The 144,179-nt window shown below is 37.9% G+C and overlaps 1 protein-coding gene across 3 annotated transcripts; it reads right to left on the reverse strand.

The window, feature by feature from the left end:
* Positions 1 to 26,513: 26,513 nt before the first annotated feature.
* Positions 26,514 to 92,680, reverse strand: NEK7 (NIMA related kinase 7). Of its 3 annotated transcripts, none has more exons than XM_034437448.2 (10): positions 92,580 to 92,680; positions 86,805 to 86,890; positions 81,037 to 81,177; positions 67,033 to 67,095; positions 64,479 to 64,589; positions 51,575 to 51,683; positions 49,057 to 49,164; positions 44,711 to 44,805; positions 40,116 to 40,229; positions 26,514 to 30,972 (listed from the first exon to the last, which is right to left on the reverse strand). In XM_034437448.2, the coding sequence occupies exons 2-10, from the start codon at positions 86,859 to 86,861 to the stop codon at positions 30,862 to 30,864; spliced, it is 909 nt and encodes a 302-aa protein (XP_034293339.1). In that variant the 5' UTR covers positions 86,862 to 86,890; positions 92,580 to 92,680; the 3' UTR covers positions 26,514 to 30,861. The 3 variants fall into 3 exon arrangements, with proteins under 3 accessions (XP_034293339.1, XP_034293340.1, XP_087746174.1); XM_034437449.3 differs by lacking the exon at positions 92,580 to 92,680 and adding an exon at positions 92,223 to 92,360; XM_087890048.1 differs by lacking the exon at positions 26,514 to 30,972 and adding an exon at positions 36,792 to 37,386 and having other exon boundaries at positions 92,580 to 92,662.
* Positions 92,681 to 144,179: the final 51,499 nt, after the last annotated feature.

The following is a 144,179-nucleotide window of genomic DNA, read 5'->3' on the forward strand; positions in this document are numbered from 1 at the left end:
GCAGTGCTCCAATATTTGAGGGACTGCCACAAAGAAGAGGGGGCTATTTTCCAACGCACTTGAAGGCAGCACAAGAAGCAATGGATGGAAACTAATCAAGGAGAGAAGAAGCGAGAACTGAGGAGAAATTTTCTGATAATTGTTGGAATAATTAATCAGTGAAACAATTTGCCTCCAGAAGTTGTGGGTGGAAGTCAGTGGACGTTTATAGAGATTGGACAATCTTTGTCAGAAATGGTAAGGTTTTCTGCTTGAGAAGGGGATTGGACTAGAAGACCTCCAAGATCCCTTCCAACTCTATTATTCTGTTACCAAAATAAGAAGGCATGACCAGGAAGTGTCAAAACCAGAAGACTTCCAAAAGAAGAAGATTAAAATTTCCAATTGTTCATCCTATATGCCTTAGCCTGACGTTAGAAAAGCCCAAAGCCTACCCTCTCAGGAGTCTGCCAAGGAAGAAACTGCATCAAGGTAACAAGGTTGTGGATGAAAAAAGCAAGACTTGGCAAGACTGGTACATAAGAAACACATTGCTTTTAGGTTCCACTTTATTTGCACTTTTGCCTTTTTTACATCCAAAAGATAGATGCTACATTCTGATCACAGTTAGAGCTTTCAATCACAGCTCCTATATGGGCCTTCTGAGGGAATAACAATCACCTCTCAAGAGCTCTGTAACATTCAGGCTTGCTTTTTGAGAATCTTCTTAACACTACTCAGTTGTGTAACAAATGCCATATTCCTTTTAGCAATAGGGTAAAGCTCAATAGAAGCCAGGACAAAGTGAACGGAGAAAGTGATGGTCTATGGCCGTGATGGTGAACCTATGGCACGCATGCCACAGGTGGCACATGTAGCCATAGCAGTGGACATGCCAGCTCAGCTCCGATGTGCATGTGTGCACCGGCCAGCTGATTTTCAGGCCTTCTGGGCCCACCAGAAGTAGGGAAACAGGCTGTTTCCTGCCTCCGGAGGGCCTGAGGGGGTGGGGAAGGCCTGTTTTTCTTTCTCACCTGGCTCCAGATCCTCTCTGTGCATCTGGGGAGGGCGAAAACAGCCTTCCCCACCGCCTTGGAGGATCTCCAGAAGCCTGAAATGGCCCATTTCCCAACTCACGGTTGGACAGGAAGTAGCATTTTTTGCTGTCCCCAGCCTCCAGAGCCTCACCCTCCACCCACAGGGAGGGTGCATAGAATTATGGGTGTTGGCACACACGCATCGAACCTCCCTCACCCCTTCACCCTTCTGGCACACGATGGCAAAAAGGTTAACCATCACTGCTCTATGGCAATCCCTGCAGCCTAGAACAGCTGATTGGGGGTATTCCGGGAGGCTGATCCACCCGCCAATCAGCTGCTCATGCTGAATCAGGCTGCAATAATGTGCTGAAACTGACCTGGCTGTTCACTATTTGCTGCAAGGACTGTCAGAGTTTGCAGTAGCAAGCAAAACATAAGCAGAGGACAGGAGTTTCAGTTTCAGTTTTAGTTTCAGAGATCAGTACAGCATGCAGCTTTAGAACAATTGACCTAAGCCACGCCCAGGCTCCTTGCTGCCTCCTTCCTTGTTGCTCACACAGCAAATACTGTTTCAGTTTCCAAACAGCCCTCAACTCTTTCACACACTGACAGGATGCTAGCCAGATTAATACCGATGGATTCTGGTAGGCAGAGGCAGAATTTTTTTTTCTTATTTTCCTCCCCCAAAACTAAGGTTATTGGTTATACTCCAGAGCTTATACGCCGGAGTGTCTTATAGTCCGAAAAATACAGTATATGCTGATCCATTAAGCAGTGTTCCTGTAAAATTTCAATAGTAATTTCCCTTTTCCTATAGTTTTTTCCAGTTAATCACTACAGAAGTGGTGCCAAACTTGTGGCCCATGGGCCAGATGCATCATGTTTTGGCCACGCCTATCCCCAGTTTAGCAAAGGGGGGAAAAGTTGTGATACATTACATGACAACAACGTGACACCACGAGTTTGACACCCCTGCAGTACAGCAACAATCCCAAATTTACAAGGCCTTAGAATATGAGGCAAGCATCTTCTGAAACTTACCAACCCTAACCATTTTCTCCCAGTCTCTAACTTTTCATTTTCTCTACCTTTCTAGAAGAGACAACGGTTACAGCAAAAGCTGCTGGGATATAAAGACCAAGGTTTCAGACTCATTACATATCAAATGATTAACAGAAACCACAAGTTTTGTGATCCCTGCCACATTGCCACTGGTTAGATTTGCAGGTCATTTTCAGTTCACTGTAATCCAACCTTCTTTGTTGTCACCAATTGTGTATTGCAAATGACTTTGGGAGCTTGTTACTACTGGCTGAATAGCTATAAAAAGTGAGATGAGACATGATGAGTGGTCAGTCTCTCCAAATTAAAAAAAAGAAAGAAACAAAGCATTGGGGAAATGTATTGAAAGATGTGTTCCAAATACAATGTGAAAGTTTAAGGGCAGGGGGGAGCTGGAATGTTTGCAATTGAAAGCAAAACACCCAGTAGCCAATGCTTTGTCTTGGGGAGAGGTTGTAAGAATCCTTGTGTGAATGTTTTGTCACCTAATTCTGCGGCATGTAACCCTGCCTTTCACCTGCACATGGTTCACCCAAGGTTAGCACTTCTCAGGTGTCAGATATGAAATAATCAGTTCGCCAACTCTCGCAGGAATAAAATAAAACTAGAGGCCTAAGAATTGAAAGCCCTTGATATGGAACCTGGAGAACTGAATTTTTTACAAGTAATTGACATCTCACATTTGGATACTCAATCTTGAATGGAACATTTTATCTTAAAATTTAAGGAGCTTCAGATCCATTGTCCTTTCTTTTAGAGTTTGGCACTCATCAAACATGAAAAGTTGTTAACTGTCCGTGTCAACTATTAATATGCTTATATTTTATATCACACATCGATGATGTACTAATACTGTTAAGTGCCTGTTATCAAGTACTAAATACTGTTGTGATGATAATTCAGTAATGGATTTGCATTTTATGCCAACTAACTGAATGTTTAATAATTGGCAAGTAATATTCAATATTTGTGTTTAATATTTATCATTGTCTACAACAAATATTATGTCAGGTCAGATAGAAGCATCACATATATGGAAGTTCTAGAGAATGGTCAGTGCTAGACTGACACCGAACAAGTAACAAATAATTCTGTGGCTTCTTAACAAGCAGAATTTTTATCATGTTACTACATTCACCATTTTAAGTTTTTGCACCAGCCACCCAGAGTCACCTTGTAGGGGAGATGGGTGGCATTAAACAAACAAACAAACAAACAAATACACACATACATTTGTTATACGGCAGTGATGGTGACATTTTTGAACTCGGCATGTCAACAATTCAGAAAATGCCTAATTTGACTCTCCTGGTATACCATACACACACCCCTGAACAAATGAGAAACAATTCTCTATCCCGCCCCCCGCCCCCCAAAATCTGGGCCATCCTGAACACAGCACTGGCAGTAGCACTGGAACTGGGTCTGAGGTAGAGGCCCAGACTTTGACGTCAGCTCTAGCAGTGCCCTTGCCACTCAAAAAGGCCACCTTGCACCATTCCCCAAGGCCCATAAGCCTTGGGGAATAGCAATAGCAATAGCACTTAGACTTATATACTGCTTTACAGTGCTTTACAGTCCTCTCTAAGTGATTTACAGAGTCAGTATATTGCCCCCAACAAGCTGGGTCCTCATTTTATCCACCTCGGAAAGATGGAAGGCTGAGTCAACCTTGAGTCTGGTGAGATTTGAACTGCTGAACTGCAGCTGGCAGTCAGCTGAAGTAGCCTGCAGTACTGCACTCTAACCAATGCGTCACCATGACTCATGGTGAAATGGTGCAATTGGCCTGCATTTCTCATTCTGCTGCACACCACTTACCCTCAGACAGCATCATATTTTGATGGGACCCTGTGATCTACCTGAGGCTGCTCCAGGCTGCAGGAGGCCTTTTTTCCTGAAACAGCTTCGGAGAATGCTCTTGTACATCCTCTGCAGCTCCAAAAACCATGTGAAGGCATACCTCATTCTTGCATAATTTTTGGAGGCTGCTCAAGAGCACAAGGTCCAGAGGCAGTACAAGAGTACACCCCATTTTCATGCAGCCTCCAACAATCACATGAGAATGGGGCATGCTTCTGAGAAGTGTTGGTGTTGGTGAATGCTAGCATGTTATTCAAAATCTTGTGGCATGTCTCCTTTAACACACATGTCACAAGGAATACTCAGAGCCTAACAGATCATGAATATTTCTAAGGTAAGGCGTTAACAAATATTCCAAAATTCGAAATGATGTAACTATTTCAGACCTGCACTACAACTAATAAATATACAACCCATGTCTCTTCATGTACAGCCATCTTTATTGTTTCAAAAAGGTTTCCAATGCTAGACAATAACATTGGGTAAATTACTTTGTGTTGATGGCTCAGCGCAATGTTCTAAAACCAGCATCAGCACTAAACATTTTAGTAAACCAGGTTCCTTTGAAGAGCAAACCCTGAATCATGCTTGTGAAAGCAAATGGCCACCAAGGTAATTCAATGCATAGCTGACTGCAAAACCACTTTAATAGTTGCGTAATAAATCACCATAGCCCACCGAGACTCAAGAACTAATGGTAAATATTTCCAGCTCTGTCATTTATGAGGGTTTCTTTCTCCATTTATATGTTTTGGTTTAGAATAGTGTTTCTCAGTGTGCTATTCCCACTCATGCACGCATGACAGGTATAAGTAGTCTTTATTAAAGCTTCCAAGCCTGAATTGGTATTCCCCAGCAATTCTCTGTGCCAGCACCAGTTCAACCCCAATGAGTTCCATAGGCTACTCAAATGAAGCCAACACAAGTTCCTCAAGGCAAAGGCAAGACCAGCCCACTAGGCAAAAGCAAATTCCCAATGGCAAAGCAAAGCTGAAGAGACACAATCCGAAGTTCAAGGCAAGAACACACAGCAAGGAAATGAACATGTTGTTCCTAACATCGTCTCCATCTGCTGTGCTAAATAGCCAGATTCTGGTGCAGCCCATCAAGAGGGGCGAGGCTGCCTCCTGATGAGTAATCAGGCTGACCTTAGCTGCTCCTGCCTTTTCTCTGCCCTACCTGTTCTTGAATCAGGGGCAGAAGGCAGTTCCTCTTCCTCATCGCTGAGCACCTCCAGCTGCATGCTTTCCTCACCTAACGCTTCAGGGCTGTCCTGCTGCAGCTGTGTTTCACCCGAAATCATTCTCAGATGGCTGCTTGGAGCCATTGGCCAACTTCCCTCCTGACATGCCTGGAACTAGTTCATCCTCCTCCAAGCTGACACATCTGGAGAGGAATCTGGAGAAGCATCTGCATCTTGAAGCTTTGGCACCTTGAAGTTTTATGAACTTCAACTCCCAAATTCCCTAGCCAGCATGCAGGGAGAAGAGGTGTTCTGGAAGGTGAAATCCACATATCTTTAAACTACAAGTTTGAGAAACTGATTTTAGAGACTGAGGTTTTTGCAAACTATTCATTTAAAGCAGATACTGGGGACACTTTACAGTGTGACTAAGAGCACACTGATGAGGAAAAGCAAAACAAGAAGGGTTGTAGTTAGGGGTGGGTTTAAAAACCTGTCGCTACCGGTTCGGTCATGGGCGTGCGCGCTTGCATGCGCGTGCAACACTTCTGTACATGTGCAGAAGCATCCGGGCGAGTGGGCAGAGCCTCCCGCTGCCACCACTACCAGTTCACCCAATCCAGGGCGAACCGGTAGCAACCCACCACTGGTTGTAGTGCCTTGTTGTTAAAGATAACTTTAAGACAACTTGTTATCTTGAGGTTATAGAGGCAATATCCAGCTTTAACCTATGCAGGGAGAAGTGATAGAACAAAAGAAAGCAGAGAAAGAAAGGAGAAAAACACCATCATTATATCCTTTCCATAAAGTATTCTCCAGATCCATTTCCAACTGCTACAGCAGCTCTTAAGGGATATTATCATCAGCTAGAGCAGGCAAGGAAATAGGATCAGTACCTTTCCTTCATCATTTTGCAAAAATAATTCCTACACATCACACAACACTTAACAAATTGTCCTATTTTTGTGAGATCTCTGTTTTTAAGGCCAATTGGAGGACGAACAATATAAGGGCTTGAAACCTAACTCAAAACTTTCTTCCAATTGTGGCAAGGGTAACAAGAAATAAGCTAAATATCTTGCAAGAATTTAATCCCATTTTCTGAATAGCCATGAGGAAAGTTGGTTAAAACCTGATATATTGGTAGTCAATCATAATTTTTTTTGTTTCCCCTCCCCCCCATAATAAAAGTTTTTATTATGTTAATGTTTTAACAGGCTTTTGTTGTTATCATTTTGGTAATTTATGTATTTGTGTGTGTGTGTGTGCGTGTGTGTGCGTGTGTGTGTGTATTCTCTAAGCCACCCAGAGTCATATATGTGAGATGGGTGACTATATAAATTGAGTAAATAAATGAGATTCCAACATCCCTTCAATAATTTAGAGGCACCAACTTTCTTTTTTCAATATTTTCTCGGTTTTTTGTTTTCTCTAGGTTTCGGCTTATATATCTGTTAGAAACAAAACATATGGGTGACACACGCACGTACTCACACACACACACAGAGCTCCTTTGTGGGAAACAAAGATCAAGGGTGATTATGCAGAAAAACATGTCCTTTTGTTTATTTACCATAGCATTTAAAAAGACATTCTAAATATGGTTCAGTTTCTGTAGACTTATTTTTATCAAGCCGTCAACGGGCTTCTGGGGTCATAATTATGCACTGCTCTGGGTGATAAAAAAAGAAAGTTGATTTTTAGAGGTGAACATCACATGTTTGTTTGCCATCAGTGTGGTCAGGATTTACAGATTTCTCTCAATGCATTTTCTCTTCCCTTCCCTTTCCTGGGATTTTAATTATCCAGCTTGGAATTAACTCATTCAGTCCCTGTTACAAAGAGAAGGTGCATCGCCTATCAAACTCGCTCCCTGTTCCTTACTGAGACCAGGCTGGGTGCTCTGCTGAGTAGATTCTGTGTCAAGAAATCAGCAGCTGCTCATATATCACATTAGTCATTAGTGGAAGATCATTCTGGACCTTTGCCCACAGCACCTTGCTGTGGCAGGAAAAGGGCTATAAAACCCTAGGCCCTGTCAGCTGTTGTCATCTAGGTGAGAATTTATCTGGTCTTGGGGTGCCCTCTGACTGGATTATTATGAATAATGAATGAAGTTCTATGCCACGTTGAAGCATTAATAAGACTGGGAGAAATTCTACACGGGGAGGAAATAGCACCTGGGCTGGTCAAGTCGGAGGCAGTGGCAATGTTTCCCAGGATTCCAATTTAGGGAAGAAAGGGAGTTCCTCTTTATCATAAAATTTGGTGGTATTAGAGTTCTTTGGCTTTGTTGATCGGTAGTGACTATCAAATCATTTATATTGCATGGCTTTCATTTTGTAAACAGAAATTCTAGTTCACTCTGTTAGTTTAGAGACATTACTGTAGTTCATAATTTCCTGTCCAAGGAGTCATCCACTCACAAAAGCAAGGAGTATTTTTGTTAATGAAATGTGCCACCTGAACCTCCATCAAGGCATAGAACACAAAAAGGTGTCCCAAGAAGTTGAACATGAGGGCAGCAAAGTGAGGATTCTTGCGAAGTTACCTCTTTATTACTCCTGCAAATGCAAATGGTTGCTAAATGAGGCAGTTGCTAAATGAGGACCACTTGCAGTTTACCGTTAGAAAGCAATAAGTTAGAGAACTGGACCACTGCCTCATCTAGTTCAGTATCACATCTTCTACACTGTTTGACAGCAAATCTCTATGTTTTTAGACAGAAGTTTCTCTAACAGGATTAACACACACTAAATACCTTAAATACCTTATAGTACAGACTAAATATATAAATACATACTATTTACCTTATAATAAATATATATTAAATAAATAAATATGCATACACACTAAATACCTTACAGTGGCTAAGACGTTGAGCTTGTCGATCAAGAGGTCGGCAGTTCAGCGGTTTGAATCCCTACTGCTGCGTAACGGGGTGAGCTCCCGTTACTTGTCCTACCTTCTGCCAACCTAGCAATTTGAAAGCACGTAAGAAATGCAAGTAGAAAAATAGGGACCACCTTTGGCGGGAAGGTAACAGCGTTCTGTGTGCCTCTGGCATTTAGTCATGCCGGCCACATGACCACGGAGATGTCTTCAGACAGCGCTGGCTCTTCGGCTTTGAAATGGAGATGAGCACCGTCCCCTAGAGTCAGGAATGACTAGCACATATGTGTGAGGGGAACCTTTACCTTTACCTTAAATACCTTAAAATGCATACACCCTGCGTCAACTCAGTCTCAGTAACCCAATTTCAACATTGGTACTCCAGGAGAAACATGGAATGGGAAACCTGTTTTGCTTTTAAATTATTACCACTTACAGGTAGTCCTCTACTTACAACAGTTCAGGCTGTACTTCCTGAGAATGCTCAGGAAGATAAATCTATTTCAGCATCTACTTCTGTCCTACTATTGACAGCACCATTGAGAGTGTCCTGACATACAGCATTCTTGCATGGTATGGGAGCAGCTCTGTAGCGGACAAAAAAGCTCTACAGAGAACCATTAAAACTGCCCAGAATATCATCAGACTCCAGCTACCTGGAGCAACATCTTCGAATCTCGCTGTTTGAGGAAGTTGCATAACATTCTCAGAGACTCTTCCCATCCTGCTTACAATCTTTTTGGACTGTTGCCTTCTGGCAGAAGATACAGAACAATTAAAACTCGGACCACATGTTTTCTGAATAGTTTTTATCCCAGAGCTATAATTGCACTCAACAATGAACTAAAGGGCCACCATCAGTGAGCTGTTGGACAGTATTACTTGGTCTGTTGTGTGGATGTTTGGGTGGTTTAGGGGTGGGGAATTGTGGTGGGTGGGAGTGTGTTTGGGGATTATTATGTATGTTGGACCTGGTCTTTGGGTGTTAAGTGAATTTCATTGTATCGGTATACTGTGTATACACGTACAATGACAATAAAGTTATTTATTTATTTATTTAGTGACCAACCAAAGTTACAACGGCAGTGAAAATATTGACTGATGACCAATTTTCACAACTGCAACCTTTGCGGCATCCCTATGGTCATGTGACAAAAATTCAGATGTTTGGCAACTGGTTTGTATTTATGAACTTTGCTGTGTCTCAGGATCATGTGATCACCTTTTGCAATCCTCTGACAAGCAAAGTCAATGGAGAAGCCAATTTCACTTAACAACCGGGATACTAATTTTACAACTGCAGTGGTTCACTTAACAACTGTGGCTTAAAAGGTTGTAAACTGGGGCAAAATTCACTTAACAGATGTTTCACTTAGCAACATAAATTTTGGGGTCAATTGTGGTCCTAAGTCGAGAACTACCTGTATTATATATGTTTTCCAAGAGTAACATGCAGCAGATAAACAGCTCCTCTCTCGTTTTTTCTTTTCATAATCTTCACAATAATCCTGTCCTGAACAAAAATGTCATCCATGAATATTGGTGAATTGAGATTTGAAGCCAGGTCTCCTTGGTTTTGCTTACTCTATAGTCTACAGATAAGCAACTGCTGCCTTCCAGACATTTTTACATTACAGTTCAATCAGCTTAAATACGAGTTAGTATTTCAAGCATTCCTATTTCAACCATAGCATAAGACAACCTGTTTTAATTGGTTACATTCTTAATATCCATTTTGGGATATATATATATATAATATATATAATATATAATATATATATATAAAATTGGAAGTGTCTTGGCGACGTTTCGACGAAGTCTCATTCGTCATCTTCAGGCTGGTGTTCTCGGCTTCGTGCTTCCAGGAGCAATGTGAGATCGCAGCTGTCTCTTCCTTTTAACTACTAGTGGGGGTGTGAGCTGATTGGGTGGGAACTTGGCTGTGTTCTGATTGGGTGGAGGTGTGTTCTGATTGGTTAGGGGCTTGGCTGTGCTCTGATTGGATGGGGGGTTGGTTGTGCTCTGATTGGCTGGGGGTGTGTTCTGTTTGGGTGGGGGCTTGGTTGTGCTCAGCTTAGTCTGAGTTGCAGGGGGATTTGAGCTGGTGAGCTGCGTTGTTGTTGTTTGGCTTCGTGTTTGTGGCCGTGCGAGCTCTTCATGGTGGGTGTCAGTCTGCTTCATGTATGGATTGGAGGGGTTTAAAGTGGCTAATGATGCAGCTGCGGTCTGGCTTCTGGTCCTTGGTCGTGGCTCATTATCAGTGTGGGTTTGAGTCAACTCAGATAATATATATATATGTATATATATGCATAACACTTCTTACCCAGTGGGGCAAAAAATGTTTTCTGTGCAGAAACAATGGCGAACATCAGATCTCATGAGCAAAGGTAAGCAGCCCATCATCTGTGAGTCACATATATCCAACCAACCAAGTTTGGTGGCAGTAAGGATGTCTACAGATAAAATTTGACACCAAAATAGCTATTTGTCATGGCGTAATCATTGCCCTCTTTTTGGTAAATTAAGCCGAAAATGGATAAATCACCCCAAATCTCAACATAGAAAAAAGAGATGAACATTTCATCCTCCCTACCATTTCCACACCTCACAAGGCTAAATCAGAAGCCATTAAAATGAAGTGTCCTCTTCCATGAGGGAAAAGTATGTTCTCTCTTCCCTCAGGTCCAGCTGCCTAAGGAGGATGAATAAGAATCCTAATGAAAGTGATTCATTTTTCTTTCATTACTGTTCAAATCCAACATTCCTCAGAATTTAGAATCATTAACAACCTTAAAGCTTCTTTAATATTTGGATTTATGACTTCTAAGAAGGGGAGAAATGAGTATTTTACATGTTTTAATTCACAGGTCTTTTTTAGACAACCCAATCCCCTCCCTCCCCCCCCCCAAATGGATTTATTTCCAGCTACTTTCCTTGAGGGACCTTTGAAATGCTATATTGCTACTTTTCATGTTTTTTATTTGCCCTTTGGAACAATAAAAGCTCAAAGGTTCATAAATATGCATTCTGTAAATGTATTATGCTGACAAAGTGTTGCTCAGATAGCTGTTCTCGCCTTCAGGGAATGAATAAGTTTACAGCATGCTTAAACAACAGAGGAAAGGAGGAAAGGGGAATGGGAAGAGAGCTGCGTCAGCGCAGGGATAGAAAAATGGAACAAAAAGACATCTAGGATGCTCATAGAAGAACCTGAAATAAAGTAGGAACGATGATGTCAAGGTGCAATAATGAGAAAAGGGAGCAAAAAGCATTAACTACTAATGGGTCGGGTGCTGTCATCGTTATTTTTTACTTTACTATCAATTATTATTCTCCAAAAAAAGCCCTGCATAACTTAACATAAAAACTCCAATTTTTATTCAGCAAGCTTCCAAGGGAACTCTCATTCTCTCAGTTCAGATCAGCCTTTATTAGCACCAATCCCCTATGAACCCAAATATAGTTTGCTGCTCTTTTTTTTTTAATGATTCGTCCCTCAGGAATTTGATTGACTGATTATCAATATAGGAGACATTTGAATGGATGAGAAGAAAATATTTTCTCCCCACCCACCCCCTTCTCCCATCATTTTATATTCACTCTTAAAAGATCTCCACCGAGAAAATATAGAGCAAAGCCTTCAATGTTCCTTGGTAGTAAATGTCTGAATAATAGAACACTTCAATTGCCTAATTGCAAAAGAGTATTAAATATATCAACACACTCAAATTCATTGCAATCGGATGATTTGGTTAAGTTATGCCATGGACTGAATGCTGCTTCCATTTTAACCAGAGCTTGTTGAAGCAGAGAATAAACATTACTAATGATAGCATTATTGTGGGGAACTATGAGGACCAGCTATGCTGTTGTTGTCTATCTTTTATATTAAAATAAGGCAATTAAATTGGTTGAGAAAAGAAAAGAGAAGAGAATACGTATCTATTATTTGTACTTCTTCGTGATTGATACTTTTTGATCTGCTGTCCCCTAATTATTTATATATTTATTACTTATTTTTATTTTTACGTTAGCCTTTTATAAAGCTAAATCCTGGCTATGTTCCTGAGCCTGTGCATTGAATGCACCAAGGGCCCCATTTTCTAGCCATTTTGCTAATAGATCAAATATCTTGCTCTTGTGTATCTTGAATTGGATGCTTTAATGTTTTCTACTGGTTCTATTGTTTTTTTATTGTTTTAAAATATTTTTAATTTCTAAGTGTAATACGTGTTCTGAATTGTAAGCTGCCCAGAGTCATTTACTGAGATGGGCAGCTATAGAAATTGAATGAATGAATGAATGAATGAATGCTTTTTTAAAACTTTCTTACAAATCTTCAGTTTTGTTATTTGCATTCCTACTGAATTGAACAAACATTTGGCATATCATTACAGCACTACAATACCAGTGGCAAAATCATGTAACTTACAACATCTGATAGAATTCCAGAGTAGAGGGAAAAGAAGAAAAGTTGCCCCCCAAAAGTTGCTCATCAGAAAAAAAAAAAAGAAAGTGAATGTATCTTTGCTAGTGTGTCACTCAAAAAGATGCAAGTTTTCAAAGTCCTTCATCCCCCTCAAGTTCTGCAAGTTGCATGTGTCAAAGAACAATGTGCTTGGGGCAAACCCCAATCAGACCACACATATGGAAACATTAGCCAGTCTTCCTCCTACTCACTCCCCAGAGCTTTATTTTACCTTAAAAGGAAATGCTGGGACATCCCCTACTCCCAATAAGATTAGAAGAATAGAAGAGTAGAAACAACTATTAAATAAAAATCAAACCACAGGCAGCAATAGTGGGTTGCAAATCCCATTGCTACCGATTCTCGCGTGGGTGCATGGGTGCTCGCACACAGGTGTGATGCTTCTGTGCATGTGCAGAAACATCCAAGCGGGTGGGCGGAACCTCCCACAGCCGCCGCTACTGGTTTGCCCAATCCAGGGTGAACCGGTAGCAACCCGCCACTGATGGGCAGTTTATTTAAGGCACACAGAAAAGACATGACTAGGACTGAGTCTTGCCTTTGTGCAGTTGATGTAAGATTGGAATATCTGGCATAAACCGGTGTAACAACTGCCAGAGAAAAACCTCTGATGGCTCCCTGCAACACTACTATTCCTTTTCCTTCTTACTGGAAAATAAGATGAAGAAGCCCTCTTTGGGCTGCACAAGCTCAGACTATGAGGGTTTTTCCACATATGTACAGAGGAAAAGGAGAAAAACGCTATCCTAAGCTTTCACATGACATTATATTACTATACGATTTATGGGAACAAACAAAAGGAGTATGGTCCACCCACTGCTTTACTTCCTCAATCCCTCTTTGCAAAGTTTGCTTTGGGTAATGTTCTTTTTTGTCCATTTCCCCCCTCCTCCCCCCCCCAAAAATAAATCTGACAGTGGAAAAGAGGTTAGCATTGAGATCTTGGTCCACATGGAAATCACCCTTTCCCCCATCGAAGCCATTGTTAGCTTCAACAGGAAAGAACTGCCAATAGGTGTAGTTAAGATTGTAAAATTCTGGCAATGTTGCTTCCAATGGAAGAATTAAGTATATCATCATCACCACCACCATCATCATCATTATCCTCATCAATATAATAGAAAGAGGTCCAGAACATTGCCATGCAGAAGCAGATGGAGGTAACATATACACAAATATCTATGATCTCTCTTCTGCCAATCTTGTCAAGCAAAGCTCTGCTGACAATCATTTTCCTCTCTTTTTATCCATTGATAGGAGTTTTTTTCATCTATGTAAGTGTTTCTTAATCAAAAGAAAGATTTCCACACAGCTCCAGACATCAAAAGAGTACTTTTCCCCCCCTTTACTATACTTTTCTCTTTTTTGAAAGCTATTACGGTATCAAAGACTTATTCTGTGTGGAATCTAAGGTGAATCTCTAAAATAATCCTTCTGGGATACAGATGAAAAATGGAGCATACGTGTTGGCCAGAAATATCTAATGCAATCAATTTCAAGAGGGGGAAGGGAGGAAAAGGGGGGGAATGCTCTAATACTTCCCTGATGCAGAAACTGGTCGCTATCACATGTAGTTTTCTAAGCTGGTTGGCTTTCTGAATTGATAAATTTGCTTCTGCAGAAAAGTTCCTGCTGAGTGCAACATAACAATAACTTCTTAAAATCTTGTCATAGCTGATTAGCAAGACTTAGGTGGAAGCGATCTCTCATTGCTCAAAAGATATTAGAGCCAAGATTTTAGAGTTAGGAAAGATGTAAGAAGAAAACAGCAGAACTGTAAATAACAATGATCAGGACGAGTTTGTCTGATAAAGACACATGAAAAAGTTTCTGTTGGACACAAATGTGTCCAAACTAGTTACTTGGACTAGTTACAAGGATTTGCTTCAAATCCTTGAAATCCGTCACTAAATGTTGGACAACAGAGTGGTTCTCCTCCCAGTGATATTTGGGACTCCTCGGGATATTTCCTTCATTAGCACATTTTGGATAATTGGCGGATTCCCTTCCCAGCTGCCCGGAGCCATTGGGAGTTAGGCAGCATACCAATTAAATAATAAATAAATAAGTATAAAACAGAGTCTCCTTTGTACAATTTGAGAAAGAACAGAGGGGTTTATGTATTCCTCTATAAATATGGGACTGATAACATTGATTTGGGAGTAGAATGGATTTGGGGGAAATGTGCAGAAGAAGGAGAAGCAGCTAACAGGAAGGCTACAGCTATTCCAGATGTTGGAGTTTTTTACTTGCACCTGTTAACTTGTTATATAGCTTTAGCTTCTGCAAAATAAAGGTGAGAAATATTGATCAGGTGTGCAGGAATTATTTCAGAATTCTCTACAGTATGGACAAGAGCTGTGCCATTTTTAATAGTGGTTAGTTTTGATTTATACACAATGTTCTAATTTATTTATTTTTTAATTTGATTTATATGCCGCCCTTCTCCGAAGACTCAGGGCGGTTTACAATGTGCTCAGCAATAGCCTTCATCCTTTTGTACATTTATACAAAGTCAGCTTATTGCCCCCACAAACTGGGTCCTCATTTCACCTACCTTAGAAAGGATGAAAGGCTGAGTCAACCTTGAGCCTTGGCGAGATTCGAACCCTGCAATAATTGCAGGCAGCTGGTCTTAATAAGCTTAATAACAGGGTGCCTTAAACCCCTGTACTACCAAGGCTTTTTTGCACATGGCACCTGAACTTATATTAGTACAAGGTCCAGGAGGGACATTTGGAATTTTAAGAATACGTCTTGAAACTTTCACAAAGTGACTGCGATGAAGAATGTGGTAACCCATAAAATATCCTCTACAGAGTCTGAAGGTGATGAGGAAGGATCCAATGGGCTCATGACAAAAAGAATTACACATTGAGAAATGTGTAATTACACATTAAGAAATAAACATTCAGCAAGTCTTCTCTATGCCTAAGATCAGAGTAGCATTAATTGTAAATGGGCAATCGCAAACAAAACCACCTTGCAGAATTAAAGGCATTTATTACATCTCCTGTGATTTTGTTCCAAGCTGCAGGAGACATTTGTTACCATTGACCTCTTAGACTTAAACCATAGGTATCAAACTCACCGCGTCATGTTGCCATCAGGTGACATTTCACAATGTTTTTCACCTTCGCGCAACTGGAGTGGGTTTGGCCTGCACTTGATCATCCGGCCTGCGAGCCACCAGTTTGACACCCCTGCCTGAGGCTAAATTCAAAAATGATGGATGTTGAAAAATAGGATAATCTTTTAAAGATTTTCCATCATTTTCTGTTTTTCTTGTTTTTTTCAGGCTTATGCTATTCTGTGATGGAAGCTCTATTTCATTGAGGGCTGCATCAGGGTTGTGATTGACCTTGGGGGACCTGGGTGGCCAGCTCAATGTCCCTCATGTCAGGGGCCCCTATGGCAGCCTGCACACTCTGCCAGCGAAAAGAGGCTCCCAAGCTCCATTTTTGGCTGTGATGGCCTCCTGCAACCCTCTGCCAGCAGAAAAGGAGCTAGGGAGTGCTGCCCGCAGCCCTTGCAAGCTCCCTTTTTGGCTGTGATGGTCTCCTGCAACCATCTGCCAATGAAGACGGAGCTCAGGAGGGCTGCACGCAGCCCTGCCGAGTTCAGTTTTTGCTGGTAGAGGCACTGTGGGCCAGTCCTTTGCTGTTTCCAGGGCCAGATCTAAGCATCCTGTGGGCCAGATTTAGCCCCTTGAGTTTGACACCCCTGGCTTAGACTCTTAATAGCCTACTGAGATACAAACTTAGTGATAAAGGAATACATAACTATCAAAAAATGTCTCAAAACCATTTCTCATCTTACAAGATTTTGAAAAACAAGATATTTCATATAGTCCATGTCTGTATTGATTTCTTCCTTACTTGCTGAAGTTGGCCAGGAACATGGAAACATGGACTAGAAATTCTGAGAGTGCAGTCACCACACACCTCAAGGGTAACAGACTGAAGGTGAGTGCTCTCGTTGAGTTCAGGTGTTGCACAAAGCCCTGGTTTTTAGATCACACTTTTTTGATGAAACCATAGTTGGTTGGGGTCACAAACTGTACTAAGCCCCAAAACACAGTAGCAAAATTTTACTGGTTGGTTTATTCAGCAACTCAGCCAATCTCATGGGATACTTTCTGTTTTAGACTTATAAGTCATAGGTTATTATTTCCCGATTTTGGTCTACAACAAGCAGAAATAGTTTATGTAGTGAAAATCTAAACTGAGTGTGATGAGATAAAAGCAAAAATGCCTATTCAACAGTATAAAAAAGGGTGAGAGATTTAAACCAAAATAAACAGGAATTGACAGAACAAAACTAATACTTGTCATACTCTAAATTACAATTGCATTACACTTGGCAATATAACAGCAAATATTCCATGACAGAAAAAAATATGAACAATGCATCAAAGAGAGACAGAATGTATCTGGGCATTGCACAGATTTTTGCAAACCAGAGATGATAGCTGTAAATTACTGTGTTACATTTCATGGTTTAAGGAAGCAGAGTCATTATATCAGTTGGGTTTTGGTCTCTCATAATGTACTTACACGAGGTAATGTTCACATCTTAAAACTGGATGTGGAACTCAGGACTACTAATGTTCTAAATTAGATCTGTAAACCATTTAGTTTTACTGCTACTGACAGTAAATACAAACAAACCTGTAAAATAAAACTTCACTCCAATCTGGTCCAGCCATTTAAACAATCCCTTAGCTGACTGCTGCAAGAACTAAATGTTTACTAGGGGAGTCTTTACTAGGATTGGCTGTACAAGGGATTCCTTAATCCTTTGCTTAAAGTTATAATTAGGAAAAGAACAATCTGAACAGATGGTGTTGTTCAATATACTCATTAACGATGTGGAAACAGAGGGTGAACAATTTGCAAGTGACATAATTATTTAGGATAGATATAATTAGAGGCAAATGGGCCTTTAAGGCCAAATAAATGGTTGAATTCATAACAGCCAATCGTAGGGGATGGAAGAATCTGTATGGATCGGTTCAAGATGGTATACATAATAATATGGAGTTGAACAACTTTCATACAAGGAGTGATAGGCCCAAAGTGACTGTACTAAAATCAAAGTAGAAATGTTAGCATGTAGCTCTTGATTCTGGAGACGGTGTATGTGTTTGCTTTGAGTGATTTATTTTCTTTTTTGAAAGCAAGGTTTATGCCTTGGCATAATAAATTGCATAACAACAACTAGTTTAAACATGAGATGAACGTTTAAAAGATATAATGTCAAATTTTAACAGACCGACTTCAGACTCTAGGCACAATGTAGTGGGAATCAAAGGATAAATATATCTTGGAGATAGTTTATTTAGAGATGAAAGTCAAGGCAGGGAATTTTTGTAGCTGCAGATTGTAAATGTGAATAAGGATCTGTCAGAAAGACTTATAATGAGATTAGCATTTTTGGAGTTCATTAAGGGGATCGACACACTTATAATTGGAATAAAATCAATGTAAGTCAGTTGCAAGTAGATGCATTCCTCAGAAGGACCTGTGTGTCATCTGATACTTGTGGCTGGATAAATACTATTTCATCAACTTGAAAAATTGATTGGTTGAATGACTTCAGAAATTTAAACCAGGAAAGGATAGCCTATTTACTGTTGAAGGCCTGGTTCCATCACAGCTAATCAGGAGATGGTTAAGCCTTCAACAAGGAGTAGGTTGGGCAGAATCAGAAACAGATGAAAACTTAGCCTCTTTTTAGAGGGGTAGCTATCACTGTTTTCTCATGTGGAGAGTCCGGTGCCAAAATATGGTTTCACTTCTGACTACTGTAAATTTATTGATATCCTGAATTCAAAGCACTAAACTAAACTAGGGAATTAAAATTAATAATAATAATTTAATCCTAAATTATTGTGGTATTTTAAATTTTCCCACATGCTTCCATTTATTGGGCCATTGATTTTAAAATAATTAAGAAAGTATTATATTGACAAAGGATAGCTTCCTTCCTTCCTTCCTTCCTTCCTTCCTTCCTTCCTTCCTTCCTTCCTTCCTTCCTTCCTTCCTTCCTTCCTACCTTCCTTCCTTCCTTCCCTCTCTCTCTCCTCTCTCTCCCTCCCTCCCTTCTTTCCTTCCTTCCTTCCTTCCTTCCTTCCTTCCTTCCTTCCTTCCTTCCTTCCTTCCCCCTCTCCCTCCCTCCCTCCCTTCTTTCTTTCCTTCCTCTTTCTTATTGACATTCTTTTAAGCCAAGGGTCTAACCTTAAACACTCAAAAAGCCATTTGGACCTGTTTTCCACAGAAAAGAAAACACCGGGAGCCACAAAACGCTTTTGACATCTAAGATGAAGATAACACTGCATATATCATTTTTTACCTTTATGCTATATATAAAAAAACTATACTGTGTTGCATTTATGAAATCAATGAACTGCTATAAATTTTTATTTTTTTATTTCTGTGTGCAACAAAAACATTTGAACTCTGAAAAAAAAAGATGGGTTGAAAAGTTCAGTAAATCACGTGCCCATGGGTATTGCATGTGGCGGTTGTGACACATATTTTGAGTGACAGGGAGCCACAGCAGAGGGATGAAAGAGCCACATGTGGCTCTAGAGCCGCAAGTTGCAGACCCCTGTTTTAGGCCTACAAAAAAATCTGAATTGTCTGCATTGCTTTGCTGCCATTTAGTGGATGTACAGGTTTTGCAGCCTAGGTACTATAAGACCTATGCCTTCTTTTATCTCTTTCTCTCAATCTCTCCTTTCTACACACCCAGGCAGAATGCTCCACACTACAAGGCATCATGTTAACCAGTGATCTGAACTGATCTTTTGCAAAAGGCTTTTGAAATTAAAGGAGATTAATATGAGAGCCACATAAGTCCCTAAAGCACAGGGTACTTCCCTCTACAATAATAAGACCAGTTGATCAGCTGACTGGAGAATTCTCAACAGAAATCTAATCCATGGAGGCAGCAGTTACTGAAATAGCAAAAATCCACTTGACAAGACACTTATGTCTGTAAGAATGATCTGAAAAACTTCATTGGGTACAGACATTTGAAACATTTTTTTTTCTGACATCCTATTTTTATGGGGAATAAAGAAGAAAATTATTGAAAACGGTTCTGCATTCACACATATGGTAGCTTTCATTAAGACATTCCCGTATTCACACGAACATCTCTCAAGGATGAAAAATGAGGACACCATTCCCAAAGAACACATCCAATAATAAGGGGGGGGGGTATTGTCTTGCCCATCAATCATCTAGTCCAGTCCTTTAAAATAGACATCAATAGCTAAGTCATTCCTATTAGATTGTTGATTAGCTTGATTAGTAAGGATATGAAGTAGAATAAATCATGATGAGAATAAAAGAACAATATTCGGTTATACAGGTGAAACTCGAAAAATTAGAATATCGTGCAAAAGTTCATTTATTTCAGTAATGCAATTTAAAAGATGAAACTAATATATGAGATAGACTCATTACATGCAAAGCGAGATAGTTCAAGCCTTGATTTGTCATAATTTTGATGATTATGGCTTACAGCTCATGAAAACCCCAACTTCACAATCTCAGAAAATTAGAATATTGTGAAAAGGTTCAATATTCTAGGCTCAAAGTATCCCACTCTAATCAGCTAATTAAGCCATGACACCTGCAAAGGGTTCCTGAGCCTTTAAATGGTTTCTCAGTCTGGTTCAGTAGGAATCACAATCATGGGAAAGACTGCTGACCTGATAGTTGTGCAGAAAACCATCATTGACACCCTCCATAAGGAGGGAAAGCCTCAAAAGGTAATTGCAAAAGAAGTTGGATGTTCCCAAATTGCTGTATCAAAGCACATTAATAGAAAGTTATGTGGAAGGGAAAAGTGTGGAAGAAAAAGGTGCACAAGCAGCAGGGATGATCACAGCCTGGAGAGGTTTGTCAGGAAAAGGCCATTCAAAAGTGTTGGGGACTTTGATAAGGAGTGGACTAAGGCTGGAGTCAGTGCATCAAGAGCCACCACACAGAGACGGATCCTGGACATGGGCTTCAAATGTCATATTCCTCTTGTCAAGCCGCTCCTGAACAACAAACAACGTCAGAAGCGTCTTACCTGGGCTAAAGAAAAAAAGAACTGGTCTGTTGCTTAGTGATCCAAAGTCCTCTTTTCTGATGAGAGCAACTTTTGCATCTCATTTGGAAACCAAGGACCCAGAGTCTGGAGGAAGAATGGAGAGGCACACACTGCAAGATTCTTGAAGTCCAGTGTTAAGTTTCCACAGTCAGTGTTGATTTGGGGAGCCATGTTATCTGCTGGTGTTGGTCCACTGTGCTTCATTAAGTCCAGGATCAATGCAGCCGTCTACCAGGGAATTTTGGAGCACTTCATGCTTCCTTCTGCAGACGAGCTTTATGGGGATGCTGACTTCATTTTCCAGCAGGACTTGGCACCTGCCCACACTGCCAAAAGTACCAAAACCTGGTTCAATGATCATGGGATCATTCACTGTGCTTGACTGGCCAGCAAACTCACCTGACTTGAACCCCATAGAAAATCTATAGGGCATTGCCAAGAGAAAGATGAGAGACATGAGACCGAACAATGCAGAAGAGCTGAAAGCCGCTATTGAAGCATCCTGGTCTTCCATAACACCTCAGCAGTGCCCAGGCTGATAGCATCCATGTCACGCGCATTGAGGCAGTAATTGATGCAAAAGGGGCCCAAACCAAATATTGAGTACATATGAATGCTTATACTTTTCAGAGGTCTGATATTGTTCTATGTACAATCCTTGTTTTATTGATTTCATGTAATATTCTAATTTTCTGAGATTGTGAATTTGGGGTTTTCATGAGCTGTAAGCCATAATCATCAAAATTATGACAAATCAAGGCTTGAACTATCTCACTTTGCATGTATTGAGTCTATCTCATATATTAGTTTCACCTTTTAAGTTGCATTACTGAAATAAATGAACTTTTGCACGATATTCTAATTTTTTGAGTTTCACCTGTAGATGTATTATGCCTCTCTATTTAACAATTACTTGGGAAATGTTTTAAAATAGGACACAATGAAGCGGGTGTTTTTTAATGTCCTGTTACGGAGTAAAAATAATGGCAAGATGTTTTCTAAAAAGAATAGTCATCCTATCATATACATAATTTTCAATGCATCTCCAAGGACTCTTTAATAGATTAAATGTCAAGAACCACACACTGTATTTTGACTTTGCCAATGTATGAAATTATACTGAATATAAAAAGGGAATAATTGTGATCTCTGAAAAGTGCAATTTTACTGCTCTCTCAAAAAAATCTAATGTTCTACAGAAAGAACTGTATACAGTATTAAAAGTAAATACATATGCATATATATTGCATACTCAGAAATATGTAGAAGTACTGGAAATTAACTGTCCAATTTAATTTTAGGATGTGAGCTTGAAATAAATCAGTATGTAGAATTCTTGGATAATTGTAATGTATCTTGCTGTCTTTCAGATCACTGAGACCTATCCCTCTTCACTTGTGCCATACAGTAACTGAGTTTTGAAAAGTACAAATATGCATTAAACAGATGGCATTGGGGAATGCAGTTCCATAAGCAAGATTCATTACTTTGAAGAGCCTTTCCCCATTAGTCTTCTGCCACAGGTCAAAGGTTATGGGCACATGTTATAATCATTATAGATATTGAAGCTGTTCTTGCTCCAAACATAATGTGGAAAAAGTGCTTCAGCACTTCTCTGCTACTAATTAAAGCAGTCACATCTTTTAAAAAAAAATTTCTGCATGAAAACATACCATTGCTTTAAGAAAGCTGCTCATGCAGAAATCTGATAAAGATATGCTTTAGTGAATAACACAGAGATGCTTATGATCTAAAACTCCGCTTCCAATCATTTTGAAGCTAGCAAACCTTATAGGTATGTCCAGTTCCTTTCCCACATTTTCAGTTCACTCACTGATTTGTAATCCATATCTAAAAGGGAGTTACACTCATAGAGACATTCTACATGCAACATTTTGCCTTAGCCTATTTTAGAAGGGCTTAGATGCGTTTATAAAGAAGAGGTCACGTAAGAAAATAGAATCCCTCTCAAAGCCATTAGCAGGCCATTATATAGATCTAAAATGTGAAAAATGGATGGATATACAGTATATGAAGCTTTATTAGCCTCATCTCCACATGTCTTTTTGTTTGAATAGGCTTCAATGAACTGAAAAGTAAAACTTTGATGATACAGCTTAAGTGTACCTTCTTGGTACACTTGGTACACTTCTTGGCACCATTCTTGGTGTCATGTTTTACTGGAATCACTAGAACCTACTTCTGTATAGAAATATATCTCATTTAGGTCCTTCCTGCTCTACATAGTCAGGCAGGTATAACAATAAATGCTTGTTTTGGAATATGTTATTTTTTAAAATTTGATTTAATTTTTTAAAAATTTTAATTGCAAAACCATGTATTTTCCAAGGCACCTGAAGGCCAGACAAGGAATAATGGATGGAAACTAATCAAGGAGAAATTCAACCTAGAAATAAGGAGAATTTTTCTGACAGTGAGAACTATCAACCAATGGAACACCTTGCCTTCGAAAGTTGTGGGAGCTTCATCACTGGAGGCTTTCAAGAAGAGAGTGGACTGCCATTTGTCAGAAATGGTGTAGGGTCTCCTGCTTGGGCGGGAGGTTGGACCAGATGACCTACAAGGTCCCTTCCAACTCTGTTAATCTGTATTTTCCACTGGTCATTCTAAATCACAATGTTTTGGGAGATCACATGGAACATTTCTTATTCCTACAGTAGATAGGGCACAGACAGGACATTTGCAGATGAATTTTTGATTTATTTAGTGTTAGCGATACTGCAGTTGTTAATTAGGCCACCTTTCCTATTAGTTATATGTAACAAAGAACTGCAGAAGTGGCAATCCTTGCAGAATTGAGATTTGATTTACAAGGCTAGCAATCAGACTGACAATTGAAATCAAACCGCACATTAGTTTCTCCACATTCTGGGCAAACAGGTCAATTCCTCCGATTGGTTATCCCTAGAGGGAAGTAAAGCATAGTGGAAGAAGAACATATTATGGCATAGTACACCTGTGCTAGCTATTGGATCAATAGCCTCTATCAGCAGGACTCTACTTAATGAAGCTTAGACTGGGTCATAAGTCTGCTAACAGCTGTAAGTTAACACCAATTCCAATAGAAACAACCGTTGAATCCAAATAATTGCTTCATTTTTTTTTCCTACCAAAGAGATTTATGAAGAAATCGCATTATGTGCATAAGACAATTGGGCATCAAGCCTGCAGCAGTTAAAGGAGAAACTCTCAGGTCATCTGAAGGACAGCAAACTAAAATGCAAGACAAGAGTTGATATAGCTGCTTATTTTATTTTCCATAGCCAGTAAATTTATAATCTGTTGATTTTATGACCCATATAATATATAGCTCATTTACACTCAGTTTATGTATTACATATGAAGTTGGAAGATGGCAGACTGTAGGAACAGCCGTGTGTGTGTGTGTGTGTGTGTGTGTGTGTGTGTGTGTGTGTTTATGAGTGACAGTTGTTATCTAGAACTTTTGTTTATTCTGTAGAAATAGTGATGATGAAAAGACCCCAAGTTAATTAGCACTGCAAGAAATTTCTGAATACAGGTAATGCTCTTAAGTGAGTTTTTCAGTGACACTGTAACTTTGAATGGTCACTAAATGAACTGTTGTAAGTTGTGGACTACCTGTATTCTAATACTGATAGCAATAGCACTTAGACTTATATACCACTCCATAATGCTTTACAGCCCTCTCTAAGCGGTTTACAGAGTCAGCATATTGCCCCCAACAATCTGGGTCCTCATTTTACCAACCTCAGAAGGATAGAAAGTTGAGTCAACCTCAAGCCTCTCAAGATTGAACTCACACTGTGGGCAGAGTTTGCCTGCAATACTGTGCTTTAACTACTGCTCATATTACATGTTAAAAATATCAAATATTTTTTTTTAAATCTCTATTGCTGTTTACTTAAAAGAAAATATTTCTGATGGAATTCTCACTGACTAAAGTAATATTATACACCTCCCAGAGTCCGTCTTTGAATTCACACATATATGAAAGCCAAATGGTATGCTTATTTGCAAATGGTGAAGAGTTAGAAAATGAATGTAAATGAGCTATATATTAGAAAACAGGTATGATGTTGTTGCTTTTAGAACAGTTCTGTTTCTTCATAATTAGATGCGATGAAACCTCTCCGTAAGATCTGACTGTGGTTTGGAAGGCCCATTAAGGAAGGTTTTCAAATTAAGACAAAGTTAATTTTAAAATGTAAATCCAAAAAGTAATCTGGAAATAATCTGTTCTGTGTAAAAAAGTCCCTACTTAAAATCTTTAATTACTAGCAGCCAGTATTTTTGCTCTGGTCTTATTGGTTCCTGTTACAGAACTCTAAACTTAACTTGACCTCATTTGAATGTTTTTATAATTTAATTAGCTTCCCACCCTTTTCCATTAAAAAATGATAAGAGAATAATAAATTGGATCAGGACAACCCAAAAAAGGGTAGTAAAGGACTCAACTCTTCCCTCTGACCCAACAGTCAATTAAAATTATTTGGGTTTAAAAAACATCCTTAGCTGGCAAATATTTATACAAAGTTATTGGGGAAAAATAATTAAACACCATCACATGCAAAGATAAATAGAATTCCAGAAAACAGTGCATGTAGAACTATGCTCTTTTAAAAATAGCAGTGTGACACAGCAAACATCACTTGAAAATAAAGGTGAGAGTTCTTGTGTATGAGCAAAATGTGTAGTTTGCCAAATTGTTAGGAAAGTTCTTTTTGGAGCCATGCTGTTCTTCTGAAGTTATGCTGATAAGGTGATAGGAAGATATTTTTTTAATCTATACCTACATTTTTCTTAGCCAAATCCACTGAAATTTGCAACCAAGGACATATTCACTGAATGCCTTTTAGATCCCAGAATGTTGGGGCAGTTCTCTACTTTATCCTTTGAAACTAATTTTCCTGGAATCCTACGTAACAACCAACTTAAAAACTTTATAATGTTGCAAAGTTGTAAAGGGAAGTGTCTGAAAATCTACATAAGACAGGAAAACAATTGGAAGACTGTGTACAGGTTTACTCAGCAAATGGAACAATTTTCATTTATTACTTCCTTTGGGACAGTTCAGATGGAAGCCAATGTGTTCATAATATCCTGTTGAAATCACTAGCACGGAATGTATGAAAAAAGTAGTAGTGTAATAGTAGTGGCGGCAGCGGCAGCAGCAATGTTGACAGGAAGGTGCGTATTGTGGAGCATTTCTAATGTGGCAAGAAACCAATCATCATTTATTAATAACAATATTGTATAAAGGTAAAGGTTTCCCCCTTCCAGTCATGTCTGACACTAGGGGGTGGTGCTCATCTCCATTTCAGTGGTCATGTGGCCAGCATGACTATACTCTGAGGAGCATGACTATACTCCAAAGTTCCCGCACCGGTCTTGAACCCAGGCTGTCAGCTTTCCAGCTGTCAAGCAGTGTCATTAATCATTGAGCCATAGCATCTCTTAGCAAGACTGTGTAATCAATTAAAAATATATTGATGTAGTTTACAATGCTGAATGATTACAGCACAAACAGGAATACAAATCCATAGACTAGTATAATGTATAGAGGATATGTAAATGACAGCATGCATGTACTGTATATGATGCATGAGGCAGCTTCGCTTTCCTGTTCCACTATATGTATTTTTCAGTGTACAGAACTGCATGCAAAAATTATTTTCTTGTGCTAGAGAAATGTAGCATTAATATTTAGTAACTCTTATGATTATGGAAACAGAAATTTAAACATGCAAGGGGTTGGTATATTATATTTTGGTTAAGAGTGAACCTTAGGAGAACACAACCTATTCTCTAAAAACTGCAAATAAAAATGCTTAATTTTCACATCTTCACCACATCAACATCAGCATTCTAATAAATAGGCAGATTCAACAGAAAATAAATTTAGGTGGGTTTATTTTACCATATATTTTATCTATGTTCTTTATATTAAGATATTGTACAACATAAAATTCTGAACACTGAGTAATCATTGTGCAAGAGTATATTTAGAAATCAAACACAACACAAATATTCATAAAGCCAGAAATATTACAATATTACTGAATATAAAACTATGCATATTATGTTCGGTTTTGTTTAGTATACAGAATACATTTATTTCAAAGAAGCAAACAGCTTGGTTAAAATAAACACAGCAAATGTATTAACAGTACCCATATATGGAATCTAAAAATATATGTATTTTCTTATAGTGCAGAAGAAAAATTAAGGCATTTGTTACTTAGCAATTGCTAAGTATCTAAAACAGTTTAGCGTGGACAGAGTTCGGCTACCCGATTTCTGCTGTAAAAATCAACATTACTAGACAATACAGAAAAATGCTCTTTGCTGCCTTCTGGTAATTTCCAGATATATGCAACCCAGATGTAGTAATGCAATGATGAAGAAAACTTGAGTATGTTATTCTTCTAGATCTTGCTAGAGAGCCCTGTTGGTCTTGAACTAGAACTTGATCTGCCAAGAATGAAGGTTCAGAGGCAGAAATGGCCCAGTTGCCATTCTCTTACCTTATGCTGTCAGGAACTTGAGTTCTTTTTGGCCTCTTATGCAACTTTCCATTATTTCGGTGAGATCAAACAGGTGGTTGCCAACACATACCTCTGCTAGTCAAATCAAAATATTAAGAAATCTATTTTATATTCCAAAGCATCATTAATAGTTCAAGAGACTACAATTTAATGGCTGCAGCATTGCTCTAGCATTGTTTGATGGGTCCTTCCCTTAGCAAAGTATTATGATCCAAAGATGGCTTTGGAAGTTGCTACACTGCTGGACTTGAATATCTAGTCTACAGAGATTTGCCTCCCCAGATTCCCTAATATGGCCACTAAGCATGCTTACTGTGGACAATAAGCATGTCCTTACTGTAGTCCCACGTTTGGAGATAACTCTTCTCGGTATATCAATGTTCTGGATGGAACATCACTATTTACTGCAATGCATTAATGGTATTTCTGTGTCAATGCACAGTGTCTTGATTCTTGTGAAAGGGATGGTACTAGAGAGGAGAAAAATTATTTTGATCATGATTTAAAGATAATTTAAGGATTATCTTGATCTTGGTTTTGCTGGTATGTAGTGGGATTGGAGCAAGCTTGCACTTTTTAACAAGGCTTAAAATCCACTATATCTGATGCTAACAGCAGATACAGTATATGGAACCTGTACCTTTTTCATACATGTAATTAATTTACATACTCGGTCCACATATTTTTATCAATATCAGATAGTTTTACAAATATGTCTTTGGTTTACATTGGAATTAATGTCATGATTATTCCCAACATTTGTTAGAAACAACTGTCCAAAGTGTTTTGTGTAAGGTAGTCATGCACGTGTGTGTACACATACACACCCACACACAATTAGTGATACATACTTGGAGTGAATTCAGTAAACCTTTTTTTCAAATATGCATGCCAGAAGGCCACATAAAGATTATGCTATTTTAAATGCTACAGCTTCTTCTCTTCAATGGGGAAAAAAATACAGAATTCTGAAATATTTTTGCATAGGAAAGCATGAATGTTGTGGTGGGAACAAGGGACTGGGATATTATTTTAGTCAATGTTTTAACAAATGTTATGTTAGTTTTATCCCTAGCAAAAAAAAAAAAAAAAAAAAGGAGGAAAGAATCTTACTGACATTAGCATTTTTCATTTTCTTTGAATTTTCCTGCAAAGTCAAACATGCACTAAGGGAAAAGGCAAAATTTCAAGTTTCTCCCTCATGGCTTCTATGACTAGATGTTGTACTAAAGTTTTAACTATACTCCAAACATTACTGGACATAGAATTTAAAATCACATTAACATAAGCTGATGCAACAAAAAGCATGTGTTTCATACCTGTCCAATTAGTGGCCATCAGACCTCATTATTCCCACTGATCTTTTATAAAAAAAAATCCTGATTAAAAAAATCAGTTATCTAGCTAGAATAGAACAGCAAGAGTAGAGAAATGGACAGTGCTGCTACACCTTTAAGAGACAATTGGGCATGAATCTAATTTTTTTTCTTAGATCATTGCAAAGGGGGCAGACCAGGGCTGGTTGTAATCATGAAATGACACATAGTTTTATAGTCATATATGTGACTGAAATAAATGATGAATCGGTACTAATCTGTTAATATTAATATTTACAAAGAAAGAGTGATTACCTCTTTCTTGATTTATCTTTTTTGATTACCTCTTTCTTATGATATTATAGATTTCAACTTTATATGTTTCTTTAATTTCAAAATGTCTGCAGTGTGATAGGTGCAGATTTTGAGAACTGCGGTGTAATGTCTGGGGGACACGATCTTAGGGAAGCCTTGTTTATGAACTTCAGCATGTTAAACAATCAGACCTTTATCTACATAATTTCTTGAAGTTATAAATTAATATTCTTCCCTTTCATGATAGAATGCTAGTTATTACTTTATTGATCTATTTCATTTCAGGTCATTCTAAAGGCTAACAAAAGCTTCACCAATTCAAAACTTTTTTTTTTTTAGTTTCCAGCCAATTATTATTGTCTTTTAAATTAATAAAGGATTTTCAAAGCAGATACCTTCACTGTAATTGATAATTCATATCAAACCCTGCCCAGCAGTGGATTACCTATTGTCATGAATCTTAACCACAGTCATAATTTAACTTCTAATTACATAAACAAACATATACAATGGCCTCCATTCAGCATTATGAATCACAGCATATGGAGACATTATTCTATGTAAACAATTTGAAGGATCTTCCAAATGACAGTCATTTATTTTAAGTGTCCCTCATATTTCAAATACCTTGGGATGATTTTCCCACACATAACTACTTCTGTAACGTCTGTAATATTTTCTATAGTCATCTAAGCATCAGAGTGCCAAAGTGGTAGTAATGAGGACAGCTTTATATTATTTCAGCAGTGTCTGGATGTTGTTATGAAGAAACTACATTGCACAGCTCGGGAAGTGACCTTGGTTCATCCTTCTTCAAAGTTCTCCAAAGCAAATTTCCTTTAAATCCAATCTCTTAGGTTCTTGGAGTCATCTATGCCAATGCAATTAACATACATAACTATCCAGCCCAAAGTTAAGTACTCTACTAGTCCTCTAATTTTTTTGTGTTTAGCAATGTAATACTGAAAAACTAATTTATAACTGGAGCTTACCCTTAGTAGCCACAGATTTGGAGAATGATGACACTACAGCTACAAGCTTGAACCTTAAGGCAGTGGAACAAGCTGGCTTGGAAGTCGTTAAATGTTCCTTTCTATTTAAGCCATGGGTGTCAAACTCGATCGTGTCATGTGATGTATCACGATGCATCACAAGGTTTTTTGCCTTTGTGGAGCCAGGGTGAGTGTGGCCTGCACATGACAAATCCGAGCTGCAGGCCGCCAGTTTTGATACCTCTGATTTAAGCCATCTGTTAGGGAGATAGCAGAGACAACCTGCGGTACAAATGAAGCAGGGAACTGGACCAGGTGATCCTCAACATCCCTTCGAACCTGATGACTGATTCTAATTCCTAGACATTGTAAAAATTCTCTCCGTTCTTGAAATCAAAATTAGGGATTGGGGTTATAATACAGTACAAGACTAGATAACAAACAATTTGACCAGATTTCTTCTCCGTTGTTTCACCAGTGTGGGACAATATGCCAAAAAAAAAAACCAGTTGAAAAAGTCACATTTTCACATTCAAAAACTGCCTTAAAGCTCAATGTCGAATAAATACATATTTTTTAACAAGCAAAACTATACATTGGTTTTTTTTATAATATTTTTTTAAATTCCTGGGAGAGGGGTAGAAAGAAAACCAGCAATAAATTTACTAATGAATAATAAATTCAGTAATTATGCTTTCATCATATTCATGTCCATTTTGCTTGTAGGAAATAAACAGTTATCTTCCTAAGAAAACCTGCAACTCAGACATGTTAGATAAAAGTTAAAACTATATAAAAATGTTTCTCCTTTATTCAATAATTGTATAGTATATAAATGAAGTGCAATTACTCTTAAGTTGTAACAACAATTTACCTATGTTTAAAACTATCTCATACTTTAAAATTTAAAAATATACGTAGCCTTTACTTATAAATTATGTAACAAAGGTGTTAATATAACCTTGATACATAAATAAATTTAAAGCAATAGACAATAAAAAAAATTGCGGAGAAAGCATCTCAGTGCTTAAATGTTCACAACTTGTTTTGGTTCCTCCCACGGGGCAAATCTTTTAGCTGGTAGCTGTGTGGGCGTGCATGCGTTTTGCTATGTCATAAACATAGGTTATATCTGGTCGTTTCTCTGGATCTGGGTTGATGCAGATGTTAACTAGTTGTCGGAGCTAGAAAAAAAGGGGGGAAAAACAGCATAGAATTAAAAAGAAAAGAAAAATACTCCTGCAGGCAAAATTATGAGAATCCTTTCTACTACAAGTTCAGTGCAAGTTATAAATGCTGGAAAAGAAAAGAAAAAAGAAAGCAAGGCTATGCTTTCTTATAAAAACAGTATTGTTTAAATCACTGTATTTTCTTTTATATAATTCTCTACATAGTCACAGTAGTATCAACAATAGTTTTGCAGGACTCCAGCCTGTATTTAATAGTACAAATCTCCTATTATATATCTGAGTACAAGATTTGTACAAGGGCCACACTAGATAGCAGGGTGCTTAATGATGTTTCCATGATGGATTTTTCACTAATCTTAAAATTGCTCAAAACTATCATGGAAACATAAACTGAATTCTCTTTTCAGTGACTTTGCAGAGAGCTGAGGAATGCCTACATGGAATGGAAATATTGTCATGGCTTCTGAGAATTGCTAAGCAAAAAGGAAAGACAGCTATGATTTAGATGAACATCATAAAATGAGTACTTTAGGCTAAAAATCTATTTATCCAAAACCACCGAAATAACACAAACACTGTTAGCTCTTTGGTCTAATCTGTGATGATAGTACCTAATCTTGAGTTTTATTTTAGATATACAAAATATTTCCACAAAATAGACTCTTTTCCCACCTTTTCTGTTTTCAGTATAATAAAGCAGCAAGGAAAGTTTGTAACTCGTGATTAGAAAACATATTCAGTAAATTTAAAAAAAACTTTAAAAGAGAGCACTGTTAAAACAAATTATATAGAACTAGGAGCATTCATTCTTCTAATTGTTCATCTGCTAGGATTTCCAGGCTACGGCAGTCCTAGACCATAAGAGGGTTACAATATATTGACGTAAGTAAAACATTTATATTTTAATCTAATAATAAAACAATCTCCTTCAGCAGCATCAATAAATCATCAAATAACCCAGGAGCATTTAATAATATTCTTGAATATCAATAGAAGACAGTGATCCTAATTTTAGACTGATTTCAGAGCAAGGAAGCTATTCGCTTCGGGGACCCACCCTGTATCTTCTGGAGAGTAAACACAAAGACAGTAGTATACCAGCCCAGTCAGTCCATACTTGGAACAGACCGGATGTAGCAATAGCACTTAGACTTATATACCACTTCACAGTGCTTTACAACCCTTTCTAAGAGGTTTACAGAGTCAGCATCTTGCCCCCAACAATCTGGGTCCTTATTTTACCAACCTCAGAAGAATGGAAGGCTGAGCCAATCTTGAGCCTGGTGAGACCCGAACTACCAAACAGCTGGCAGCCGGTGATCAGCAGAAGTAGCCTACAGTACTGCACTCTAGCCACAGTGCCACCACAGGTCATTTACCTAGACCCAAGACAGTTTACAAACAATAACCAGCGTCATCATTTCATATGCTGCCCAATTCCCTTGACTTGTACCTGGAAACAAATTGCAACCAATGTATTTCCAGCATCAAAATATTATCCAGACTTAAAGGCTCTTACCCATTAGCACACAGACAGCTGCACTGTGCAGCTGCAGCTTTTGAGTGGCTTTCAAGTACCACCCGATGTAGATTGAATTACAGTAGTTCCAAGCATGAAAAGTGACAAGGGCATGAACAACTGTTGCCAGTGCGTCAAGAACAAACATGCATAGCATAACACCATTCCTATTAAATGGGTCCACAAAGTTCTTAGCAGTAACTCTTCAAGCACTGCAAAGATAGGATATGATTCTGAAAGTCTAACATGCCTAACACAAATCTCTGCTTTTCGCTTACTTCTCAAAGTCAAGCAAGCAAAGAGAGCAACTTATTGCTTAGGTTGTTACAGAATGTGAGTCCCTTAATTAGTTCAGCTAGCTCCAGAAAGCCAGTTATGCTTTCTGCATTTCCATAAGACTTTGCTTAAAGAAACAGGATATATACTGTGGACCGCCTCAAGCAGCCATATCAAAGAAGAATGTGAATGTTGCAAGAGAGAAAATATACAATTAAAGTATATGTTATTAAATCTTCACTAATGAAAATACTGTTTGTCAGTAATATCTCCTATAGTAAAGTACAGTAAAGTTTGTAGTCAAACTTTCAGCTAAAATTGAAGGGAAGGAACGTGTATACAGACATGTATTCTTAATACTGTATTCTGATCAAAATATTACCTGTGCTGATTAAAAGAAGAGAAAGAAGAGAAATGATATAATTTTGTTTCTATTTGGAATATTGATTCTGGGATTGAAAACAAAAGGTTGATTGGGTTCTTTAAAATTGGAGTAGAATGAGGCAGATATCATGCATTTTAACAGCTATGATTTGGAAGAAGGGCCTGTAGATTTGATTTAAATATTTCTAAGTAGTATCTCTGAAAACCTTGTCAGCATATGAGCATTTCCACTGTACTCTGTGAACGTCACTATGACCTTGATAAGAAGACATATTGACTTCAGTGGTGAAATTCAATTTTTTTTACTACCGGTTCTGTGGGCATGGCTTGGTGGGTGTGGTGTGGCTTGGTGGGTGCGACTTGGTAGGCGTGACAGAGGAAGGATACTGCAAAATCTCCATTCCCACCCCACTCCAGGAGAAGGATACTGCAAAATCCCCATTCCCTCCCCACTCCTGGGGGAAGGATATTGCAAAAATCTCCATTCCCACCCCACTCTGGGGCCAGCCAGAGGCGGTATTTGCCAGTTCTCTGAACGACTCAAAATTTCCGCTACCGGTTTTCCAGAACCTGTCAGAACCTGCTGGATTTCACCCGATTGACTTCTATAAAAAGACCATGACTTCTTGCCCAATAGTCCAGTAGCACGATGAACAAGCCTACACTGTTCTAAGAACTGCCAAGAAGCTATTCTATTAACATGGAGCTAATGGCAACATCTGTATCTGGCTGGTTTCAAAAATGGTGAATTGGGCGGAGTTAGAGAAGTCTGTGCTTATTTCCCTTAACTTGTTCTGTGAACTTTGCTCAGTGATAGTATTTTGCCTGAAGCTGAACCTGTTGGTGGGACAACTTTCTTTTTGACATTAACAGGTTTGTCAGTCTCCAAGAGAGAGAGAAGGGGAGACAGTGAGAAAATGTCTCCAAGATCACAAAGGAGGACTAAAGTACCCCGGCCATGACACCAGCCAACAAGATATGGAAAGTCTCCAGTTAAAGTACCAAATAAAAGAAACAAACATGCATGCTCATTCTGGTGAGGATGCAGGGGTGTACTCAATGTATTACTCACTATAAAATAGTGATTAAAGTGTAATGAAAGGGTTTAGTAGAAGCACTGTCAAGTGACAGATATGGGAAAACCCACATATACTGGGAGAGTTGGCAGGAGCCTCTCAGAAAGGGTGAAGAATTTGGAATTTCAGCCCTGTGCACGGAAGCAGTAAATATATCTGAGTTCTGTCATTTTCTTTTCCTGAATGTTAAATTTTTAATAAAAATCCTAAGGTTATACATTTTTTACTTTTCCAAAAAAATCTCAATTGAACTTTTCTAATTCCCATATGGCTTCATTGCCCTTTGCTGTGGAATTTGTTTGAAACTTTTAGTGAGTACTGTTAGGAAGTAGGATTTCTGGCTTGACACATGCAAGAAAGAAGCATAATTTGTTAGTGATACCTTGATTTAACTAGTCTGAATCTCACAGAGATGGCTTGGGAGTCTTTATAAAAAGAAATTAGCATAATTCTGAACTGATGCCATACTGATGCTACTGCTTTGTCAAAATCAGATATATATTTTTTTGCTATAGTTTCAATGGCATCCAGAGGCGGTATGAAAGTACTTAAAAATATATCTCTGATTATACAAATGGAATTTAAAACTTGAAAATACTATCAATAGATTTGGACAGATTTACATATAAGGAGCCTTATTGAAATGGAGCAATTGAAGTGAAATCATATTTTTAATGTGAATGTTTTGCAACAGATATTTTATAACATACTTTATATTAGATTTTAAGAAATTTAACACACTGTTTTGGAGGCTTATTTTAGAAAATATCTCTCTCATTTCTTACTTTATTTGAACAAGTATTTTGCCTCCACGATTTCTATTCCAAAATCTATTTAAAAATACTGTAGGGACTACATATACTCATTTATGAGAGCCAAGAAAACTGCAGGGTATTATAGTCTAGGCAGCCAGCAGTGTTAAACACTGACTCAAAGGCACCAACCCACCAACTTAAATTTCCCATTTTCTTACTGTTAACATTAATTTAAATATTAATATTTTAACTGCACAATATTACAAGATTCATTATCTAAATATTTTAGTTAATAAAAAGAAACATCTTGTAATATTGTGCAATTAAAGTATTAATATTTAAATTAATTTAAATATTAATTAATTTATAAAAATATGTATCATTTTATGATCTCAATTTTTCCTTTCAGTTTGCATACAATAAATAAAAGAGAAAGGAATTGTAAATAAAACTGTCAATATCATATAAACATCAATTTGTGAAATGTATTTAAAGACTGTATATACTTACAGTCAAAATATAAAAATGCCCTAAGAAGAAATGGAGGATGGATTTGTAGTAAGTATTAAATTGGAGAAATTTATTTGTATATTTATATATGTTCACATTCAGTATATTCCAATTTGATTCATATTTCATAGGGTATAATATTTTGTTTTGGAAATTGAGCACTCTAGTTCATTCAGCCACAATGCTGAAGAGGGCCACTATATTCTATTAAAGGAACTAAAAATAAAAGGGATTGAAAATAAAATTGATAGTATTTAATTCCACTTATTGACATATGTCCAGACTTTTTGGAGTTGGAAATGATACCAAAAAAGGGCAAGTCTCCAGATTTTATTTTATGGAATTTTTTGTAGAGAGAAAGCATATTATTCACCTATCATACCATAATTCTTGACCAATGGATCTTAATTGAGGCAAAAGCTGGAAGAATGAAAGCACAGACCAAGATTTTTACCTTATGGGGAACTGAGCATTTGCAAGAAGGTCAACTAAATGTAAATACAAAGTTGGAAGAAACATAAATGTTTCCTTTCTATGAACTTCCCTTCCTCTCCCTGAAGATGTACGTTGTGGGCCATTTCCCAAAAGGATCCCTTATATCAAGACCACTTATGTTCCCCCCCCTCGCACCCACACAGACACACACTCACACACACACCTCTACAACTTGTTCTGTCCCAACTTGTTGGATATTTAATTAATTCTAGGTCTAACCTATGCCATATAAATATGGAGAGAAAATAAAAATGATGATCAGTTAGAATTCATGCTTTAACTTCTGCATGTCCATAAAAAGGACGAAGATAATCTAGATTGCAAACACATGCTACAAGAAGACCAGAATAAGGAGCCTTTATGGTAACCGCCTAAGAAGCATAAAGGAAAAATGCAAAGTTTTAGGGAAGCAAACTTACTATTATCTTTTTATTTCTATATCATCATTAATGTAAAAATAAAGAAGACAAGGCTGTCAGATTTTTCTGCTAGTCAAATTCTCATTAATGAGCTGACCTTGAGATCTAGCACATATCCCTATACTAGTCTTTGGATGATATCTATTCATTTGCAGTCAAAGCCAGCCTTAGATAGAATCAGTAAGCTTACTAGAACTATAGAAAGACAAATTGTATAAATAAAATTACTGCCCAGAACACACATTTGTAAAACATTGGTTTGTCAATTTCCCTCCTTCCTCCTCCAATCAAATATTTTTAACAACAAAAAATGAAAAACAACATGCAGTCTTTGAAACCAATACAGTAATTAGGTAGTTTCAGAATACTGAAATCAGACTTCCCTTTTCATCAATTAGAAGCACTCTAACTGTTCAGACATTAAAAGAAAAATAGAAATTAAATGCAGTTGTCAGCCCAAGGTCTAAGGAAGTGATGGAACTATTCACAGAAAGGACTTCAGATAAGGAAAGAAGTAACATTATCACATCATACTGTGTTGGCATGTGAAATGAGGAGTGTTACATGAGAATAAGAAACAAAAATGGACACCCAAAGTTTTATCCAACTAGATCCTCACTTAGGAAGTTTAAATTTAAATGCTGGGAACTAACTTATACAGTGGTTCAAATGCTGAAAATTTTCAAATGGAATAAATCTGCACTGTAACTATCTACCAAAGATGAAAGAACATTAAAACAGATTTTAATTTTAAAAATTATTTTCTTCATCTAAAAGCCTTGTGTCAAAAATAGGCAGAGGTTGATGCAAAAACACATCTTTGTATTATTCCTTTGTTCTGTGATCCTTTAATTCTTCTGTTCAACTGGGGTGAACCTTTCAATCTACAGAAAAGTTTAGCCTACATTTTCTAGAAGTCTTTTGGATGTTGTGGTAGATACAATACTGCTTTTGTCTCTTCTGTAATACAGAGCCTGTGCAAAACATAGAACATTAAAATGTACAGTTAACAGGGATCATAACTATATTCTTTATAAAAAAAACACCCTAGTTTTGTTCTAAGTACAATTTTGGAACAATGAACTGTTCACAGTAATAATACATCTTCTATTACTGAATCTTTCTCTTTGTCAGGAAATTATTTCCATACCTGTAATAGATCAGGGCTTTCCTTCTTCCAAATGTTATTGTATAGAAAAAGGATTTTAAAACAAAGGCTGTGAAAATAAAGTCCTTGTTTCTGAATGAGGGGGAAATGCAACATGATATTTTTAAAATCCCCCCTCTCCTATCTACGTAATAATAATTATTGTTATTATTATTATTTCCCTTTCTGAATACCAAGGCTTCCATCAGGCCTGGACTTTGATATCTGCCCCTTGGCTGAGAATCTATATATCCAACTTCACACTTAGCTGCAGTGAAGTAGCCCTCCAGGCAGGCCGACTTCAACGAACCACTAGTGGTATCATCATTAAAATCCTGCTGAAGGTCACCATGGCAACCGCCTGCTGAGGCTTCACTGCTGCACGCGGCATCTCCTAATCAGCTACCATGTGAAATGCAAATTCAGACAGTCTGAAAATTAGTCAAGAAGAATAGAGGATGAGGATGCAGGTACGTGAAATATTCATGCGCTTCGTGGAAAAAGGAAGACAGCATGAATGACACAACAAAGAACGGCCCCTGACATTCTTGCTATCATTTTGCATTATTGTTCACACCCTACTGTATTTCTAGGCCTCCGGTTCTGAAATTGCCTATATGAAATGCCATATTTATATTCTGCACAATTGTCATAATTAAAAATGGCGACTGGAAAAAAAAACAGTTAATTGGAAAAGCTACATTAAGTCAACGCTGCACACACCAGCAAAGACCATCACATCCACTTCATCGTCTTCCTAGTCATCTTTAAAAACATACACTGAGAATTTCATAGTCAAATTCTCCATGTAATAAAAGTGCAAATATTATACAATGATTTTTAATGAGACCCATACTTCATGGACCACAGTTTTTAATTAATAAATAAAATCTCTAAAAGCAAGGAGATTTGGGAGTTTGGAGTTATATTATTCCCCAATTCCATAAAGACAGTTAATTTTTACTGTTTACAAAATATGAGAATTTTATATGCATTTCTACACAGTGTAATTTACTTTTTCTGCTACTTTGCTGTGTCCTAAATTTTTAAAAAAATATGTCCATACATGGTAAAGGAATCACACAAACACAAGTCATCTTTATATTAGTTACAAGAGACATTAACATATCCATCCTTAGCAGAAATATTAAGTCTTTCTTTGCTGTGTGTAAAGTACCTAAAGTTTTTAGCCTTTGGGGGCATAACTGTTCCTCGCCAGGGCACTGCATGCTGATGGATAAGATAAGCATATTATCTGTAAATAATATAAGCATTTTTTCCTCTCCTCTGCAGTTACGTATGGATGTACAAATATGTACTGCATTAATTGTCACAGAAAGTAAAAGCATTTCCATTCTCTGCCACTTTTGTCCAAACAACCAAAATTGCTTGAGAAAGAATGGAAAGTATACATTGGTGCCCATTTTGTTGCAGCATGTTGTGGTACTTTTCTATGCACATCTCTGAATGCACACTCAAAACAAAAAACAAAAAACAGAATAGTAAACAAGTTTATGGTGGTTCCTCTCTATGTAAGTCCATGAAGAAATATATCATGTTGGAAATACACCCTGCATTTGGAATACACTTGGTGATATAAAAAGATTTTTTCGTATGTGTGCTTTTTGTGGGTTACAAAAAGCATACATACAGTACAGTGCACACATATTCCAAAGTTGTTATTAGAGTTACATAAGGCATTTCAAAAGGTTGGTTTGCAGAACCTTAAAACAGCCAATGTATTTCAAAACAGTCAGTATCTTCCATTGTCTTCCCATGCCTCTGCGTGCACAGCCATACTGCTTTGTTCGTTGTCCCACTGAGACAACCAAGGTAAGTCTTTGAAACAGCCATGCTGAGCTTTTCAGATGACATAGTTGCTTTAATGCTTCAAGGAATTTTTACTTGCAACAATGCACTTAATGGTGTTCATAAAGCACCCCTCTCAAATACTATGCACAGTTATAGTCATTACTCCTGAACAGAGCGTAACTACTTTTTCATCCCATCCATGTAGGCACTTAGATCACAGTAAACTGAGGGAAGAGTTTCAGCCTTTCACAATGTTTTCAAAAGGGTAAATAAGAACACCACAGGATATATCATTCAGAAGATATTCTATATCGCTGAAAATCAGAAATTCATGTTGTTCACTGTGGTGTAACCAATCTAAGCAAAGAGGATTTCAGGGTTAACTGCACTCAGTTTAAGCAATTTTCCCCTTATAGCTTGAATTTTAATGCCTTGCAAAGAGTTGCAACTATAAAGAAAGCACAAGTAGAAGATATAAAAAGTACTATGTAGAACATTACAACGGGTCTTTCAAAGCCATGGCCCATTTAAGGTTCACATTTGCAGCCATATTTAAACAGCAGACAATGTTTTTTTTTTTTTTAAAGAAAGTTCAGCTTCCAGGAAGAAACCAAACTGAAATTAATGAGAGCTGTGCAAGAACAACCCAGCTGTGGAAAACTGCATACCAGATCCCAGGAGAAATAGGATGCTTTTAAAAAGTAAAGCAAGTTCAAACAGCCCACCAAAAAGGAAGTTACTTACTTCTTCTGAGTAGTGGTCTGATGGAAGGGGTGGATAATCACATTGTTCTATCTTTTTACATAAAGAATACAAGTTCATTTTGTCACCATAGAAGGGGCTTTGCAATGCAGCCATCTGTATGGAGTAATAAAAAAGGGTATAATTTTAACTGGTGTGGCAGAGAAGACTCAAATACAGAAGCTTGGCTTTATTTTTTAAAAAATACCAGTTTAAATTAGAGGCAAATACTTATTTTCTCTCTATGCTATTGGTTTGAGTCCCTTATTTCTCATATCTGACCTTCAGCATATTGGATTAGATTGTTTCTATAGCATTACACTCAGCTTACATTCCTGTTGCATGATTTAAATTTATTATATACCCAGAACATTACTCATAAGTTTTGACTAATATAATATTTTCTCTATATAAAATCCAAATGTCATTTAGAAACATCTTACCACGAAGTTTTAATCAGGAATCAGACAAGCTCTGGTAAAATTTACCTAGCTCACAAAAGCTCTGATTTTGTTTTTCTCTGATAAATTTTATGTTCCTTATGACACCCCTTGTAGCAAGAACGCTATGATATTCTACATTACAAATTTTCAATCAGCAGGTAGAATTATATTCAAAATCAAAAGATGTTTTCTGCATCGCGGATGTATCAACTGGTATGTACTCAAATATATTTAAAATGTATGTAGTCATCCATTAAGACTTAATTTTCTGCAACTATCAAGAAGCTGAAAGCACCATGAATCTGATAAATAAATTATATATTAAGTACTCTGTTTGGACACCTTACTAAGTTTTTTATGTTATTGAGAAAAGATAACATCTAACTTTAAGGCAGAAGGTAATTTCCTATTTAGAAAGCACTTTGCTGTCAACCAAAGACAAGGAATACAATTCCCTGCAAAAAACTGTTTGTGTTACATCCCTCTGAAATTAAACAAATGCACTGTAAGGTTTGTTTAAATTATATTTCTAGTATTTTTCTTACAAACTATTTAATCTATTGGAGCAGCTCATTTTCCAAACATGATCTGGGTTTTACCCCTAAACTCTAGATATTTTAATATAATTATTTTTAAAATGTTGGAACTATTATCATTAGTGTCTCCACTGCTTATTTTAAATGTTATTGCTTGTCTTTTCAAAAGCAAACAAAAAGTGCAACATACTGCTAAGCTTCAAGAGATTTGTACAGAAATGCTCACATTGCCTCTGAAAGCCTTTAAAACTCTGAACCACAGCAGCATGAGCATTGCTCAGAGTGCAGTGCTGCCCCAAAGCCAGTCACCCTTTTCTATATGTGCTAATAAGTTTGATTTTGGAAGGACAATGTGTACATTCCCCAGACAGGCAAAGCGTGTGTGAAACACGCTAGTCCATGCTGAGCTACTCAGTGAGCTTCAGCAGGGACAGGACAAGCTGAAAATGGCTCTCATCTGTCTTGTGGTCTTTGAGACAGAGTGTTAACTCTTTCACGACCAAAAAAGGGTTCTCATTTTGATAGTGGTGCATACAGAAATAAAGAAAAAAAAATGAAGAAAAAAGAACTAATTACGGGTAAATTATTAGCAAGATGATCAAAATTGCATACATTAATTGGATATAATAACTGCTGAAAACTAAAGGTTTGAGGCTATCAAGGAAAACAATGATTTCCAATTGTATTACTTCCATAATGTTAAATCTTGAAACCACCTAATTGATGTAGTGTATTTTCATTTCAGTGCAATTTAAATACAAAATTAGAAAGTTTCACCACCCAATCAACATGCATGCACAATTGCAAAATAAACACAGATACTCAGCATGGTACAAAGCGGGTTCATTAAAAAAGTAGTTCTGTTTCAATGCTTTAAAAAAGAAAGAGAGAAAAATGAATGGGGGGGGGGTTGGGGCAGAAAAAGCTGAATGTCCCCTAAGGAGTTAAAACAGGACTACTATATTTTCATGCATCTCCTGCTTTGACAGATGAAAAATGTCAACTGTCCTGTTTTTATTTTCAAGCTTTTGCACTATTCATCTGGTTCATTAGTGCATCTTGCTGCTGCCCCTGACAGCTGCTCGCCCTCTCCTCCCAGCAGCTGAATTTTTCAGGCTAATTTGATCCTCCACACTGAGACGATCGCTAGAATGATTGACTTGCTCCCTGACCTCCAGGGTCTGACTTTCCTGATTAGTATTCTAGGGGTGTCTGAGGGACGAAAGCCCACTGTCTGTCTTCAGGGCTGGTGGCAATGCTCTCCCCCACCACCTCGCTCGCTCATTCTCTTTCTGGGGGGAGGGGGACTGTAAGCCACCAACCTACGACCCTGTAAGGATGCAATTACTGTGCTGAACAATAAAGGAAATGTGTAATATCTACTTTTTCATGTAAAGGTCCATGTAGTGGAAGCATGGCATGTTGATTTTAATTAGTAAAGTCTATCTTGTTGCATATCAATTAACACCGAGTGCTTAGAGTATTTTGAATTGTTTTTTAAGCATTTCCAGAATATTTGAAAGTCTAATTTTCTGACTGTAAAATTAACCTTCAACAACAACAACAAAGGTAAATAGTTAAGGAAAGAGAGCAATTTTTAACAAACTGTAAAACCAGCCTTCTCCAATCTGGTGTCTTCCAGATGTGTTGTAACTTCAACTTCTAGAATTCCCAAATTCTGGGCGTTGCATTCTGAACACATCTGGAAGGCAGCAGGTTGAGGAAATGATATCCCATAGAATAGCAGTGAACAGAAAACACACTTAATTTTAGATTCAACTAAAGCCCAACCAAACTGTCAGCTATTAATATTAACATTCAAATAAAACATTAGCTGAAGAATTATTTATTGGGAAGCTATGTAATCTAGGAAAATCTCATGCACATGCAAATATTTTTTTTATTGTCGATTTGAAAAATAATATAAACCAATGGAACTAAAATAACTAACTTAGAAATCCTTAAATGCATTTTATGTTGAATATATTGAGCAAGTCAAGAATAAATTTAAATATTAAATTTGTACCATAATTAAATTACAATATTCATGCTTTTCAATCCTCCTATTATTGGAGCTATATTGAATAAAATCTTACTGTTCTGTAAACTGCCCTACAATTATTTAATTTTTATTACAAAACTAAGGGTCCACAAATTCCCGTTTTTTTACAGAAACAATGGTTGAATGGATTTTGAGTAAGTGAAAACTGAGTGAGTAAAATAAAATTATACCACTTATAGTGTAACATAACATTTCTTTATTATTTTGCTGCACAATAGGCCATTAATGTGCCCCAATCCTTAATTTGTTTGCTAAATTTTAAGGAAGGTAGAAAAATTAAATTCTTTAAAACATGATCTTACTATATAACGATAATTATCTGTCAAAAATTAGGTAACATGGCAACTGTGAGAAAGAAAAGAATAATGTAAATACAAATCCTAGTTACTAATTTCACAAGTAGCATAATTATACAAATACCAGTAGCAGTATCACAGAAAAAAATTTTTTTAAAAAAAATCCCAGTTTAAGATATAATTGCTAATAAATCTCCAAAAGAATGATCTCATTAAATGTTTATTTCTTTTATAATTCAGTCATCAAGTGGTTGTTGAGGTAAGCAATTATATATAGCACTAATCTAGACCAAATAGTGCTTTCTGAATAAATGCGTCTGAGAGAAAATAATAATTTTAGCACTGAATTGTTTTGTTTTGTTTAAAGAAAACTTTGTTATAGTACTCAGAAAATCCTAATATTGTAGGGTTTTTTATCCCCTTTGATAGAGAGCTTTGGTGAATTCTGCTGAGCTGCAGTGAAAGTGGTTTGCCACTTCACCTTGCATCTGTATGACAGAAACTTTTCTAGAGAGCATTTGAGTGAAAGACTGCAAGCCAATGGGTAAACTTTTTAGAACTTGTTATAAACATCCAGAAGGCTTTGGTAGAATTTGGTTATCTTGCTGATCTCATTATAATTAACATTTTACAAGCTAGAATTACAACTGGTATAAACAAACCAAATGAAGGAATATCTTTTCCTGATATTATTTTTCTATAGATCCTTTACCTCTGTATTAAAGTATTAATGGCATTGTGTTTAGTCGGTTATATACAAATAGACAGTTGCTGATATACCATATAAAAAGGACAGAATACTAGTTTCCTATGCGATAATCCGATTTAGCAAAGTTTAAAGATAAAGTTTAAGATTCAGAAAACAAAAGTTTAATAATTAAAGAAATAATAGATGATATGACAAGTGTTGACGGGAGTATGCCCTTGATAGGTCCATTTCATGTGAAGATAATGTTTTCAATTTCAAATTGCCACCTTGGCTGTTAACCTTGATACTGAAAAATGAAGATCTTGAAAGAGATTATTTTGAGAAGTATATACCCCAAATTTTACAAATATTTGTATTACATTCTCTTTTATTTTGAGCTAAGGCAAATGTGCAAATTTCACCACATATTATCTGTAACATGTCAGAATTCTTTGCTTTCAGATAGTACTAATTTATGAAATTAATATTCAATAAAATCATAACACAAGTAGAAAAACACTGATCAACAGAACATATCAACAAACTATGCTCATTAAAAATTGTCAGTATTACCTCATATAACAGACATCCTAGAGACCAGATATCTGATTTGAAGTTATATCCATTTTCATGGATTCTTTCTGGAGACATATAATAAGGTGTTCCCACTACAAAAAATATAAATACATAATAAACAAAAAAATAAATCAACTTCAAGCAATGTATATTCCAACATTTGTCTTGAAAAATTACTATTCAATATTTAAATGCAAAAGAGTAAAGTTCAGTAAGTGAAAAATTATTCCAAATAATTTAAGCATTGTTTTATGAAATTAATTTCATGATAACCTATTTAAAAAGTAGCAGTTCCATAATTATCAATAAACCAATTTTTTAGCAATTTAGTAATTTAATATTATATTAACATTACTAATGTTGTCAATCTGATAGACTGATAGAATTCTATATGAATATGTTTATTTATGCAGCATTTATTAAATAAAAACATATATTGGTTTTATAACTACAAGGGTTTCCTATTTATTTTTATTTCCTTCACTGACTGAAACTCGCTAAACAAGATTTTGGTATATCTACATCCTGTCTTAAAAGCACAGCCAACTTCCAATTCCATCTTTACATTATTTAAAATAAGCAGAAAAATGTTGTTTTAAAGATAATCAATACATCTTTTAAAAGGAAATGGCATCCTCATGTTATTAAGGCAAATTTTTTTTAAAGACTTTTTCCTAAAAGTGTGGGTTTATGGGCATGGGGATCTGTATGTCTATCTATAATTACTTTTAAAACATTCTAATATTTGCCAATTCATAAAATAATAATCAACTGTAGTTAATAGAAACAGAAATGAAAAAACATAAAAAAGACAGAAAAATTTAGTAAGGCATATGTCATCCTGTTCTAAGAGATATTTCATATGGGATAGTAACATGAATAAAGTCTCTTATAAAGCATGTGATTCATTATCCCAGTTTCAGAAATAATTTTGTATATATCTGTAGAACTATCAGTGGTGGGATTCTACCAGTTCTACTTGGTTCAGGCGAACCAGTAGTGGCGGCGGTGGGAGGCTCTGCCCACCTGCCCAGACATCATCACGGACATTCTGCGCATGTGCAGAGGTGGTGCACGTGAGCGAAGTGAGCATGTGCACTCACATTTGCGAACCTGTAGAGAAGGTAAGTGAATACCACTACTGATAACTATGTACCTAAATTTTATTTCTACATAAGATCAAATGTATTAGAAATTATTTATATTTCCAAATTGATAACTGATGAAATTTGTTTTTAAATAAGTATGAAAACATTTCAAATCAAAACATTGCCACCGAACATAACTTGGAATGTACAGTATCTTGAAAAATGTCAAATATTCTAGTTGTAAAAAACAATGATAACTTTAGAATAAACTTTTTTCCTTTGCTTTTCATGTCACAGCCTTATAGCAAATACTCATATTATGTAATAGAAACTGCAATTTTAGGACCTTTTTCACAAGCGACAACCTCACACAAAGTAAAAACGCACATTAAGAGGAAAAAACCTACCTCACCAAAACCAAACAAATGAAGTTAACATTTTTGCCTCTGCATTCTTAAATACCCTCTTAATTACACGTGACCTCATTATACACAGGTGAAGGATCAATAAGCCAACCACCCAACACAGTAGAACCTTTAATTTAAATGCATTTTAAAAACAAAATACAAAAATATACTCTGAATATAAATTGCAAACAAACCAAATCAATTAGTCTATTATTTGCAATAAGAATTTATTATCTAAAGTTTCAACATTAGCAGCACTTCTGTGAAGCATGATATTGTAGTGTAGATATAAACTTTCGCATTTACCTAATGGTTATTTATGTGGATTTCAATATAGCATAAATACCATACTTTTTCTTTCCAGGTAAGCAAGAAGTTGCAACTAAAGTAATTTCCTTATGTCTGGACTGGAAACTGCTCTCCAGAAAAATTTTTGTGTAGTAAGACTACTCTCAGAGCAGTCTCAGGTCCAATACACTCTGCTTGATCCAGGTGAATCAATGACTGCTGGCAATCAATGAAGGGACAAGCATTTTTGGAAGAAGGGACCACAGATGGATGGATAAGGCACATGGAGAGCAGCTCCTGAATGGTTTTGTGGCTGAAAACCTAACCCAAGTGATTCCTAGACTGAGTCTCCTAGTGTCCTGGTGGATATGACTCAAATGTTGTGAAGTAGAAATTGTCCACTACACTATTTGTGTAAATCAGGTCTATCTGCATGTCTTTTCTGGTTCACCAACATAGTACAAAACTCTCCTCTGAGCTACAACTAAGCAGACACCATATTTTTTGCCAGGGTATGTAGACTTAATTGCTGTAAGCTGATGGAAGGTTGTAAGCGGCAGCAACTGTAAACTGATGCAATGGGAATGAGGTAGCTGAGTAAGAAACTGTCTATATAAGGGAAGCTATTAGAGGGCAACTCCCTTCTCATGTTCTCGCTCGTCGTGTATCTCATTGCTTTCCTTGTGTCAGTATGATAAGGTATTTACCACATATAAGTCTGTATATATTTAGCTGTAGATAAAACCACTGTTAATTATCTAAATTATCTAAAGGCTCTGTGTGCTGTGTGCTGTGTTTTGTTCCTGGGTTTATCTCATAATACTAGTCACGCTGCCTAAACTCTGACATTTTTTCTTCTGAGCAAGGTCTCATATATGAAAGTAGACAAACAGGAGTCAACATGCTCATGCTCATCAATACTAAAATCAGGGTTCTGACTTAAACTGATTCACTAAATGATAAGAAGCTGTCACATTCAGCAGATCAAAAAGACGTAGGCCTCCTAGCTATTTCAAATCCTTTCATATTTTTGTGTCAAAATGCTGTGTCAAAAATTCCCCAACAAAGGAGCTCAGAAATTTAAACAATCTGTTGGAATTTAAGATTTAGCATTTTGAAAAGGCCACCTAATCCAATACATCTCTACTGATGAATTGTCCAACTAAGCTGTTGTGTTCTGATTAAATCTAATCATGCATATTGCTTCAGAGGAAGAAAAAAAAGTAATTCTGATTTCAGTTTAAAAGAATTGCTGAGAAAAAAACTTGGCAAAGCTCAGCCTAACAATGAGGTTTACAGGGTCGTACTTTATCAAAAACAAAAATACCTTTTTAACCAATCATTCTCCAAAACCTATTACTGCATTAAAGGAATTACGATATTGATAATACACAAATAAGATTTTGCAGAATTTAACTCAAAGCGCCCCATTGGCACTCAAACATTGGCCGAAGACTGGAAGCTTTGTTTGCATGCCGATGGGGCGCTCTGAGGTGGTGAAATGGAGCCGCCTCAAAGCACCCTATCAGCGCTCAAACACTTTTCGCTTGGAAATTGGAAGCTTCTGGGGGCCCTGATCTCACGCGACTTCAGGCACCCATCCGCTTTTGCAGAGAATGGGTGCCTGAAGTCCTATGAGATCAGGGCATCCAGAAGCTTCCAGCCTGTGCGTGAAAAGTGTTTGCATGCCAACAGGAGGCTTGAAGCAACGCGATTTCACTGCCCCAAAGCCTTCCATCGGCATCCAAACACTTTTTTGCTCCCAGATTGGGAGCCTTTGGAGGAGACTCACTGAAGCTGCCTACTGCTCCAGAAGTGACAGGTAGCCTCGGTGAGTAAGAGAAGCTCGTTCTGTTTTCCCTCTGCTCTCAATGCTCCACTTTTGGAGTGCAGACTGGAGAGGAGACAGCTCACTAGATCTTTGCAAGTTAAGTGGGGGGGGTTGTTGATGGGGGTGGGGGAGATAGGCAGGGTGAATTTTGCTGTGCCTCTGGTTGTTTATAAGGATGAATGACTGCCATGGTGCTGCAACATTCATAACCTCGGGACTGTGCCATAAGTACTTGGGGGGATTATGTTGCAACGTTGAACGATTGCTAAGTGAACTGTCCTGTGAAATTACTTGTATATAGGGTAATAGCGAGAAATCTTGACAAAAGACGATCTCTTCTTGCTTTGAATCTCACTGCACAAATAAACACATTTCTTGTAGAAGTAGTAAGTTTCTACCATAGGCTGCATTAATCAAGCATTCAAACCAAAAACAAAGACTGACACATTTGAAAAACTACAGTACATTGTTTTGTAAAGTAATCTATTAAAATTCCATTCAACAAGTGTCATCAAAATCAGTCATAACAAAAACAGCTTAATTTTGAATGAGCATTTTTCAATCCATAGAAATGAAATTTATTTATTAAACATATTTTAATCTATATCAGCATACAGCTGAAATTCTTTTAATTAAAAATACATCAAATAAAAAGTTTGCTGCATATACAGTACTCTAGATATATATCATTAACTTCCACTTTTAATTATACAAAGAAATTTTTCTCACCTAGAGAATGTGCAGCTGTGGTTTTAGAACTGAAAAATCTTCCCAATCCAAGATCTCCAAGTTTTACTACTCCTGTAGCAGTAATGAATACGTTTGCTGGCTTGATGTCTATAAGAAGAAACAAAGTATGTATAATACTATACCTTTAATAGAAAAGATTATTAAATATTATATTAAGTATTATTGTTTGATCAAATTATTTGTTTCATCTGGTGGTTAAGATACCAAGCTAGAAACCAGGAGTGTGAATTCTAGTCCCGCTTTAGGCATAAAAAGTCAGGTGGGTAAATTTGAGCCAGTCTCTCTCAGCCCAGACCGTTACACAGGATTTGTTGTTATGGGGAAAATAGGAGGAGGAAGGACTATTAGATAATATGTTCACTGCCTTGGGTTATTTATAAAAACCATAAAGATGGGATACAAGTATCTAAAAATTATGAGCATTTATATATCTAAATTATATCTGTGACAAGTAATATTCAAACTTTAAGTACAGTTGAATTTAACATGCAAGTTACTAATTAAAATAAATGTGTTTATCCCTGCACTAATTTTAGGCTGAAATCCTTTCTCGACTTTTTAGGGAATAAATGCTATGAATTCAAGATGACTTGCTTCTGTAAAGAAATGAACTGAATTCCATAGTTCTGTTTAGTTTCATAGATAGTGACAACATGATGCTCTATGGGTGGTAACAATGACTTTACTAACCATGTATCAGTTTCATGATGATTATAAGAATAGTCATGATAATATACCTAGTAACATAATTCATTCCCTGAATGTTTTGGGACATTTCCAAATTTATTTGGACAAATATTTAATTATTAATGAAAGCTATGTTTCTAAATGTTCAAATAAAAAGTTTATGCAAGAGTTGATATAATAGCTTAACCAGTGGTGGGTTGCCCCCGGTTCGGACCGGTTCTATTGAACCGGTAGTAAAACCAGAGGGAGGCTCCGCCCACTGACCTGGATGTCATTATAAGTGATCTGCACATGCGTGCGGGCACAATGCGAACCGGTAGTAAAGGTAAGTAGAACCCACCCCTGAGCTTAACTCATTTTGAGACCAGATTATGCAACTGTATAGTTTTCGCTATTATTTAATTGTCCACTCAAATTACCTTTGATCTTTCTGTCATGTTCTGAACATGTTCTGATTTGCTTATGTCCAAATATGGAATTCTTCTCTTGAGACACCTGTCTGAAAGCTACCTTAGTTATAAAACAGGATTTAGACTAAATTGGTTTAATTTAGTTTCTATACAATGTTAAATCATAATGAGATCATCTTGTTAATGTCAGAGGCAAATGAATTTAACTAAGCTACTCTGGATCCACCTCAGTGATTTTCAACCTCACCAGTATGTACACGTCTTGCTGTCAGAAATTATTTGCTCTTATGTGCAAATTATAATTATGTATAATTATAAAATTATACAATTTTATAAACAAACAAACTTAATGGCAAAGGGTGAAATATGCATATTTAATACATATTCATTACAAGATACTCTTATTTCATTGGCTGGACTTCATATCCTTCTAGTTATCCAAGAAACAGAAAGAACTGAAATTAAAAAATGGTGAAAAATTCCAAACAAATTTTGCAAAATCAGTCCATTTGAAGCCCTATTCTAGGTTGGAGAGGAAGTCCTACTTATTCAGTCACTGCGACTATATCACACTTTCCAGATATGTTAATAAGTTATTATGACTTGACTCTCATCAAACTTCTGTCCTTGATGACAGTTATCTTAACTACCAGGATAAAACTGTTCACAACCATGATGATTTAGATGAAATTTCTATACAAGAGCAATCCCTAAGAAATAATAAGATAAATAATAATAATGACTTTTCTGTCTCCATTCAGGGCACCAATGACAAGGTAAAGACAAAATTTGCTGCATCTATGGCCAGTGATCGAGCAATTACAGGAAGTATGCTTCCCTTCTTCCTGCAAAAAAGAAAAGTTTGATCTAAATGCAGGCTGTTGGTTTAAGAGCGATAATCTGGCCTCCATCCACTAGCCACAGATACCATCAAAAGGGCTATTGGATTTTGTATGAATACATATATTTGCACAGACTGAAATGTTTCAGTTTTGGAAGTGTTACCTGTTTTGTATAGGTCGCCCCATGTAATCAAAAGGCAGGGTACAAATCTTCAAGATACATAAAAATAAGAATCTACCATACATAAAACAGCATGCATTTGAATGTAGATTACTTATTTTAAGTCAAATGATATTATATACACATAGACATACATGTTTGTAACTGATTGGGGCAGCCAAAAATCTCATTAAAAAATTAAACAAAATATAACTAGAGAATAGAAAATATGTTAATGGTTTTTTAAAAAATTACATACATAAAAATGTCTTTTAGTTGCCTATTTTAACAGATAAGAACAACTGGAAGAGGCCATCACTTGTCTTTGTAGCTCATGTAATATATACTGTAGTCCCTACATTTGTACAACATAGTTGGGATGAAATGCAATTTATTACCTCGATGCATGACACGCCGGGAATGCATATGTTCCAAGGCACTGCACAGCTGAACAAAATATTTCCAAACTGTCCTTTCCGGGATCAGCCTCTTCTGCTTCTTAAAATGCTTTGAAATAATAAAATAATACTACAATCTGGATTTGATATTCAGTAATGATGCAGAAGATTATTAAAATGAACCAGCCTTCAGCTTTTCAATCGAGAAATCATTAACACAGCTGAGGAGGGAGGACCATGTTTAACAAAGAGATAGTTCCTCAGGATGCGCTCTGGATGAAAAGAACAAGTATTCAGGAAAACAGCTTGAACCAAAGGAAAAGTCTGACAGGTCCAAATGAGACTGGGAACTTATGTATAACAAACTGAACCCTTACTTTCACAGGTGATAAACCCTCATTTGATTATGTCTCTCTTCTTCCTGATTCTAATGAATATAATTAGATATTAGATCATGGCTTAGAATAATATGAATGACATAGGCTCGCAGAGTCTCTTCCTGCATTCTTCAGAACAGCAACATGTAAGAAATAAGTTCCTGTTTCAATTGTTTAATTAGTCATAATTTAACATTGTTTCTGAAACTTAAATTGCAGTTAATCTTAATAATCATTGAGATTACATAGCGTCATAAACAGTAGTGGGTTTCAAAAATTTTTACTACTGGTTCTGTGGGCGTGCTTGGTGGGCGTGGCATTGCTTGGTGGGTGTGGCTTGGTGGGCATGGCAGGGGAAGAATACTGTAAAATCTCCATTCCCACCCCACTCCAGGGGAAGGTTACTGCAAAATCCCCATTTCCTCCCGATCAGCTGGAACTTGGGAGGCAGAAAATAGATGGGGGCGGGGCCAGTCATTTTTACTACCAGTTCTCTGAACTACTCAAAATTTCTACTACCGGTTCTCCAGAACTGGTCAGAACCTGCTGAAACCCACCTCTGGTCATAAACCATGATTTAATCTACACTGTAATTTAAGTCTAGCCAGTGTTGTCCCAATTCTTTTTTGTTTTATATATATTTATACATAATAATTCCTTCAATACTGTCAAACTATTCACATTAGGCTGTATTACTATTGCTATTGGTTTTCTCATAGTTCCTGTCGTCCATCTCCTCCCACTTGTGACTGCATGATTGTAACTTTGTTGCTTGTAGCCTTGCGATTTATATTGATATTGATGGTTTCCTAGTATGATTTGATTGCTTATTGTACCGTATGACTGTCACTGGGTGTTGTGTCTTGTGATTCTTGACGAGTGTATCTTGTCTTTTTATGTACATTGAGAGCATATGCACCAAAGACAAATTCCTTGTGTATCCAATCACACTTGGCCAGTAAAGAATTCTATTCTATTCTATTTAAAATATATATTGCCCTTCCACCAAGAAATATACATGGGTTTGCTCCAATATTTTCCTCTCAACATCCCTGAAGAAACAGCTTAGGCTGAAAGAAAAATGCAATTGAGTCTGTCTGTATACAAATACCAAAATGATTCTCATTAGATAATATTTAAAGTGCACCTACTTTGGCCATATGTATGTTCATTTACATATGTACAGGATTTGTGTGTGTGTGTGTGTGTGTGTGTGTGTGTGTGTGTGTGTGTGTACACATATATTAAGGAAGTGAATGAGAGACATTAAATGGTGAAAGATCAACTTAACTCAAAAAAATTAAACTAAAGTAGGAGTATTTGGGAAGCCCATCTGAAACTGAAACTAAAGAAGTTTTGCGATTCATAATTCAGAAGGTCACAGAAAAGTATATGACAAATATTTTCCTCAAATTTTCCATTAGGAAAGTGCCAACGGAGAAAAAACTGAAAGTGGAAGGATGGGAGTTGAGACTATCTGATCATAACTTAGCTTAGATCTTCAGTAACAGCATTTCAGCAAATATTATTCCAGTATTAAGTGATTTATTCCAAAAACTTTTGTAAGAATCTATAAGAATCATGAGGATACTTGATTGCTTGGAACTGCTGGATATTCATGTCTAATCCATTATTTAAGCCATTCCACTCTGCTTTCTGTGACTTCAATATTTACTAAGAGGCACAACAAAGAACCTTGAATTGTTTTTATTCATTGTAGTTTCCTTTTCCCTGCACCTGGTACAGGCCAGAGCGTGATAGAAAAGCAATCTAAGGATTGCATTTTGGGCCCTCTTGCTTCAGTAGTCAGTTTGGTCTAGTGGTTGAGGCACCAGGAGACTTTGAGTTCAGATTCTGCCTTAGGTATGAAAGTCAACTGGGTGACTTTAAGCCAGACACTCTCTCTCAGCCCAATTTACCTCATGGGGCTGTTGTTGTGATGAAAATAGGAGAAAGGAGTATTATGTATGTTTGCCGCTTTATTTATAATATTAAAAAGGTAAAGGTTCCACCTCGCACATATGTGCTAGTCATTCCCAACTCTAAAGAGCGGTGTTCATCTTCGTTTCAAAGCCAAAGAGCCAGTGCTGTCTGAAGACGTCTCCGTGGTCATGTGGCCGGCATGACTAAACACCAAAGGCGCACATAATGCTTTTACCTTCCCACCAAAGGTGGTTCCTATTTTTCTACTTGCATTTTTTACGTGCTTTCGAACTGCTAGGTTGGCAGAAGCTGGGACAAGTAACGGGAGCTCACCCCGTTAAGCAGCACTAGGGATTCGAATCACTGAACTGCCAACCTTTTGATCGACAAGCTCAGCATCTTAGCCAGAATCACCACGTCCCTTTTTATTTATAATAAAAATAAAAATTTTATTTATAATTTTTATTTATAATAATAATAAAGCAAAAAATATCTTAAAAAATACCCTCAGGAAGTTTTCATTCCGGCCCATCAATTTCTTTCTTAACCAATTAAATAAACCAGGCTTTGATCATAATCCAGATCTGAATACAGGTATTATTGATGGTTTGATCAAATTAGCTTTGAAAGCAAATCTCGTTAGCTTGGCTTGTGACAAATGAAACATTTATTAGTGGGTAAAAGAAAGAGCAGTAGGGAGAAAGTTTTATGCAATAGAAACAGGAAGGCAGAAGGTTCAATCCTGTAACTTGTTTTTTTTACCCCTCAGTTGCTATTTGAGAGAGCAAAAGAGTGATATTATGGCTGCATTTTCCTTAAGACAAGCAGCAGCATAAAATATTTAAAAGTATTTTATATTTATTTTAATATCATTTCCTTTTACAATTTTTAAAAGCTCAAATGAGGCAATTATATGCCAGTTCCCTGAATGGTGCCATTGCTGAGACCTGGATTGAATCCAAACAAATTCTGTGAACTGTTGTCCCTATAGCTGAAATTTGCATATCAGAGAATTGTTTGATGTTGACAAGAAGACAGAGACCAGAATTCTTTTTATATACAAGTGAATACACAGCTTCAAGAATATGAATATAAAGTGTACTTGTTTTTAAAATTATCCCTGAAGATTTTAGCATGTACTTCTAAACAAACGTCCCTAAAAATAACAACCCCTTACAAAATGCTTACCTATCTGGACATCCCATCCCTTGCTTACATCTTTAACAGTATAATATGCACTTCTGCATTTGTATCTGTATTCTGCTTTGTGTTTATTTGTGTTGGAATACTACATGGAACACAATCACTATTACCACCACTCAAAATTGGCTATGGTAAATTCCCATTGTGGTAAATCTAGTCACATAGAAACGCAACTTCAAATATCCATTTGTTAACCAAATTTCTAAATCTTTATTTGCCTGACCTGAATGGAAAATGTTTTTAAAAAGATCTGCATGGCTACTTCTTTAACCTGCAAAGAGGAGCTGTTGGATCAGGAGACAAACTTAATTTGAGCAGGAGGAGGCAATTGCATCTTCCTTGAAAGCATGATGAGGAAGGGTTCATTTCCTAACCTGAATCAGAGGCTAAACTTTGGGCAGCTTAGTGACACAAGCTAACTTGGACAATCATTTGTTCAGTAAATGTTTGAAGTGATGATGGTGCTGAATTAGGAGATTTACAGCCAGTCCTTGAAGTTCTGCCTGTTGCAGAACCCCCCCAGTTACCAGGTCACAATTTGGGACCTTGGCAACCAGTGTACATTTATGAAGTCGCATAGTCCCATGGTCATGTGATTACCATTTGCAACATTCACTGCCAGCTTCTGATAGGCAAAATCAATGGGAAAGCTGGCAGGAAATTGCAAGTCATAGTCACGTCATTTTGCTTAATGACTACATGAAATTTGCTTAATGATAGGAACTGCCGGAAATAACATAATAAATTGGCACCGTATGCTTTCTCGCTTTACGCCTGTGTTGCTTAGCAACAGAGTTTGCAGTCCCAATTACTGTTATTAATGGAAAACTATCCGTACTTCCATCTTTGAACTTGAGTGGTTACTAGTGATACAGCTAAGAGGAATTCAAAATTGACTGAGGAGAGACTGAGGAGAAATTGGCTTCACTGACTGTGGCAATACAAAATTTAAACGACTATGCCATTTACAACAAACTAACCATCTTCGTTTGTTTGCTTTAAAGATAAAATCCAATGCATCCAATAAAAACAAATAAACATAGAACACCACAACAGAAAAATCCAAAGCCTAATCTCATAATGTACTATAGAGCAGGCCTGTGAAACTGGTGGCCCATGGGCCGGATGCATCACGCATAGGCCACGACCACCCCAGCTCTGCAAAGGCAAAAAAGTCAGGATATGTCACATGATGCAATCAAGTTTGACACCCATGATATATAGAGTTTAGTAGAAGTGTTAACAATGAGGGCATACTTTGTATGGTTTTATGTTTGAGCATCATGGAAGGAACATGCATCTTTGATCCTACAAGACTGCTCTTAAAATCCTCCAATGTTTCAATTTTTAGAAAAGTTAAAAAAAAACACAATCAACCATAGCATGATGAACAGTGGAAATGACTGGTGAATTAATGTAACTCTGTTATTAGGAAAACTAACGTAACATGATTTGGTAAAATAGCTCCATTGTAATAGTAGGGGCTGGAAACTAAGTGGTCAGAGATTTAGGTTAGATGGTGGTAGATTACTGCCTGACCTAGCATATCATTGGATAACACTATTTTCATAAATTGTAGTGCTGACCTTTGCATGAGGGACACATATTTTGAGATACCGATAATCCTTGTTTTACGACCATTCATTTAATAATAATTCCAAGTTGAAACAGCACTGAAAAAAGTGAAATTACAAGTGGTCCTCACACTTATGACTGTTGCAGTGTCCTTGTGGTCATGTGAACAGAATCCAGATGCTTGGCAAATAGCATGGATTTATGATAGTTACAGCATCCTGGGGTCATATGAGTGCCATTCCCAAATCTTCCCAAAATAATAAAACTAGACACAACTCACCATGACTGAATCACTTAATGATAGAAGTTCTAGTCCCAATTGTGGTCGTAAATTGAGGACTACCTATATTATCTATCTGAATCATTTTGGTGTTGCAAATAGAAAAATGGGATAACTTGCTTGGGTAAGGGTTTTCTTATTCAGTGCCCTTCTGTTTAGTTGAAAATAGACTTTTTAAACAGAATATGGTTTCCTCTCTCTCTCTCTCTCTCTCTCACACACACACACACACACACACACACACACACACACACACACAGTATTTGTAACTTATATGCTTGCCAGAGTTGTTTTGGAATTGGATGGCTGGAACAAATCCAACAAATAAATTTTTAAAATGGTACCTTTGATTTAAGCTAAAATTTTTGGAAGAAGAAAGCAGCTTAATGGCACTTGACCATCAAGTACTGTAAATCATTCCTGCAAAAAGCAAGTCTCGCAGTAAGTTTACTCCATCTGTCACGGGCTTTGGGACACAAACTGGAACCCAATAACACTGTGAGATATTTAAGGGGACTTCTCTAACCTGACACCTTGCAGATGTGTTGAGGCTTCCTACCTGGAGAATACTAGGCCACATAATATTGATTTAGCAAGACAAAGGAAAGCTGGCAACTTAGAGAATAAGTGAGAATATGCTGAGAGTTCTAAACAACTTAAAAAGGATAATTACTTAAGAAAGGGGAAAATGTGGCATTTTTTATATAAATTAACTGGGTTTTCTTGAGTTGGAACCCAATAACATGTATAGGGAAGACAAGGGGGTCATAATGGGAGCAGTATTGATGCATGACCCCCTCCTTTTTTTGTGCTCTTTGTAACACTGCACAAATGCCAACAGAAGGGTGAAACTGGCAATTGCAGCACCGCTGTCGTCATTCTGAACAAAACAGGAAGATCATTATATTAACAGCAGACAAACAGGTTGGCAAATATTTCTTTTAGCACGTAAGTTAAGAACTGGCATTCAAATAAACAGAAATGGTGTATTATCTGCTGTGCCCACAAATCTCTTTGAAAGAATGGCTATTTAAAACTAAACAAAACAAAACCCCAAAACCTGGCCTAATAAAGACACAAAAATCAACATCAAACAATAGAGATAGCTTCAGAACTCTTAGCAACAAATACACAAGTAAACAATTCAAGGAGTTATTTTTATCTTCCTTAGGAAAATCATCACCATCTTGAGGTCTTGCGATCTAGTTTTATAGCTGCTTCATGCAGTACAGGAAATATTATTTTAAAAAGAAGAATTGAGAGTGAATTGAATTTGGAGGGGTGTGAGGCTTGTATGAATTGTGATTTGAGGAGGATTGTGGAATTGTTTCCAGATGCAGAGGAGAATGTAAAGTTGAGGATAGTCTTCAGCTTACAACCACAATTGAGCCCAAAATTTACGTTGCTAAGTGAAACAGTTGTTAAGTGAATGTTGTCCCATTTTACAATCTTTCTTGCCATAGTTGTTAGGTGAAACACTGCAGTTGCTAAATTAGTGATGTGGTTGTTAAGTGAATCTGGGGTCCCCATTGACTTTGCTTGTCAGAAGGTCACAAAAGGTCATCACATGACCCCAGGGACACTGCAACCATCATAAATACGAGTCAGTTGCCAAGCATCCGAATTTCGTTCACGTAACCATGGAGATGCTGCAACGGTCATAAGTATAAAAAACGGTCATAAGTCACTTTGTTCAATGCTATTGTAACTTTGAATGGTGACTAAATGAACTGTTGTAAGTCAAGGACTACCTGTATAGGAATTGAAGGGAATGTAGTTGCCTTCTGTAACCCCTAGTGGACAACATTGAGGCAAGGGACTGAGAGTTGAAACTCTGAAATGTTAAAGAGCGATCAGGAATCAGGGTAGGCAGAGGAAGATATGGTGGCATATGGTGCCACAAAGAGGGAAGGGGGTTAGTTACTTGAGACAAATTCCCACTTTCAGTCTCTCTGTCTTCCTCCTATTTTGCCAGATTCTCAGAAGATCTAGTGGTGTATTTTGAGCTGTTGTGATATGTGTCATAGCTTTACCACTAAACTGAAACATTTTTCTCTACATTGTCTTTAAGGCATTAAAATTAGATGTTGCTGCAATTTCTTCTTAGTGCATCAGAAGTTGGTATGCCACCAGAAAGGTACACAACACAACAGGCACAACTTACACCTGTCCAGAAAGTCCCTTTATAAATTTCCCATGTACTGGAAGCGTTTCCAATGAAATGCTGAAATATCAAGTAGGTCAGGTGTCGATGCTGTCTTTAGAAATTCTCCTCCAGGTGTTTCCAAACTGTAAGGCATTTAAATGACGGCATCAAGTTTATGGCAATCACTTCAAAGTGAAGTTTGCCTTACTTTAGTTTGGTGCCAGATAAAGCTGCTTTCCAAGTTGAATTGTTTAAATGAATTATTTTATTTGTGCAGTAAGTTAACAGATTCTAATAAGGTTTTCTTTTTATTTCTTTTCTTTTCCTTTTTTTAATACAATTATCTGGAAATGCTGTCAAAGAGGAATATATATTAGAAGAGGAAGGGAAGGGAACTGGTTTTAGTTTGACAGTGGAGCCACACTTGGCTGGAGTTTTCCCCCATCTGCATTCTGAGTATTATCTTACTAAAGGTATTCCTTGATTTATGACCACAACTGGGGACAGAATTTCTGTTATTCAGTAGGTCAAGCCTGCTGTTATTACCTTTTTGCCATGGTGATTAAGCAAATCACTATAATTGTTAAGTAAAACATGTGGCCATTAAGCGAATTCAGTTTCCCCCACTAACTTTACTTATCAAAAACCAGATGGAAGGCCACAAATCGTGATCACATGACCCCAGGATACTGCAACAGTTGTAAATACATGGCAGTTGCCGAGCACCCATATTTTGATCATGTGACTGGGAGGAATGTTGCAATGGTCGTAAGGCAAGGACTGGTCATAAGTCACTTTTTTTCAGTGCCATTGTAAATGCAAATGTTGCTGAACAAATGGTAGTACTTTGAGGAGTACCTTATATTACATCACCATACAGCCCAACCTCTTGCTATATAGAAAAGCCAAATAAATTCTATTTAGTAACAATAATTGCATCAAACTGATCACATATATTACTCTGAGTTATTTCTGAATTCCATAATAAAATCAGCACTCTTTTGGAAGAGTCAAATATGTGGACAGGGAATTTTCAAAGTGTTCTCATACCCAGGATCCATAAGGAATCCATCTTTTTAGGCCATTATGCACTTAAGAAGGAGCACTGCCATTAATATTTTATAACTAGAACATGAGACTGGATACAAAATCCTTTGCACCATTGACGTCCTATGTTACTATATTGTACTGTATATATTGTACTGGTTAATTAAGTGACAAAGAAAACCAAGGTGCAACATTCAAAGCAGCCATATGCTTTGTTTTAATACTTCAGAGAGAAATGTTTCATTCATATAATGCACCTTGCAAGACATCTTTTTTGTACATTTTTCATGGCCCTATTCAATAGTATAATAATAGCATACAATCACAAGCATATTCTGTTTTGCACATTAAGGTAAAATGTTTGGTATATGAGGGCTGTGAATATTTAAAAATCAATAGGAAAGCATACCTGAATAGCCTGATTTCTACACTTTTCCCCCTTTTCCTCTTTTTATTTATTTATTTATTTATTTATTTATTTATTTATTTATTTATTTATTTATTTATTTATTTATTTTTTATTTTTTATTTATTATTTATTTATTTATTTATTTATTTATTTATTTATTTATTTATTTATTTATTTATTTATTTATTTATTTATTTATTTATTTATTTATTTGAATTTCTATACCTCCCTACTCCCGAAGGACTCAGGGCGGTGAACAGCCACGAAATAAAACACATACATATAAAAATTTAAGATCGAATAAAATAAATTAATTTAGCTGAATTAATACCCATGATTTAAAATACCCATATTTTAAAACACATTAAAATTTAAAATTTGCACTTAAAAGGGAGAAGATTTAGGCGAGGCCAGCTTGATGAAATAAAAGTCTTCAGCTCACAGCGGAAGGTGCGCAGATCCGGAATCCTCCGTATCTCTGGGGGGAGCTCGTTCCAGATCGTCGGTGCCCCCACAGAGAAGGCTCTCCCCCTAGGGGCCGACAGCCAACATTGTTTGGCCGACGGTACCTGGAGGAGCCCCTCTCTGTGGGAGCGTACTGGTCGGTGGGAGCAGGCGGTCCCGTAAGTAAACCAGGTCCTAAGCCATATATGTTTCTTAGTTTTGTTTGCTTAATGGATTCCCCCACCCCTACCCCAAATATTTTGTTTGCTTATTCTCCCTTACGTAGCCAAGTGCAAAGTTTCTTTTTTTTTTAAAGCCATACAGTTATAAATTAGAAGATTATCTTGTAAATATAGTGCAAAGTATATAAACTTATTTATGTTAATAGAGTTAGTAAAATAGATGTATGCATTACATAATAAATATTTATTACAATGTTTTAAAGCACTTTGTTCCTATGTCTATTTTTAAAGGAACTTTCTGATCTTAAGGAAGAGTAGGACTTTCCGGCTGATCATTAAAAAAAAAAATTCTGATCTTTTCCAGACTTCTATGAAAGCCTGAAAAAAAGATGCCACTAATTTAAGAAATCCACTCATTATAGTTCAGGCAAGTCTTAAAACAGTACCTTTTTTTTTCCAGGCCTGCCCAGCAGCCTAACAGAGATTGGACTCTTTAATGAATAGCCAAGAGGTGTGATGCCTGCAGTCAGCAGAGCTTCCAACTGTTTTCAAAGAATGCACAGTGCTACTAGATAGCAACAATTCCATGCTAAATATACACCAAAAGAATCTAATGAAAGTAGGGACAGAAGCCTATTAATACCTTGAGTTTAATTACTGCTTCTTGAGGTTAATTATTGATTCTCTCTATTCACATAATAAGCAACATGCATTTAGAGGCCTTATTGTTTTTCTATTGTGTTATATATCCTTTCTCGTCAAATTGTCACCTAAAAGGTAGCTGGAAATGCATTTACTGCATTTCCCTCCCTCCTATATTTCTAACATAAATTCAAAGTACAAGAACTAGGAAAATGTTACTATACCATGACACCTTATGCATATTTAAACATAGCCAGATAAGCTGTCATTAACTTCAAATGGTAATCTGAATTCACTACATAAAACATGATGTGTATGTTAAGAAGCAACTGAAAATACCATGGAACAAGAATGAGGGGGGGAAATGGAATCAAATCTGACCATGAACAAAACCTGGATTACAACAGCAGAGGTAAAAATTAATAGAGTTGAGTACAGTAACATTAACTGGTAAATTTACTAACCATAGATTCAAACTGTGATTTACACAAGGACATGATTACATTCAGAACAGAGGTGGATTTCAGCAGGTTCTGACCAGTTCTGGAGAACCGGTAGCGGAAATATTGAGTAGTTCGGAGAACTGGTAGTAAAAATTCTGACTGGCCCTGCCCTCATCTATTCTCTGCCTCCCAAGTCCCAGCTGATCGGGAGGAAATGGAGATTTTGCAGTAACCTTCCCCTGCAGTGGGGTGACAATGAAGATTTTACAGTATCCTTCCCCTGCAGTGGGGTGGGAATGGAGATTTTACAGTATCCTTCCCCTGCCATGCCCACTATGCCACGCCCACCAAGCCACACCCACGGAACCGGTAGAAAAAAATTTGAAACCCACCACTGATTCAGAACTGTCTTCACTGAAGAACTACCTAAGAGGTAACTGTACTAAAAGTAAATCAGCATTCCCATTCTGATACTCTCCAAAACTTGGAATGGAAGTCCAACATCTCTATTGTGGAATATTATGGAAAATTCCTGCAATATGTAATTCTGTAAATCTAGAAAACTATTTAAAATTATTTTTAGTTTATAATTTTACAAAAGAAACTGCTAACCATATCACTGGAATCCAAATAAAAGAATCTATATTAAAAGCAAGGCAACTATTTAATACCTTGTTTCTGCCAAGGCCAAAATTAAAAACAGGTAGATAGATTATATTAATATGTATTATACATTTAAAAGAGAAAAACACACAGTATAACTTAAGCAAATACATTCAGTTTGGTTAATTTACCAAAACATTATCCATCTATGTATCCTATTAATTAGCTTAACTTAAAACTATCATTTTGGTAAGAAACATTATTCAAAGTAAAAATAAATAAATTTATTGTATTCTCTTCCAGGAACATACAAAATAAATTTCTATTTTCAAAGTATAGTAGCGAAATAAAATTGTACTTCAACAAATATGTATTTAATTGTTAATTAATGTACTCTGAAGAACAATGTTATTGTGGCAGAAGAAGAATTAGAATAAAATGAAATGAAGAAATTTTATAGCCATGAAATACATATTACATACACTCATTTTATAGTTATTTACTTAAATATACAAATCGGAAAAATGAATATTTGACTTTTGGGCTTAATTTTTTAAAAAGCAAGAGGCAACTGAACTTTCTAGTTTTTCTTTGAAGACATTTTGCTTCTGATCCAAGAAGCTTCTTGGATGAGAAGTGAAAAGTCTTCAAAGAAAAACCAGAAAGTCCGGTTGCCTCTTTGGGACAACCATGGCCTGGATGACTAAAAATCTCCATAGACATTGAGGGGATTAGAAAGTAGATTAATATAGGTGAAGAAAGAAGAAATCATGATGGGCTGCTTGCCTAAGTATTGATTCCAGTTCTGCTTTAGAGAATCCAAAAAAGCTTTAAAACCTCTATCAATTGCCATACTGATTCCTAATTCATCTTTTCCCCACTTCCAAACAATAGAAAGAGTATCTTATAGAACAGTGATGGCGAACCAGTTTCTGCTCCTCTTCTGGTTTCTGGTGCGCATGCGCTGGCGACGATCAAGTGGCTGGCGCACATGCGCACACGGAAACCGGAAGACCAGCTCTTCCGGTTTCCGGTACTGCCATGCATGCGAAGACCAGCTGATCGTCACACACATATGTGCGCCAGAAACCCAGAAGAGCAACAGGTGAGGCCGCGCGTGCCAGGCGACATGGCTCTGCGTGCCACTTCGGGCACGCGTGCCATAGGTTCACCATCACTGTTATAGAATTTGTGTGAGCAACTGCTTCCAAATGATAACCTGGAGAAAGTATCTACATGTCTTTTGGAGGCAACATGCAGGCACAACTGTTCCCAAATATAAATATGTCTGGTGGACCCATTCTTATTTATCATATGTTCAAGTTCTAATTAGATTTTATAATTGATACTGGGTAAAACGTGAAGAGAACAGGAATCTAATTATACTATTATGGCTCCTGTGTCAAATTTGGGAGAAAATTTACGTTTTTCTTTGATCTATATTTTCTTATATAATCTATTTATAAATTTATAATTTATTTGACAATAAGATATAATGTTTGGCGGCTGGTTATATTCTAAAAGTCTATTATAGGGAATACAACATTAGCTATTATTTTTATTTTTTAGATTGAATGAAATTTACTCCTTATCATTATCTGTAACTCCTCCTAACAAGAAAAACTCATACCTTGATCATCCTAGAAAGGTCTCCAGCATCTGCTAATTCCAGCACAATGTTTAGTTCATTGTCTTCAATAAATGATGCGTAATATTTGATTACATTGGGGTGGTTCAGTTGCTAAGAAAACAAATATATTTCAGTCAACAGACTATTATTCACAAATACAATAAGCCAGTAGTAAAAAATATAACATATATGCTCTGCCATTTAAATCTCCCAAAGTGGGAAAAGAACTTTTCCTATTTTATAATTAAAACATTATTTTCATATTCATTCTTTCCATACTCGCCAGGTTTAAAAAGAAGAAAACACTTAAAGAACCCCAACTTACAAGTCAGTGCAATCCTTGTTAAGGGAACCAAAGTAAACCAAACTCAAGTTTTCAGGATCTTCTCCTCTTTTATTATAAAATTAAATATATTTTCTTTTCAAATTTTAATTATATTTATAATATTCATTATAATATATAAAATGCATTTTGTTTTAAAAATATAATACAATTATAATAAAATTAAATATTATGTTTTATTTATAGAGCTAGTTTAGCATAATGGTTAAGGGTACTGGGCTAGAAACCAAGAGAGTGAGTTTTAGTCTTGCTTTAGGCACAAAGCCACTTCATGAGTTTGGGCCAGTCATTTTCTCTCAGACCTAGGAAGAAGGCAATGCCAAAGCACTTTTGAAAGCCTTTAAGAAACCCGCAAGGAACTTGTTGAAGTTGTCACTAGGATTCAAGATTTGCCTATACAATAGAATACAAATAACTGCTTAGTGACAATTAGGAAATAGGTTTTCTCTGTGCTGAAACCTACTCTGTGCAAGGATCTACCCTTGCCAATGCCAAATGATGGCATTTAAAAAAAAAAATATCCACTTTTTTTCCCCCTGATAGTGGCCAATTCCAATATGAACTCTAGCAAATGCTGTTGTTTTCAATGGTGGCATCGTATGTAAAACAATACATAAAATAATTTGAAACCTAAAGACGTTAGCTTTTCCAGTGCTAAGTGTTTGATGTATCATTTCAAGCACGCCACAGAAGAAACTTTTGAAAAGATAAAATTATGAATAGGTTAACGTACACTTGTACAGGTAGTCTTTGACTTATGACTGTAATTGATCCCAGAATTATGGACATAAGTCATGTTGTTAAGTGAGTTACCACAGGACTATTCATAAATTTACGACCTTTTTTGGGCTGGGTTGTTATACAGATGTGGCATAAAGCAAAGACCATTGTCATTAAACACATCCATTGTCTGAAAATTGGTATTTTTTGCTGAAAACTGAAGTAAATGCCAGGTTTTGGCAAAAAAAAGGATTGTGAATTATGGTCACATGACCATGGAACACTGCAAATAGTCATAAATGTGGTCAATTGCTGAGCATCCAAAATGCGATCTTGTGACCATGGGGAAGTGACCTAGCCACCAAAATTTCAATGAGCCATGAGTAGCCCAGGGGAAGTGTGCCGCAACTTGCATGGTCGCTAAATGACCAGACATAAGTTAAGGGCTATCTGTATGAATAAAAATTGTAAATATAATAACTAAAACATAGGTTACATACCTAATTTTTAAAATCATATGTTATAATAAACATTTTTAAAACAAGCAACAGATATTTCCCTTTGGCAAACACTATCTACTATTAGGCAGATTTTAGAAACATTTTAAAAATAAAGCAAAATGGAAATCTATTACTTTACAAGGTTTGACAACAAAAAATACAGTAATTGGTTCAAGTGGAATATAATATATATAAATATTCTCTGCTATGCATTTTCCTTTTTGTGAATATGTTTATGTTCCTTGGCCAAAGACTTTATCCCTTTATCACCACCCATATAACAAATACATTTCAAAGTAAGGGAAGGAGGTAGAGAAAGATAGTATGTTAAAAAAAATAAGAACTCTATAACCCATGGGTGAACAACTGATCCTATTTAAAATTATAGGTAACTTAAAATAAAATTTAAGTTATATTTTAACTTAAAATATAGCATATAATCTATCCCATGTGGAGTTGAGATCCCCTTAATTTATAAAATGTGTATGTTTAAATTAATTTCTAGATGGAGAGCCAAATTAGTCTATAGAGAAAAATCATAAAAATTCATATAGCATCTTTGGATTAAAGGTTGGATCAATTTATTATTGGATAAAGTCTTTAAACTATGGCTCACTTCATCAAGTATATCTGGTGTACAGTTAGATCAGTAAGCAAGGCGTGTTTGTTCAGTCACAGTTTTAAGTAGCTGGAAGGCCTTTGGTGCTTTTTCATGATTCATTCTTCTTCCCCCAGAAAAAAGTCACTAGGATATAGTGTCACTAGCCAGATATAGTCTGCTTCAAATTCCATAGATGAATGTGAATCTGACATAAAGTTTTAATTCAAACTGACCTATTGACTATTCAGGGAAGCGCTAAGCTATGATAGCTTGCTACTCATATGTAATAACATGCACAAAATTACTTATATCTGATAACTCATTGCTTCTTTTATTATCAAAATTGTAATGCCAGAATATATTCATTCTAGAAAAGAAAGAAAAAATTACCTTAAGAAGATCAATTTCCTTAATACAGTCAGCACGTGCCTTTGCATCCATTAAATCAAATATCTTTTAAAGAAAATAAAGGGGAAAATTACTAAGTGATAATACATTCACAAGAAATAATGTGTTCAATGCTTTCTCTTTAACTGAAAATGTGCAAGATAAGAGCAACCCATTGCATTAAGAACAAATTCTCAAGTAGTGAGCCATGAGAAATACATTACACAAATTAAATTAAAGCTTCATGGAAGCCCAAGATACGAATTCGTGAGACAGCACAAATCTTTGCAGCACCTCAGCATGAATTGCTGTTCCAACTCTGCCTCCTTCACAGCAGGAGGGGTGAATAATTCTGCCCAGCATTTCTGAATGAATGGATCATTCAACCAAAGTGATGTAGCAAAAACACGTGTTCTTAAAAAAAAAATCCTGGATCAGTGCTCTATGATCTCTTCCCATTCATGAGAGATGTTCAGAAACTCACATTATATTCTGTCACAAGAAGTTCTATATACTGTCAGCGTAAACTTTCCAAAATCATTAAGGGAAGTGCCTTGAATTTTAATTCGGAAAATGAGCATATCTCAGTTGCCTGACATTTCAGAAACACTGTCAGGTACAAATTATGAAATGTGACATTCGTGCTCTAAAAGCATTTGGGAATATAAAATAGCGACATAATTCTGCAGCTGGTTTTCAATGATCCTATTTCATGTAAGGAAATTTTTTAAGATTGACTCCAAGGCCTCACTTGGTAGTCCCTGTAAATAAGGGTCAAAGGCAGCAGTGGCATCTACAGTCTTTGGGCAAAACAAAAGACACTATACCTATGATAATGCACCAAGTGGAAAAAGTCAATTCTCATACATCTGTATGTTTTTCTACTTTGTTTGTTTGTTTTTTAAACTACATTAGGACTACTTAATGCTTATAGTGCTTTTTTATGTGTTTTTATCCAAAATCATAGAAATTATGCTGCCAATTGCCTCAACTGCTGACAGGATATGATGGCAATTTATCCATTCCTGGTCTAAAACTAACTTTCATGGTAATGATTAGAAATGTAATTTTTTTAAATAAATGTGAAACAACCAGGAATAAAAACTAGAAAAGTGGGACGAAATGCAAAATATGCAACTTGTTTTCAGCATTATTGTAACTTCATTTAGTTATTAACTACATTGGTTTGTTCATAAAAGTATGTTCACTTTAAACATTAAAAAAACCACTCTTTGCTCAGATAATAATTGTAAACCTACTGTTTGAATTTACTTTGAGTATTTTTAATTTTTGTTATAAATGAACTACAACTTATTTAAAAAATGATATTGTTTCATTTTTCCTATTTTAGGAAAACACAAACAAGACAAAAATGTAATGTTAAAAACATCAGTAAACAACATCACATTAAAACAAAGAGACATATTGTTAAGAAATATAGGGAGTGCTAATTGACAGAGGTGGGTTAAACCAAAGCTTAAAATACTCATTTTACCACATGAAGCACTGCATAATCAATTTTAATTTCTGACTCTACTATTTTCTACTTCTTTCATAAAATATATCTATACAATATTAAGAACCTTTCTAACCTTTCATTTGTTAATTTGATTTAGTGTGAAAATTCCAAATATAGACCAACTTCCTTCTCATCTTAATTACCTCTTATAGTATTTTTAAAAATTAGGAAATATTCATAATATTTTTTAATCTGACAGAACAAACAAAAAAGACCCTGTAGCTTTTTTAAAAAAAATCCAAATATTTCCTTTTTCCCCCCCATTGCTTTAATTTTTATTTATACAATCAAATAAACTAAACTAATCAAGAATGTAGAAAGCCAAACATCTTCATAATTAGTTTCTGCACAAGACCATCTAATTCATTTTACTATTTTGGTGTATGCATAAATTATAATAATGTGCAGACCATTTACTGATATAAGGATCCTTAAGTTCTTTTAAAAAATAGCAATGACAAATTTAGTGTTCCCCTTACATTGTAATTTATCTTGATAAAAATTCTTGTCAGGTTCCAACAATCAAGAAAGACACCTAGTAACACTTCCAAGGAGATTTGTTTATTGTTCCACACCTATAAATAGAATCTTGCCAAACTAAAGCAGACTTATTATCTACAGGAAGCATATTCTTGGAACTATTAGGGAGGATAATCTTCACCCTCTTTCTGTCACATGAAACTACCTACAGAATTCCTTCTTCTTCTTCTGGAATGCACCCCCTCCCTCCTGGGAATCCAGACTACATTTCATCACAGATTCCTCCCTAGTCATAAGAAATCAAGGACAGTATTATTCCAACTGTTCTCTCCTTCTGACTCCATTCCAATTACTTCTATCCTTAACAAGTGTAAATTTTATTTCATTTTTTAACTGTTACAAGAATACCATGTGTACGCATTCAATCCTTAAAGCTAAAGGAGTAAAACAGAAAGAATTCAAATTCAAAAGACAAGAGTAACTGCATTCAGTACTAAGCAATCATTAACTTTCAGGGGTAACAAACTTATCCACATATTTTAAGCTTTTTAATGTATTGCTTCTTATATTTTTACTTAAATATCTTGAATAGATTTCAAAAACAAATATTAAAATACAAACTAACATAAAAGGAAAAAGGGAATGTTGTGGGTTTGTTTTATAGGATAAGTTAAACAGTGATGGAAAAAATACATCATATTCTTTATATTGTAAACTATTTTGAGATGCTTCAGCATAGGATACACACACACACACACACACACACACACACACACACACATGCATACCGTCTTTTACTGGTGTTTTTTAAAAACACCTTTCACCTCATGTTAACAATACATCCAAATGTGTCAGTAAGAATGTTCCTTTTAATTTCCAGAAATCTTAAACAAATTGTATTTCAGAAATATGAAATTTCCGATTACTGAAAAGGCTGTAGGGTGATGAAGGACTCACAATCAACTTTCAACATTCAACTGTCGTATTTATTTTTTCCCTCAAATAGCCTGATGCATCTAACAGAAAGTATTATGAATATATTTAAGCCATTCTAATTGTTAAAAAAAAACAAGTTTTGAATTTTATTTATCACCTTTATACAATACAAATTCTATGATGGTAGAAAGCACCACCTCTAATTTGGAAGTTATGACTCAGGAAAGAGACTGAGTAATATTGCAGTACAATAGTAGGATATGTCAGCCAAATGGAATGTGAAGATTAAAGCTTGACAAATGGAAAGGGGGTGTATATTCAGGGTGATTTTTTAATGCATACTTTAAAGGAGGTTAATGTAGATGAAAAACATAGAAGTATAGATGTAAACTTCAGTGAATACATACAGTACCTGTAGTTACTGTAGTCCTTTAGACAAGAATGCAAAATATTTTATCTTAATATTTTGTCTTTGGCACCAAAATTCCAAGATTTGGCACATATAGCCAGCTTCCAAAGATCTGACTGCCTCTGAGAAGACCTAATGGACACACATCGCTATTATTTGCCAAGAAGAGTTCTCTGTTGAGCATTTCACATCTGATCCTTGCTTTTTCAAATTTATTTGTACACAATTTTCTCTCTAGCTTCTTGATCCATCACTTTAAAAAACATGGGAAGTCAGATTTGTTCAAATAAAGTCAATGAAGACTGAATGGGAGGAAGCATCTAAGAGAAGCTTCTAACAGCTTTTTGAAGTTGAAATTTTATTTTCTCTGTTAGGCAACTTCTGAACAGCCCTCAATGATAAGCTAAGTAATAAATGGTCTGAAGTTCATGAGAACTCTCAGTAGCTTCTGGCAGGAAAATGAAATAGGTGAGATATAAAACTACTCTTCTACCCCATGGCCTTGAACAGTTACTCTCATTCTTCTTTGGTTAAAAAAACAGCAGTAGCAAACCCTAATTCATTTTGAACTTATTTTAGCATGTGCTAAAATAAGCCCTCCCCCAAAAATAAGCCCTTCCCAAAAATAAGCCCTCTCTGAAACTATTTAACCACATGTGCAGCACCGCCATTTCCTCTGGTTAGGATTAGGGAGACAGAGTTGGAAATCAGATAAGATGGCAAGAGGAGCCCCGTCTTGCTCCACACACCCCAAAATAATAAGACCTCCTTGAAAATAAGGCCAAGCGCTTATTTCGGGGTTCAAAAAAATATAAGACAAGGTCTTATTTTCAGGGAAACACGGTAGTATCCATAATGTAATGTATCACTTTTACCTAAAATTCAAAAATCAATTATGCACATGACATAAAGGAATGACACACAAATAATCAATTGATAATCATAATAGTCCAAAGAGTCAAAGAAAGTTAGAAAGAAACAGTAATCTGCTTTGCAATATTAAATAATATTTAATAGATTAGTGATTAATTATATCAAACATTAAAGTAAAACAGGAGATCAACGAATATTTGATTATCATAGATTAATAAATACATGGTTTCTAAGAGGTCTTGCATTTACTCCAGTAGAAGCCTTTTCCCTTTCAAAACTGTGGTGCAATATAAACTGAACAAATTATTTTATTTGGTTTAACACCTAAATTTTATGTTGTATAAATTATACAACATTGATTTTACAAATAGATTATCGAAAAAAACCCTGAAAAAGTAACTTTTCTTTGCAAAGTACAACAATCTTAATTTCATCTTTCCAACTTGAAAGCTAGAGCTATGCACAATCAGTTCATAAAAGGTAAATTACGAAAAAGGCAAAAACTTCTTGCAGAATGCCCACAATAAATTCCAATATGATGCTAAGAAAACTGCAGGCACCTGTGCTACCCATCTCTCTTATTTGAACCTTCTCCCCAGCATGGCAGAATTGCTTATAAAAGCTACAGCCTTGAAATAGATGTTGGAGGAGATGTTGCATGGTTTGCAAGTTCTGCACTGGCACTCAGAGAAAGCAGGTAAAAGGAGTTTATTTTATTTATTTCTTGAATTTATATGGCCACCCAACTCACATACAGGTGACTGAAAGGTCTAGAGGAAAACAAAGAGGTGCAGCCAATCCAAACCCAACATTGGGAAGGTGCCAGTACTTTACCTACTGCCCATTAGTAAAGAAGAAAAACAGAAGACATTGGGGGGGGGGGGCAGGGGATTTAAAGACAAACCAGGGTTTGTAAAAGTTAAAACAGTGTTGTATACTGGTTAATAGTAGCAGTATAATAGAAATTGTAAATATAGCACAGAATTACAAATTATAGTGTGTAATAATAAAATAAAGAATGGAGAGCAATGTATAGTTGAAATAGAGTATAAAAGACAATAGACATAGAAAGATTTTGCGAAGTATTTTTGTGTGTTTTGATTTTGTTCCTTGGATATTTTTCCAAAATAAGACATCATCCCATTCCTTATAGGGAGATATAAAAACCGAGTTGTCCAGGGTTTAGTACTTTTGATGGATCTTTTGAGCTTGAATCAATCAAATGTGGGTATAGTTTGAACAGAACCTGTGACAAATAGTGATTTTTTCCCCCTATTTAGATAGCATCTAATGAATACCTATCGGTATCTGAATTATCATTACTAAATGATGTTTCCATCCAGACTGATATACATTGGGTTCTTATTAGCCCATTACCATTTTTTCGTTCTAATAATTGTACATAAATCTGTTAGTCAGAAGGAATGGACCCCTCTTAATGTTTATTTTACAATAATTCTTTGATTATCCGAGTTTTCTATAGTGGTGGAAAAGAGACATGCTAAGGACACTCTAGTCTAACTGGAAGAGTTTGTGAATTGCTTCCATGCATGCAATTCTCTTTTCACAGCAAGACATATGCCCTGCTGCATACAAATTTGCTACTTATGTAGTAGATATACTAAGATCCCTATCAATTGGAATAGTTCCTGCATAAACACCCTTAGCTTTTAGTGCCTATAATCTATTGGGGTAAGCAACAGATGAAGCGACACTAAACGAACAGAGAAGCCAAAGAGAGCAGAGACAGACTTGCTTGCTCTTGGGATGAGAGTCAGCAAATTGGAGGGTGAGAATAGACAGGTGACACCCCACTCACCCATCTATTGGGTGAGTCAGCTCAATAGGGGAGAGATGAATGATGGATTTGGGAAGATTGTATTGATAGCAGGTGGGATAGTCAGACTTGTTTTTTTAGCTGCAGCTGAACCTTAGTTAGGTGTTGTATCTGGCACTGTTGGATTATGAAGGAGGCTAGGGAGACAGGGAGTGAGGATAATGGAAACAATGGAAAAGGAGAAGTATAGTAGAAGATGGGGGTGAGCAAATCCAAGGTAGGAGAGGTTAGAAATTTGGCATCGTTCTATACTTCAGGTCACCTACACTATTTTATTTTTTTGAATCAGATATCCAAAATACTGAGTGCTCTAGGCTCATATCAATGCTTTTGATCGCCCAATCTCTTTGTAGTAAGTTGAATCTCATCTGCAATGAAGTTGAACACAAGAGGGCAGCCTTGGTGTGTGCACCAAAATCTGGCAAGCTAATGAGAAAGCCGTATTTACTGAGCTCTGTTGGGCTAGGTTTTAAGTGGTACTTTAAAAAGTCAAAACCTTGGGGTTGGTGCTTAAAAATCATGACCCTAAGACAGGAGTAGAAATTGCAAGCTGTGAGTCCAAGAGTTGGGAGGACTACTATTCTGCAAGTTGTTGAATGTTGAGGCCATACATCTGAGGTTGGATCAGGGACTGAACAAGTTGGGGTTGCTGCTATTGTGCATCCCCCATTTGTACAACACCTTCTCTTTACAACTGCTTGATCTCACTAGAGGGGTGGTTATGGAATCACATAAGCTATCTATCCATCCTGGGTGACTTTAATCTCTTCTTTGTGAAATTATTCATTAATCCATTCTTGTTAAACCCTTAAGGAAATGTTGGGTGGAAAGATCTGATTTGTGTAACTTGCAACTGTTTGCCTGACTACTTCATGGGAAAAAAATAGTAAAAAGCCAGTAGATAGAATTTGATAAGGTGACAGAGGCATCTTCCAATGTTGGAGGGGGGAGAGAGAGACTCTGAATTTGAGGAGATGGACAGGCCTCTGTGAGTTGGCTCTGTCAGGGGTAGATTAAACTCCTGCCCACCTACTTAATTAAGATGATGTGTCTAGGCACAGGTAGCTGAAGCCAGGTGACAGGCAATGGCTTTGAGGGAGGAGACAGCTTCAGCAGCTTTGAAGAAGGCATTTGCTAGTCCACCTGCTGATCAAGAGACCTGCCTAAATCCATTTTGACTTGTGAACTACCATCCTATCTCCAACCTTCCCTTTGGTGGAAAGGTTTTTGAAGATAAAAGTTATACAACTGCAAGGAGACATCAGGATTCAGGCAAAACTTTAGGGTGGTAGAATGATTAGAATGCAGTATTTCAGGCTAATTCTGCCAACTGCCACCACTTCAATCCTGACCAGCTCAAGGTAGATTCGGCCTTCCAATCTTCCAAAGTTGGTAAAATGAGGACCCAGATTGTTGAGGGCAATATGCTGACTTTGTAAACTGTTTAGAGAGGGTTGTAAAGCACTATGAATATAAGTCTAAGTATATAAGTATATAAGTCTATATAAGTCTAAGTGCTAGTGCTATTAAAGACGACTAGCAGTCCTATAGTGACAAACCCATTACTGTATCTTTCACTCCTCATTCTACAAATACAACTGCATTATGAATAGTATTACTGCATGAATGAAGGCAAATATAAGTGTCCCAGGATAATGTTGCAAGATCCAATCTGAGTATTACAGGTAGTCCTTGACTTACAACAGTTTAATGACAATTTGCAGTTACATTGGCACTGAAAAAAGTGGCTTATGGCCATTTTTCACACTTATGACCATTGCAGCATCCCCATGGTTATGTAATTTACGTTTGGCTGCTTGACAACTGGTTCATATTTATGACAGTTGCAGTGTCCCAGGGTCATGGGATCTCCTTTTGTGACCTTCTGATAAGCAAAGTCAAGGGGAAAGCCAGATTTACTTAACAACGTTACTAATTTAACAACTGCAGTGACTCACTTAACAAATATGGCAAGAAAAGTCATACAATGGGGAAAAACTCATTTAACCAATTTCTCACTTAGTATCATAAATTTTGGGCTCAATTGTGGTTGTAAGTCGAGGACTACCTGTGTTGCATTTCTCTTCTAAAACCTTACCATAACTAATAAATGAAAAAACAACATTCCTGTATACATTTGTATTTCCTTCTCATTAAAATGTTTTATTTGTATCTTAATGGGACCCTGGAAGGGCCCATATGATTTGTAATGATTTAATACTAAAAAGCTGAGAATCACTGTCCTAGCGAAACCTTAGCAGCAGAGCAAGAATCACTTTGTGGGGGTTTAAATCTTGTCTACTCAGCGCTTTCATCTGCCTCATAACAGCAGAATTGTCAGAAAATAATGGGGTTACCTTGTCTATGCTGCACGCATGGGAGTTTTATGCCTCAGCTGAGCAGCCTGGGGTACAGGAAAGGTTTGAAACTTCTCCTGAGAATCTATTTCCCAGTGCTTTCTCTAGAGGTTGCAGAATGACTATATTCAGCCTGTCACTTCAATTATGACTTTAGGCTATCGCTCTGGCCTCTGGACTTGCCCTCTTCATTGCTTTCAGGTCACTTCTGACTTTTCCAGCAGCTTCAACATCTTACCGGATTCCAGCTTTGTGAACCTGAGAGATCTTACTTCTGCGGCTGAGTTTCTTCACACAAAGTTGGAGAAACTTCCTCATCTTTTAGGATCCTTAATACAAATCAGCCCCAAAGCAAACATGGGTAAAAGCTATTTAAAAGCAATTAAAAGCACAAATGAATGCTTATACTGTTATATTACAAGCAGCTGGGGAGGGAGAGGTATTATTTTTGGCAAAACCACAAATCATTTTTAATTATAATTAATCTCTAAACCACCGTGGCTTTATTTATGATGATGAAAAATAGATAAATTACTTCCATGCGCTTAAATGTAATTTGTTTAGCCTCCAAAGCACACACATAGAGAACACTCCAATTTCTGGTGAAGAACTTACGATGTGTTAAGTTGTTGGGATATTAGGATTTTGATGAAAGTGAACAGACTGTTTGAAGAATGCAAGCCAGTGATGACTAATAGCAATACACTGTGTCTTATGCATTAAGAGATGCTCATAAAAACTGAGAAGCAGAATATTATTTTTCAAAAAACCAGCATAAATTATTTTTAAATGTTGTTTTTCAAAAACTGAAGTTATATTCAATTGTTGCCTCCCTTATGTTATTTTCAGTATTTTTGACTGATCAGATTTAAAGGAGGGAATTATGTGATAGATGTAAGAAATGGGTACATGTTAGCAGTAGTAGACTGAATAATAAAACTAAAATGATCATATTGGACATGTCAAAATTAAAAGAATTTTGAGCGGAATTTTTTTTTCAGGTTTGTCCAAGCAACACACAGCAGCTTGGACCAATTAAATTGATTGCCTTGGATAATTCTAAAGGTTAAATTACTATTTTAAGAGAAGTTGATTGATTTACAGTAAAAGAATCCATTAAACATTATTAATAAGACTATATTCCTGGTTTCACCAGAGATTCTAATTATCCCAACCTACTGACCAGCCAAATGCATCCACTTTTCTTGCCTCTTCATCAGCTAAAAAGACGTTTCAAATACATAAGAAGTTAAATCTTGACACCTTTAAAATAAGTATCATCCTTTGTTATAATTTTCTGCATCAGTTTAAAAGCCGAACTTAAAACTTTCTGAAAACCATGAAGGAGGCAAAGGATGGAAAGCGTGTAAGAATGTAAGAATGTAATCTGATGATTGAATATTTGTTTCATTATCTCTCCAGTGTGGAATAAGAGTTCCTAGGTCCATAAAACATTAATGACAAGATCCTTGAGCACTAGATAATGTGACTATAGGAATTTTGTGAAAAATAGAAAGTTAATTCTTATTAGATTCCTGAAGGGATTCAGACAGGAAAACTATTTTAGTATAGGTTTGTATGGAAAAAATAGTTAATGAGCTAGAGGAAACAAAGACTCAGAAAAAGGGGAAATTTATCATGAGGAATGGCTTAGTCAGAGTGAAATACTTTTGCAGTGAAAAGTAAAGAGTTGAGAGGGGATTTATTTTGGGTTCTGTGGCAATCTTGTCTTGTTGGATGAACAGCAATATCCACCTCTATACAATGCATAAGGAAACAAATATATAGTTTAAAAGTGGGAGTTTTGAGTTACTAGATTATATGTTTAGTTTGGAGTCTAATCTTTTGTAGAATATAAACTTTAATTGGATCTACATATATAGTTTCAGTATATTACTCCGAGTATTACAAATACAATAGAAAAAGTAACAATTACAAAGAAATATTATTAGACATGTGCAGTTACTGGGATGAGAAGGATAATTCTCAACACCTAGAGTCTTTCAGTAATGGTCCTATATAAAGATGGACAAATTTTGAATCAGACAAGCATCTAACCCGAGTAGCTGTGACTTCAATCTTTTTTTATTACAAGCTTTATTGTCTCACTTTCCAGCTTAATACTGATTAGTTGAATTTTTAAAAAAAATTAAAAAAACTAACTAAAAATTGCATTTAATCATTTAATCAATTCACAATTTTAAAAGGCCTTAGGGTTACACTATTTGAGATGCAAAAATCCAGACAACTGCTCCAGACTGCTGCAAAAAGAGTTTTCTGTATACGTTTATTGTCATTTAGTAGTCAATTTGGATTTTTATAACCTACATATGGTAGTTCTACTTTAAGATGAATTGCAAATGAGATCTCTCAGGATTTGAAACAATATGTTTTTCCCTATCCTGAAAAAGTTTCAAACTTTTAATTAGCGGTTACTATTAATTTATTTAACATGAGCTTCTACAATTAAAAAGCTTTAAGGCTGCTACAGAAATCCTAGTTATGTTGGGAATGTTAGGAACTACAGTCACAGCAGTAGTAGAGGCAACCCACCATTTAAATGTGCTTACTCTGGCATCTTAAAAGGTCTTAATAAGAAATAACCAGAATATATAATAATTCAAGCAATTCAAAACAAATAAAGTAGCAATTGCACTTAGACTTATATACCGCTTCTTAGTGCTTTACAGCCCTCTCTAAGTCAGAATATTTCCCCCAACAACCTGGGTCCTGATTTTACAGACCTCAGAAGGATGGAAGGCGGAGTCGGTGAGTTGGTGAGACTCAAACTGCTGGCAGTCAACAGAATTAAACTGCAATACTGCATTCTATTTAATAAATAATAAAACTATATACAGATATTTTCCTGTTCGAGGTAATTTTTGTATATATTTTACCATCCAAGGCTCTTAAAAGCCAAACTCTAGAGAAAATGCTGCTAGAGCTACTGAATGACCTTCATATTTTTTAAAATGAAAACAAATATATCGACCAAGTTAGAAGCAAATCAGATATCCACTTCACCAACACATATTCATAATAACATTAGGTAGATATTTCCAGATTTTAGTATCTGCATAAAATACAGACAGCATTAGCCTCCAAACAGCCTAATGCACTGAGGGAAGAGTATAACAGAAGTTAATTGGCAATCTCTCTACGAAAAAAAAAAAGTGAGGGTGAGCATATGAGGACAATAGCCAAACAAGATATTTAGAAGCTTCATGTTGCAAAGTAACATGGTAGTATTTCAGGGAATGAAAAGATGACTCCTTGCTATTTACATATTAGGTATATAGTAAATTAATTAGACAAAGAAGCAACACATTGTGCTGTAGTTAGAAGTAGTTCTAAAGAGGCTAAAATGCATAGTCAACTTGGTTTTCAAATCCAGAATTTATTTCTCTTAATCCAATGAGCTAATTTAAGCCTCAACTTTTGAAGACATAGAATGTACATCAATTAATCTATAGATACATCGTTTGGAAACATCTTGCATGGAAGCAATTATAACACTCCTGTAAAGTCACAGATATTTAATTTCAAAGAGCAATGGCCTTTTTATTAGAATGTACAGGTTACAATCCAATCTTTAACAATGTAAGTATTAGAATCTTAAAATTAAACAATATTAATTAGGTTTTTTTAAGGAAGGTGGCACAATCTAATAGGAATGTAAAATGGTGTAGCAAACCCCTTGGAATTGCTAGAAATACATAAACCATTAACAGTTGCCATACATTAAAATAAAATGGCGAGGCATTAACTTTATGAAATTATGATTATCTCTCTTAAGATCAATGCAATCCTCAAGAGGCAGTTCTCTGACAACATAAAATAAATAATTAATCTTGCTCCAGGATAAGAGCAACCCTTAGTTTGCACCTTCTGAGAAAAACGTAGAAGTAAATGGAAGAAAACACTAAATTCCCTAGGATATAAAATACAAGGCCGTTTCTGGTGAAGTTCCTGGGTAGACCAAGCATACTAAAAACTGCCGCAGTGTACACAGAACAACACAACTTAAACTTTTCTTTTTTGTTGCTGTTACTGGGCAATTCACAATCCTGCTAAGCTTCTAAGCTTAAAAATAGTTTAGTAAACATACAACACTGAGTTTACTTTGGCAGTTCTCTTTTTGACTCATTTATGGGATGACTTAACACTACTGAACTTGCTTCACCATTTTCTGTTACACCTCAGTAAAAGGGTTTATTTAACTTGGTTAGACAACTTTAAAAAAGGAAGGGAGAGGAGAAAGAGACTTTGAAACATGAACTACCCAAAAATGATTAAGAATTAAGCCTTAAGAACGCACTACTGATCTACAGACTTCCTGATGAGCATTGGGCTAACAATTCCATTTAAAAAGTGAATAGCCTTTGTTAAATAAACTGGCCTAGAAAAACAGTGAGATTAAGCTATATCAACCATCCTGTCCAAATTCTATCATGATCTGTCACAGTATACCACATGACAGCACATGGGGCTTAGAAAAAAAATTAATCCAAAGAAAACAAAGAAGCACTGACAATACTTTGTAAATATTAAGAAGAAAGGGTAGAAAAAGCAACCTAAAAGTTGGAAAAGGGAGGTGGGAATCATTGTGCTTTTGTTCTCCCTCTTAACCTACATATCCACACAACCCTTCTTACCTAGGAAAAAAGGCTTAATTCCTGACACCTTTATCTACGTATTTGGTAGTGCAAGAACCTGTACTAACAATCTTAGGCTTCTCTACAGATCTTGCCTCATTCGCTTTACTCTGCAATTGCAAATATGTTGGAAAAAATTTTATTGACACCAATACCTTAGCAACACAAAACACCATGGTTATCAGCAGAAAGTCAGAAATAGTATGGAAGGGTCAATTTCTTATTTGAATCCATAGCCTGGCTTTACGGTAAGAAGATTGTAGAACCCTTATCCTTCTTTTCTATCCATTTCATAGCAATAGCTAGTAATACTATTCATTGCCAGCCATTATCTGCTACCAGCATTCATTAGAACTCATTTTCTAAACAATGTTAGTGAGAATTAAAGCAAGTTTACTAGACAGCTCCAATCCCACAATGAACACAGGAGTAATAAAATGTTCTCATTGCAGGTAGAATTTCTCACAATGGTCGTTCATGATGTTGAGTTGAGATATAATTTCTAGGCATCTCTAATGCTTCAGATTCTTGCTTTGAACAAGCAGGAGCACAGACATGGCTTTTAAAGCAGCTATATCTTTTTTTGTGGGGCAGCTACAAAAAAAAAGCCATGAGTCTGGAAAAGTTCCATAGTACAGTGCAATTTTAGTTAATTCCATTATAAAATGTTATGAATGTTAGATGGGAACATATTTAATGCTGAGAACCTAAGTGCTTCTTAAAAATGGAAGGCCCTTGCTGATAATCATTTTATGATTTTATCACAACACTGTTTCAGTAACCTAAAAAGTATTTGTTTTTTTACTGTTTATGAAGCATTTGTAGTTCTTCAATCAGAACTGAATCTAAGTGATAAGGTTTGGAAATTTATACATGAAATAATATTTAAGCAACCATATCAGATTTGACACAGATGTTTTTCACTTCCTAAAGATGCTTACCTGCACTTTTTTTAAAGCTACTGGCACACCATCCAACAAGCATGTAGCTCTGTAGACTTCACTAAACTGTCCACGGCCAATCTTCTTTTCTATCCGAAAATTGGCTAAAGTATTATAGCCCATGTCAGGTCGTAAGGCTTTCTGCAGTCCAAGAAACAAAAACAAACAATTAAATAAACTTTCTTTTATTTCCAGTGGAGCCAGGTGTTCTGAATATTAACCCCAGAAAAATAAATGTGGGAGGAGATAATATATTTAATTTTAAAAATGAATTCTAAGTATCAGTAATTTCCCACTTAAAGATCTACAATTCCCGCTATCTTTTTAAAACTGACAAACATGTCTGTGTTAACAATGAAAGGTTTGATATTTGCAACAGACTTCCCAGTTCAATTGAAGAAACTAGCTTTGGTCTTTAAAGTCCTAAGAGCCCAGGATTATGGTTCTGAACAGGGAAGCAGGGAAAGGGAGTACAAGTTCCAAATCAATCATGGAGTTCACTGGATAACCTCAAGTCAGTCTCTTTCAGCCCATTTATGTTACAAGGCTGCTCAAGTATTTGGTAAAAATGTTAGCCAATACAATAAGATGCCATATGAAGTAGTAAGTTCTCATTAATTAGAGGTCTTTAAACCAAAGCTATGACATCATGTTTAAAAACTGTTCTAGTGGTTCCTGCACTAAGCAAGGGATTTGATTAGATGCCTCTCAAGTCTTTTCCAACTTTATGATTTGATGAAAATGTATCTTGCTACACATTACACTTAAGGACAACTTAAGGACAACATTAAAGGTGCCTCTTGATCTTTTCAGTTACCATTCTTTGCTATTTATCATGTTGGGTGGGCTATTGCTATTTGCCATGTTGGGTGGGCTTAGTGGAAACTGAACTCCTAAATATCTGAGGATGCCAGACATGTGCCTGGTATACTTGGTCTGTTGTGTGGATGTTTGGATGGTTTAGGGGTGAGGAATTTGTGGTGGGTGGGTGGGTGTTTGGGGATTGTTATGTGTGTTGACCTGCTCTTTGGGTGTTAAGTGAATTTAGTTGTATGGGTATTCTGTGTATATACGTACAATGACAATAAAGTTGTTGTTGTTGTTATTATTATTGTGTGTGAACAGTATACACACACGTGCAAATTGAGAGGAACACATATATGTATGTTCATCTATCGGTCAATTTAATATTGTTCATATAGGTCTTACATTCAGAAGACAAGTTTCCTTTGGCCTACAGCAGATGAAGAAGAAAATATGAAGGAGACATAAAACTCAGCATAATGTTTCATTACTCGAGAGAAAAACTAAAACTTTAACTGATTACTGATACAAATATATGGAAGAATATGTACTGAACCAAAATCAAAACCTGTGTGAAAACATTACAAAAGAGATCAATTTAGTAATCCTTACTGTACTGCTTTAAACAAAATCAAGAAGATAAGCACAATATTAGAATCTACAGTTTTCCTCCACTTCCATTCTTGATGTTCTTTTACAATTTACTATTTAAACAAACATTTGATTAATACACAGCTGATATTTTATATATACAAGGCAGGATATAGGTCCAGACTGTACTCTGTTCTGTTATACTGTATAATGTTTGTACATTGAAGTTTTACAGATTTCTCCACTAAATACAATAGGCCAAGTTGAAATAACAACAACAAAGATCTGGAGGAGAACAACAATTTTCTCATTTCTAGAGTTTATATTGATTTTCCAAAAAAAAAAAGTGTACCAATTCAAAATGATTTGGGAACAAAAATACTCCTTTTAAAATTTCAACGGCTTTTGACTCATTGGTTACTCAGGCCCACAATCAAAAATATTCATCAGATGAAGCAGAGTCCAAACATGGAGCTGCTTTGATAGGAATAGCAGTGTACCAATTCAGGGAAAAATATATTCCAAGTGCCTATGCAGGTTTAATGAGTTCAGCCTTAGCAGTTAGAGAAAAACATTCAAAGTTGGGGAGCTCTCTCTTATTATTCAAATGCTTGGGCTACAGAGGAACGGGATGTAGCTTCATTAAGTTTGGAGTATTTCTGTGGTTGTTTAACCAGCATATATTTCAAAATTGGAATAGCGAATTGCATCCTCTGTCTGCACAGCAACTTGACAAACATTAGCATGAACTACTAAGGCAGTGTGACAGCCGCATGCTGAGAGCAAAGTCTCCCTAATGTGTTTTGGCATGCAGGTTTGTAATCACACATTTACATATGCAATGACCTACATTTGCATGTCAGATCACACACTGTCTGGCTTTATTAAGACTGGGCACCTCTCTGTGTTTGGCGGCCAGAGTGGCGAGAGAGGGCCAGAGGGTGGTGGGTTTTTTTGGCAGTTGAGAGATGAACTGCCACTGAGAATTAGACTGAGATAGCCTGAGCATTAGACACTTCATTAGAGGTAATCTGTTTAACAGTGGGCACTGTATGTAAACTTCACAGCCCATTTGCAGCATCTTCTCTGCCCACCCAACCCCAGTGGTCTTCCTTCAAAGGGCAATGTGGCTGACTGACAGCTTGTCTCATCTGCTCCCTTGTTCTGTCATACAATTCAGACACAGAGACCTGACACGAGAAGCAACATAGCTGCACATCTCCAACTATATAGCGGGACTCCCTCCCAGACATAAAGGAATTTGGAAAAGGAATAAACTCATGGATAATAATAGGGCCATCAGTTGGTCAGAGAACATATTATATAGCAATGATTAGACTGCATTACAACCAGGCATATTTTTTTAAAATGGCAGTATGTTCTATAGTATCTAACAAGGGGATTTCGATTTTTTTTTCCAAATAAAGCAGAAATTCATACACTAAACTAAAATGACCTATTTTAACTCATTCCGGTGTTCAAAATAAATCCATAGTTTGTGAGATGAGAGTTACAAGAACAGACTCTCATTCTCTTTGCCTCTTTTGACATCAATTCTTCCCTTCTTTCCTTTGTCAGAATACAGTATGATTTCCCTGGCATGGCATACTAAGTCCATAAAAGAGACGAAAATGTGGAAAATCCAAAGTGTAATCAAACAAGCACCTACCGCATAACAAGAAGCACATATTTTCACACTATACTTATAGGGAGGAAAACATAACCACTACGTAAAATGCATTTTCAGCCCAAATTCGATTACTTTGTTGAATTTGGTGCCTGTCAACAGCCTTTCCACTCCTTACTAAAGAACTGCAGCTATAGATCAGGTTTAAACATTTTAATTAAATGGCTGCATTCCACCACAATGGAGGTCCATTCTTCCAACAATAGCAGGGCCAAACACTTTTATAAATCCTTGAAAATGATGCTTGCAAAAGTGAAAGAGAAGCACATTCTTGCTAATGATTTCCAAAATCCAAAAGGCAACTTTGCTTTGTTAACTATTACTTTCAATTATTTATAACTGCACTATTTTGTACTGACTTAACGTTCTGTGGACCTAACATAGTACATTTTCTCTTCTAGGACAATAGAAAAGAGTTTCCCTTGGGACTAGGAAAAAACGCTGAAGGGATACCAGTTATATTAGCACATTATCTAAAAATCACCTTGCACACTGCCTTTCTCCTCATTACACTATTTTTGCTGCTCTGATTCTTTATATTCCGGAGTCTTTATTTTTATCTCTGGTATTATTCAAGCACGATAGAAGTCTTTTTTTCAGTCAGCTTAGGTGCCAACATCTGTCTGACGCAAACCCTGTCACAGATCAGAGAGCAAGGACAGTCTTCAAATTTATGATTTAACGTTCTGCTCTGCAGCAAAAGCCACAAGGCCACATCATCCCTTGCAGATGTTTAATCACACTCTCCCCCTCCAGAGATTATGATTGCAACTATATATTAAGATAGTTTTTCTTTCATTGCATTTATCTTCATCAGTCCTGAAGCACTTTAAAGAACTGTCCCGCTCAAAACAGAAGGCATACTCTTGAAGCTTAGATTGTTAAAAAATAAAATTTCTATGTCACTTTCAATATGAGGGGTGGAGGGTGGGGTGCTGGCAGAAATACTCATTTGCAAGCACAACCTGAAGGTACAAATGTTTTTGTTACATTACGTTCAGCAACTTCAACCCATTTGCACATTTCTATTCTTCTCAAAATACAATAATCCCGAAGGTTTGAAGCAATTCTGGAGCCTGGCTGAATACTAACATGAGAACATATCACTAGAAACCAAAATACCTTCGAAAAAAATATACATTTTATTGCAAGTAAGAAAATATATTCCTATCCACTTTAGCAGATAGGCAATAGGTTCAGCTATAGGAATAGGTTGAAGGATTTGTCCTAAAAAAAAAATCTGAAAAAGAGAGGATAGACATAGAATAAGATTGGGTTATACAAATTGTGATTTAAGGTTTTTCCTTGGAAACACCATTGTGGCAAAAATCCCTTTTCTCCATAACCTGGTTCTTCCAGGGATAAACAGTTACCCTGTTTCCCCAAAAATAAGACATCCCCTGATAATAAGCCCAATCGGGTTTCTGAGCACATGTGCTAAAATAACACACACACCCCAAAAAATAAGCCCTCCCTGAAAATATTTAACCACATGCGCAATCGATCCCTGCCATTTCCTCTGGTTAGGGTTAGTGAGACAGAGCTGGAAATCAGGTAAGACGGCAAGAGGAGCCCAGTCTTGCTTCATGCACCCCAAAATAATAAGACCTCCCTGAAAATAAGGCCAAGTGCTTATTTTGGGGTTCAAAAAAATATAAGACATGGTCTTATTTTTGAGGAAACATGGTAGCTTTACAGATTGAGCTGAAAAATCATCAATCTCCAGCTGGGTAATCTTACTACAATTTCTCAACTTAATTCAGTAGTATATTCACAGGCAATCCTCAGCTAGATGAGAATCTTCACTGCAGACAAGACTGAATTCTTACCAACAGATAGAAAGCTCACTGTAATATAAAGGACTTGGTATTTTCTCAACGGGCATTTTCCTACTACCCTTCCAAATAAACTTAAAGTTAATTTAAAAGATCTGTATGGCCACCCAATCTTAGAACACAAATCTGGGCAGCTCACAACAACAATGTATTTGTCATCTCCCTTAATGGCCTTGAACAACTCTGATGTATTTGCAGAAAGCTCCTCTCTTGCATGAGAACCATCAATTCCCACCTCATGAGCTCAGATCTTACATTATGGACATTTTTGCTGGAGCGGCAGTATAGATAAAGTCACTACATCCAAAGAAATTAATTGCAATTGCACACTTAAGTTTTCATCCAAAATAAAAAAATAAAAGAATATAGCATCAGAGATTTAATTTTAAGGCAAGGAAATACTTCTTGAAAATGTAAAATTTGTGTAATTTCTGTTAAGGTGATTGTTAGTTTCAGGAGAATTATTTAACTTTCGCTTCAAAAAATAGAATATACCAAAAGTTATATTTTTACTATGATCAATTTTAGTTATATAATCCTTGCAGTGATCTCTGTATTGGATGAATTACAATTTTGATATAAGGCTTCAATTTTGCAGTGCTCTTTTCTTTCCTTTCTTCTTTCCTTTTATTTATTTTTTTTTGACAGTGTTCTTCATTACCCCATTTCAGCCCTGTCCATTTTCCCCCATTCATGTTTCCACTGGTTTCAGAAAAGGGAATCAGAATCAGATTCTGGAATAGATAATAACATTGCATTCAAAACATCTTTCAGTCTATACGATAACAGTTTTTTTAATATTAATGTACTCCTGACTGACTGCTTGTACTAGATTATCTAGATTATTTTACCTGTGGTTGAAACTGAGACACAGGAGGACCTGGCAGACCCTGTGATTGTTCATCCATTATTTCAAATCACAATCCTTTTGAATGACCTGCATTAAAACAGGATACAATGAAAACAGATGTTTACTTGCATTTTTATGAAACATTTTAGAGGGTTAACATGAGCAAAGGATTACAATCAGAGTACTGATAAAAGAGGAAACCACAGAAAAAATAGTGAAGTCAATGTGTCAATGTGTTTACATACAGAGAGAGCAAGTTCAGTCAGCCAAAGAAACATCAAGTGATCTTTTGTATGTAACCTTTAGTCCAAGCTTGTATTTAAATATCTGTGCCCTTTTCTTTCTTTTCTTTTCATTTCATTTTCTACAGATGAAAGCTGGTGGCTCACAATTTCATCTATATAATCTTTTTGGAACTACAGAGACATCTGCAAGATCCAAAGCATTCATCACAATGATTAAACCAACATTGTGCTATACATGCAATATTATAACATACATACAGTGCATTCAGAAAGTATTCAGACCCTCCTCACTTTGTCAATTTTGTTATGCAATACTTGGCATAAGTAGTCAGACCCTTCATTCAATATTTTGTTGAAGCACCTCTGGCAGCAATTACAGCCTTGAGTCTTTTTGGGTATGACGTGACAAGCTTTGCACACTTGGATTGGAGGATTTTCTGCCATTCTTCCTTGCAAATCCTCACAAGTGCAGTCAGGTTGGATGGCGACTGTCAGTGGACAGCCATTTTCAGGTCCCTCCAGAGATGTTCAATAGGGTTAAAGTTAGGGGTCTGGCTGGGCCACTCTAGGACATTCACACAGTTGTTCCTAAACCACTCCAGTGTTGTCTTGGTTGTGTGCATAGGATCCTTGTCATGTTGGAAAATGAACCTTCAGCCCAGGCTGGGGTCCTGAGCGCTATAAACAGGTTTTCACTGAAAATATCCCTGTACTTTGCTCCATTCAGCTTTCCCTCAACCTGACCAGTCTCCCAGTCCCTGCTGCTGAAAAACACCTCCACAGCATGATCCTGCCACTACCATTCTTCACTGCTGGGATGATATTGGGCAGGTGATAAGCGGTGCCTGGTTTCCTCCAGACATAATTTTTAAAAGTGAGGCCAAACAGTTCAATCTTGATTTCATCAGACCAGAGAATCTTATTCTTCACAGTCTGAGAGTCCTTCAGGTGCTTTTTTGCAAACTCCAAGCGGGCTTTTGTGTGTTTTGCACTGAGGAGAGGCTTCCATCTAGCCACTCTGCCATGAAGCCCAGTTCAATGGAGGGCTGCAGTGATGGTTGTCCTTCTGGAACTCTGTCCCATCTCCACACAGGATCTCTGGAACTCAGTCAGAGTGACTATCAGGTTCTTGGTCACCTTTTTTTACTAAAGCCCTTCTCTCCTGATTACTCCGTTTGACCAGCTTTTGGAAGAGTCCTGGTTGAGGCAAATTTCTTCCATTTGAGAATTATGGAGGCCACTATGCTCTTAGGAAGCTTCAGTGCAGTAGAAATTATATTGTAGAGTTCCCCATATCTGTGCCTTGGAATAATCCTGTCTCTGAGCTCTGCAGGCAGTTCCTTTAACCTCATGGTTTTTGCTCTGCTACACTATGCAATGCATTGTTAGCTGTGAGGCCTTCTATAGAGAGGTGTGTCTCTTTCCAAATCATGTCCAATCAATGTAATTTGCCACAGGTTGACTCCAATCAAAGTGTAGAAACATGTCAGCAACTATCAAGAGAAAAATGGGAAGCACCTGAGCTAAATTTCAAATGTTGTTGCAAAGGTTCTGAATACTTATGCCAATGTGATATTTCCGGTTTTTTTCTTTTTAATAAATTTACAGATGTTTCTAAAATTCTGTTTTTACTTTGTCATTATGGGGTATTAAGTATAGATTAATGAGACAAAAAGTTCCAGAGACCATTTTTATTGCTAGAGAAGCCCTGTAAACATACTAGATATAAGAGTTCAAGTCTATTCATTCTCATTCATAAATAAATGAGATCTTCTCAAAAGTAAGCAGACGTGTAATTCTGCTTAACAAACTTTGAGGTAAATCCAGTGTAATCTGTAACCTTCTCATGTAAATCCCAGAAGGGTGAGTTAGTCCTGCCAATGATGCACTTCTAAATAAGTGTACGTAGGATTGTAGATTTGGATGGAATTTTTCCTGAGACATGTGACTATAAAATAATAAAAGGTTAAGTATATATACAGATTTGCCCAGATTTAAATCATGTGGATGGGTTCCCAGAGGAGCAGGATTTCTTCAGTTTCTCCTACTTCCAGAACCCCCAAAGGCATTAAACATTTAGATCAGCTTGACAGTTGGTCCAAATATATTTCTTCCCATTGGAAGCAGTAAGAGGAAATATTTTTCCCAAATAAGAAAAAAGGCAGTGACAATGTTTTTATCCTGCCAGTCTTGTTACCAAATGGGCATCTGAAGCTTTTGGAGAAGGATTTGAGAGTTCTGTTCAAACAATAAGAACATTCTGCCACTAGCAGCATGAAATGACAATTTTTAAAAGGCACATTTTAAAAACCATAAAGATAATTCCTTATTATCCATTTGTTCAAGAAGAAGCTAAGATTGAATGTCAGCATTGAGTAAAATGAAAAAAATGAGTGCATTTTACTAGCTATGATTTTTTTTCCTCAATAGTATTAGCTCAGGTCATAAAGATCTGAAGTAACTTTAAATGTGAAAACACTACAGAGGATATAAGACATAAAAACATGTTGCAAAGAATGGTAACAACAGAAACACATTTCTACAGTTCCTTGTTAAAGCCAAGCCAGAAATCCAAATATATTGGACACAGAAACACTGAACAAGTCTATCCAACAGAACAATATCACATAGCAGAATTACTGACATAATAGTTGCACTTTTAAGACTGAAAGCTTCTTTTTAAGGTGTTCTAAATAATGTAAGTTAAACTACAGTACAAATAATCTTTCCTAGACATTTTTTCAGCAACATCTCTATTTGTACCTTTTAATTCTTAAACTAGCTAGTTCTCCCCAAGCCTTTGCATTGTGCTTGAAACGTTACCAGAAAACTGTTCCACAGTAATTTCCTTCTGCTTTTAATCTCAAAATAATTGTCTCAAAATAATTGTAACTGATGCAAACAGCACACATCTTAATAATAACCTCTACACTTAAAACCAGTGTCCGTGTCAGAGAGAGGGGGGAGGGGGGAGGGAGATGGAGAGAGGATGGAAATATGAATCCTGGGGTTTCTTAGAAAAGTTAAATATTATGATCCATAGCATTTTCCTTGAAGACACTATCCATCTTCCCTCCACTATGTTCAATACAGGTGCTTTAAAAAGAACAGTTCATTTTCATTGATTTAGACCAATGTATTTTCTGGAGAGAGAGAAAGGGGTCTTGCTTGAACTTGATGTGCTGAAAAAGCAACTCTTAGAACACATTTCAGAATGTTCTACAATCTAAAATAATTCCATTATTAATATGGACTTTTAGAGGCAGAGAAATTTTATAAAAATATATACACCAAACAGAAATTAAAAATACATTATATTCCATCCAAATTTAAAAAGAAAAAACTATTAATGCCTCCACAAAACATACCAATCAGGTCCAGAAACTTCTAATAGACATAATGATGGTAAAAACATCAGCATTAATTCTAGAGATTTCCCAATTCTGGTAAGTAGCATATAACTGTCATATGAGAGCATCCTGGACAGTTGTAATTAGAGGGGAGATCAATTCTGCCCTCCAAAAATGATAGATATGGTATTTCAGAAGCAGGTGTGCTACTGTCTCAATTTCAAAGTCTGAGCAGACACCAATGCTCTTCATATGGAATACTATTGTATCTTTCTATCAGGACCACCAGAGTTAAGAGCATCCAAATGTGATAATATAAAGGTCTTTCTGTGAGACAAAACCAATAAATGATACAGATAATGGGGGATTGTAAAATGGGACTCTGTTAACATTGTAGCAGAAGTGAAAAATGATTTTTTTTTTTTTTTGGTAAAACAAAATCTAAAATTCTCTGCTTGACTTCTTTCCAGGTTTCAACCAGGCATAGAATGGAGGGGGGGGGGGTGGAGGGCCGAGGAAGCAAGTCTACTACAGTGAACCATGCCATCCATTACAAGACTGGTATCTGTCAGGACTTGTTGGGGTACTAATTCATCTCCCAAAAATTTGTTTAAGCTAATACTTCAATTAGCTCAGACAAGAGAAAGGCACAAATTGGGTAAACTCTACAGTGTTAACGAGCCAGAAGTCAACCAAATACTGGCCTCTTTTCTTACTTGCTCTAAACAGAAGCAGTTTCAGGCAATGCTAGTGCACTTCTCCAACCATTTACTAGGACATATCTCAATCCAAACTGAATAAAATATATAGGTATTTGTAAGGGGAGGAAGAGATGAGTAGCAGCTTCTGCTAAATAGCCTGAAAACTTAATCCTCCCTTGAAAATGCCTTTAGAAGTAAAGATTTCTCCAAAGGTAGTTCAGCTGGTTTACACACACTTTTCAACTTAATACTCCAGGAAATTTGATCACGAATGTCATCTCCTTTTAATTCCTTTAGTAAAAGGGCCTGAGAATTTTGTAAGAGGTCTAACTAACAACTGGAAGTTTTCTCCTCCTCCTCCTCCTGTCTCCCCCACACCCTATTTTTGACCAAACACAAACTATTTTGGATTCGTTGGCAAGTCTTCACAAGATACAATGTGTATTTTGTTTTTCAGTGCAAGGCTTTTCAAAACTGCATAGAGCTCAGAAGTCAAATTCCCACGGACCTCAGCGGGATTCGTTCCTGGATAAAACGAATCTAGGCTTGCAAAATCTGGCACCATATTCATCGTGGGGGTGGGGGTGGGGGGGATAAGATATCTCTGCTAGCCTCAGCCTGATAAGGCTGGGTTCAATACCTAAATCGTTCTGCGGCCCTAAGGCTTTGCCTTAAAACCAGGATGGGGAGCAAGAACCTTGGTGGCGCAGCAGACTAAAGTGCTGTTAAGTAGCACCAGCTGCCTGCAATTACTGCAAGTTCAAATCTCACCGGGCTCAAGGTTGACTCAGCCTTCCACCCTTTCGAGGTAGGTAAAATGAGGACCCGGTTTGTGGGGACAAAAAGCTGACTTTGTATAAAAAAGAACACCGCTTAAGGGGGGGCCGAAAGCCCTACTAAGCAGGTATATACAAAAGTATGAAGGCTATTGCTTAAGCCCTGAGTCTCCGGAGAAGGGCGGCATATAAATCGAACCAATAAAATAAATAAATTCGGGCTGGGATGCATCCCCACTAAGAAACTCCGCTTCCAGCAAGTGAGTCGCAGATGCCGCCTCCAGCAAATTTGTGGAGGATACCCCCGTCCCGTGCTTTCCTAACCACTTTACTTACTAGCTACTTACTACTTAATAATAATTCTTATTAATCGGCTGCCCGTTCTTGTTTTCTTGCAAAAGCCAAAACCAAGCCCAGCCCGGCACTCTTTTTCGCTTTTCAAGCTACCGTCCCAGCCGGCTGCAGTCTCGCAGGAAGTCCTTTCTGAAAAGAGCTGCCGATTGGCAACACTAGGGGCTTGGAAGAAGGAAGAGAGAAGAGAGAAAGGCAAGGAGAGTCGCTTCCCCCCAACCACCCACCCTTCTTTCCAGCCAGAAAGAAAACGAGCCCACGGACCCACCCACCCCTCCCGCCGGCCACCACGTGAGCCAGGAAAGCCGGGCCACCGTCTCAGAAAACAGCAAGCCAGGACAACGACTACCTACCGCCCGAAGAGCGGCGAAGGGCGGCCAGCTGGGACGAGTCGCGGAGGGAGGAGTCGGGGAGGCTCAGCAAGAGCGCACGCGCCACGGGATGCCCGGGACTCGCGCGCTGGGTCGGCCCGGAGTGGCGTTTGGGGAGGGGCAACGTGGGGTGGGGGGGGGAGCTAAAAATTCCCCGGTCCCGGGTTGGCAGCTACGGAAGCAGAAGCGTTTCGAGGCCCGGAAAGTTCTTCGTGTGAAGAACTGAACTTTGGTTTTTTCCTCTGAAAGAGAGGCGCTCGTAGATTGTAGCCGCCCGGCCCTGCGCTTTTTTTTAAATTTTATTTTCCCCCGGATATCCCCTCTTAAGGAACGGCCGTTGATTTTCTTTTCGGAGCCTAAAATGTGTAGGAGTCGTTACGTAATTCGGAATTTCTCGCGAATGGAGTTTCGCTAAAATGATTGAATTTGGAAGCTTTCACCGAGCGGGAATTTGGGCTGGGTGACCTAATATGACCTCTTCCAGTTTTTGTTTGTATACAAATGAAAATTGGAAAAGTCTTCAGTGAAACCTGGACCTTCAACAATTCCGATTCACATTTAGATTGATAGCAAGGGACGGCCTAAGCACACAGCCCTTTGCAAACATATCATTTGTATACTGTTTACACAGAATTTTGCTCATTGACGCTCCTGTTAGGTATCAAGTGTCGCTTACCTAAGTTTCATTCTAACTAAAATCCTTATCTACAGCATATCTCAGCCTGGTAAAAAGGTTTAAAGGATTTCTAAGCACGGTGACAACTACTTCCTTATGATTTGTAAATTTTACATCTTAAATTTGTTTTGCTTCAGAAATGTTATTGGCTTTCTTAATACAATGTGTAAGGGACAGAAAGGTACCACAGCTGCCCCTAACTCTTTTATTTCTCTGTTGGTATACTTACGTATCTTTGCTTAAAAGGTAAATGAAGCCGTTCTTAACTGAAGATCAATCTCAGGATAAAGGAGGTGTCCTTTCTGTCTTACTTTCTTGAAGCATCATCTTTCAACAATCCTGTAGTGGGATTTATCAAAGGATGTCATTTCTGCAGCCTTTGACCCCATATCCTTCCTACTAACATATAGATCAACTTAATATGCTTTCTATGATTTGTGTAGCAAGTACGTGTAACATCTTGCATAAGCAGTGCTGACTACTGTTTATGCAAATGTGTATTATTGGAAGCTTTACCCAAATACCGTGTGGCAATGGAAATGTGAGGGGTGCTGTACATCAAACAGAATACTTGGGACCCCTGAAGTAGATAAATGGCTTGCAAACTTCCTTTTGCAACATTCTGGAGACTGCTTACCCACATTCACTGGAAGCCTTGTCCCAGTACTTTGTAATATGGGTATTGGGAACTCTTTACGTACATCTGCATTGTTATAACTTTATTTCTCCAGGTTCTAAATAGTAAAGGGGTATACTGAACTCTGAAGTACAGTATTGGATAGTTAGATCCTACCCTGTTCCTTCCAGCTCTCTACCCATATGGGCACTAACTCCAGCAACCTTTGGGGCGTGGCAAAGGGGCAGAACAAATTGCTACATCCCTATGGATCCAACATCTAGTTAAGCAACATTATTTGGCCTCAACTGTTAGAGCGTTTGATTTACATTCATACAAATACATAACATCTCTTTCCTCTTCAAACTTTTGTGAAACACCTTGTGTGATGAGTTCAAGGATACAAAATGACCTAGAAAAGCACCTCTGTTTCTATGTCTATTGGAGGACTTCAAATACTTTTGAAAACTTAGAGAAGTTTTTCAATGAAATCTCAAAAGTTTCCCAAACCCCTTAATAAAATTTTATAGATAGTCCTTGGCTTACAACTACAATTGAGTCCAAAATTTTTGTTGCTAAGTGAAACATTTGTTAAGTGAGTTTTGCCCCCATTTTATGACCTTTCCTGCCCCAGTTATTAAGTGAATCACTGCAGTTAAATTAGTAAGAGTCATTAAGTGAATCTGGCTTCCCCACTGAGAAGGTTGCCAAAGGTGATCACATGACTCTGGGACACTGCAACCATCATAAATATGAGTCAGTTGCCAAGGGTCTGAATTCTGATCGCACTTGGGGATTGTTGCAACTATCACTGTGGGAATGCTGAAACGGTCATAAGTGTGAAAAATGGTCATAAGTCACTTTTTTCAGTGTCATAACTTTGAATGGTCACTAAATGAACTGTTGTAAGTCGAGAACCACCCAGAAAGATGGCTGCTTCCTTGCTGAAAATCACATTGTTTGATCAAAGAGAGTGGTAAGGACAGCTGAGAAGATTATAAGAAGCTCATTTCCTGTTATTCAGGATACTGCTTATAAGTGCTATGTGCTTAGACCTCAAAGCATTGTTAGAGACCCCACACACCCATTTCACGGTCTGTTTCAGTTGTTCCCCCTGGGAGGAGGTTTTGAAGCATTTATAGCAGGTTACTAGATTCTGTAATAGCTTTGTTCCTTATGCCATTTGTCTTGTAAACTGCAGAATTCTTTTTTTTTTCCACCATGTACATTATACATCGTGTACAGTCATATATGTGTGTGTATGTGAATATATGCATAATGGTTACCTTTTGAGAGCTGAATGCAACAAAATTTCATTTAAATGTATGCTGTTTAATGCCCATTTAAAGTGACGTTAAATAATGTCCCCTTGCACTGTAAGCTGCTCCCATTTCATATGTATGCAAGCATCATTCTGTCTACACTGCTTTGGTATTCTGCCCCTCCCTTGCCTGCCTCTCCCATAGATACTGCTGGCCTTAAGATGCTTAGTCATTACAAGAAACAAAATGCTGAACTAAGATGACCCTTGACTTGATCCAGCAAGGCTATTATTATGTACTTATTTCTGGACTCATCACTGTCATTTCAGTGACTGTGAGTGTTTATATACCAGTTTAGACTGAAACACCAGCCACAACTCCACCTGGAGAGAGACATCCTTGCAAAACACTCCAATGACTTCTAACTGGATTATGCTGAACTGGTATTGTGACTGCAAATGGTTTCAAAAACCTCAATTACTTCAAAACAAAGCAGATGAATTACTAGCTGGGTCGGCCAGTGCAATCAAATGCCACTGCATTGCAGCCCACCAGTTTCCACTACATTTCCAGGGCCTGTCCAAAGTACTTGTACTTAAAAGATTTAAGTGGCTTAGGATCAGATTACTTAAAAGGGCATTTCCTTTCACCTGTTTCTATTTGGACAGTGAGATTTTTGTCACTTCTCCAGGTTCCCTACACAGGAGTTTTAAATCTTTTTGTGCCATGACTGTCTTTGTGAGTCTGGCGGAATCTATAAGCCCCTTCTTATAAATACATATTTAAATGCATAAAATACATGGATACATATATATTACAAAGGAAACTAATAATGTTCAAGTGCAGTTATCAAACATTAAAAATCACCCATGTGTAATATTGTAATATATATGCTTTATTCATCCATTAAATCAATAACAAGGCAAGCTAAATTTCTGCTAGAGCTTAGTGAAAATAAAGTTATAATTTTTTCCCCATCCAAATGCATGAACCCCTTGAAATCTATTTAGACTAAGGATCTCTGCCCTAGAGAATGTGATAGTGATGAAAGAACATCTTTAATAGTGATGCCCTATTTCAAAAGTTCATCTGCCTGCATTATGAACTTTTTGACAGCAGGCAAATACCTTTCTATTTCTGTAATTCGTTTTACTGTAGTGATTGCTAGTTTTAGTGAGCTCTATCTCCTGTTATGTGACTGTTGTTATTACTGAGGATCTTATTGCTTTGCCTAAGGCTGCTGGTTTATTGTTTATAACATTTTAATATTGCAATTCTGATTATATGAACCAAATGTCTTTTAAACTATAACAAAATAAACAGTCAATAAATGCACACATTCTGTAGGTTATTTTATTATACTGTTGGAAGAGATATCCATCTGGGTTCACTTCCAAGTGGGGAAAAAGACACTGGAAACATGGAGACTGCTTGGAAATATGGTTTAATGGTGGACAAGATCACATGGTTTGAGTTCCTGAACAGAAAAGGGCCGAGATGCTGAGCATGCCTTGGTTTTATGCCCTCTCTAAGCTTTGAACTTCCTGGGGCACAGGAAGAGTATCCTGATTGGTTGTCAGACTCCCAGGGGGTGGGGGTCTTAGCTAGCCTTGCTGGCTGATGTAATCTTCCCAGGTGCCATGTGGTGAGTTTCTGTTGCTAGATGGGTCCTATTGTGTTGCAGATGATGGTCCATTGACAAAGGTGGGAGGAGGTAGAAAGTTGCTTTGTCTTTAAAACATGTTTCTCCATTTCTCATCCAGGGAAACATAATATTCTGCCCCTTTCAATATTTCTTAAAATATTTCATTCTTCTAGGAGAGGGGTGGGTGCTAACTTTCTACAATATCTTAATATGTATGTGCTTTGCTCAAAGGGTTATTGGTAATAGCTAGTTTACATATATAATTAATATAATTAATATTATAGAATACAATACAATGCAATGCAATGCAATGCAATGCAATGCAATGCAATGCAATGCAATGCAATGCAATGCAATGCAATACAATGCAATACAATCAATACAATAGACATTCCAAGTGGATACAGAACATGAAACTGGTGGACAGCCCCTTTTGAACTTTACAGTTACAGTCATTTATGTTAAATCACAGCAAGTGTCAATGAAAGAGTTTTATCTAACTTTTACTATAAAATACTTGTGAGTAATTTATAGCAGTTACATAATTTTTTCTCTATAGTAGTTTTACATAGTAAGAAATCACAGTGTTCTGCCTTTTGGGGTCTAGAACTGAATCAGGAACTTAGCTCGAAGACATAATTTGTTTAACCATGGCTAACAAAATCATAATTGGCTGAACTCATACAACATGCAATTTCTGAACATACAGTTTGCAAATCACAATTTGCAAATCACAATGAGTGAATTGATTAAGATGTTAAGCCAAAACGAAATGAGACCCTTTATGCCTTAATGCAAGATATGAATCCAGCCACAAGTCCCTTTGTGGAAATTAAGCTATGAATGCAGCTTTCCTGTGTAGAAATATCTTGGCCACAAATATCCCAGCCATCTGTCTTAATTGTTATCCAGAGATTTATGAAAGTTGCACATTATTTACAGACATAAAACAATAGGTAAAGTTAGGTGGCTTTTTCAATATTCTCCAACATCTTTTTTTTTGTCAATGAACAAGATATTGCTCTGTTTCTACTGAGATGTTTATAGCATTATAAACTGTTTAGTTGCCAGATAATTTCATTTTTCTGTCTATCAATAACTATACATTTATTTGACCTTGGTTCAGAACCAAGATAATTAATCAGCAGAAGTTAGTATGATATCTTTATGAAGATCATTTGACTATTGTTTTTGTATTTTGTTGGATCTGCTGATTCTAGTTCAATCTAGAAATTCAATATTCACCATTTGTGCAGTTTTATTAGCACCAATAAATGGAGTATAGCACTGGATTTTAAAGGATGCTGCCAGTTGATGCATCATTCAATGTATCATCTGTTCTTTAACAGCATTATTTAACATTCTATTACTTTCATGGCTCCTGTATTTTCAGTAAGTAATAATCACTATTAAATCTATGAAAACAAAGAAGACTTCTGGCTCAGATGGTTTTCCTGTTGTTGCATAAGACTTTTACCAAAAAAAAAAATTGTTCCAATGGTGTATGTGATAGAATGTTGGTTTGATTCAGCAAAGGAAGGAAGATAAGATTGACTTATTAGAGAAAAGAGTATTTGAGTAGTGGGCAAATAGAAAATGGGGTGAGAAACCCCACATAATGCTGCCTTGGAGCAATGTATTAGGTATAAACTGAAATAGAGAAGGGCTTCAACAGGATTTTCTTACAATATCCAACCGCATTGGATATTGAAGTGCATTCAAAGAGTACTAGCAATATCTGTTTCCTGATTTTGCTACTTCAAAAGACTGACATGGTTTATAATGATGCCTTTTTGAACAAAGCTTCCCCAGGTTTCCTTGCTGAGAATTATATAACCCTAACTTTAAAGGCAGGTAAAAATTCAGCTTATTATACAAACAATTTCCCAAACCCCTTGTTCAATATTGATGCCAACATTTTGATAGCAGCACTAGCACACAGACAGCAGACAATATTACCTTTGATTGTCCATCTTACACAAATTGTTTTTATAAAGGGATAATAAGCATAATATCATAATAGATTATTAATTGATATTTTGGACATGAATTTAAAAAAAATGGCAACTGTGGTCACAGTTTGAAATAAATAAATGGTGAAAAAATCCCCAGGGAATTATGCGGGAAGGTAAATATTGTAAAAATGGATATAGTTTCAAAATCGAATATACTTAGAAGTATTCTGCTGTTAATAATTTGAAAGTATTTTAAGCAAATCAATGAATTATTAGAGTAACATCTCCATTCAAGCTTTGGCATTGATTATTCTTCTACAAATTCCTGGGTGCAGTTGAATTGAATTGAATTATAAAAATGTTTATTCCTGCACACACTGTGAGTAAAGCTTTGATAATCCTGCTGCTGAATCTAGAACATGCCCAGAAACAGATAGTTGATATTAACAATGGCAGGAAACTGAATGCAAAACATGTTTGCTTTTCTTCTATTATTCTTGATGAATCTGAATATCTTGGCAGCTCATTCAGGGGGCACATTGTCTCTTGATTTGTCACATTCTTTCTTCCAATCCTTTATATCAGCCTTATATTAGGCAAGATGGCAATCCTAAATATCAATCTCTTACTTCAGGCAAGATGGTACAGTTGGCTTACAATGCAAGATCCGCCCTTTTCTATGCTTGCCTTGCGATACATACCATCTTCCCTGTTTTATCACACAGAAAAATCATAGATGATGTTGACCTTCTCCAACCTGATCCCATTAAATGTTTTGGAATTCTAGGGGCTAGGTCTTTGGAAAAAGTTACTCTATAATATGCTTTTTGTTTTTTTGGAACAAATTAGCATCAGGCAAAGAATGTTTCTTCAGATATGTGGGTATGGATATAGATATAAATCAGGTATAAAGATAATTTGCCTTAATTTCAAAATTCAACCATTTCTTCTAGATGCATGTCTTGTTCTACCCTTTTCTGACAAATACATCTCAAAGGAAGGGGGAAAAACATTGTGCACAAGGCAAAACACAAGCAAACAATGATTTTATGTCATTCAGAGATGTCAAAGCTACAGGCTACATGCTTTCTGAAGCTTGGGCTCTTTTAGAAGAGACAAGAGCCAGACAGATTACTTTTAGAAGGGATGTGTGAAAATGATTTTTTAAATTGTCTGCTTACATAAGACTCCTAGTTAACAACATCAACTTAATTATTTAAAAGATTTATATATGGCTGCTCATTTTAGAAAGCCCAACTTTGGGCAGATCACAACAGCCATAAAAACCAAGGAACAATCAAAACCAAACATCCAAAGGTGGCATCCTCCTCTGATGCATCCAACTCAGCCATTCTCAAGCTGCATGTTTATGACCTTCCAGAAACTTAAGAGGGTCATGGCCTACCAGGTCTCAGGTAGAACAATGTCCCACAAGGCAAAGGCCACTATTGAAAAGGCATACTTCCTGGGTGTCACTAAATGGAAAAATTTAAGGGAAGTAACATAGTATCTGACATGGTTCCTGCTCTATCTGACATAGTGGAATATGCAGATACTCTGAGGGAGGGTTGGTCCTGCAAATAATCTGGCCCTGTGCCATGTAAGCTTTAAAGATGAAAAGCAGTGCATTGAACAGCATCTGGAAAGATGCTGGGAGCCTTTGCAACTTGCACAACAGATTTGCAATATGGGCAAAGCAAGTGGCACATACAAACTGCACATATCGACCTGTTGTAACTTCAAGGACAGTCCCATGGAGAGCAGATTGCAATAGGCCAACCAGATGTGAGTGACCATGAGCAAAGCTTCTCAGTCTAGGAATGGCACATACCATCCCATACCATATTTTAAACACAGTCCGTCTATAAAGGCAGACACTTTTAAAATTAATTTCTGTGTCCATTGTTCAAAAATATCCTTCAGCATGTCCAGTGTTAAAATATTTTACTCTATTTTGTACTAGTAAATCAAATTTAAGTGTTCTTCTCCTTTAATTTAGGTTCCTTCTAGTTCCTACTTTGTCCAACTTTCAAAATCCCATTCTACCGGTATTATATGTTTGTTTGTTTTTTGAAAAATTCAAAACAAAAGCATTTTCCAATGGGGAAGAGGCTTATATTTCTAAAAATGTATTTCAAATCGATCTGGATCTTAAATCAATTTGCAACTTTCCAAAATCAAAGTTGTAATCACCTTTTTTGCTGTTTATTAAAAAAAAATTAAGTCCTTAACTTTGTATTTAAAATTTCATTCACTAAGGATTGAAGGAAGTTTACCCAGTGTTTTCAGACTTGTCAATCCAAAGGTTCTTAACAGTCAAAAGACATTTAATGAGCAATTTCCAAAGATTAGAAAAGGAAGGATGTGAACCCAGTGTCCTTTTGAAGCTGCTGACTATGGTTTGAACAATATTTCCTGATCTCCCAGAGTTCCAAACCAAACCTTGTAGTCTTTTCATGAGAAATAACTATCTGAAGTACTTGTGCGTTATCTGAAGTCCTCTCCTTCTCTGGAGAGGAATTACTTAGTACATGTCTGCTTATCAACTCTTCATTCTGCCACCATCGTTGGCTTTGCTTTTAGCAGAACCGTCTTCAGTTCACCATTTCTTCCATGGAAGTCACCACTTTCAAGTTCCTTATTTCTCCCTTTTTTTCCTCATCTCTCCTTCTGCCTTCTCATTATTTCATGAAAACACACATACACATACACACATGCTTCAAATGTACTACAGTCATTGCCTTGGTTTGCATGAATGTTGAGTTTTTTAACATCCTATTCTTCACTGCCTAAAATATTAATTTGTAGTTCCTTATTGGGATGATAGAGAACTTCATCTTGTGACAGCGCTTTAGGGGGGTAGAATAAATGACAGGGAGGTATGATATTGGTGAGAATTTAAATTGTCAGATTCAGTCTACTTCTAGAACAACTTTTTTTTATGCCTTGCAATTTTTTTTTATGCCGTCACTATGTTTTTAAAAAAGATTTAAAACCAAATGTTCTTCATTTGCAAGCTTCCTTTCTTGTGTTATCTTTTTCCTTCCACAAAAAGTTATTTTAAGGAGGCAAAAATGATAATTGCACAAGACATGTTTTGACAGTAGCACTTTGGGCAAGAGCATCACTTCAGTTCAATATCAGATCACCTTACACAGAAGTACAGATGTAATGAAAGGTGGTAAAAATCTTAAAAGATTTATGGTGCAAAGGATTTTAATTGGAATCCATTCTCACTACTAGGAGAAAACTTTAGAACAAAAGAGAGAAGATTATTCTCGATATGCATTTTTAAATACATTCAGAACAGTGGCGAAATGTAAAATTTGTTACTACCGGTTCTGTGGGCGTGGCTTGGTGGGGGGGTAATATGACTGAGTGGGCATGGCCAACTTTTTTTTTAACTTTTAAAACCATTTTTTCTACAACCTCTTCAACTGAAGAGGTTGTAAAAAAAATGCTTTTAAAGCCTCTGACGATCCCAGCTGACTTGCCTGATTGACAGAGGCTTTCTTTTTTTTTAAAGCCTCTGACAATCCCAGCTGACTTGCCTGATCGGCAGAGGCTTTTTTTCCTTTTAAAAACATTTTTTTCTATAACCTCTTCGACTGAAGAGGTTGTAGAAAAAATGCTTTTAAAAATAAAAAAAAAAAGCCTCTGATGATTGTGCAGCTCAGCTGGGCCATGGGGGGGAGGGATTTTTGCTACTGGTTCTCCGAACCACCCGCCTCTATCGCTACCGGATCAGGCGATCCGGTCCAAACTGGGAGCATTTCACCCCTGATTCAGAACATTTATTCAGGAAGAAGTCTTTGGTAATAACATGAGGAGGAAAAAGATATCTTGGCTTCCACAAATAATAGTAAAAAAGGCTTCATGGTTATTTACTTTTAATTGAAGTAATTATGATTTCTACATCCACAATTTTTTACAAAACCTTTAGCAGGTTTAATAACATTGATCATTTCAAAAACATGCTTTCTATCAAAAGTAAATAATGACTGATCAAAATATTTTTAGCAACAGGAAAATATAAAAAGTAATTTATAAAACAGTTCCTCTAATTTCAATTTAGTCCTTTGGAAGTGAAATTGCTGTCTGTAGATGTCAATTTAATTTGTACATTGTAACATACATTTATTCATGCATACATACTTTAATAGATATAACGCACAGCACTATGTTCCCATCTCTCTCTCTCTCTTGTTTACTATTACATCATTATATGTCAAGATTTCTACATATTGGAATCTCTGTATACTATACTAATAACAAGACATGCTTGCTTCAAATAACTACAGATAACTAATCTAAATACCAACTCTGGTGCTTCATTTTTTAAATCAAATATATACAGGCATTTCTTCTATTACAAAGTAAATTCACAGGATTAGAGGTATTCTAGGTAACATCATTCTAACTTAATTTTTATCCCCAAACTTGTTGGGTTCAGAGTGGTCATCATATACTGCAAATGAGATACTGCTATTCTCCTTTTCTCCAGATAAACTTTTTAAAATTTATCCTCCCTCTAGCATCACTCCATTCTGGACTTTTAAAGTGTTTCTAAGATGCCCTTAAAATGCTTTATTTCCATATTCCTTCCATACAGTATTATATAGTACAGGAATATAATCAGAGAAAGGTGTTTGCCTTTTGAAATATCAGATTATAATCTCCACTGTCCCTACCAATATAATCATAGCTCATGTGGCTTGGGGTGATAAATATTATAATCCAACATCTCTGGAGGACAACTGAATGAGAAAAGCTGCTGTAGAGCGTACTTATTACTTACAAATCACAGAAGTTAAGGAAAGCAACTTACACAAGGACTGTGCTTTGGGATATATCCCTGAAGTGGAAAGCTCCTTATATAATATATTCAAGTAATGTCTTCCAGACTGTCAGCTTCAATTTCTGTGAGGTTTGATTCTGTCAAGTAACACACTTATGCTAAAATATTCTTGATGCTGGCATTAATCAATAACTATCACTGAAGTGCATCAACCATGACAGTGAAAGAATAAAAATATTGTACACCACTTGGAACTGTGGCTTCGTATTGAAAAACAAAAAGGAGTTCTAACAGCTAATGGAAGTTGCAGACACCCTGATGCAGCCTTAGAGGCATATGCTCCCTTCCATCATTGAACCAGGGAGAAAAGAAAAAATGAAGTTAAACAGCTAAAAAAATGCTATAATATTTTATAGTTACACAGTATTGTTTATTGTTTATAAAATATATAAGACATTGCAGTTTAGAGGCTTTGGGTACTGTACAAAATCAAAGCGCAATATAATAAAACACCAATAAAATTCTAAGTAATGGCACAGATCTTTTTCTAGCTGTATAATCTGAAAAAATTGATTTTAACCAAGGGTGAAATCCAGCAGGTTCTGACAGGTTCTGGAGAACCAGTAGCGGAAATTTTGAGCAGTTCAGAGAACCGGTAGCAGAAATTTTGAGCAGTTCGGAGAACTGGTAGCAGAAATTTTGAGCAGTTCGGAGAACCAGTAGCAGAAATTTTGAGTAGTTTGGAGAATGGCAAATACCACCTCTGGCTGGCCCCAGAGTGGGATGGGAATGGAGATTTTGCAATATCCTTCCCCTGCCATGCCCACCAAGCCATGCCCACCAAGCCACACCATGCCCACCAAGCCATGCCCACAGAACCAGTAGTAAAAATATTTGGATTTCACCACTGGTTTTAACTATATTTTGGAAGACTACAAGAGTAGAAGCTCTTGAGGAAAGGCTGTTTCAAAAGAGGGGAGCAGCCACTGAGAACACTTGCTTTCCAAAATGTGGGTTTTTCCTTAACATAACATTTTAATATATTGGCTTCTATTTGATTTATTCAACTAGGGTGGACATTTTGCATTAGACAGAAACTTTTTACTTATGTTCATAGTGGCTGAGAAATTCTGGGAGATGATCTTAAAGTTGGCAGACTTGAGAGACACTGCCTTAGGAAGTTGACCATGTTAGTAAGTAGCATATACTGGACAGATCCCCCATAGTTGCAAACTCCTGAAAGTTGCTTTTCACAGTTATCTCAGCATGTACAATATACTGTGCAGAATTTACTTTTTTTTTTTTAAATAGATTTTTATTAGAGTATAAATATTAAAAAAAAACATAACATAACACACACACAACAAATATTTATACAACATATACACAAAAGAAATTTTGTTTCCTTCTTAAACATTGTTTCAAAGTGACATTCTACTTGTTATATATTTCTTCACCTCTCCTTAGTATAATAACATTTTCTATATCGGTAATATTTCCCCTCTAGGTTTTTTATTTATTTCTAATTTTTAACCAATTATACCATTTATTCCATATTTTATAGTAATCTGATTCTTCTCTTTCTTGTATCTCTTTGGTTAACCTATCCATTTCAGCGCATTCTAAAAAAATTTCTATTAATCAGAATTTACTTTTATGTAAACTGCCATCAAACACATTAGGATGTGAGTTGATACATAAGAGGACAGCAGAGAGAAGTAGAGAGTCCAACACACGGTATGAAACATTTTTGTCAGCCTTCCCACCCCTCCTCCCCAGCTATGATCTAATGTAGGTGAGATTATCAATGAAGGAGAATATAGTTAGCTCAGATTTGCTCAAACTAGCACTGATCATGTTACCTAGTTTGGGTAATGAAATGTCTGCAAGAAAACAACCAAGCTCAAAAAGCACCAGGGATCCTCAGGTGGGATTATACCTATATATTATTGGTGGGGGATTAGTTTGAAATTTAAGGCTTTGAATTTAGAGATTGGTATATTGTATCAAAGCTTGCCATGTTGTTTGAATGCCATAATCTTTCAATTTCGATTTTCATATCTTGGTACATTATGACTTTCTCCAATTCTTGTCTTCTATTATCCCTTGGTATTACCACATCAATTATCCACACTTCCTTCTTTTCAGCCACAGTTAAATCTGCTGTGTTATGGGCCAAGACTATCAGTTTGTACTGAGAAATCCCACAAGATTTTAGCCTGTTCATTTTCTACAATCCTTTCAGCTATATTGTGCCATAACTTAATCAACAACTTTTGCCATTGCTCCTGCCTTTTGAAACACTGTGCCCCCCCCAAGGTAAGAACTGCACCCACTCTTTGGCATTCTGAAAGGACCTGAAGAAATGGCTTTGCCAACTGGTGTGAGGCCCCAAGTGGTTAACGGGCTAGATAAGACTCCATCTCCCCACCACCCATGTGCATCTTGCTCCCATCTTTTTAAATTTTAAACTAATTTAATGTTATTATTTATTGTTTTTATTGTTTTTTAAATATTGTAAACCACCTAGATCGGGCAAGGTGGACAGCATATAAATCGAATAAATAAATAATAATATATTTTCCAACCAATTTTTCATTACCAGCACATGATAATTTATTACACATGTTCCAGTGAATCATTGGTGACTGTGTTATTATTATCATTATTTTTTTCCTAAATAAGTAGTAACATTTTTCTTTCTCTTATGACTTTTGGCTCATGGCTTTTCTCTCTTTGGGCATTAACTATCCTGTTATGTATTGATACTTTTGAGCGGGAGTTTCAAACCTGCCTACGTTTCTGATTGGCTGACAGTCCCTCCAGGATTGTATATAAGGAGGGCTGCAGCCTCTGAGTTTTTGCTGAAGTCTCACTGTAAATTAAAGAGCTATTGTCACTTGCTTGGTTGTGCCTCTCGTTATTCCCGAACCACTTCATTGGCGACGAAGGTGGGATTGAGGTCACAACAAGCGAACCAGTGAGACCACGAGCTTCAGCTAGGTGACGAGGCGAACTACAGGAGACATACCGAACATGTCTGCCTACGTTCCGCCCAAGCCTTTTGATCCGACCCGCGAGAAATGGGTCTCGTACCTGACGAGGTTCGAATGCTCGCTCGAAGCCAGCGACATGCAAGGGCTCTCCACTAATCGGAAGAGGGCCCTCTTCCTAAGCCACTGCGGACCGGACATGTTCGAGATGGCAGAGTCACTGTGCGAGCCAACGCCGGTCCAGACCGTTTCCTGGGACACCCTGATGGCCATGCTCCGGGCTCACTACGCTCCCGTGCCCTCTAAGTTCGTGCAATGATATCAACTCAGACAGCGCGTACAGCGAGAGGGAGAACCGGTCAGCGCATACATGGCCAGCCTGAGAAAAGCCGCAACCCATTGCGACTATAGAGACTTGGACGATGCGTTGCTTGAGCAACTCATCTGTGGTGTCCGGGACATTAGGCTGCAACGGCGCCTGCTCGCCAAGCCTGATTTAACGCTTGCTGGAGCCCTAGACGAGGCCAGGGCTCATGAAGCCTCCACAAAAGCCGCAGAAACGCTGCAGCGTCTGCTGACCAGCAAAGACAACCCCAAGTCTGCCCCGGTGCACAGAGAAGACGCCGGATCCAGCTCGGAGTCCGAGTCGGATGAAGACGTCTTCCGAACGGAGCACCAGAGAAAGGACACTGGCAGCCCCCGGCGAAGCTGTCCCAGCTGTGGAGGGCACCATGACAGACTGTCCTGCAAATATAGGGAGGCTATTTGCAGGCGTTGTGAGAAAAAAGGGCACTTGGCGCGAGTCTGTAGAGCCATTCTGCCCAGAAAACACCAACCACGTGAGCGCTGCAGCCAACCAGAATCAACGCGCCAGAAACAACCAACGAGAGAAGGCGGCGCGAAAAAACGGCGCGAATTTGAACCTCGAGATGGCCGCAGCATTCACATAGACCAGGCCAGCGCGGAAATCGAGGACAAAGTCAGCACGGTGGTCGAAATCAACGGCAAGCCATGCTCAATGGAGATCGACACCGGATCGGCTCTCTCCATAATGTCTTGGGCGACCCTAAAGACCCTCCTGCCATCGTTCCGGAAGGACCAGCTCTCCAAACAGAGACTGCGCATCCTAGACTACCAGGGGAACCGAGTCCCCCTCGAAGGCGTGGGCACGTTCCGAGTCACCTACGGAGACTACGAAAGAGACCTGCCACTGACCATCGTCACGAAGCAGCTTCCCAGCCTTCTCGGCATGGGGTGGTTCCGAGCCCTTGGCATGGGCTTCACCGGCGTCCACCAGATGCTCAAGTCATCGTTAAAAGACAGTCTCCTGACCGAGTTCCAGGACGTTTTCGGGGACACGTTGGGCAAGTATGTGGGGACACCTATCTCCCTTAATTTAGACCCCAACGTAGCCCAAATAAGACTCAAGGCCAGACGGGTGCCTTTCGCATTGAAACCGAAGATCGATGCGGAACTGGACAAACTGATTAAACAAGGGGTGTTGGTTCCCATTGACCATGCAAAGTGGGAAACCCCTATAGTGACCCCAGTAAAGTCTGACGGCTCAATTAGAATCTGCGCCGACTACAAGTGCACGATCAACAAGGCTTTGCAGCTGAGCGCCTATCTGGTGCCGATCGTGCATCATCTACTACACTCCCTGGGGCCCGGAAAATTTTTTGCTAAATTAGACCTGGCTCAGGCCTATCAACAATTACCAGTTGATGATGCCACGGCAGAGGCACAAACGATTGTTACTCATAGGGGTGCATTCAAATGCACCAGGCTCCAGTTTGGGGTGAGCGTCGCACCCGGCCTGTTTCAAAGCACCATGGAGTGCCTTCTGCAAGGGCTTCCCGGAGTGGTGCCCTATTTTGATGACGTTCTAGTCAGCGCTCAGGACGAACGTCAGTTAGGGGACAGAGTAAGGAATGTCCTTTCTAGATTTAGGGAAGCGGGACTAAGGTTAAAGAAAAATAAATGTATGATCGCTGTCCCCTCCGTTGAATTTTTGGGGTACAGGGTGGACGGCACAGGCATCCACCCTACCGAAAGCAAGGTGAGAGCAATTAAGAGCGCACCTGCCCCCAAGACCAAAGCTGAGCTCCAAGCCTTCCTTGGACTGCTCAATTTTTACTCAATGTTCCTGAAAGACAAAGCTACCGTCGCAGATCCCCTACACAAACTATTGGGAAAGAATGTACCATGGGTCTGGGGGAAACCACAAGCAGCCGCTTTTGAGGCAGTTAAGAGACTTCTATCAGAAGACAGTTTCCTAATCCAATACAACGCAGCGCTACCGCTTGTATTGGTTTGTGACGCCTCCCCCGTAGGAGTTGGTGCCGTCCTGGGCCATAGACTTTCGAACGGCCTAGAGGCGCCCATTGCGTTTTACTCTCGCACCCTGTCAAGCGCATTGCGAAACTATAGCCAATTGGACAGAGAGGCTCTGGCTGCAATTGCGGGGGTTAAAAAGTTCCACGAATATCTCTTTGGCCGTCAATTCGAACTTGTGACTGATCACCGGCCCTTGCTAGGACTTTTGGCAGGCGACAGGCCCACCCCCGCTGCTCTGTCCCCACGTTTGACTAGATGGGCCATTTTTCTTTCGGCCTATTCATACCAGCTTGTACATCGACCTGGGCGGACCATGGGTCACGCGGATGCCCTCAGCCGCTGTCCCCTACCTGACTTACTGACCAATCCAACACCTGAGGCCTCCGTCCTTCTACTGGACACATTAACTTTGGGACCTATTTCCTCTGCTGAAGTGGCTAAAGCCTCAGCCAGGGACCCGATCATTCGTACTGTGATGGGGTGGGTGCTAAAAGGGTGGCTGGTCAAGGTGGACGGGGGGACTATCAAGGTTTTGTAAACAAATGAAACGAACTGTTTACGCAAGGGGGTTGTTTGTTGTGGGGTGATCGGGTGGTAGTGCCAACAAAACTACGAACGAGGGTCCTAGAATTGTTGCACGAAGGGCATCCGGGCATTGTCAGAATGAAAAGTTTAGCCCGCAGTTACGTTTGGTGGCCCAACATGGACCAAGTTATCTCTGAGTGGGTGGGGAAGTGCAGACCCTGCCAGGAGTCTCGCCCCGATCCCCCGGTAGCGCCCATCCGAGAGTGGGAGAAACCAAAAGGGCCATGGGGGAGGATCCATATTGATTTTGCTGGCACCTTCCACGGGCAAACGTTTTTAATTGTAGTAGATGCCTTTTCGAAATGGCTTGAAATCATTCTAATGCCCTCTACCACAGCCGAGGCTATTATTAAGGCCCTTCGCAAGCTGTTCGCCACACATGGCCTACCGGATACCCTAGTATCTGACAACGGCCCTCAGTTCACAGCAACCCTGTTCGAGGGATACTTGGCCGGACTGGGCATCCGCCATGCCCTATCGGCCCCGTTCCACCCGGCTTCTAATGGATTGGCCGAACGTTTTGTAAGAACGGCCAAAGAGGCCCTATCCAGACTAGATAATGGGGACTGGCAGGCCAGGATAGATCAATTCTTAGCTGTTCAGCATGCCACACCATGCACAGCCACAGGGAGAAGCCCAGCAGAGCTCCTCATGGGCAGGAAGCTCCGATGCATGTTAGATAGGCTTCACCCCAACTATTCGCACGAAAATTTCAAGGGAGAGGCCTCCGGACTAAGACAGTTTCAGGTTGGGTCCCCGGTGTTCGCTCGCAACTATGCCAGCGGACCTCTATGGGTTGCAGGAACCATAGTGGGCATAACGGGCCCGAAATCTTATACGGTAGACGTTGAGGTAGACAGACTCTGGAAGTGCCACATAGACCAGCTGAGAAAAAGGGTAGTCGGCGAAGCAAACATAAATTTAGACATATCCGAGCCTAACTATAACAACTTTCCCAAAACAGCTAACTCAAGCCCGGGTTCGCGAGAATACTTAGCTGACAAGCCCTGGTTCCAGCGCCGCCCCAGCGAGTCGCCACTCCCAACCGGGGATAACCACGCCCCGGACAAAATCCAGGAGGTTCCATTGGCGGAGCCGGGAGAGACAGAAAGTCCCTCCGACCAGCTCGACGCCCCACCAAACACTGAACTGCGCAGGTCAACTAGGATGAGAACTCGCCCTGGGCACCTGCGAGATTTTGTGTGTACTTATGTAAATTTTTGAAAGACAGTGCCTTCTGGGAAGGGAGGGGTGTTATGTATTGATACTTTTGAGCGGGAGTTTCAAACCTGCCTACGTTTCTGATTGGCTGACAGTCCCTCCAGGATTGTATATAAGGAGGGCTGCAGCCTCTGAGTTTTCGCTGAAGTCTCACTGTAAATTAAAGAGCTGTTGTCACTTGCTTGGTTGTGCCTCTCGTTATTCCCGAACCACTTCATATCCCATATATTGAAGCACATAAAAATCAAAGCCCATCAGCTTGCAGAGTTAGCTTCTACACTGAAGCACATTGTCTGCTATGTAATTTATTCACAGAATATCTTGATCAGGGTGGGTTCTACTTACCTCTGCTACTGGTTCACAACAGGAGCGCATGCGGAGAAGCTTCTGCGCATGCCCACCTCCGGGTGGGTGGGTGGAGCCTCCCACCGCCGTTACTACCAGTTTGCAAGAAACGGACTGAACCAGGAGCAACCCACCACTGATCCTGATCCTCAGTAATCATTTCAAATGGAGACCAAAGAGAGATATATAGCTAGACCTTTAGCTTGGCTCTGATAATAGGGCTGAAGGATATTACAAATTACATGGACTTTATTTAATCATTTAATATGTCTGACAAATAAAAATAAAGAAGGCTCTTCATTTGTTCTTCAACTAACTTCCCCAGAAAATGATATTTTCTAACTGCTCCAAATATTGTTGATAATAATTTTACAAGTCCTCATTCATGTTACAGGTACAATGGAAATATTCCTGGAGTGGAAGAGGAAGCATACAAATAATAGTAAGTAGAAAAATCATTAACTATATTTTTAAAAAAATCTGAATTGTGTATCTGCCATGCATCAAAACTTTCCGAAAAATCCAAACTGAACATGCAACAAATAAATAGAAAAGCCCTGGGATAAAATTGGGAAAATAATTTAAATTTAAACTTTTAAATGACAATCATTCTGAAATACTTTAGCAGAGTAGTAAGAACCCATTAATAACTATCTTGTGAGCAAGTTACCTTTATTAATGAATTATTACCAGTTCTAGAAATAAGTTTCAGAGACATTACAGCATGCTGAGAATTTATTAATTATCTTGTTCATTATAAACAAATAGTGTTTACCTTCTACATCCACAATCCTAAGTAAGCAGACATAAGCTATATTTATTTCTGACATTCCATCGTTAGCTTTTTTAAAGATGTCTGAAACCTCTATATAATAAAATTACCATAGTAAGAAATACATTTTCAGTTCTCAAAAGGCAATAAATGATGGGCTGATTAAAGATGATTAATGAGTTTATGCTTCAATGTTTCCCTTTGTTTCCTTGTTTAAAAAAGCACACAGAGAATGAAATATATTTATCATGTCAAAAAAATTAGTTTTATGGCATACAAATTTTATAATTGGATGAAAAATAACACTATTGCCACCCAAAGAAAGTTGTTAGCACATAAATCATTATAAGGAATCCAGCATTTTAAACACATTAGAAGATCTCCATGACTGCATATGATTTTAGTCTCTGGCTCTGCTGTGTTTTGTTCTTTCAGTCAGACATTCAGATGAATCAAGAAGTGATTTGAAAGTAACATTAATAAAATTACATTTGATATTCCTGGCCATTTCAGCTGCAACCACAGTCCTAGATATCAAGGGCAGATGAAGGTTGTACTGGTTTGCCAGTTTAATTGGGGGCAGGGGGGCAGCCAAGAGCCAGCATAAATAAGGAAGATGGTATGCGAGTGGATGGCAATGAAATTTCCAGATGAAATTATATTTTGGGCTTTGGAGAGAAAGGTGTCATTTTTGGCAGTTTAAGCTTAAAATAAGGCATATACAGAAAAAAAAATTGTTAATCATTTTCCTGGTTCCCAAGGCAAAAAAAGAAAAAATCCTCCATTGATCAGGGTTTTCCACCCAAAGACATTAATGTAATTTCTTAGTACTTAGGGAAAGTCACACACACAAACAAATTCAATAGTCATATTCAGCCTCAGGACCATTGACTATCCTTCTCTACTTCTAAATTCCTTTATTTCAAGTATACATTTATGTTGAAAATTCAGGGATCTAATATTGAAAAGGATATGATTCTAAAAAGAGTAATTAGTAATTACTTTCACATACACAAATATGGTCAACAAATAATGCAGTGCTATGTCTCTTTACCCCCAAAGGCCTGTAGGACTAAGGCTGAAACCCTATGTATAGATGTTTGAGGAAAGAAAACCTCTATTATGATTCCTGGAATGTTGTTATGAGAAATATTTTAAGATCCAGCCTTCCCATACCTACATCAAAACTCTCTGATGTTTCTAGTTTTCCCCTCTGCTTTCCTCAGTTAAAGAGGAACTTTTGGAAAGCTCATCTTCAAGCAACAAGTGAGAGCCTTATGTCACTGGAGTATCGGGTCACCAGGAAAAGAATCCAAAAAAATGGAGTAAACAAGAGCCAAATACTGTTAACAAGAAGTAGAAATAATAATGGAAAGAAGGGAAACTGCAAGGAAGGAAGGTGTAAGAATCTTACCTTTCCCCCTAAGGTTAGTGATGTTGACAGGCAAGATGATTCCTAAAATGTCATCAAAGCCCAAAGGAACCTGCTCAGAGTATAAATGCTTTAAAAAAATTAATGGTATTAATTGTATTAGAATTTTATATTATATAAAGCTTGTGAAGCAGAGGTGTCCCATAGGCATACTGATGCATGTCCATCATTGCTTACACCGAAGAAGTTTGGACCAGTTGTAGCTTCCAAGCAATCTTCAAGGACAGTTTCCTGTATAGTGCATTGCAATAATCTAACCGTAAGATGACAGGGACATGGTGGCTCAGTGGCTAAAATGCTGAGCTTGTTGATCGAAAGGTCAGCAGTTCAATGGTTTGAATCCCTAGTGCCATGTAACAGGGTGAGCTCCCGTTACTTGTCCCAGCTTCTGCCAACCTAGCAGTTCGAAAGCATGTAAAAAATGCAAGTAGAAAAATAGGGACCACCTTTGGTGGGAAGGTAACAGTGTTTCGTGCACCTTTGGTGTTAGTCATGCTGGCCACATGACCACTGAGACGTCTTCAAACAACGCTGGCTCTTCGGCTTTGAAACGGATGAGCACCATCCACTAGAGATGGGAACGACTAGCACATATGTGTGAGGGGAACATTTATCTTTTACCTTTTAAGATGACTAGGGCATGAGTGACTCTCTAAAGTTCCAACAGCATTAATCGAAAAGTATGATTTCAAATTTAATCTTAATTTTTTTAATTTCATATATATGTATATTCTCATAATTTAAATACTAATCATTGCTAATTTTATGCAAATTGTGATCATTGTCATTTTTGTGTGTGAAGTGTTCTTACTTTTGAAAATTGCCTAAATGATCAAATTATCAATACATACAGTAATTCACCCTAACAAAATAAAAAGCAGGAAATTAATTCATACATTTGGTATCCAAGTATGAAGGTAATGGAGAGGATGTTACTTTACACATTTTTACACATTGCTACCAGGAGATTGTACAAAATTCTTTGAATTATTTGTGGCTCTTGGCATTGCCATTCATACTTAAATGATCATTTCACTGCAGCCTAGAAAACATACATCTCTAATCTTAAATTGCACATGTTTCTATCATTTCTGGAATGCCATGAAGATAGTTTCTAACTATTTCAGAATGTTTAAACCCATATACAGGTGGGAAAGTTTTTTCATGATGCAAAGTACTAGTACTGAAAAATATGCATGGAATAGATGTATGTGTCGAGCCCCGGATGGGTCTCGCCATTGTTGGGGAGGAAGATGAGAAGGGGCCGAGTGGCTGTAAACTCCGGTGACTCCCAGCTGTTTGGAGGGACCTTGCCGCTCAAGCACAAAAGAAACAAACGCTTTCATCGGAGCTCGGTGGAGCATAAAGCTTGCGAATGGCGCCTTCTTGTGACGTAACAGAAAGCGCGCCCTATCGTCGAGCAAGCTAGTGGGAAGGGGTGTGTGGTGTTAACTGTTTGATTGCCAAATGGTAAATTGCTTGTTACTAAGTGTATAAAGAGTGCTACACAGTGGCTGCGTGTAGCACTAACTTTAAAGGACGATGCCGGCTTGTGCCTTACTCCTGCCTGTGTTGCTGTGCTTAACCTGATTAAAGACGCTGCAAACTGCTTCATTTCCTTCTGGTTGTTGTTTGCTTCCAGAGCGGTTGGGTGGACAAGCCGAGAGAAAGTTAGCGCTCTCCTCAATCACCATCCCAGCCACCTTTTCTAGTGGCGTTTTGTGTGTTGGAGGCATTTCGTTATGGCAGAGGGGACGGCGCCAGGAGCCTCGGAGTTGGAGGTACCTCTAGAGGCAGGCATGGAGGAGGTGCTCGTGGAAGTGGAGGAGCTGCAAACCGCACCCCCTGAACAGCCGGTGGTCAGACCCAAACTGCGCCAGCTACGTGAGGAGGATTGTTGTGGGCCAGCTGGTATGCAGAGTCAGGGGTGTCCAGTTCACCGCTCAATTCTGGAGATCTTTCATCCACCGGATAGGATCTACCCAGGGGTTAAATTCAGCCTTCCATCCCAGTACTAACGGGGCCGCAGAATGGGCTAATGCCGCAGTGGAACGTTATCTCCGTTGTTATGTTTCTTACCAACAAACTGACTGGTCTGCTTTGATCCCATTCGCTGAAGTCGCATACAATAACATCAGCCATCGTAGTACGGGCTTTTCTCCTTTCCAATTCATCTACGAGAGAGAATTCCCTGCCATACCTGAAGTAGAACCTCCGGCTACAGATGTAGCTACGCCTTCCATCTGGGCAGACAAAATCCGACAAACGTGGCCAGAGGTTAAGGCTGCTCTACAAAAAGCAGTGAGTGAATACAAACTGTATATTGATAAAAAAAGAGCAGATCCAAAACCGTTTTCAGTGGGGGTTCAAGTTTATTTATCAACCAAATATTTAAAACTACAGTTGCCTAGTAAGAAATTAGGGCCCAAATATATAGGTCCTTTCCCTATAACACGCATGATCAACCCCGTCACTGTAGTGCTCAAATTACCTTCACTGTTAGGAAAAGTACACCCTGTTTTTCATAGCAGCCTCCTAAAGCCCGTCAGTGGGGATAGAGCTACGACTCAGCCTAACCCACCAGGACCGAGCCATACCGACCAGTATGAGATAGATAAAGTGTTAGATTCCCGACTACGCAGGGGCAGGCTGCAGTACTTAGTACATTGGAAAGGTTATCCGTTAGCACAAGCATCTTGGGTGGCAGCCCCAGACATCCATGCCGACCGGTTAATCCGTCGGTATCATCACCAACATCCAGATAAACCGGGACCCAGTGGGTAGAGTATCTTCTGTAACTAATGTCTTTGTTTTACCTCCTGCAGGTGGACTCCTGGTAGAGGGGAGCCGCCTGTCGAGCCCCGGATGGGTCTCGCCATTGTTGGGGAAGAAGATGAGAAGGGGCCGAGCGGCTATAAACTCTGGTGATGTGCTCCCAGCTGTTTGGAGGGACCTTGCCGCTCAAGCACAAAAGAAACGAACGCTTTCATCGGAGCTCGGTGGAGCATAAAGCTTGCGAATGGCACCTCCTTGTGACGTAACAGAAAGTGCGCCCTATTGTCGAGCAAGCTAGTGGGAAGGGGTGTGTGGTGTTAACTGTTTGATTGCCAAATGGTAAATTGCTTGTTACTAAGTGTATAAAGAGCGCTACACAGCGGCTGCGTGTAGCGCTAACTTTAAATGACGATGCCGGCTTGTGCCTTACTCCTGCCTGTGTTGCTGTGCTTAACCTGATTAAAGACGCTGCAAACCGCTTCGTTTCCTTCTGGTTGTTGTTTGCTTCCAGAGCGGTTGGGTGGACAAGCCAAGACTATGAACTTACTGCATACTAACAAATTAAATAGTAATCAAGAAGATGCAAAGAAATATACAATATGTGCTTTTCTGTATTTCATAGAGAAGTAAATATGTGCATGCACAACCATGGGCTAAATAAAAATAGTGACATTTTCCTGCACTTAAGATTATCTAGCATAGGAATAATTTCTGCCACAATATGATTACACATATAGTTAGAGATTTATATTACTATGGTTTTGTATTAGCACAACATTTTATCAATAGGCTTGTGGCATTGAAACCTAACAGCAAGTTATCTTTTCAAATCTTACTTGGCCCTTGAAGGGAAAATAAAATATTGGGACATGTTATACATGGAATAATGGTGTGCTTCATTGCTACAAACATGACTATGAAGAAAAAGAAATGGAGGTGAGTTGGATCTCAGGAAGAAAAGGCATCTCGACCATGTTTGACAAACCATTATAATCCTCAATAGTATTAAAAGTTTTGGAATTTAGCCTTTGCCACCATTTCTCTCATACATACTTATATACATGTGTGTGTACTATCATTAGCAAAGTTAAAATGAAATTTATGGGTATGAGAGAGGAGAAATAAGGTCAAGAAGAAAACTGATGATGGACTTAATATAAAAGAAGAGAAAAGTAAGACGTTTAAATAAAAGGCAAGGTATGACGTGATATATAGAGGTGGAAGAGCAAAGACGGTTTATAAGGGTAGAGAAAGGTATGAAAAGATACATCAAGTGAGCTACGTGTAAACAAAGTTAAGCTATATTTCCTTTCTTGTTTATTACCTCATGCCTTTAATTTCTTTTGCTTATTGTTTTTAGTCCTTTTCTGTGCTATGCCTAATGTTGCTTACCCCAAATATATATGTAAATATAATATTATCCACATATCTGCTAATAATAAAACAAGTGGATAAAAGCAATTAAAGTCTGAAAAGTTGAGTTCAATTTTCATTTTAACCACATATTCACAATAAAGAGGGGGAAAAAAGAATATTTCTCTCGAGTATGAAAATAGCATAGCATTCTTTCACTGGAAAGAATCACTGTAATGTTATCAAGCAAGCTAGCAGTGAGATGAATGAATTGGTATTCCTGTGTATTTAAATGAGAGTTATCTCCTTCACTTATTCTCATGAAAATATCCCCACAGCAACCTCTTTTAGTTTTTAGATCAGCTATTTATGCAGTATAGGCAATGATATCTCTAACAAAGGCCCAGAGGAAATTAGTAAGTCAGTCAGCTTCCCTTCTCTAGAGTCACAGAATCATCAATAATTCAGCAAACGTTGTATTTAATATCACATTTAGGTAATTGGGCACATTCAGCTGAAAGGAACAGCCTTGATGTTGGAAAAGATTGCAGTTCTAGTAGTGGAAGTGCCAGTTTTGCAGCAGTGTTTTTAAAGTGGTGCTGCCTCAACTAGTTTACTTCTTTCTGGAAGGGCATCATTTTAAAATTGGTCATTGTCGGAGAAAAAAAGCACGGCCTATGTGCAGGATCCAATGATGTTTTTGCTAATAGTGTGGACACAGCTCAACCAAGTGCAGCAGGCCCTTTGCTAGTTAGGGTATTTAGCAAGGAGAGCCAATTACTGGCTAACAAGATCACCATTTATTCATTACATTTGGACTCCAATCTCAAATAAACGTAAGAGATGCAGCGAAACTGAATTGAGATTTGTTTTCAGATGAACAAGCAAATTTTTGCCATTTTAGTTTCATGTAGAAGAAAGTATATCCAGGCAGATGGATAATTACAAGTTTAAAGACATTCCATAGAATTCCCCTTCAAATTTGTGCAATATGTTTCATTATCATAGTGGTGTTTCATTCTGATTTGGTTTTTTTACAGATGCAAACACATCTAAACCGCTTAGGAATTTAAGAAGTTGCTTTATCTATCAATCTTCAGCACTGAAATCCAAAACATAGGTCTCTTATTGTATCATATGGTTCTCAGCAGCCCCTATTTAATTAAATTAAAAGCTATTCTCGAGGAAGTTGTCTAACAATTTTCTTTTACTATTTCAATTTATTTATTTTTTTCATGAAAACACACCCGTGACAACTAAGAACTATAAACTAAATGCAAAAAAAGAATATTGTGTAAGTGCAGATAAAACAACATAGTAGCCAATTAAAACCAAAAACCTTTTAAAAGACACAGTGAAAAAGTATTAGCAATAATGATAAAAGAATTTGTTTAAACTGTTGCTTTCTAACAAGAGAAGTAGCATAGGACACGTATGCTAGTATTCGTTGCTTTCATATTTTATATATTATACTGTATTTATGCTTCAGAAATGGACAAACTTTCCCAAGCTCAGAAATGATCAGTGTTCTAAAACAAATGGGAAGAAGGTTTTTTTCCCCCAAAAAAGGCCTCTGGTGACTAGCAAAAAATAATGTGCACTTTCTGGAAATCCCATTGGCATTCAGTCATAGAATAGCAGTACTGTATGTACTATTTACTGTATATGCAATGCATATTATAGTTTTCATATGCATTTCACATTAGAAGACTACACAGAATTTTCCCATCTTAGACTTTTGAGCTGTTTCTGGGGCCAAGAAATATGACCTTCCCTAATTTTGTATGTGTTTGTGTGCGCGCACGTAAAGGTTGCTTTCAGAGATTGTAATGGAATCAGGGGGAGAGAAAAAAACTGTAGAGGATTCGGGGGAGGAATTTTTCTCAATTCCCCTGCAGAACTATCAAAACAATAACCTTTTATAGCTAGTGTCCTAAGACGAGTTGCTATTATGCTCTGGGCAAAAGGCCACAGTGGGAAAGGACGTGCTTTGCATGCAAATGATCCCATATTCGATTCCTCCCTCCATCATCAAGTAAGGCTGAGAAAGGTTCCTGTACGAAACCCAGGAGAACCAGCTCCAATCAATGGAGCAAGCAGGACAAAAACAGATAAATCCATTAGGCTGATTCGGGATAAGGCAGCTGCTGCTTACAGTATATCCCTAGAATCCTACAGTCACCATTGACTGCAAAAGGCCACATCGTTCCTAGCAATAAAGGTTTTGCTGAGATAGTAAAGTTCTCGCTCCTTGTGAGTCAACATTTTTCTCAGCCAGGGTATTATTTCTGGTGAATTCATAAAACATTTAAAACACCTTTGTGTTTTAAGTAGAAAAATACATCAAATAAATGATAATAAGAATTACAGTATAGCAACCAAATTCAGAATGCTGTATAGAATGCAGTTAAAAAGATAGTATCAGACAAAACTATTTCCATTCAAAACCAGTTAAACCCTAAACTGGCCTGAAGGAAAGATTTCACCACTTGGGGCTCTTAACTTTGGAAAGAAAAATATGGTAAATGGAAGTGTTTCTTCTTCCCACAGGTCCAGATCTTCAGGTCATCCACAAGGCCAAAGGCGGGCAGGTTCAAATCCAACAGAAGAAAATAACTTTTCAACCAATGGGTAGTCTGCAGAATTTACTGCCCCAAAATGAAATAATGGCATGCAATTTGATCCGATTTAAGAGGTGAACTCGGGAGGTTCATGAAAGATCAGGCTATCAAGAGCTAATAATACTGGAGTTTCTTCACTGCTTTTATAGGCAAGGGGCTTTAAAATACTTGCTAGCAGTAACAGAAGCAGTGGTGGAGCCCTGAAACCCTACATATTCTATGAGCTTTTTGAATGGTGTTGGTAACTCTGTGATAAGGATGCTAGAACTATGGCCTGATCCTGCCAGATTTGTCTTTGTTATGTTGAACACTTTTAAATACCAATTAAAAATCTACAGGACCACACCATTCCTTTAAAACAGATTGTTATAACTCCCCTGCCCTAAAAAAATATATTTACTCCTAAATCAACTGTATCAGATCTAGGAGCTCCCCCACCCATGTTACACAGCAGTTTCATCTAAGAACTTTTTCAAGAGGCAACTGGACTTTCTGGTTTTTCTTTGAAGACGTTTTGCTTCTCATCCAAGAAGCTTCTTCAGCTCTGGCTGGATGGTGGGGAATGGAAGGATTTATACTCCTTGCAGACAGCTGTATATATCCTTCCATTTCCCATCATCCAGCCTGAGCTGAAGAAGCTTCTTAGATGAGAAGTGAAATGTCTTCAAAGAAAAACCAGAAAGTTCAGTTGCCTCTTGAAAAAGCACCTTTGGGACAACCATGACCCAGATGACTGAGAATCTCCATAGACATTTTACCTAAGAAAGTACAACACCATAAAGTACGAGAGAGAGAAAATCCACAAAATGGGGGGGAGGAGTCTTTGAATCCACAACTATGCTGTCTTGCAAGAATTGAGACTAAGCATGTACTACTCCATCAACCCACAATAACCTCCAGCTATCAATGCAGAACTTTGATAGCATCACTCAATTGCCTCAGAACCAGTGGTGGGTTTCAAAATTTTTTACTACCGGGTCTGTGGGTGTGGCTTGGTGGGTGCGGCATGGCTTGATGGGCGTGGCTTGGTGGGCATGGCAGGGGAAGGATACTGTAAAATCTCCATTCCATCCCCAATCCAGGGGAAGGTTACTGCAAAATCCCCATTTCCTCCTGATCAGCTGGGACTTGGGAGGCAGAGAATAGATGGGGGCAGGGCCAGTCAGAATTTTTACTACCGGTTCTCCAAACTACTCAAAATTTCCACTACCGGTTCTCCAGAACTGATCAGAACCTGCTGAAACCCACCTCTGCTCAGGACTGAGATTTACAATTTGGTATCATCTGTGCATTGATTCATACCTGACCCTGTATCATTGGATAAGAGGCCTCGTGTGCTAGTTAAGGAAGAGTTAAATAGAAGTGAAGTTCAGCCTCTGATGAGCTCAAGAAGGATTAAGTGCAGGACTTATTTAGATGAATCATAGTTGACTTTAAAGAAACAGTAAATATTTAGCATTTGGAAGGCAAGTTAAAATTATACTAAAAATCATATTTAGGAGTTGGATTTTTCCATTCAGGAACATGAAACCACCATATAATATCAAAGTGAATCTATTTTATATATTTACGCTATCAGTTATAACAAATTGTATTTTAAAATAATGTAAAATTTAGTATATTGTAAAAGCTAAACAACTATGTGAATAACTACTTTGATAAATATATCCTTCTATGAAAGGTTTTGAAGATGCTGGATCTTTTCCTTATATGTTCCAATGCTTCTATTTTGCTTTCCCAGCCTCTGCATTTGCTAGCAGAACCTATGACGACATTACATTCCAAGCCTTAAATATAAACAGTTTAATCCCCAAGGAACTAAGACTGGTTTTGCTCTATGGATTAGCTGGCAAGTATGCTGAGGTTTGTACAGATACCCTCCTCAGTGCTAAGCATATAACTTCCAAGATACAATAAGAAAAGGGAAAGCTTGAGGTGTTCCTAAAAGTTGCATTTTGTTTGGAGGAAAAATGCATAGAGGAAATAAGACCAAATTGCATTTTATGTTTGATAAGGACATGCATTTTATGGAATAGCTCCAAAATATCTTTAAAGCAGGGTTAGGCAGAATACATTATTTGTTGCTGTTGTTGTTGTTGTTGTTGTTGTTGTTGTTGTTGTTGTTGTTGTTATTATTATTATTATTATTATTACTATTATTATTATTATTATTATTATTATTATTGGAAACTTCCAAACATGATTGGAGAAAAAAAACCACATCTCCCATCATTTGGAAGAAGGGAAGAGATTAAAACAAGAGGGGGTCTTCTAATCTAACCTTCTGCTCAAGCAGGAAACCCCATACCATTTCAGACAAACGGTTGTCCAGTTAAAAAGCCTCCCTTCCAAAATCCAGTACTATCCACATATATGGGTGCAGTGTTGAGATATGATCTGGGATGAGTTTGAGCTGGTGACTCCGAAAGAAATGAACAGAGTTCTCTGTACAGTAAGCTCAATCAGTTGTTTACTGGATCTGGGCCCCTCCCAGGGCACAACAGTGTTCAGGGACCTGACCACAACTGGGTCAAGACTTTAGTGTTGGTCTCTCTGAAGAAGAGCCAGTCTGGTATAGTGGGGAAGATGTTGTCTTAGAAACCAGGAGGCTGAGTAATAGTAATTAGGTACCGTATGACAGCCAGTTGGCTGTCATTACTGACTTTAGGCCAGTAATTCTCTCTCAGCCCAAGACTGCTGTTGTGGGGAAAATAGGAGAAAAGAGTATTAGGTATGTTTGTCTTCTCGAGTTATATATTAAAAAGAGTGGATAAAGGAGGGAGGGAGGAGGAGGAGGAGGAGGAGGAGGAGGAATCCCCTGTCTTGAAAGGGACAGTGGTACATTCTGTCCTTGACAGCCTGCCTTTGACTCAACAGTTTATGATGACTATCAACCAGTCTCCAACCTTCCCTTTTGGGAGAAGGTTGTTCAGAAGATGGTTGGTGCTCAGTCTGCAGGTGATGAACGGAACCTGGAGAAAATGAATTATCAAGGTTTCAAATCAGGATTTTGTATTGTTATGTGAGGTTATCCACCAGTTTGGAATTTGATATCATCAGTATGCTGATGATACCCAATTACAGCTTTTGGTCCTGAGCTATCTGAAAAAGGCTGTCAGGGCTCTGTCCTTGTAGGTTTAGACAGAGAGGAACCATCTCCAACTCAATCCTACCATGACTAAGTAGCTGTGGATGTCTGAACCTCAAGATCTGGAGATATTCCATCTTTGACTTTGGATGGTGTAGAATCTGGAGGTCTTCCTTGACTCACCACACCTGCTTGAAGAGCAGGTGCAACTCTGGTCAGGAAGACCTTTGCACTACTTCATATGGTGCACGTTTCTTAGATTATGGACCCCTTCAGTCGCTAATGCCCTGGTCAGCTCATGGCTTAAATGTTGCAATATGCAATGGAGTACATGGAACTACCCTTAAGGACCACACAGAAGATTTAACTGGTCCAGAATACAGCACAGCAAATAGCGATGGGCATGGCTCTATATGCCCATGTAACACTTCTGCTTTGCATGCTGTACTAGTTGCCACTTTGATTCTGACTATGATTCAAAGTGTTGGTTGTGCATAGGGCCCTGTGAGACCACCTATGTCCCATAGTGCTTGCCCAAACTTTTCAAACTTGCAGGGTTGGCATACTCTGAGATCCTTCAATTATGTAATGTCATAGAAAGGTACCCTGGCAGTGCACCTTCTCTCTAGCAGTTCCTATCCTCTGGAATGAGGTTCTCTCTGAGATCCTGATGCCCCCCCTCCCATCTGCTGTTATTCAGAAGAGTTCCAAAGACTTGGCTGTTCACCCAGGCCTTTGTCGAGGGAGAGCAAGAGCCTTCCCTTCGTTCTATCTGGTTTGTTACACTTGCCATCTTTTATTGATTATATTGTATAATTTCTTTGTTTGATTGTTGTGAGCAGCCGTAGTAAATCATTGGGAACTGAGCAATATACGAATTTAATTTAATATTATAGTATGGCCCTATCTAAAACACACACCCTTGTTAAATGAAGACGCTTAGTTATGGAAAAGTTTGCCCAACCATGTTTTTAATGCCATGAGATGCAGTCCTATTGCTACAGTTAAAGAGAACTGGCCATGTAAACTGTAATGATGGAAGATGAGAACCTCAAGAGCCCCAGTGGCGCAGTGGTTAGAATGCATTATTGCAGATTAATTCTGTCGATTGCCAGCAGTTCGATCCTGACCAGCTCAAAGCTGACTAAGCCTTCCAAGGTCAGTAAAATGAGGACCCAGATTGTTGGGAGCAATATGTTGACTCTGTAAATTGCTTAGAGAGGGCTATAAAGTACTACAAAGCAGTATGTAAGTCTAAGTGCTATTGCTATTGGTAAGATCAATTAGCCTTTCCCCTCCCCCACCCCAATTTGACTGGTGTGCTCAAATGTTATTAAAATCACTAATATAAAAATGAATTCTAATAATATATTTTGTTTACCCTTTCAAAAATCCCTTGTTTTCCACTGTCTTTAAAAAAAAAGACAAAAAAAGTTAACCATGTCATGATTGACAGTCAAATCTGCAAAATGAAAACAATTACTTGTTTGAAAGAAATCTGAACAAAACCATTTGCACTGACATTTAACTCATTTCTATGGTTACTTAGTTTTTTTAAAATTCCATCAACTCCTTTAATCTGACAATGGCCGTTTTTACATACAAGCTTTTCCTTATAAAATCAGAAACAGTTGTTTTTCGTTTCAAAATGTTTCTAACAAAGATGGAATGGAAGTTTTAAATGTCATGGCTTATTGTGTAAGAGTGGGCATATTTTGCTATGGGATTTGCATTTTATGAGTCAATACCTCAGTGGTACGTATAGCCACTAGCTGCCCATGGGTTTAAATGAAATGATTCCTTTAACTGTAATGTTCCTGAAGCAAATACAAATTTGTGTTGCTTTATTCACAGATGGGTTTCTTATTAATTTATGAAGAACCATATCCTCAGCATACATTTTTTTGTAAAGTACAGTATATAAGTCAAATGAATTGTCCATTTGAAACAACATTATAAAATGTGGATTAAAGAAGAAGGTTATTCTAAAACTAAGGTATTGACTCAAATCTGGTGCCAACCAAATTTAAGCATTCCGACCAACTATAGTTCAGCAAAAGTAACATTTTCATGAGAGGATAGAAATTGATTAAAAATTTGCTGTTGGTTAGTGAAGAGTTCATTTATATGATGATGATGTTTGTCCTTCGTGTTCGAAGAAGACCTTGACATCTAACAGGTTGTAGGCTGTCCACAGTGTGTCTGCAGGTAGCTAGTAAGGCCTATACAGGCACAAAATGTTCTGCCACATGTCAGGTAGACTTGTGGGCACCAGTGTTGCAGCATTTGCAGCTCTGGCTTTGCAGAGTGCTCACTTCTCTTGTTCTTCTGTCTTCAAATGTCTGGCAGTCTTGGTGGATCAACATGCACCATGTTGATTGATCATGTGCCAGGGTTTCCTAGGAGGTGGTGTCAATATCCAGGGACTTGAAAGAGGCTTTCATTTATATAGCATATTCATGAAGTCCTTTTTTTCTATCTATTTAGTTAATTTTCAGTTAGCTGGTATGCTAAATTTGCTAATACTGTAATCTTACAATAAATCTTTCTATAGCACGGGATATATTGTATGTCTTCCTATTCACTATCTGTTCTACTGGGACAATTGAAGTCCAAGGTTAAAAAATTATTTAGAGGTATATTTAAAACTGATCCAACATCCTTAACAAAAGAAATGAAATATCTTTGGTGGGATTGAACCCATGATTGGAATATACTACGGAAGTTGCATTGTATGTAAAGAATTATTACAGCTGTACAGAAATACATGATACCAAAGATGAAAGCCTTCTTGAAAGTATTTGGGTGAATATTACAGGAAAAAGAAATGACGTTGCTATAGGTCTGTACTATAGGCCACCCAACCAAGCAGATGACATAGATCAACTTTTGCAAATCAGTTAGGAAATACACCATTGTAGTAATGGGGGATTTTAACTATCCTGACATCAACCAGGTAACAGTCTGAGGTGAACTGGAGATCAAACAAGTTCCTGACGCGCCTAGCTGATAATCAACCAAAAGGTAGAGGAGGGAACTAGAGGGTCAGCTATATGGGACTTAATCCTTACTAATAGGGATGAAATAGTTGAGGGAATGGAAGTTGTAGGAATTTTCATGGAGAGTGACCATGTTATAGTAGACTTCACCATAATATAGCCATAGGTAACTGAACAAAGTCAGACTAGTGTCCAGGTTTTTAAGAGAGCTGACTTCAACAAACTAAGAGATAAAATATGAAGGAATTTATGGATGGAAATTCTAGAGGGAAAAACAGTTCAGGATCCTTGGAAAACTCCATAAAACAAGATAATAAAGACCCAAACAAAAACAATACCACAGAGGGGGGGAAAAATAAGAGACACCAGATGAAACCAGTACCGTTGCACAAAGAGGTCTCTGACAAACACAGGGACAAAAAGGCCTTCCAATACTTGAAGAGCTGTCATGGGGAAGAGGGTGGTTAATATATTTTCAATTGTACCTGAGGACAAGACAGGAAGCAATGGGTGGAAGCTTATCAGGAGAGCCAACCTTGAAATATTCCTGATAATGAGAATGATTAATCAATGGAACAGCTTTTTCTTTTCAAACATAATTGTCATCCAAATGCTATTCCAGTCAAGCAAAGAAAGAAAGTATCTTAATTGAAGATAGCTGGCTGTAGCCTGATTTATGAGTCAGTCCTGACTGGAGTTTGTCTGTTGAAAACAACAGTCTAAACTCTTGCCTCCAGTGCGTCATTCTTATGAATCCCGCTCATGAAACTCTGACCTAGGAGTAGCTGACAAGTAGCTGACAGAGAGCCAATTTGACTTGGCTCTCTGAACTTCAGAGTGGAACTTGACTTCTCTTCTGCAGGCTTCTGTTAAAAGAAAACCATCCAGCCAAGTTTTGTTTCCTAGACATTGAGTTTATTTACATTCCTTCCCTCATCTGCTGTTATCTGTTCACCTTAGGTATATTGCTAGCAATGACCACTAACAGTGTGTTATCATGATGGGGCTATTGATTATCTCCTTATTTTCACTCAGCTGGATTGACTTTTCCTCGCCACCTGATTACCTGCAAATTAAACCTCTTTTTTATCCTACTGCCACTAGCTCATGTTATTATTATTGCCAGGTTCTATTCCAGGGGTGTCAAACTCACATCGTCACGCCAGCATCACGTGACGTATCACGACTTTTTTCTCCCTTCACTAAACTGGGCTTGGGCATGGCCAGCATGTGATGCATCCAGCCCGCAGACCATGAGTTTGACAGCCCTGTTCTAAGTATGTGAATCCTGAACTGTAATCCAGAGCAGCAGTACTGCTCAAATTTGTCAAATGATCATTTAAGCCAACAATTCATTGAAGCTTTTCCTTTTTCTTAGTGGCCTTTTGAAATCTAAAGCAGTTCTGGACAAGTTGATTTGAGGGAGTTAATCTTGCCATCTGTTTATGCAGCTGTCCCTCAAATGCCTGCCTCTCTCATCGCTCCTTTCACAATCATTCATATGTGCATCCGATTTCACCACCACCTCCTCCTCCTCTTCTTCCTTTTCTACTTCCACTGCAGCTTACAGAGTGTTATACGATACAGGTTTTAGAAAAACGTAAGAAATATAAATAGCAGGCAGCAATCCAATCAATGGCATAGTATCATTGGAAACGTGCCATCAGGAAAGGCACAGGTTTGATAAGACAAAATAGAGCAGAACAAAGGTATCATCAGAGAAAGTTTGCACCATGGTTAGGCACAAGTGAGGGGAGGAAAACAAATCAACCCTTAAACTGAGAAATACCTCATTCTTGCTTTCTCTTACTAGTGATTATATGCTTTATTTATGTCATAGACCACTTGAGATGTAACAGGTGAAATAGCTGAAGCCGCAGATAAACTAAAGTCATACTCTGACCTTTGTTTTACAAAGACCACAGCCGCCTTGTCTTCTCTCCTAAGGGCAAAATGTTTTCTGCTTGTTAATAGTTGACCTTTATTTAACCTCTGCCAATATCCTGTAGCAGGTTATTCTACTCTGTCAATTTCTTAAGGAAGGTCCTATAAATACCTGAAAATTAACATAAGATTATGGTTACTTGTCTAAAAGTGTCTTACACTGAGTCAAAATGATAAGAAGTTTGCCTTTCTTGGGGAATTTTGTGCTAAATGTTCTGCAGGGTAAAAAACTTGGTGTAATGTTTATAGCTGCATGTATGTGCATACAAAATATTATCTCATGATAAACTTTAGTGTACAATACATTACTTAATTAATTCAAATTGTTGTGTTCTCATTATGTTCAAGGGCCTTCTGTTCTAGCTGGTTGATGAAAATGAATCCAGGGGTGGGTTTCTACCGGTTCGCCCCAGTTCGGGCAAACCGGTATCTCTGCCCACCCGCCATCAAAAATGCTCTGTGCATGTGAAGAAGTGCCTTGCGCTCGCAAAGTGCGCGCGCGCACTATCGATAGTAAACTGTTAGCACCAATATTTGAATCCCATCTCTGAATGAATCCCCACCACATCTATAGAACCCATGGTTAATTATGAGACAAAAAGATGTAAGGCCCTCAACTCTTCCACATTCTGTGCTATTGACCAAGCCAGGTTTGTTCATCTGCTTTAAAAGGTATTTTCTCACCCCCAGGACAAGAGTACTGTACCATACAGACTCATCTTTACAAGTTGTTGCTTATTCTACCAAGTTGTTCATTACTTTTCATAGAGATCAATTAGTATTATGACCTAGAGATCATGGCCAGTTCAGGGATTTCATTGGCTTCTTCTGTGTTTTCACAACATTCTAAAGAAGGGGTGTCAAACTTGCAGCATCACATTGTCATCATGTGATGTATCGCAATTTTTTCCCCTTGCTAAATTGGGGGGGGCAGCGCATGATGCATCCGGCCCGTGGGCTGCGAGTTTGACACCCCTGTTCTAAGCATAAATCAATTACACAGGCAGAGTTTTAACATACTAGGTTAAAGTAGAAGGAAACTTTTGGGTGCTAACACTGATGGTTTTGAGTTGTACAAATGCAGCGACCCACATTCCATAGACATCCTCCCAAATGCTTTCCTAGACCCATTTCTTACTAATTCCAGATTTTAATCTTCTGATGTTTTGTTCCAATCCCAGTACAATGAACAATAAAAGATATAGAAGTTTATATAATACCTACTGTAGATTATAGTTCCCAGTTATAAGCTCTATAAAATTATAAGAAGTTTGGTAGCATCTTTTTGGACTAACACATTTTATTAACAAGTATAAACTTTAGGGAGCTACACCTCATTTCCTCAGATTGTCATGAATGCTTATGCCTTTTAATAAAATAAAAGGCATAAGCATAGTAGTATATGTTATTCTGAACATATACTACTAAACTTCCTCTGATTTTTGGCTACCCTAGACTAATACAGCTTTCTTCCAACAATAACTATAAAAATTATAGTACTTTAGTAACTAAATCACCGCCTGATGTATGTTTTAACACTATTACACCTAGAATGCAAATATCACTAGGTAAAGGTTTCCCTGTCCAGTCATATCCAACTCTAGTATGTGGTGGTTATCTCTGTTTCTTGGCCAAGGGGGGCAGTGTTGTCCAAAGACATTTTCTGTGGTCGTGTGGTCAGCGTGGCTACATGCTGAAGGCACACAGAATGGTGTTACCTTCCCACAGAGGTGGTACCTATTAATCTATTCTCATTTGCATGATTTCAAACTCCAAGGTTGGCTTGAATCAATCGAAATGTAGCAATCTAATATTTGTTGCCATCTAGTGATTATCTGGATTTGTACAGTCCCCAAATAGTTGTTGCTTCTCTGACTCTAAAGTATGGGTGTCCAATCATTTGGTTTGCCTAGACCACACTGAATGAAGAAGAATTGTCTTGGGCCACATATAAAATATATAATATAATAAATGTATATAAATATTGCTAAAAATCATATAATAATATTAAAAGTTTATGATCTTGTGGAGCCACATTACTAGCTGTCCAGGGCCGCAAGCAGCCCGTGGGATGCAGGTTGGACATGCCTGATCTAAAGGAAGGTGGGCAGTGGTCGGTTTCAAAAATTTTTACTACTGTGGGTGTGGCTTGGTGGGCGTGGCTTGGTGAAGGATACTGTAAAATCTCCATTCCCACCTTACTCCAGGGGAAGGTTGCTACAAAATCCCCATTTCCTCTCAATCAGCTGGGGCTCGGGAGGCAGAGAATAGATGGGGGCGAGGCCAGTCAGAGGTGGTATTTACCGGTTCTCCGAACTACTCAAAATTTCCGCTACCGGTTCTCCAGAACTGGTCAAAACCTGCTGAAACCCACCTCTGAAAGTGGGTCATATTTTGCCATGAGACACAAAATATATATTGTATTGGATACTCTGAATAGCAACTATACCTCCTGTACTGAAATGCTTTCTTTTCCCATACTAGTTAGAAAGGAATAGAAAACATTTAGAATTTGCTAAATGATAATTCCTGGTCCCCTTCACTATTGTTAATGTTGGTAGAACTTCTGGGAATTAATGAACTGCAATTTTTATATACCTTTGTCATAGTTTCAATAACCCCATCCTTTGTTTCCTCCTGCAGCCATAGTGGATATTCACAATAAAATGAATATCAGCCACTCTTTTGTCCATTTTTTAAAAAAAAATTCAAAAAAATATTTATTTTTCACATTTCTGTACCATCCTTCTTCCTCAGAGAGAGACTCTGAGCAGTGTACAATGAAAAAATCAACAATATATATCAAAGTTGAAAATTTTAAGAAGATGCAAGAGATTAAAACTACTCAAAAAGGCAAAGGGAGGGCTTTCAGAGCACTAATGAGCTGCATGTTCCCCTGAGCACCACATGCAAGGCTGCAGAGTCATCTCTTAACTCCTTTTCAGAAAGCCAGGAAAGTGGGTGCCTATTTCACCTTTAGAAGAAGAATATTCCATATAGCAGGGGCACTTTTCCTAGATTCTGACAGCTAAAAAAATGTAATTGATGGGGTCTGCAACATACCTTCTCTGCCTGACCAGGTGGGATGGGGTGATGTAATGGGATGAAAATAGTTCTGTAGGTGTTGGCATTGTATGTGAAGTAGAATAGAGAAACTTAAAATCTTCACATGCAATATCATGATTTCCACCGTCACGTCTTACAGGTGGATGCCCCCTAAAAAGAATCTCCTATCCCTTGAATTTAGGACCTCAGAAAGAAATTCGTTTTCTAATCAAGAAAAAAAAAAAGAATAATGAAATGTAACCAGATAGGTTTACAACTTTGCCAGGGATTCTGAGGCTAATCAAGAAAATAGGGTTTTATAGACACATTAATTTTATTTTATGGTTTTGTATGCACAAGACCTCTCTGGATTTTTTGTTGTCCGCTTTTAAAATTTTCAAGGGGAATATTTCACTTTCCAAGTTTCCCTCTTGCATGAATGCTTTTTTTAAAAAACCACTGAAGGTTTCTAATTCAAGATTATAAGCAAGAGCAAGATTATAAGCAGGAGCAAGATTATAAGAAATACCATAATTATTCTTGCAGTCCTTTTTTCTTCAATTAGTATTTCTAATCATATTAGACATGTTTTTAGAATCCAGAGAGGATGCCTGATCCCTACAGCTATCGTGAACCATTAACTTTAATTAAAATTTACAAGTCTAATGTTGTTACATCTGCTAAAAGCATTAACTGCCATGTTAATTACCAAAAATGTTAATGTTGCGTTAAAATATGAATGTGTTCCCTTTTGACAAATCATCTCTGCTTCCTCTAACCCCCACCTTACTGGAATGTGTCCTAAAAACGGCAAAGGTTGAAGAACAGCAGGCACCTAAACTATGAACAAAATAAGTAAAACCTTTATTTGAATATTGAGTTTACTGGGCCTGATTTCCTGATTAGTCGGTCTGAGTAAGGGTGGTATCTAAAGTAAATATACATTTTTTTGCATCTGATACATTATTTCACAAGTTTAATATACTCCAAACACAAACTGCATATTAGTATTACCTATGTCCAATGATAGTGTTTTATTTTGCAATTTTTGTGCAGTGTGCATGATGTATAAGCTTTGAATTTTTTAGATGATTTGGAGTATTCAAGCTTTGAAGAAAGGATTAAATCAGTATATCTTCTTTTATATGACTTTCAAGATGGATGTAGATGAATGATTTCACTTATCTAAATTGGGATATAAGGAAAAATATTTTTGTAGAATTGATATTCAGGAATGACCCTTCCAATGAACACACAATATATTTGCAAGAGACATAACCCCCTTTTCCTGGACTTGCTTACAATCCCACATTGCACTTGTAAAATATATACAAATGCATTTTTTAAAAAAATTCAGTAGGCTTGGTTCAATTCAAGTACAGTGGGAATCAGCAATCTGATTTGAGCCATAACGTAACTTTTAAATTCTAATTCTTTTGTTAAATATTGGCTTATTGTTTCAAATTGAAGAGCAACATTATAAAGGAAAACACAAAGAAACTGGATTCCTTCTTTTTATTTCTTTTTCTCTAAACTATCAGGGCTCTTTTATACATGTCCCCATGTCACCTAATTTTCTAAGCTTTGATTATTCCTCATTTAATGGCTCAATTGATGCTCAGTTTCCTGTATATTCTTTTGAAATGAAGCAGAAGCAAATCTAATTTGTAGTATTTGACCTGCAAAGGGGTATTTAAATACACATGGAAAGGAAACCATCGTGGTACACAGCAAGAAATTAGAATGCCCCGGCCTCAGCAAAAAGTCTAAACAGGTTACTTGGTTATTTGTAAGAAGGACATACATCAGAATCACCCCAAGGTCTCAATGCCCAGATATCTCACACTTTGGCACAGAATAGGAAGGTTAGAAATGGAATTTTATTCATGTTTATTCAGTGATTAATCTTATCCACTTAAATGAAGAAGAATTAACAATGTGATACAGATCCTCAATTTAGTAGCAAACAGTGGTTTAAACATAGCAGTAAAAGACAAAGAGGCCATCTTGGGAGCCACACACATAGCGGGCTCTGGTATGCCCCTCTATACCCTCCTTCCTTGCCCCATTCTCCCAAGCACACCTGATTGTATTTATTATACATTTTGTGACTTTTTAAATCATTAAGAAGGGGTACTAACTATAGCTGAGCTGCAGAAATTCAGCTTTCAGTATATGCAGGGATTCAGCTGGTTCAGGACGGTTCAGGAAAACCGGTAGTTAAATTGTTGGCTGGCCCTCCCCATCCCCAACCCGCCTCTTCCAGGAGTCCCCATGCACCCCATTTTGGCTCCCAGGTAAGTGCAGGAAGGCCTACTAGGCCCAAAATGGGGCACATGGGGGGTGCAGCATGGCCCCTTCAGGGCCCATTTTTGCTCCCAGGAGGCTGCAGCAAGGCCTACTAGGCCCAAATGGGGTGCAGGGGGGGCAGCATGTGAAGTAGTTTGGGAATAACGAGAGGCACAACCAAGCAAGTGACAACAGCTCTTTAATTTACAGTGAGACTTCAGCAAAAAAACTCAGAGGCTGCAGCCCTCCTTATATACAATCCTGGAGGGACTGTCAGCCAATCAGAAACATAGGCAGGTTTGAAACTCCCGCTTAAAAGTATCAATACATAACACTCCTCCCTTCCCAGAAGGCACTAACATTCAAATATTTACATAAGTACACACAAAATCTCGCAGGTGCCCAGGCCGAGTTCTCGTCCTAGTTGACCTGCGCAGTTCAGTGTTTGGTGGGGCGTCGAGCTGCAGCCTCGGCTGTGGTAGAGGGCATTAGAATTATTTCAAGCCATTTCGAAAAGGCATCAACTACAATTAAAAATGTTTGCCCATGGAAGGGGCCAGCGAAATCAATATGGATCCTCCCCCATGGCCCTTTTGGTTTCTCCCACTCTCGGATGGGCGCTACCGGGGGATCGGGGCGAGACTCCTGGCAGGGTCTGCACTTCCCCACCCACTCAGAGATAACTTGGTCCATGTTGGGCCACCATACGTAACTGCGGGCTAAACTTTTCATTCTGACGATGCCCGGATGCCCTTCGTGCAGCAATTCTAAGACCCTTGTTCGTAGTTTCGTTGGCACTACCACCCTGTCACCCCACAACAAACAACCACCTTGCGTAAACAGTTCATTTTGTTTGTTTACAAAACCTTGGTAGTCCCCCCCGTCCACCTTGACCGGCCACCCTTTCAGCACCCACCCCATCACAGTGCGAATGATCGGGTCCCTGGCTGAGGCTTTTGCCACTTCGGCAGAGGAAATAGGTCCCAAAGTTAATGTGTCCAGTAGAAGGACGGAGGCCTCTGGTGTCGGGTTGGTCAGTAAGTCAGGTAGGGGGCAGCGGCTGAGGGCATCCGCGTGACCCAGGGTCCGTCCGGGTCGATGTACAAGCTGATATGAATAGGCCGAAAGAAAAATAGCCCATCTAGTCAAACGTGGGGAAAGAGCAGCGGGGGTGGGCCTGTCGCCTGCCAAAAGTCCTAGCAAGGGCCGGTGATCAGTCACAAGTTCGAATTGCCGGCCATAAAGGTATTCATGGAACTTTTTAACCCCCGCAATTGCAGCCAGAGCCTCTCTGTCCAATTGACTATAGTTCCGCTCTGCACTTGACAGAGTGCGAGAGTAAAACGCAATGGGCGCCTCTAGGCCGTTCGGCAGTCTATGGCCTAGGACGGCACCAACTCCTACGGGGGAGGCATCACAAACCAATACAAGCGGTAGCGCCGCGTTGTATTGGATTAGGAAACTGTCTTCCGATAGAAGTCTCTTTACAGCCTCAAATGCGGCTGCTTGTGGTTTCCCCCAGACCCATGGTACATTCTTCCCCAATAGCTTGTGTAGGGGATCTGTGACGGTAGCCTTGTCTTTCAGGAACATTGAGTAAAAATTGAGCAGTCCAAGGAAGGCTTGGAGCTCTGCTTTGGTCTTGGGGGCAGGTGCGCTCTTAATAGCTCTCACCTTGCTTTCGGTAGGGTGGATGCCTGTGCCATCCACCCTGTACCCCAAAAATTCAACGGAGGGAACTGCTATCATACACTTGTTTTTTTTTAATTTGAGTCCCGCTTCCCTGAATCTGAACAGGACGTTCCTAACTCTGTCCCCTAGTTGTTGTTCGTCCTGAGCGCTGACTAGGACGTCATCGAAATAAGGCACCACCCCGGGAAGCCCTTGCAACAGGCGCTCCATGGTGCTTTGAATTAGGCCGGGTGCTACGCTCACCCCGAACTGGAGCCTGGTGCATTTAAATGCACCCCTATGGGTCACTATTGTCTGTGCCTCAGCCGTGGCATCGTCGACAGGAAGTTGTTGATAGGCCTGGGCCAGGTCTAGTTTGGCGAAAATTTTTCCTGGCCCCAGGGAGTGTAGTAGATGATGCACGATCGGCACCGGATAGGCGCTCGGCTGCAAAGCCTTGTTGATCGTGCACTTGTAGTCGGCGCAAATTCTAATTGAGCCGTCCGACTTGACTGGGGTCACTATGGGGGTTTCCCATTTTGCGTGGTCAACGGAAACCAAGATCCCTTGTTTAATTAATTTGTCCAGTTCCGCATCGATCTTTGGTTTCAATGCAAAGGGCACCCGTCTCGCCTTGAGTCTTATTTGGGCTACGTTGGGGTCTAGATTAAGAGAGATAGGAGTCCCCACATACTTGCCCAACGTGTCCCCGAAAACGTCCTGGAACTCGGTCAGGAGACTGTCTTTTAACAATGACTTGAGCATCTGGTGGACGCCGGTGAAGCCCATGCCGAGGGCTCGGAACCACCCCATGCCGAGAAGGCTGGGAAGCTGCTTCGTGACGATGGTCAGTGGCAGGTCTCTTTCGTAGTCTCCGTAGGTGACTCGGAATGTGCCCACGCCCTCGAGGGGGACTCGGTTCCCCTGGTAGTCTAGGATGCGCAGTCACTGTTTGGAGAGCTGGTCCTTCCGGAACGACGGCAGGAGGGTCTTTAGGGTCGCCCATGACATTATGGAGAGAGCTGATCCGGTGTCGATCTCCATCGAGCATGGCTTGCCGTTGATTTCGACCACCGTGCTGACTTTGTCTTCGATTTCCGCGCTGGCCTGGTCTATGTGAATGCTGCGGCCATCTCGAGGTTCAAATTCGCGCCGTTTTTTCACGCTGCCTTCTCTCGTTGGTTGTTTCTGGCGCGTTGATTCTGGTTGGCTGCGGCGCTCACGTGGTTGGTGTTTTCTGGGCAGAATGGCTCTACAGACTCGCGCCAAGTGCCCTTTTTTCTCGCAACGCCTGCAGATAGCCTCCCTGTATTTGCAGGACAGTCTATCATGGTGCCCTCCACAGCTGGGACAGCTTCGCCGCAGGCTGCCTGTGTCCTTTCTCTGGTGCTCCGTTCGGAAGACGTCTTCATCCGACTCGGACTCCGAGCTGGATCCGGCGTCTTCTCTGTGCACCGGGGCAGACTTGGGGTTGTCTTTGCTGGTCAGCGGACGCTGCAGCGTTTCTGCGGCTTTTGTGGAGGCTTCATGAGCCCTGGCCTCGTCTAGGGCTCCAGCAAGCGTTAAGTCAGGCTTGGCGAGCAGGCGCTGTTGCAGCCTAATGTCCCGGACACCACAGATGAGTTGCTCAAGCAACGCATCGTCCAAGTCTCTATAGTCGCAATGGGTTGCGGCTTTTCTCAGGCTGGCCATGTATGCGCTGACCGGTTCTCCCTCTCGCTGAACGCGCTGTCTAAGTTGGTATCGTTGCACGAACTTGGAGGGCACGGGAGCATAGTGAGCCCGGAGCGTGGCCATCAGGGTGTCCCAGGAAACAGTCTGGACCTGCGTTGGCTCACACAGTGACTCTGCCATCTCGAACACGTCCGGTCCACAGTGGCTTAGGAAGAGGGCCCTCTTCCGATTAGCGGAGAGCCCTTGCATGTCGCTGGCTTCGAGCGAGCATTCGAACCTCGTCAGGTACGAGACCCATTTTTCGCGGGTCGGATCAAAAGGCTTGGGCGGAACGTAGGCAGACATGTTCGGTATGCCTCCTGTAGTTCGCCTCGTCGCCTAGCTGAAGCTCGTGGTCTCACTGGTTCGCTTCTTGTGACCTCTATCCCACCTTCGTCGCCAATGAAGTAGTTTGGGAATAACGAGAGGCACAACCAAGCAAGTGACAACAGCTCTTTGATTTACAGTGAGACTTCAGCAAAAAAACTCAGAGGCTGCAGCCCTCCTTATATACAATCCTGGAGGGACTGTCAGCCAATCAGAAACATAGGCAGGTTTGAAACTCCCACTTAAAAGTATCAATACATAACAGCATGTCTTCCCCGTGGCCTGTTTTTGCTCCCAGGAGAATGTAGGAGGCCAAATGCTGCCACTCACATCCCCTGGCCATGCCCACAATGGCCACACCCACCCAGCCACTCATTAGGGCAGAGAACCGGTTGTTAAATTATTTGAATCCCACCACTGAATATATGGTAGCATAAAGAAACAGTCAACTCTTGGCAGCTAAAGTATATTTTAAAGCAGTGGAGGAGGGAGGTCTTCTGAATGGAAAATGGAGGGGCATTTACCTTTATGTCTAGAGGTTGAAACAGATAATTTGAGTGAATGAAAGGAGAAAAGATCCTTACAGAACTCAGGCCCGCTGTTGCTATAGCAGCAGTAAGGAAGAAATAGCAATGTGACCCCCTTCTATCCTTTCTCCCAGCCCCCTTCACTTGCCATAGTTTGGGGAAACGATTGGTGACTGAGCTCTCATATTATTTATAGACTCCATCTACTTACAGCCAAGCAGTATTTGATTGTTCAGAATATTCTACCAGCATTTGGGCCATTTAATGTAATAAGTTCAAAAATTAAGATGTAGGGTTTATGTCTTTTGATGTTTTGGAAGATACCAATATCATTTTCTTTGGCCTCTAGCAAAAAAAAATGCAGGTGACTATTTAGTTTGCATTTTGGGATATTTTAATGATTAAGAATGGGAGAATTGGGGTAATTGAGATTACGTGCACTGCTCAGAGTCTAATGTTAGATAGAGACGATATATACATGTTGTAAAATAGTAAATGAATAAAATCCTCCCCCTATCTCTGCTCAACCTCCCGGAAACGGAGGTGTTGAATCACTGAATGATATATGTTATCTGTGCACAAACCCTTAACAAGTTGGTTCTCAGAGTAGATATTGTCTGTCTCTGTATCTGTCAAAAGAATAATTAAAGCAAACATAATAATGTCTGATCTCTCTTTTTTATAGAGAGTGATCAGTTTAGTTGACTCACTGAATGCAGTGGGCATAGTGTATCTTGACTTTATCAAATTTACAGTTGACAAGTATTCAGCAATGTTTCAGAAGATTCAGAACTGGTTAAATTGTCATATCTAATGAGCATGCAGGAAGAGTCAAATGGTATAGGTTGGCTATACAAACTCTATGGCTACACAAACACATAAATTATTATTGAATGACATCAAATTTACAGATGACACAGAATAGAAAGGGTTAGATGACAAACATCTTAGATGACAGTATTGGGTTTCAGGAAGATCTTGGTAAATTGGAACAGAAACCAGCAAAATTCATTTCAATAGGGACAAAACAAACTCCTATATTTGGGTAGAAAGAATCAACAGCATGAAAATAATATGGGGGGAGGAGGAACCATGCTGGATATCAGAACATGCAAAAAGCATATGGGTGTCTTGATGATTTCCTAAGTTGAACGTTAGCCAAGATGCAAAATACAGTGCAATGCTAGATTGCATCAACACAAGTTTAGCATCTAGATCAAGATAAATGATAATTCCTCTTTATTCTGCATTGACCAGACTGCACTTCTGGGTTATCGTATTTTAGGAAAGACATTGACAAACTACAGTGGGTCCAGAGGCTAGCAGCTAAGATGGTAAAGTGAGGGAAGAAAAAGGAATGGCAAATTTTGAGGAACATTTGGAATTGTTTGATATATTTATCATAGAGAAAAGAAAACTGCAGAAAGACAAGATAGGTGTTTTCAGGTATCTGATAGATTGTCATGTAGCAGACTTATTTTAGGAGACAGGCAAGAAACAATGGATTTAAATGACAAGAAAGTAGGTTTTGACTGGATTTCAGAAAAATGTCCTAATCGCAATATGAATAAAATGAAAAGTGGTTGCCTTGTGAAGAGATGAATTTTCCTTTGTTGAAGGTATTGAAAATGCAATGACTGGCTTTCTGGCAGGATTGCTGTAGTAGTGAACTCTTCAAGAACAGGGAACTTAGCTAAATGATCTGCAAAGACCCTTCCAAATCCCACATTTTGAAGTTCTAGGATTCTGTCAGCCGTCCAAGGTAGACCAGGCTAGGAAACCAAAGTCACATATGGTAATATTACTTTTATTATACAGTTATACTAACCCTTTATCTTCATGAGAAACAGAGAGATACTTGTTTGAGATGCTTACTCTGGTTACAGTTGTGGTCTAGATTCAGATTTCTTTTATCTGACTATTTTCTTGGTTGCAGGTCTTCCTCCTATTCTTCAAGGTTATTCCTTTTGCCCATTACAGATTCTCTAATTGCAGGTCCCTTTTATGCAGTTCTATTCAAAGAAGATAACGAGGAAGGCAGGGGTGGGTTCTACTTACCTTTACTACCGGTTCGCAACGGGGCCGCACATGCACGCTTCTGCACATGTGCAGAAGCTTCCTGATGATGTTGGGGTCGGTGGGTGGAGCCTCCCGCTGGTTTTACTACCGGTTCTATAGAACCGGTCTAAACCAGGGGCAACCCACCACTGGAGGAAGGGCATCTTTGTAGGTGAGAACATAGAGAGATTTTTTAATTCTGGTCATGTATACATAAAATAAATAAATAAAATGATCAAAATGATCCTATGAAGTAATCAGAAAATATATCTGTAGTATTAGATTCTTGATGGGTCAGATAGATATGTTGTATATGAACCGGCCTTTTATTAATAATTTAAAAAATAATTTCCTTAAAAATCAGGCAAAAATGCCTAACAATTTCAGACAGATGGTGGCCCCTTTCCAAATTTTATTTTCTTTATGGAGCACAACTAGCTAATTCAGATCATGAGTTAAATTATGAGCTCCTCATTTCCCCTAAAGAACAATGAGGATATCATAATGTAGCTGTTAAAAGTAAGCAATCAAGACAGAAAGAAAGTGATTGTATAATCTGACAAGCCATAAAGAAGATCTACGAGCAAAATTAAGGTTCAGAGCCCATAAATAAAATAATGTGTGGCAGTCAATATAATAATTTTTATTTACAACTAACTGAAAAATAGGGTGGCATATTAAATTCAATCTAGAAAAGATGCTAACAGACTTACATTTAAAGGTAGTGTTTTCTATTATTTTTAAATATGGAATACTTGTTAAACACTTAAAATTCCACATTGCACGAAATAGAACATACATTTTCACAAACATTTTTTTCTATGTTACATGATTCAGATTTTTTAAAAAATAATTTTCTGGTTCTATTTATTTATAGATCTATTTATTTATTTAAATTTTTATGCCATCCATCTCCCCTGTAAGGTGATTCTGGGTGGCATATATTTATCAGAATATACCATATGAAATTAATGGTGGGTGTACCCAAAAGTGTCCTATGACTGTAGTTTCAAAGGAAGAAAAATGAAGCAATATTCCAGGGAGAGAATGATACTCCCAGAATTACATTGTTCCACCTCTTTGGTTGGGTTTTCCATGAATGTTTTTTTAGGAAAAGGATGACCTACAACCCACAAACTGGGTTTTAATAAAAATAGACTAATTTTAGTCTTGTGTAATTTTCAAATAGACAAATGATGAGAGAGAGAGAGAGAGACAGACAGACAGACAGACGAGAGAGAGAGAGAGAGAGAGAGAGAGAGAGAGAGAGAGAGAGAGAGAGATGCAAATTTAAAATTGAGAATATATTTCAATAATATTTAAATTAAATAAAAATATAGTGAGTAAGACTGAGATCAGAATGCTCAGTCATCTAGACACGAACACTGCTGATATCTTGTATAATAATTACAGAACTGAACATAAAAATCTGAAATGTGATAAGTATGTTCCAAGAGACATCATGTACTTAGAAAACCTAGAAATGGGATATTTAAATACTTCCTACTCAAAACTGAAACTACTCCAGCTGTTAACAATATTTTAGAGAAACTGTTGAAGAATAATAAGCAGTTTATCAGAGATTTGCTGCTGAGAATAAATTCAGCCAAAATATACAGAGATGAAACACAAACCTAAGAGAATTCCATTGCTTCTTCATCTACTTCTAGCTTTGAATTCATGGAAGGAAGATAAATGTAAAGTGGCAAACACGGATATTAAACCTGAAAAAGCCACAGGCTTGGGACTCCCCCTTTTGCTTAATTGAGGAATAGAAGATTTAAAGGACCAAAGAAGAATTTTTCTTGTACACTACTGGAGTTATTTCATAGTAAATGAATAAAAATGTGAGGGATGTTCACAGAGAAGCCCATTGTTCATATTTGCTGCTATAAGTCACAGTTAGCACTTACAACTTCAGCCTCTGTTGTTTCTAAGATAAAACTGGTTCTTTGAAAGCACCTCTTATCCATAGTGCCTGACTAACATTCACTAGATGATTCACCGCAGTGAATTTACTTTACATTTAACCAGCCCAAAGGCAATTTTCATAGGGGCTTAATACAGCATATTTCCAACTGAAAATTGTATCAACAATAGTCATTATTATTTTAAAAAATGAAATATGGGTCTGAAAAATAGTTTATAATTGCATGCCAGAAGGCAACTCACCTCCTGGGCTTTGGTAAGCTTGTGTACAGTTCATTGCCTATAGCAATTTGTATAAAATTAAGTTTGCGGGGAAGAAAATGGTCTTTCTCAACACCACTAGAGAATGATGACTCACTGCTTGGTATCAGCATGTAAGCTGGGTACATTTTTTTAAAGAACAGCACACTCAAAGCCTTAGCTAAATTATTATAGAGTAATAATTCCTTTCATTGAAATTACTGGGTATAAGCATTTATTTACAAGGATCATTCATACAGCCCTACAACTACAATGGATGAGGTCAACCATAACACCAAGCTAAAGTCAATCAAGCCACTTTTTGCTGTAGTAGGATGTGTAGAGAGTAAAGAGGATGACCTTGAGGGAAGAGACAGAAGGTCTGTTACCAAGGCAACAAGTTGATGAACATTGTCTATGCCCAGATGAGTAGGAAAGGTTATGAAAACATCTCAGAAAGGGTCCCCCCCCCAATTCACATGAATGTAAAAGAGGGAGGGGGAGACCCATTTAGATTCTGCAAGATTTTGTTCCTACAGCCAATCTTAATAAAAGTAGCTTTAGGCCTATGTGGTATTTGTTTCTTGGTCTGGTCTATTTTCTGTAGGATTGACAGAATGTGACAAAGGCAGCTGATCAGGATAACATTCTGATGAATGGGTTTCAGGGATCCAAAAACACATGGTGATTGGTGGAGACAAATAATCATTCTCCTAGTAGACTTGAGGAACAGATGAGTGAGACATTATATCCACATATAATGTCTGGCATGGTTTAGGGAGGAAACTTATCTACATGGTGGCATCAAACAACCCAGCAAACCAAACATTTTGCCCTTTCCTCCTAATCAGTTTTGTGAACTCATTTTAATTCAGCATGTTGTGAAGTTTTGTCGAAACAACTATGTATTCATGCAGACATGAGAGTAAATGGAATTTGCAATGCATGCAAAAGTGTATGAAACAAATTTAAAACCATCCACCCTTTTCAAGCAATAAAGCTTTTTCTAGAAACAGTAAAAGGGTAGCCAATTTTCACAGGAATTGCTGTTTGTGTGTACATTCTCTCTATGCTATGCATTCCAATCCACATTTCTTTAGGAACAAGCAACACAGCCAACAATCACTGCACACAGAACTGCAGAGAATAATCCTCAGCCCCTCCTACTTTCTACTAGGAAAGCTGACATACTTTCCATAAAAGACACAAAAGATTTATTTTATTGTTGTAGGAAATGTTAGAGTTAATTGTATTGTTCCCATCGAGTCAAATGCAGAACGGTTTTAGTTGACTGGGGTTCCTTGAAAATACCCATTAATTAATACTTTAGGTAAAACTGTTTATGTCAAGCACAGACAATGGAACAGGATGGATTTGCTTTGTTAGGAAAAGGGAGCTTGCTATATACAATGGCCTTAATTGATCTGGAGTGAAAAATGATATATGTAAATCTTATTACGTTTAGTGGAACAATAACCAAAAAAGGGACATCAAATGACTTAAAGGAAAAGTATTCTTGAAATTTGTTTTTAAGATTGATTCGGTTTGGGAAATAGTCAATCAATATTTATTATTTCATGGACCACCTGCAACAACAATAACAAAATAAACCTCCAATCAAATCTATGCCACTTGTTCATGTTGTCAGTTTTGTAACAGTTATATTTCTCAAATTGAAAAGACTATATTAGTCCAATTTGTACAAACACTTCTCATATAACCACAAAGCAAAGTTTGCAGCCCCAGAGGTGACTCCCTAGAAAAGAGTCAGTTTGGTGTAGTGGTTAAAAGCATCAGGCCACCAGTTTCAGTTCTACCTTAAACACAAAGCCAGCTGGATATCCCTGGGCCAGTCACTCTCGCCCAGCCTTAGGAAGGAGGCAATGGCAAATCACTTCTGACAATCTTGCTAAGAAAACTACATGGATTTATCCAAACAGTCATCAGGAGTCAAGACTGACTCAAAGGAATACACACACAAATACACAAATCACTATAAACCGAATGTAGGTTTCAGTCTAATAATGCAATCCAATATACTTTTCTCAACAGAAAGTTCCAATTGCAACTATAAGTTCATAATTTTTGCCTAACAGGGACAACCTCTCCTTGCCTTTCCTCTATGCTATTTTAAGGAATTGAATGACCAGTCCTGATGTAGATAAACCTGCTTTAGGACTTTCAAATTAATATATGGAAAACCTTGCATTGTTAACTGAACTGAGACAGATTTGCCCTAAATACTGTGAGGCGCAACAAATTAACCTTTCCTGCTACGAATTTGAGCTTATTTCTACATTTGAGTCACACAACTTGCAAAAAGAGAGAGAGAGAGAACAAAAGTCAGCATAAATCAAATATGTTAT

Source organism: Pantherophis guttatus, chromosome 3 (genome assembly GCF_059756535.1).
Source record: "Pantherophis guttatus breed Tessera chromosome 3, ASM5975653v1, whole genome shotgun sequence".
NCBI classification, from domain to species: Eukaryota; Metazoa; Chordata; class Lepidosauria; order Squamata; family Colubridae; genus Pantherophis; species Pantherophis guttatus.

Coding starts and splice junctions, on each gene's coding strand:
- NEK7 (XM_034437448.2), bottom strand. CDS start 86,861: ATGGATGAACAATCACAGGGTCTGCCAGGTCCTCCTGTGTCTCAGTTT. Junction 49,165..51,574: donor CCGGCGTGTCATGCATCGAG/GTAATAAATTGC, acceptor TTCTTCTTATAG/ACATCAAGCCAGCAAACGTA. Junction 30,973..40,115: donor CAGACCACTACTCAGAAGAA/GTAAGTAACTTC, acceptor CTTTTTTTCTAG/CTCCGACAACTAGTTAACAT.